Source organism: Rhinopithecus roxellana, chromosome 11, assembly GCF_007565055.1.
Source record: "Rhinopithecus roxellana isolate Shanxi Qingling chromosome 11, ASM756505v1, whole genome shotgun sequence".
Classification (NCBI taxonomy): domain Eukaryota; kingdom Metazoa; phylum Chordata; class Mammalia; order Primates; family Cercopithecidae; genus Rhinopithecus; species Rhinopithecus roxellana.
The window spans coordinates 26,400,665-26,539,498 of NC_044559.1; the positions used below are offsets into that span (position 1 = coordinate 26,400,665).

The following is a 138,834-nucleotide window of genomic DNA, read 5'->3' on the forward strand; positions in this document are numbered from 1 at the left end:
TTGTCATGGTGTTCACTGAGGCAGATAACTAGAACACATGAAAAACAGTATTTGTTCCTGGGAAAATTCTTAAATCTCATTAAGGCTTAAGCATTCACAAGATTGAAGCCACCTTTGCCAGAAGTTAGGATTAATAGGTGGCGCTAATACCCTACCTGAAATTCAGTTCCAGAAATATTTACTGAGTATCCTTTATGTGGAAATCAGTGTTCCTAGTGTTAGAAATGCAAAATGTTTTGTTCTTTTGTGCCGCAAGGAAAAATAGTATTCAGACCAAAAGTTCTCTCAGCGGGGCAATTTTTACTTTCTGCAGAAAGGGTACCCCTTGCGGATGGAACAATGGTGAGGGCACACATAGAATAAAGAGACATCAGAACATTTATTCCTTATGCATGAGGTCCCTATTGCTGTATCCTTTCTCCACTGGCTGGAGCCAGACCTCACAATCTGAATTAAAACCTGATTGGCTAATTTCAAACTTTTTAAAATAGATAGAAAAGTAATAATATTCCCAAATAAGGAAGGGGCATAGGCTGTGAGCTTGGACATGCCTATGAGCATGTCCACCACACATATCTTGGTTAAGGTACAAGGACATAGGATGTATATATGCCTGTGAGCATGTCTAACAGCTGTATAGCATAGGGCTTAAAGTTATTAGCATAAAGCAAGGAGGCTTGAAGGAAGTTAGTCTTTAAAAGAAACTATCATTTCTAATATGAATTATTTCACAAGGAAAACTTTGAAGAGGAAACTTGACTTTTTACACTATTTTTTAAAATCAGGCACGTGAATAAGTAAGAGTTTCCACATTGGCTTTGTGAGGCTGTATGTTCACGTTTCCCTGGGCTGGGACTAAAGAGCCGTTTTTGAAACTGGGACATGGGAGTGATGCAGTTAGGGCAATTGCATCATGATGAAAGAATACCTGAGACTTGGGTTATTGATTTTTTAAAAAAAGGGGTTCAATTGGCCCATGGTCTGCAGGCTGGACATGAAGCATGGTGCTGGCATCTGCTTCTGGGGAGGGCCACAGGGAGCTTACAGTGATAGCAGAAGGTAATGGGGAGCCCATGTCTCACACCACAAGAGTGGGAGCCAGACAGAGTGAGGGGCATGTGCCACACTTGACATAGCCAGATTGCCCATGAACTCACAGCAAGAACTAATCACAAGGGGATGGTGCTGAGCCATTAATGGGGATCCCATGCATGATCCAATCACCTTCCACCAGGCCCTGCCTCCAGCACTGGGGATTACATTTCTGCATGGGATTTGGAATGCACAAATATCAAAATTATATCAGTAATTATTGCTGAATTTTGAAGCCCCTGGTCCCAGGGGTAAACACCTTCCCAAACTGGCCTAGAAGACCAAGGGAGAATTTCCTGTCTGTCTGGGGCGTGGATTACACCAGGGAAAAACCTCAGATGTTTGATTGCCAACAGCTCTGCCATTTGTAGGTTGTAACACATGATGAGAAGAGTGCAACAGATTGAATATCCAGCTTTGCTAAGGTTGCAGAGTTTGGCCTGAGCTAGGGAGTGTGCATTCCTCACCAAGGTCTTCCTCAGAATCCATGCCATGGGACCTGTGCTTGCTGAAGGGGGGATAAGCCACGGCTGAAGACACTCCAACTTCAGAGAACACAGCTGCCCTTTAATACTGAAAAGCTCACTGCAGTCAGCATCCCTAGTTTTCTCCTCTCCTAGCCTTGGGTGTTCTAAGTGTGTGAACTGTAGGAAAAGAGGAGACACCCAGCATCCAAGAGAGCAGTTGGGAGTAATTGGGACCCACTCAAGACATGAGCAGATCCTTCTCTCAGCCCCAGGGTACCCGCCACCCTCCCACCCCCGAGACCGAATGAAATCTGCCATGCAGCTCCTCATGCCTAAAATTATCTGCATTCCTGGTTTTCATGCCACAGGGTTAGACAAATGCTGAGGCTATTGGAACAGTAACAAGAATACTTCTGTTTGCCAGCACCTTTACTGAAGTAATTTACATATCATGAAACTCATCAAGTTTTAACATACAGTTCAATGAGTTTTAGCAAATGTCTAGAGTTCCGCAATCATCCCTATGTTGAGGCTCAGAAAATCATACAAAGTGGAAAATGATACCCCAAGGTAGGGTGCTTTGACAGGCTGAACTCAGACAGCAGCCTCAGGGTCTCCCCTACCATACCCCTTTCCTCCTCCCACCTCTCCTTCCTCTGTCTCCCAAGAAGGTGCAGGATTAGGCTCTTTTCTGAAGTTTCCTTATCTACCTAGAAACTAGACTCACAAAGAGGAACAAAATTGCTTTCAATCTCTCCCCTGAAATTTCATTAACAAAGGAGATTAGGACTTACGTAACAGAGGAAGAGACTGAAACTTAAACACCAACATCTACAGCCTAAACCAACTTAGTCCCAAATTATTTGTTCTGTGTTCCCAACGTCCAAAGTAAATAGACTACAGGATGATCTTTGCCTCCCAGGTCCATTCACCTTTCCTGAAAACCATTGACTCCCATACGGCCTATTTCCCAGCTCCCTTTCTCCCATGAAGTGAGGTGTATAAGCACCTGGACCTCACCTGGGTTATTGGGTCATGATTCTACTGCAATTCTTCCGTGCTATACACATAAAAATAAATTTATATGCTTTTTCTCTCATGTGTTTTTATGTTGTCGTTGTTCATTTTTAGTGAAACTTCAAAGGATAAAGATGTAAGGTTTCCCTTTTTGGCCCTATAACCACAATCTCGTTTTGAAACACTTTCATCACCCCCAAAAAAATTCTCTGTCCATCTCCAGGCAATCCCTGTTCCCAACACCAGCTCTAAGTAACCTCTAACCTACTTTCTGTCTAGAAAGCTTCACCTCTTCCAGAAATCTTATAAAAATCCAGTCAAACAATTTTTTAAATATTTGACTTTCACTTGATAAAATATTTGTGGTTGTTTTGCTCCTGCCTGTACCGATAGTTTGCTCCTTCTTATTGAGAAGTATTTATTCCATTGGATGGTACCACATTTTATTTCTCTATCTACCAGTGAATGGAGTTTAGATTGTTTCTAGTTTTTGGCTATTATGAGTAGTAATGGTACAATGAACGCTTTTGTAGGAGTCTCTGTGAACCTACGCTTTTCTTCTGGGTGATTGTCTAGGAATGGAACTTCTGATAAGTGTAGGGTAAACTTGTTTACCTAGGATAAGTGTATGTTCAACTTGTTAAACTGCCTCACTGTTTTTCAATGTGGCTGCACCATCTTGCATTTTTCATTAGCCATGTTTAATGACTCCTGCCCAGAGGGAGCCACCTCATCCTGTTTTTCCACCTTTGTTTGCTGACTGTGCCCACCGGTGTTTCTAGGTCATGAGCCTCCTCAGTTCCCAGTCCAGGATACACAGGAGGCAAAAGGATCCCGAGGACCCACTGCCTAGTTATCTCCTGAGTCCTGGGGTCTAGGTCCCTAGAAACCTACTTTCTTTTCTCAACATTTCAGAGACTTTTACTGTTTTTAGGTGTAATGTGTAGGGGGGAGCACATTTAAGTGTGACACTACATTTCTGGAACCAGAAGCAGGTGTCATGGTTAAGAGCATGGGCAAATCTAAGTCACATTGCTAAGTCTCATCTCCTGGCTCCGGATTACTTCTCCCAGGTCCTGGGAGAAGTCCAGCAGAGGCTCTGGCTCCAAATGGGGTCTCCTGAGACTCACAACCCCTCCACAACAATATAACCATGTCCTTGCCAAGTTCTCCTTTAGGAAAGTACTTGAGTCACACCAAGAATTGTACCTGTCCAAGCAGAGGTTCCCTAGAGCACCATGTCACCCCCTCTATCTTCATCATTTGGTTCTTAGCTTCAGTCTCATCTTAGTGAGGTCTTCATCCCTGTGTCACTCTATTCAACGTAGCTTCCCAGTCCCCATTATCTGTGTCCTTCTCAACCCTTTGTTTCAGTTTAAGAATTGTCACTATTATTTGACTTATTCGCTTATTTCATAGTGTGTTTTCATAAATAGTTTCTGATTCTTCCAACTCTAACTACCACACCGAGAAAAACTCCCTAGTATTGAACACATCTTTGTTAATCAAAATAGGAATGATTACAACCAACACATTTTTGCCAGTGAGAAATACATTTGTTCCTGTAACATAAGAATCCATGCTTCAGGATTCTGTGAATTCTTGGAAAGCATTTTCTGTATCAAGCTGGTTGTGGAAGCATTTTTTTCTGCAAAAAGTTGTCAAGACGCTTCAAAAAGTGCTAGTTGGTTGGCGAGAGGTCAGGTGAATATAGCGAATGAGTAAAAGTTTTGTAGCACAATTCCTTCCATTTTTGACGAGTTGGTTGTGTGACGTGTGATTGGGCGTTGTGGAGAAAAAAATGGGCCATTTCTGTTGACCAGTGTCTGCTATAGGCATTGCAGTTTTCAGCACATCTGATAGATCTGCTGAGCCTACTTCTCAGATGTGATGGTTTTGCTGGGATTCAGAAAGCTGTAGTGGATCAGACCAGCAGCAGACTACCAAACAGTGACCATGCCCTTTTTTGGTGCAAATTTGGCTTTGGGAAGTGCTTTGGGGCTTCTTGGTCCAACCGTTGAGCTGGTCCTCATCAGTTGTCTTATAAAACTCACTTTTTGTTGCATGTCACAATCAAATCATGAAATGGTTCATTGTTGTTGCATAGGATAAGAGAAAACGAAACTTCAAAATCATGTTTCTTTTGATTTTTTGCTCAGCTCATGAGGTACCACTTATTTCACCTTTCCAGTTTGCTTCAAATGCTCGACATCTGTAGAATGGTCGATGTTGAGTCTTTGGCAACTTCTTGTAAGAGGATCAGCTCTGATTGTTCTCAATTGGTAGTTGTCAGCTTCCGATGGCCGGCCGCTACATCTTCAAGACTCTTGTCTTTGCAAAACTTGTTGAACCACCACTGCACTGTATATTAGTTAGCAGTTCCTGGGCTAAATGAGTTTTTGATGTTGTGTGTTTCTGCTGCTTTATAAACCATTTTATACTTGAATAAGAAAATCACTTGAATTTGCTTTTTGTCTAATGTAATTTCTAGTCTAAAACAAACAGCAAGTAGGAAGTCACTAGCAAAATACATAGTGAGAAATGCCCATTAAAATGATACATAATATAATTAAGAATGTATTCTAGTATCACAGCAAATTCCAACAATGGGAAAACCACATTTTTAAAAATTTAAGCTCTGGGATATGTGTTCCGAACGTGCAGGTTTGTTACATAGGTACACAAGTGCCATGGTGGTTTGCTGCACCCATCAATCCATCTACATTATGTATTTCTCCTAATGCTATCCCTTCCCCAGCTCCCCAACCTACAACAGGCCCTGGTGTGTGATCTTCCCCGCCCTGTGTCCATATGTTCTCATTGTTCAATTCCCACCTATGAGTGAGAACATGTGGTGGTTGGTTTTCCTGTCCTTGCAATGTTTTGCTCAGAATGATGGTTTCCAGCTTCATCCATGTCCCTACAAAGGACACGAACTCATCCTTTTTATGGCTGCATAGTATTCCATGATGTCTATGTGCCACATTTTCTTTATCCAGTCTATCACTGATGGACATTTGGGTTGGTTCCAAGTCTTTGCTATTGTGAATAGTGCCACAGTAAACATATGTGTGCATGCGTCTTAGAATGACTTATAATCCTTCAGGTATATACTCAGTAATGGGATTGCTGGGTCAAATGGTATTTCTGGTTCTAGGTCCTCGATGAATTTTCACACTGTCCTCCACAATGGTTGAACTAATTTACACTCCCACCAACAGTGTAAAAGCATTTCTATTTCTCCACATCCTCTCCATCTGTTGTTTCCTGACTTTAATGATCGCCATTCTAACTGGCGTGAGATAGTATCTCATTGTGGTTTTGATTTGCATATCTCTAATGAGTAATGTTGAGCTTTTTTTCATATTTGAGCGCATAAATATAGTCTTTTGAGAAAAGTCTGTTCATATCCTTTGTCCACTTTTTGACGACTTTTGTTTTCTTGTAAATTTAAGTTCCTTGTAGAGTCTGGGTATTAACCCTTTGTCAGATGGATAGATCACAGAAATTTTCTCCCATTCTGCAGGTCGCTTGTTCACTCTGATAGTTTCTCTGGCTGTGCAGAAGCTCTTTAGTTTAATTGGATCTTATTCGTCAATTTTGGCTTTTGTTGCCATTGCTTTTGGTGTTTTAGTCATGAAGTGTTTGCTTATGCCTCTCCTGAACAGTATTGCCTAGGTTTTCTTCTAGAGTTTTATGGTTTTAGGTCTTATGTTTAAGTCTTTAATCCATCTTGAGTTAATTTTTGTATAAGGTGTAAAGAAGGGGTCCAGTTTTTTTTCTGTGTATAGCCAGTTTTCCCAACACCATTTTTTAAATAGGGATTCCTTTCCCCACTTGTTTTTGTCAGGTTTGTCAAAGATCAGATGGTTGTAGATGTGTGGTGTTATTTCTCAGGCCTCTGTTCTGTTCCTTTGGTCTGTCTATGTTTTGATGCCAGCACCATGCTGTTTGTTACTGTAGCCTTGTATAGTTTGAAGTCAGGTAGTGTGATGCCTCCAGCTTTGTTCTTTTTGCTTAGGATTGTCTTGGCTATACGGGCTCTTTTTTGGATCCATATGAAATTTAAAGTAGTTTTTTCTCATTCTGTGAAGAAAGTCAATGGTAGCTTGATGGGGATAGCACTGAATCTATGAATTACTTTGCACAGTATGGACATTTTCATGATACTGATTCTTCCTGTCCATGAGCGTGGGATGTTCTTCCATGTGTTTGTGTCCTCTCATTTCCTTGAGCAGCGGTTTGTAGTTCGCCTTGAAGAGGGTCTCTCACATCCCTTTTCAATGTATTCCTATGTATTTTATTCTTTGTATCAGTTATGAATGGGAGTTCACTCATGATTTGGCTCTATTATTGGTGTATAAGAATGCTTGTGATTTTTGCACATTGATTTTGTATCCTGAGACTTTGCTGAAGTTGCTTATCAGCTTAAGGAGATTTTGGGCTGAGACAATGGGCTTTTCTTAAATGTAAAATCATGTCAGCAGCAAACAGATAATTTGACTTCCCCTCTTCCTATTTGAATATCCTTTACTGCTTTCTCTTGCCTGATTGCCCTGGCCAGAACTTCCAATACTATGTTGAACAGGAGTGGTGAAAGAAGGGATCCTTGTCTTGTGCCAGGTTTCAAAAGGAATGCTTCCAGCTTTTGCCCATTCAGTGTGATATTGGCTGTGGGTTTGTCATAAATAGGTCTTATTATTTTGAGATGTTTCATCAATACCTAGTTTTGTGAGTTTTCAGCATGAAGCACTGTTGAATTTTATTGAAGGCCTTTTCTGCATCTATTTGAGATGAAAATGTGGTTTTTGTCATTGGTTGTTTATTTGATGGATTATGTTGATTTGCATATGTTAAACCAGTCTTGTATTTCAGGGATGAAGCCAACTTGATCGTGGTGGAAAAGCTTTTTGATGTGATGCTGAATTTGGTTTGCCAGTGTTTTATTGAGGATTTTTGCATTGATGTTCATCAGGGATATTGGCCTGAATTTTTTGTCATGTCTCTGCCAGGTTTTGGTATCAGGATGATGCTGGCCTCCTAAAATGAATTAGGGAGGAGGCCCTCTTTCTCTACTGTTTGGAATAGTTTCAGAAGGAATGGTGCCAATTCCTCTTTGTTCCTCTGGTAGAACTTGGGTGCGAATCTGTCTTGTCCTGGTCTTGTTTTGGTTGGTAGGCTATGACTGCCTCAATTTCAGAACTTATTGGTGTATTCAGGGGTTCAATTTCTTTCTTGTTTGGTCTTGGGAGGGTATATGTCCAGAAATTTATTCATTTCTTCTAGATTTTCTAGTTTGCATAGAGGTGTTTGTAGTATTCTCTGATGGTAGTTTGTATTTCTGTGGGATCAGTGGTGATATCCCCTTTATCATTTTTTATTGTATCTATTTGATACTTCTTTCTTTATTAGTTTGGCTAGTTGTCTATTTGTTGATCTTATCAAAAAACCAGCTCCTGGATTCATTTTTTTGTTTTGTTTTGTTTTGTTTTCTGCGTGGGTTTTTTTTTTTTTTTTTTTTTTTTTTTTTTTGTGGATGGGGGTAGTTTTCTTGTCTCCGTCTCTGTCAGTTCTGCTCTAATCTTATTTCTCGTCTTCTGCTAGCTTTTAAATTTGTTTGCTCTTCTCTAGTTCTTTGAATTGTGATGTTAGGGTGTCAATTTTAGATCTTTCCTGCTTTCTTCTGTGCTCATTTAGTGCTATAAATCTGCCTCTAAAGATTGCTTTTAGCTGTGTCCCAGAGATTCTGGTACATTGTGTCTTCATTCTCATACGTTTCAAATAACTTAATTTATTTTAGCCTTAATTTCGTTATTTACCCAGTAGTCACTCAGGAACAGATTGTTTAGTTTCCATGTAGTTGTGCAGTTTTGAGGGAGTTTCTTAGTCCTGAGTCGTAATTTGATTGCACTGTGGTCTGAGAGACTGTCATGATTTCCATTCTTTTGCATTTACTGAGGAGTCTTTTATTTCTAATTATGTGGTTAATTTTAGAATAAATATGATGGATGTGGTGCTGAGAAGAATGTATATTCTGTTGATTTGGGGTAGAGAGTTCGGTAGATGTCTATTAGGTCTGCTTGGTCCAGAACTGAGTTCAAGTCCTGAACATCCTTGTTAATTTTCTGTCTCCTTGATCTGTCTAATATTGACAGTGGGGTGTTAAAGTCTCCCACTATTATTGTGTGTGAGTCTAAGTCTCTTTGATGGTCTCTAAGAGCTTGTTTTATGGATCTGGGTGCTCCTGTATTGGGTGCCTATATATTTAGGATAGTTAGTTCTTGTTGCATTGATCCCTTTAACACTATGTAATGCCCTTATTTGTCTTTTTTGATTTTTATTTGTTTAAAGTCTCTTTTATTAGAGGCTATGATTGCAACCCCTGCTTCTTTTTATTTTCTTTGCTTTTGCTTGGTAAATATTCTTCCATCTCTTTATTTTGAGCCTGTGTGTGTCTTTGCACCTGAGATGGGTCTTCTGAACACAGCACACTGATGGGTCTTGACTCTTTATCCAATTTGCCACTCTGTGTCTTTCAATGGGGGCATTTAGCCTGTTGACATTTAAGGTTAATATTATTATGTGTGAATTTGATCCTGTCATTACGATGCTAGCTGGTTATTTTGCCCATTAGTTGATGCAATTTCTTCATAGTATTGATGGTCTTTACAATCTGGTATGTTTCCGCAGTGACTGGTGTACTGGTTGTTCCTTTCCATATTTAGTGCTTCCTTCAGGAGCTCTTGTAAGGCAGGCCTGGCGGTGACAAAATCTCTCAGCATTTGCTTCTCTGTAAACAATTTTATTTCTCCTTAACTTACGAAGCTTAGTTTGGCTGGATATGAAATTCTGGGTTGAAAATTCTTTGCTTTAAGAATGTTGAATGTTGGCCCCCACTCTCTTCTGGCTTGTAGGGTTTCTGCAGAGAGATCCACTCTCAGTTTGAGCTTCCCTTTGTGGGTAACCTGGCCTTTCTCTATGACTGCCCTTAACATTTTTTCTTTAGTTTCAACCTTGATGAATCTGATTATGTCTCGGGGTTGTTCTTCTCAAGGAGTTTCTTTGTGGTGTTCCCTGTATTTCCTGAATTTGAATGTTGGCCTGTCTTGCTAGGCTGGAGACTTTCTCCTGGATAATATCCTGAAGAATGTTTTCTAACTTGTTTCCATTCTGCCAGTCACTTTCAGGCATACCAATCAAACGTAGGTTTGGTCTTTCACATAATCCCATATTTCTTGGAGGCTTTGTTTGTTCCTTTTCTTTTTTCTCTAATCTTGTCTTTGCACTTTATTTCATTAAGTTGATCTTCAATCTCTGACATCCTTTCCTCTGCTTGATCAATTCAGCTATTGATACTTGTATATGCTTCACGAAGTTCTCATGCTGTTTTTCAGCTCCATGAGGTCATTTATGTTCTTCTCTAAGCTGTTCTAGTTAGCAATTCCTCTAACCTTTTTTTCCAAGATTCTTAGCTTCCTTGTGTTGGGTTAGAACATGTTCCTTTAGCTTGGAGGAGTTTTCTATTACCCACCTTCTGACGCCTACTTCTGTTAATTCATGAAACTCATTCTCCATCCAGTTTTGTTCACTTGCTGACATGGAGTTGTGTTCCTTTGGAGGAGAAGAGGCATTCTGGTTTATGAAATTTTCAGTCTTTTTGCTCTGTTTTTTCGTTTCTCTTCTTTGTGGATTTATCTGCCTTTGGTCTTTGATGCTGGTGACTTTTGGATGGGGTTTTGTGTGGGCGTCCTTTTTGTTGATGTTGATGCTATTCCTTTCTGTTTGTTAGTTTTCCTTCTAACAGTTAGACTGCTCTGCTGCAGGTCTGCTGGAGGGCCTACTGCAGACCCTGTTTGTTGGGTTTCACCAGCAGAGGCTACAGAACAGCAAAGATTGCTGCCTGTTTCTTCCTCTGAAAGCTTCATCCCAGAGGGGCACCCACCAGATGCCAGACAGAGCTCTTCCTGTATGAGGTGTCTCTTGGCCTCTGTTGGGAGGTGTCTCCCAGTCAGGAGGCACAGGAGTCAGGGACTCTCTTGAGGAGGCAGTCTGACCCTTAGAGCTGAAGTGCTGTGCTGGGAGATCGGCTCTCTTCAGAGCCACCAGGCAGGAACTTTTAAGTCTGCTGAAACTGTGCTCACAACTGCCCCTTTCCTCAGGTCCTCTGTCCCCAGGGAGATGGGAGTTTTATGTATGAGCCCCTGACGGGCTGCTGCCGTTCAGAGATGCCCTACCCAGAGAGGAGCAATCTTAGAGAGGCAGTCTGGCTATAGTGGCTTTGCTGAGCTGTGGTGGGCTCTGTCCAGTTCAAACTTCCCAGTGGCTTTGTTTACACTGTGAGGGGTTAACCGCCTACTCAAGCCTCAGTAATGCCCCTCCTTCCACCAGAGCTTCCCAGGTTGACTTCAGACTGCTGTGCTGGCAGTAAGAATTTCAAGCCAGTGGATCTTGGCTTGCTGGGCTCTTGGCAGAGGGTGGGATCTGCTGAGCTAGACCATTTGGCTCCCTGGCTTCCGCGCCCTTTCCAGAGGAGTGAACCGTTTCAGTCTCGCTGGTGTTGTAGGCACCACTGAAATATGAAAAAGATTGCAGCTAGTTTGATGTCTGCCCAGTTGGCTGCCTAGGGTTGTGCTTGAAACCCAGGACCCTAGTGTGGTAGGCACCCAAGAGAATCTCCTGGTCTGTGGGTTGCAAAGACCATGGGAAAAGTGTAGTATCTGGGCCAGAATGTACCATTCTTCACAGTACAGTCCCTCCCAGCTTCCCTTGGCTAGGGGAGGGAGTTCCCAGATCCCTTGCACTTCCCGGGTGAGGTGGCATCCCACCCTGCTTCGGCTTGCTCTCTGTGGGCTGCATCCTCTGTCTAACCAGTCTCGATGAGATGAGCCACCTACCTCAGTTGGGAATGTGGAAATCACCCATCTTGTGTGTTGATCTCACTGGGAGCTCCAGACTGGAGCTGTTACTATTCGGCCATTTTGCCAGCCACCCTGGGAAAAACAAAAACAAAAAACCTGCTTCTCTTATGGCTGCTGAAAATGAATTCCTCCTTTTTCTCAAAAAGGAAAGGAGTTCTATTGCCTGCAACTCGCACTTGAAGACCACACAGCTCCAGCAAGGCAGCCTGCCTTCTCTTAATCCTCACTCGAATGGGATGACACACACTAACCCCAACCATCTGTTGACACACGTCCTCAAGCACTCAGTGCAGTGGTGTCAAGACAGGCTGCCCAATTCAATTGCTCACCCACAATTACTTTTGCACTCACCTAATGCATAGTCAGTGCTCAGTCAATATTTGTGAAGTGAGTGAAACTGAGCTCTGAGCATGGCCACATTGAGTAGTGTTAAGTTCTTTTTCTGGTTTGTTCTTACTTTGTGATTCTCCAAACTATCTTTAAATTCTTATTAAAAGCTACATGTGAAACTCGACTCCACTGTGGGGAATTGAAGGACCAATAACACACTTGGAACAGAATAACGAACACTTACAAGCGGCGGCTTTACCAGCATCACAAATCCATGTCCCCACCTATAGCCATATTCCCAGGTAAATGTAGGCCTGGGATATGAAACCTCCACCAGGAACGTGGTGCAGTGATTCAGATACTGGTGTTTGCAAAGTGTTTTACATATGGAATTGTTAGATAAACCTGTCTTCCAAAGACAATTCTAACATCTTGCCTCTATTATATGTACCAATAAATACCATTTTCTTATGGGGTCTCCCAGTTGACTTAAGTTACTTTTTCCTGCCCCCCGTATGTTGCTTTGTGGAAATGCTCCTTTTCACTGGGAAAGGCAGTAGTTACCTGACCTTAAAGTTCAGCAACACTGGATTGCAGTTTTGACCCAGGGTAGACAACCAGTTTCTTATACCTTTGGACACGTGGTGGTCCAAAGGCAGGTAAAAGAGCATAACAGTTTCTGTCAATGTTCTTTTCAGTCCCTCTACTCAGTGAATGTCAGAAGGTCTACAGAACTCTCATGTATTAATGACCTTGAGTCTTGAACTGTCCCAGTGTCATATTTTCCACCAATGTAAATGCTGGGACAAAAATAAAGCAAGCTATAAAATGCAGAGATACAAGAGAAAAGGACGTTTTTGAAGACATCTTGGAATTAAGGCTAATGTCTTGGCCTTCCCAAGTATGTAATCCAATAAACTCTTTTATGTAATTCCGTCGAATTCGGCTTAATCAGAAATAGGACTTGCAAATATTTTCCTCATTCTGTGGGTTGCCTTCTCATTCTCCTTGTAGTTTCTTTTGATGCAAACATGTTTCAGTTTTTACGAAGTCCAACTTATCTTTTTTTGTCCTTTCATGGTGCATTTTGTGTCACTTGTTTGATTTTCAGCAATTTTAGCCCTGTGGCTACAGGACATAAGATTCTCCTTCCCAACACACCCATGCATTGCTTGATTGTAGAAATTCACCCATGAGGTCATCCTTTTCTTTACTTAACACTGGCAACATTAGGTGCCACCAACCAACTAATTATATTCTTTAGTTTTCCACTAATGTTCAAAAGTATCATATGCAGAGTCACCAATTTCCTCGCTACCTGTGGGTCATTGAGTAGAATGTGATTGCAGATGTCGTGTACATCTCTCTAAATAATTGCCATGGACTATCATTGTTCTCTGTATTACTGAAAACAGTCCTCAATGTTTTCAAGTCTAATCTTAGGGAGACAATCTAGAAATCCCACAACCAATCAATCAACTCAGAAAACTTAGACTCCTGTTCCTCTAGAACTACTCCTGTTACCAAAATCTATCAGGGTTCTGAAAAACGGAACCAATTTGTGTGTGTGTGTGTGTGTGTGTGTGTGTATGTATGTGTATGTGAGGGGATTTATCAGGAGCATTAGCTCACGTAATTACAGAGGCTGAGAAGTACCACCATATGCCATTTACAAGCTGGAGAACCAGGGAGCCAGTAGCATGGCTCAGTCCATACATGAAGCCCTGAGAGCCAATATTTTATCTTTCAGCCTGAAGCTGAAAGCCTGAAGCCCAGGGAGCCACTGGTGAATGTCCTAGAGTTCAAAGACCACGGAAATTGGGGCTCTGATGTCAAAGGGGAGAAAAAAATATGGTGTCCCAGCTCCATAAAAGAGAAAGAGACCAAATTCACCTTTCCTCTGCTTTCTTCTATCTGGGCCCTCAGCCAGTAGGATTGTGCCTGCCCATAGTGGCGGCACTTCCTTAATCACTGATTCAAATCCTAGTATCTTCCAGGATTATCCTCAGATACACCACAAAATGCTTTACTTAATGCAATCCAGTTGACACCTAAAATGAACCATGACACATGTTATATTTTTCATGATTTGACCCATTTATCAAGAAAGGATTACCTCATTTTATTCTTCACTTTATTGTACTTTGCAGATATTACATTTTTTACAAATTCAAGGTTGGTGACATCCCTTTTGAGCAAGTTCACGGGTACATTTTTCCAACAGCACACGCTCACTTCATGTCCTTGGGTCAAATATTGGTAATTCTTACAATATTTCATACTTTATTATTTTACCTGTTTTACTGGTCTGTCGTCAGTGATCTCTGATGTTATTATAATTGTTTTCGGGAGCCATGAACTGTGACCAGATAACATGGCGAACATTCGATAAGTATTTTCTGAATGTTCACTGACTGGTTGTTTTCCAGTCTCTTTCTCCTCAGCACCACCCCTCCCCTGTTCCCTGAGAAACAACAATATTGAAATTAGGCCAATTAGTAATCCTACAATGGCCTCTAGGTGTTCAAGTGAAAGGAAGTATTGCACATCTCTAACTTGAAAACAAAAGCTAGAAATGATTAAGCTTACTGAGGAAGGCATGTTGAAAGCTGAGATAGTGCAACAGGCCGAGCCTCCAGACTTTTTTTTTTTCTTGAGACAGTCTCACTCTGTCGCCCAGGCTAGACTGCAGTGGAATGATCTTAGCTCACTGCAACCTCTGCCTCCCAGGTTCGAGCAATTCTGCCTCAGCCCCCTGAGTAACTCGGATTACAGGCACGTACCATCATACCCAGCTAATTTTTGTCTTTTTAGTAGTGACAGGGTTTCACCATGTTGGTCAGGCTGGTCTCGAACTCCTGACCTTGTGATCTGCCCACCTCGGCCTCCCAAAGTGCTGGGATTACAGGTATGAGCCACCACACTTTGCCTGTTGCACTAATTTTTAGCCATATCCTGAATGCAAAGGAAATGTTCTTGAAAATTCAAATACTACCTCAGTAAACACACAAATGATTAGAAAGCAACAAAACAGCCTTGTTGATACGGAGAAAGTTTTGATGGTGTGGGTCAAGCAGCCACAACATTCTCTTCCACCACAAGCCTAATCCAGAGCACACCCTGACACTCTACTAGTCTGTGAAGGTTGATAGAGATGAGGAAGCTGCAGAGGAAAACATGGAATCTAGCAGAGATTGGTTTACGAGGTTGGAAGGAAAGAGAAGCCATCTCTATAACAAACGCCAGGTGAAGCAGCAAGTTATCCAGACTTACTAAGATCATGTAGCTACACTATACATTTTCAGCGTAGAAAAGATACCCTTTTATTCAAAGAGGATGGCATCTAGGACCTTTCTAGCTAGAGAGACGTCAATAGCTGGTTTCAGATCTTTAACAGACAGGCTGACTCTCTTGTTACGAGACAGTGCAGATGGTGATGTTCAGAGAAGCCAGTGCTCATTTACCATTCCAACAATCCTAGGGCCCTTAAGATTTCAACTAAGTCTATCCTGCAAGTGTTCTGTAAATAGAGCAAGAAAGCTTGGATATCAGTGTATCTCTTTAAATAATAGCTCACTGAATATTTTAATTCCATTGTTAAGACCCACTGCTCAGAAAACAAAGATTTCTATGAAAATATTGCTTGTTGCTTCTTGTCAGTGCACCTAATCACCCAAGAGTTTTGTTGGAGATGTATACAGAGATGACTGTTGTGCCTCTACCTGCCAACACAACATCGTTTTGCGTCCCACGGATTGTGGGGTAATTTTGATTTTTTTTTCTAGTCTTGCAGTTCACAAAGTATATTTAATAAAGCTATAGCTGCCATAGTGATTCCTACAAAGAATGTAGACAAAATAAATTGAAAACCTGGGAGGGATGTATTCTAAATGCCATTAGAAACATCTACGATTCATGGGATGAGGGTCACATATTAACGTTATTGGGAGTTTTGGAAGAAATTGATTTCAACCCTTCTGGATGACTAAGGGATTCGAGACTTCAGTGGAGAGAGGAAATGCAGATGTGGAGGAAATAGCAAGAGAACTAGAATTAGAATTGGAGCTTGAATGTTACGGAATTGTTGCAATCTCCTGATAAATTTTAACAAATGAAGAGTAGCTTTTTATGGATGAGCAAAGAAAGGGGTTTGGTGAAATGGATTCTACTCCAGATGAAGAAGCTGTGAGCATTGTGGAAATGACAAAGCATTCAGAATATTGTATACACATACTTAATTAAAGCGGTGGCAGGATTACAGAATTGACGGAGTTTTGCAATAAGTTCTGCTAGGGGTAATGTGCTATCAAACAGCATAATGTGAAAATATTTCAGGAAAGGAAGTGTCAATTAGTGCCGCAGACTTCATTTTTGCCTTAAGAAAAAGACATTGTCACAGCAGCTCCAACCTTATAACTACCCTAATCAGTCAGCAGTCAACATCAAGGAAAGACTTTCTACCAGCAAAGAGATTTTCCTTTGCTGATGGCTCTTTTGATAATAAAGTATTTCAAAATTAAGGTATATACATTTTCTTTAGACAGAATGCCATTGTAGACCTAATAGATTACAATAAACATTCTATGGGCACTAGGAATTCAAACAGTTTTTGCCACTCATTGGGTTATTTGCTTAATTGGGGTAGTCTGGAACTGGAGCTCTGCAATATCTAGGGTATGCCAATATTTAATGTCTTATCTTTTGTCACAGTTTTTGACTAAATTTTATTTTGTCTAATCCTAGTATAAATATCACAGCTCTTTGGGTTACAATTTCCATGGACTATCTACTTTTAAACTACTTGTCCTAAAATTTTTAGTTTCTTCTAGCGAGTATATAGTTTGATGCTATATTTTAAAAATCTATTCTGCCAATTGATTTGCTTTTAGAATAGAAATTTAATCCATTTAAGCCCATGCCCCTCACAGACCCACGCGCCCCTCCAACCACCTCCCCCCTCAGATCAATGCCTGACTCCTCCTCTCTCCCCCATCAGACCCGAACCCCCTCAGTGGCCCTCCCTGCTCAACCCCACGGCCCTCTCAGCCCTCCCTCCTCCTCCGCCCCCTCTCCCGCCTCCCGTCCCCCACCCCCAGCCCTCACCTGGACTCGCCTCAGCCCCACCGCCGCACTCAGCCCCACCGCCGCACTCAGCCCCACCGCCGCACTCAGCCCCACCGCCGCACTCAGCCCCACCCGCCGCACCGCACTCAGCCCCACCGCCGCACTCAGCCCCACCGCCGCACTCAGCCCCACCGCCGCACTCAGCCCCACCGCCGCACTCAGCCCCACCTCCCATACCTGGACCCGCCTCAGCCCCACCTCCGCACTCGGCTCCACCTCCGCACTCGGCTCCACCTCCGCACTCGGCTCCACCTCCGCACTCGGCTCCACCTCCGCACTCGGCTCCACCTCCCTCACCTGGATCTGCTTCAGCCCCAGCTCCCCACTCAGCCCGACCTCGGCACTCAGTCCCAGGGCCCTCACCTGGACCCCACTCTGCCCCACCTCCCCACTCTGCCCCGCCTCCCCACTCTGCCCCGCCTCCCATACCTGGACCCGCCTCGGCCCCACCTCCGCACTCGGCCCCACCTCCGCACTCGGCCCCACCTCCGCACTCGGCCCCACCTCCGCACTCGGCCCCACCTCCGCACTCGGCCCCACCTCCGCACTCGGCCCCACCTCCCCACTCGGCCCCAGCTCCCCACTCGGCCCCAGCTCCCCACTCAGCCCGACCTCGGCACTCAGTCCCACGGCCCTCACCTGGACCCCACTCTGCCCCACCTCCCCACTCTGCACCGCCTCCCCACTCTGCCCCGCCTCCCTCACCTGGATCCGCCTCAGCCCCACCTCCCCACTCAGCCCACCTCCCCACTCAGCCCCACCTCCCACTCAGCCCCACCTCCCCACTCAGCCCCACCTCCCCACTCAGCCCCACCTCTCTCACTTGGATCTGCCTCAGCCCCACCTCCCCACTCAGCCCCACCTCCCCACTCAGCCCCACCTCCCCACTCAGCCCACCTCCCCACTCAGCCCCACCTCCCTCACCTGGACCCGACTCAGCCCCACCTCCCCACTCAGTCCCACCTCCCCACTCAGTCCCACCTCCCCACTCAGTCCCACCTCCCCACTCAGCCCCACCTCCCCACTCAGCCCCACCTCCCTCACCTGGACCCGACTCAGTCCCACCTCCCCACTCAGTCCCACCTCCCCACTCAGCCCCACGGCCCTCACCTGGACCTGCCTCAGCCGCACCTCCCCACTCAGTGCCACCTCCACACTCAGCCCCACCTCCCTCACTTGGATCTGCCTCAGCCCCACTCAGCCCCGCCTCCCCACCCAGCCACGCCTCAGCCCCACCTCCCCCTCAGCCCCACCTACCTCACCTGGACCTGGCTCAGCCCCACCTCCTCACTCAGTCCCACCTCCCCACTCAGCCCCACGGCCCTCACCTGGACCCGATTCAGTTCCACCTCCTCACTCAGTCCCACCTCCTCACTCAGTCCCACCTCCTCACTCAGTCCCACCTCCTCACTCAGTCCCACCTCCCTCAGTCCCACCTTCTCACTCAGTCCCACCTCCCCACTCAGCCCCACCTCCCTCACCTGGACCTGCCTCAGCCCCACCTTCCCACTCAGTGCCACCTCCACACTCAGCTCCACCTCCCTCACTTGGATCTGCCTCAGCCCTCCTCCCCACTCAGCTCCACCTCCCCACTCAGCCCCACCTCCCCACTCAGCCCCACCTCCCCACTCAGCCCCACCTCCCCATTCAGCCACGCCTCAGCCCCACCTCCCCACTCAGCCCCACCTCCCCCTCAGCCCAACCCCCCCCTCAGCCCCACCTACCTCACCTGGACCTGGCTCAGCCCCACCTCCACACTCAGTCCCACCTCCCCACTCAGCCCCACCTCCCCACTCAGCCCCACCTCCCCACTCAGCCCCACCTCCCCACTCAGCCCCACCTCCCCACTCAGCCCCACGGCCCTCACCTGGACCCGACTCAGTCCTACCTCCTCACTCAGTCCTACCTCCTCACTCAGTCCCACCTCCTCACTCAGTTCCACCTCCTCACTCAGTCCCACCTCCCCACTCAGCCCCACGGCCCTCACCTGGACCTGCCTCAGCCCCACCTCCCCACTCAGCCCCACCTCCCCACTCAGCCCCACCTCCCCACTCAGCCCCACCTCCCCACTCAGCCCCACCTCCCCACTCAGCCCCACGGCCCTCACCTGGACCCACCTCAGCCCCACCTCTGCACTCAGCCCCACGGCCCTCACCTGGACCCGCCTCAGCCCCACCTCCCTACTCAGCACACATAACAATATTTTGGTCAATGACAGACCACATATACAACAGCAGTTTCATAACTTAATAACTTATTTTATTGTACCATTTCCATGTTAAAATATATTTGGATATGTAAATACTATCCATTGTGCTATACTTGCCCATGGTATTCAGTGCAGGACGGTGCTGTACAGGTCTGTAGACTGGGACCCATATTTTTATTTTACAAATTTCTTTTTTGAGTCAGAGTGTCTCTCTGTTGCCCAGGCTGGAGCGCAGTGGTGTCATCTTGGCTCACTGCAACCTCCCCGGTTCAAGCAATTCTCCTGCCTCGGCCTCTCAAGTAGCTGGGATTATAGGTATGTATCACTATGCCTGGCTAATTCTTGTATTTTTGGTAGAGATAGGGTTTCACCATGTTGGCCAGGTTGGTCTCAAACTCCTGACCTCAAGTGATCTGCCTGCCTCGGCCTCCCAAAGTGCTGGGATTACAGGCGTGAAACACCGTGTCTGTCCCCATATTCTCTATCATAGCTTTAATGTGTAGTAAGCTATGCCATCCAGGTTCATGTAATTATACTCCCTCATCTTTGTACAAAGAAAGATGTAATTGCCTAATAAAGCCTCTTTCAGAAGAGAGCCCAGGTGTGATGTGATGCACGATTGAATTAGTGACAGGGAAAATGTGACTTTTGCCATTTTCAGTTTTTCCTTTCTGTGTCTTTGTGTTTCATATCCACAGTTACTATTTTTTTTGGTGTGTTTGTATGATTTTTATAAGTGACATTGGGATTCCCATATCATTTTCTCTTAAGTGTATTCTATAGTTATTTGTGGTTGCTGTGAGGATGACATGCAACTTTATAAAGTTATAACCATTTACTTTGAATCAATACTAATCTACCAGTATTTCATAAAAAAATTTCCTTTTCCACAGGGTTTCTCTTTACCTCACCTTTTGTCAGTAAAATTATACCTTATGTACATATTTAGTGTTATTTGCATACATTTATATTTTAAATCTTGAGATAATTGCAGTACAAATGTGAATTTCAAAAATACATTTTTTCATATTTTGTCCTATATATAGAGACTAGCAGTGTTTTTACCTCTTCATGGGTTTGAGTTATTGTCTACTTTTATTTAAACCTGAAGTACTGACTTTAGCATTTCTTTTTTTTTTTTTTTCTTTGAGATGGAGTCTCACTCTGTTGCCCAGGCTGGAGTGCAATGGTGCAATCTTGGCTCACTGCAACCTCTGCCTCCCGGGTTCAAGCGATTCTTTTCCCTCAGCCTCCTGACCAGCTGAGATTACAGGTGCATGCCAGAACACCTGGCTAATTTTACATTTTTAGTGGAGATGAGATTTCACCATGTTGGCTATGGTGGTTTGAAACTCCTGACCTCAAGTGATCTGCTCATCACGGCCTCCCAAATTGCTGGGATTATGGGCAGGAACCACTGCTCCCAGCCTCACTTTAGCATTTCTTACAGAAAAAAAATAGTGAAATGAGGAATTGGAGGTTATAGAATTTTGTTACATCCCATGTGTTACCAATTTAAGCTTTTAAAACATTCTAAGTAACTTTTATTTTTTTTTAATTAATTTATTTATTTTGAGACGGAGTCTTGCTCTGTTGCCCAGGCTGGAGTGCAGTGGCGCGATCTCAGCTCACTATAAGCTCCGCTTCCCGGGGTCACGCCATTCTCCTGCCTCAGCCTCCTGAGGAGCTTGGGACTACAGGTGCCCGCAGCCACACCCGGCTAATTTTTTGTATTTTAGTAGAGATGGGGTTTCACCATGTTAACCAGGATGGTCTTGATCTCCTGACCTCGTGATCCACCCACCTCGGCCTCCCAAAGTGCTGGGATTACATGTGTGAGCCACAGCGCATGGCCTTTGTTTTTTTAAATAAAGTTTTTGTGAAAATGAAGGATAAACAAGTGGAATAAGCCTGTAGCAGATTTACTATTTATAAATGACTGTTCTAATTATTGTTTCACATCTTGGGGAAAAAAATGTCATGCATGCTAAGAAAATCTGAAATTCTTTGGCATTACATACTTGACTAATAAGTTTAATTTTTGATGATGTCAATCAACTTGACAAGATGTGAAATAATCATTACTTAGTCTAGGAACATTGAGGTGGAACAGGAAGGCAGCAATCGAAATGAGCTTTGAGGCATGGTAAGTGTGAATGTCCATTAGGCACTAAGGTAGAGATGCCGTCAATATGATGATTCATTCTGGAGTTTTGGAGAAAAAGCTGAGCTGCAGATATTGGTTTGTGGTTTCTTGGCCTAGAGGTTGTATTTAAAGCCATGAGAATATTTGACTTCAAGGAAATGAGTGAAGACAGAAAACAGTCCAGAGATCACCCAAGGGTCTTCCAAAGTTTATGGCCTCTTCCAATTTTAAGAAATAAATCATTTTAGGAAATATTGTAAACTAAGAAACTTGGCAGGATATTTCTCAGCTGAAATACGTGGCTCAAGGAAACCCCTCTAATGGGGTTAAGTCAGTGGAGGGTAAACGCATTGGAAATGTGCACAGGTCATAAACATCTGTCAGTCTCAAAGTGCTTTGGCCAGTAGCCCATGACATTGTCCCAACTTTTCAAAAAGTTGTCTGGAATGAAATGTTATGTTCTTGACTAACTGATTAAATTTGTACTCCTACAAAGTATACGAACAATTAGGTGTCTTTGTAAGAATTATTCCTGAAAGTTACCAAAGTTTGAAAGCATCATGCTATTTTACATACACTGTTTTCAAAAGATTTTTTGAAATTTTGGATAATTAGATGTATTTGCAATTTTGAAATTAATTTGACAATAACATGTAAAGGCTTTTGGATGTTTTAGTGTGCCTTTTTAAATGTACAAAAGATTTCAAAAGACTGAGTAGAACAAATTAATAGTATACTTTTAGATGCTAATATTTGCTCTATATGGAGCTGGTATTCAGGAGAATGTGACCAGTCAATGGTGTCTTTGATGTCCTGCTCCACCACAGCCCAACAAGGCCACTGCTGATACTGGGCACACAGGAGGTCAAGGCCTGGCTCTCAGCCTTGAAACAATGTGGGAAGTTTCCTTTTATGCACAAGATGTAACTGACAAAAGAGCATGTGTTTGTATTTTCCAAGCAGAGTCCTGCTCAACTCTCTTCTTCTAACCTCTCCCATATCTGACTTCTAATTATTTATCCTAGATGGGTGCCCTCCCACCTCCCTAATCATGACCCCACAGGGATGCTGCATCCCTAGGTTGCTGGAGCTCCAATTTGCGATGCTGGAGGGAGGCCATAGATTGTTGGTCATCCTGTCAATATGGCTCGTGTTCAGGTTCTATGCTGTGTGGTTTCTTCTTTCTGAAAGAGCTAAAGACAGACTAACTGATAAATACTGGTCACTTGCTCCTCCTCTAGGGGCTGCAAACTCTACCCACTCTCACCTCAAAAATGTCTATAAAATATCCACTCTGCCCCAAACTTATAGGCAAATCAATTTTTGGCCCTAATGAAGTAGAAGGAAAAGAAACACACAAGTGTGTAGAAAGGAGTAGGGAAAGAACCTTTAAGGAAAACATTCAATTACTTCAAGATAAAATTTATTTTCTTTGCTTTCTGGACTATGGATGTATCTAGCTAACTAGAGTTGCCAAGCAGGAGGGATTTAACCAGAGGCCGTGTGTCCACCAGCATAGAGACATCCTCTGCATCACCATCCACACGCAGGGCCTTCTGCTAGATGTCGTGCAACACACTCTATGCTAATATTCATCTGAAAATGGATAATCAGGGTGGTCCACAAGACTGAAAAGAGAAATGATAGTACATAATATGGATGAAATGATTATTAAAAAACTGGTAGCAAAGTGATTTCTATGACGCTGCCATTAGTGTGAATGTTGTTTATTTTCAATTTGTGGAATCTGTCTTTCATGAACATGACTTTATAATGTGTTTTTTTTTTCCCCAAAAATAAGAGCATTTTCAACTTATATTCCCTTTCCTGGAATTTATCACACAAACTACACAGGGTCAGTTGTTCAAATATAGTCTTCCATATCTGTCAACAGAGCAAAGAGATTCTGACCTTTTCTATTTCAAATTCTCAATGAAAGCAGCAACTCATCCTGCATTGTTTTGAATAGAAATAAGCCAGCTATATGTTCATCACTAAGTTTTGAGGGTTAAATGTTCTTGGTAGCAATCACATATCCTTTAAAGTATTCATTACTGACTAGCTGCTTACCATATGGAAAATAGTTTCTTTGATTCAGACATGTAAACTGTCATATGTGATATGGGGCTCCATATCCAAAACTCTACAATATGCTAAGGGCAATCTTTAGGTGGAAATAACACAAAATAGAATGAATAAATGATTAATATTGAATAATTGGTGAGAATTACTGATGTTTGCCACTCTTCATTTCCTTTTCATGATTTCCTATTTTACTATTTTCCTCTAAACTAATAAAAATGTAAACAATGATATTTAAAAACGTTGAGTTTTTACGACGTGCTGCTGTGTTTATCCTTTTTAATACATTATCTCCTGTCTATTACCTGTTAACATCTCCACTGCAAGCAGTGACATAACTTGTTTTTTCCCCATCACATGAGTGCCTTTCTGTGAATCCTAGAACCTTGCAGCATGTAGAAAGAGTAAGATCTTTTGTCAGCTATATATTATCCCCAAAGATGGGACTTTCCAACTCTTCCCTTGATTTTTTTTTTTTTTAAATGATGGAATCTTGCTCTGTTGCCCAGGCTGGAGTGCAGTGGCACAATTTCGGCTCACTGCAACCTCTGCCTCCCAGGTTCAAGGGATTCTCCTGCCTCAGCCTCCTGAGTAGCTGGATTTACAGGTGTATGCCACCACGTATGGCTAACTTTTGTATTTTTAGTAGAGACAGGGTTTCTCCATTTTGGCCAGGCTGGTCTGAAACTTCTGACCTCAAGTGATCCACCTGCCTTTGCCTCCCAGAGTGTTGGGATTACAGGCATGAGCCACTGAGCCTGGCTCTTCCCTTGACTTTTAATCTCTCTTCTCTAAAACTTCTTTATAGTCTGCATTTAGATTTCCATATTGCAAAAAACATCAAAGCCAAGAGTTCTAACGCCCACTAAGGGCAAACTTTCTGGAGGCAAAATGCAGTGTTTGGGTCATGAGCAAAGGTCTAAAGAGAAGGAAGAAAGAAATTTGAAATGGGTAAAGATACTGAATTGACAAGATCTAGTGAGCAATTACACATGGAAGAGATGAATTTCTGGCATGGACACCAGTGTTGTTGGAAATGTTTTTCTGATAAGGAACTGAGCAGATTTGGAAGAAAAAGCTGTAAGTACGGATTTGGAAAAACATGTAATCAAGCCATGTGGGCAATATCCAATTTGTCCACTAGGGCATAGCAGAAATGCTAGGCCAACATGAAAGGTGCAGATTCAGCAATAATATTGGCTGCTCTGGAAATTTTCAGGGAGTCAGGAGAGCAGAGGCACAGGTTGACCCATGCTGACCCTGGGCCCGCTCACCCTGTCAGAGAACAGAGCTCTGGAGTGAATCCAGAAGGAGAGTTCCAGAGTTCCTGTCTCACCTCTGACTCACATTGGCCTGTCTCCCTGGTATTGAGTTCACTTTTAACACCCATCTGACATTCCTCCTCTAAAAATAAACTTGGCAACCCATTTTCCAAAGTTACTTACAAATCCATGACAACATATCGAAAATTTCTATTTAGGCCATCTAGAACTTTCATATCCTCTGAAGTCAACTGGAATTCAAAAACCTATCAAAGAAGTAGAAAATTTTTATTGGTAGATTGCATAATTGTCAACTTGGAATAGCCAAGTTTATCAGAGCAGGGTGTAGAGGCAATATGTAAAATATTTGATAAGTTTCCAAAAGTTATGAAAGATCATCTCTAAACTCTCAAGTGATTAAAGAATATCAGGTAAAATATAAATCCATTCCTAGATATTATATATTGAAACTGCACAAAACTGCAGACAAAGAAGATCTCAACAGAAACTGGAGATGGAATGAAGTTGACCTGGTGTGTGCATGATTGGTTCATGTACTTAGAAGATTTAGAATAATCTAGAGGGAAAATTTTGAAACTTTTTTAGAAATTTTAGACAGTTTGGTGGTGATACAATTTGGATATTTGTCCCCTCCTAATCTCATATTAAAAACGTGATTCAACTATGATGGAAGTGGGTCCTGGTGGGAGGTGTTTGTGCCATGGGGGCATCCTTCATGAATGGCTGGGTGCCCTCCCCATGGTAATGAGTGTTCACTGCATTAGGTCACATGAAAACTGGTTTAAAAAGGAGCCTGACATTTTCTTTATTTCTTCTTCATCTCTTGCTATTTGATATGCTTCCTACTCTGTCACCTTCTACCATGAGTAAATGCTTCCTGAGGCCTCAACAAAACCAAAATGGTGCCATGATTTTTGTACACTCTGCAAAATGGTAAGCCAAATAAACCACCTTCTGGCATATTTTATCTGGCCTCAGGTATTTCTTTATAGCAGTGCACAATGGACTAATATGGAAAATTGTTACCAGGAGTGGGACATTGCTAAAAATGTCTGAAAATGTGGTAGTGCCTTTAGAACTGGGTAATTAGCACAGTTTGGAAGTATCAGGAGGGTTCAGAAGAAAATGGGAAGATAAGGGATAGTTTGGAACTTGTTAGGCATTTGGTTAAATGATTCTGACCAAAATGCTGATAAAAATATGGGCAATGAAGTCTAGGCTAATGAGGTCTAAGACCAAAATCAGAAACTTACTAAAAACTGGAACAAAGATCACCCTTTTTATCCCTTAGGAAAGAACTTGGCTGAATTGTGTCCATTCCAGGACTTTGTGGAATTCTGAACTTAGTGATGATTTAAGGGTATCTGGTGGAAGAAATCTCTAAGCAGGAAGACATTCAAGAGATAGTGTGACTGCTTCTAACAGCCTATGATCAGGTATGGGAGCAAAGGAATGACCTAATGTTGGAATTTAAAGCTTCCTGAAGCCTCTCCAGAATCTGGTGCTATGCTTTTTGTACAGCCTGTAAATTGTGAGCCAAATATAGCTCTTTTCTGTATAAATTGCCCAGCATCAAGTATTTTTTTTTATAGCAGCACAAAATGGACTAATATAGATGGATATTGTTGGATTTCTATATTTCTATATTTGTCTCCATGACAAAAACACCTCCCACCAGACCCCACTTCCATCATTGGGGATAACTTTTTTTTTTAAGTTCTAGGGTTCATGTGCACAACATGCTGTTTTGTTACATATGTATACATGTGCCATGTTGGTGTGCTGCACCCATTAACTCGTTAATTACATTAGGTATATCTCCTAATGCTATCCCTCCCTCTTCCCCTCTCCCCACAATAGGCCCCGGTGTGTGATGTTCCCCTTCCTGTGTCCAAGTGATCTCATGGTTCAATTCACAGCTATGAGTGAGAACATGTGGTGTTTGTTTTTCTGTTCTTGTGATAGTTTGCTGAGAATGATGGTTTCCAGCTGCATTCATGTCCCTACAAAGGACACGAACTAACGTTTTTTGCATTTTAAAATGAAATTAGAAGGAGACAAATATCCAAACTGTATCATCATCAAACTATCTAAATCATAAGTTTCAAAGTTGTTCTCTAGATTCTTAATCTTATAAGTACATGAACCAGTCATGTACACACAAGGTTGACTTGATTTCATCTCTAGTATCTGTTGAGATCCTCTTTGTAGAGTTGTACAGTTGTACAGTTTCACATCAGATATAGAAATACTGAAATCCAAATATATTCATCTGATTTCCATCTTCAATGAACAGGTATAATGTGAAAATTGTTCTCAACAAGATTCCAGACAGTAATTGTCCAAATCCTAACAACATCATGCTCAAAGAAAACAAGTAGTTGCTTGAAGAGGATCTCAGTATTCAAATTGGAAAGAATTTAAATATCAAAAGATGTCACTAATTGCTAGCATAATACTAAATTACTAAATTTTATTGGAATACTCTAATACAGAGAATAAGAGGAAAAGAGAATAAAAGTCATCAATTTAACAATTGATGAATCTAGGTAAGAAGCATTCATTGTATTCTTAGAATATTTGCATAGATTAGAAAATTCTCAAGTTATCCAAAGACTATTAAAATTATAAGTTTTCTATGAATAAATCTAGGAAAACATACACAAATGCCTTAAGAATGCTATGTAACATAATTTAGACAGTACAGGAAAGTTAACTCTGAAAGAAGGGAAATGTCAGAAGTACTTATGGACACTTGATGACAGGATGAAAAATCAACATAGGTGAGCAAATACGGACTTTTCAATAATTCTTAGTGGGACATTTCAGTATCAAGTGAAAATTATGTGTACATTTGCACCCTGATTTCACATATTAAAAATCAAATGATCCCAATTATAAAAGTACATTAATACTTTTATAAGATATTAATAGAATATAGTATATTACTTTCTATGACTATATATAGTATATTACTTTCTATTACTATATAATATTTTACTACATAATATAGTAATGTATTATCATGTTTCCAATATAGGAAAAGTCACGATATTAGCAACTACAAGACAATGTCATAAAGAATTTGACAATGTTAAGAATAGAAACTTTTGTTAAAACCACCATAAAGAGAATAAAAACACGGGTACATTTTGGGAGAGGCTATTTCAACAATACATCTGAAGCTCTAAAGAATATCCAGAATACGAATTTTGGATTAATTCTGCAGAGCTGCCTCATTGCCCTGCACACACATGAGACAGCCCAGCCAGGAACAGAAGGACTAGACTGAGTTCAGGTGGAGCTTAGGTTAAATTACAAACCATGAAATTGTCAGTTAAATAAATGGTTTTGTATTAAACCTCTATGTTTGAGAGGTTTTCTTTTTTATAATTTTACTTAGTATGTTTTTCTACACATAGAAAAAGACATGCAACCTAATAAAAATACCCAAAGACTTCAACAGGCACTCAAAAAATAATTCTAAGAGAATAAATACATGAAATTTATACAGAATAAACAAGGACATGAAGAAAAAATCTGCAATGATTTGAAGACTAGAGAACACCTAACCCAACTCATTTCAGAAAATGAAGAAAAGGTGATGGCCCTAGCAGAGGGATACAGAGTAAGTTGCCAACTTTATGCCAAAATTCCTGGTTTTGGTCCCATCCTGATTCTCTCCACCCATGCTGCCCCTCCTATAGTAGAATAGAAAACCCTTATGATGCACACAAAGCATTTGTGCATAGGAAATGCCCAGGAGATGGACTTAGTCCAAGGGCGTCCTGAGAAGCTTACAAGAAGCACACACGTGAAGGACACCATGCAGGAGCCCGGACGCCCACTCAAATCCTCACCTGGACATTTTCTCTGATCCGCTGCTCATTGTAGCTCTTGGCCAGGACCACAACCCCACGCTGCAGCTGGTAGCGCAGGGCAATCAGGGCTGGGGATCGTTTGTGTTTCTTTGCTAAGGCGCAAAGAACTGGGTCCTCCAAAAGAGCTGGGGAGTTCTGGTCCACCCTGGAAGGAAAGTCAGAAATGCTGAAGTCTTGAGGCTGGATTCAGTTTGGTAGGAGGCTCCCTAAACAGACTAAGGTGTTCATTCTGCACCAGAGCCTCTCAAGTGAGGCCCTTGAACAATAGCATCACCTGGGATCTCAGCAGAAATGCAAATTCTCCCCATACCCTGATTCACTGAGAGTGAACTCCAGGAGACTGAGTAGGCTATAATTAAAATTTTTCATCAAAATGGCATTTTAGGTAAACTTCCTGTTGCTTTTATTACCATAGTTTATGCCGTTGGGTTCCCAGAGCACTGTGGGCAACCAGGACAATGTCTTTGGACTTGCAGAAATCCAGCAGTTTGCTCTGGTTGAGGTAAGGATGACATTCCACCTGTAGATGATCAAGATAGAAAAGCATCAGATAATTCAAAACATATGTTAATATAAAGAGTAAAATAAGCTGAACAAAGTATAACATTAAATTTGAACTGAGACTATTACTGTCAAGTAATGATCTTTTTAATAAAAATACATTTTCTATTGCTGTCCTAAAAGTATACATAGAAATGTGATTACTGAGCATAAGCAACTCTATGAACCAGAGTTAGTTTCTAACAACCTTTGACCACTAGAATTGCACATGGCCAATTCCAGACTTGGGATAGGTTAAGATTCTGAACTTTGAACATCAAATGGTGCCAGAATGTAAGAATTTCTTTGACTTATGAGGTCAAGTTTAAAAAAGTAGTTTTATAGGAATCTCAGTAATATTTGTGTACATTTGAGCATCAAAAACCAATAATGAATAAAATCACAAATTATAGGAAAACAATCCATGTCTTCATAGTGTTGAGTGGTTAAAAGAGTGATCAAAAGTATTTGCCTTCACCAATGATATGTTTTGGCTCTTTCCCCACCCAAATCTCATTTTGTAGCTCTCATAATTCCCACATGTTGTGGAAGGGGCCCGGGGGTGATAATTGAATCATAGGAGTTGGTCTTTCCTGCGTTGTTCTTATGATAGTAAATAAGTCTCTCAAGATCTGATGATTTTAAAAATGGGTTTCCCTGCACAAGCTGTCACTTTGCCTGCTACCATCCATGTAAGATATGATTTGCTCCTCTTTGCCTTCTGCCATGATTGTGAGGCGTCCCCAGCCATGTGAAGCTGTAAGTCCATTAAACCCCTCTTTCCTCCCCACTCTTGAGTATGTCTTTATCAGCAGCATGCAAAGGGACCAATATGGTAACTTCGTACCAGTAGAGTGGGGCGTTGCTGAAAGATACCTGAAAATGTGGAAGTGACTTTGGAACTGGGTAACATGCAGAGTTTGTAACAGTTTGGAGTGCTCAGGAGAAGACAGAAAAATGTAAGAAGATTTGGAACTTTCCAGAGACTTGTTGAATATTTTTGACAAAAATGCTGATAGTGATATGAACAATAATGTCCAGGCTGAGGTGGTCTCAGATGGAGATGAGAAACTTGTTGGGAACTGGAGCAAAGGTGACTCTTGTTATGTTGTAGCAGAGACTGGTGGCATTTTGTCCCTGCCCTAGAGACTTGTGGAACTTTGGATTTGAGAGAGATGATTTAGGATGTCTGGTCAAAGAAATTTCTAAGCAAAGCATTCAAGAAATGACTTGGGTGCTGTTAAAAGCATCCAGTTTTAAAAGGGAAACAACATAAAAATTCAGAAAATTTGCAGTCTGGTGATGTAGTAAAAATTAAAAACCCATTTTCTGAGAAGAAATTCAAGCCAGCTGCAGAAATTTGCATAAGTAGCAAGGAGCCAAATGTGAATCACCAAGACAATGGGGAAAATGTGTCCAAGGCATGTCAGACACCTTTGTGGCAGCCCTTATCATCGCAGGCCCAGAGGTGGAGGCCTAGGAGGAAAAAATGGTTTCATGCGCTGGGCCCAGGGTCACCATTCTGTGTGCAGTCTAGGGACATGGTGCCCTGCATCCCAATCACTCCTGCTGTGACTAAAAGGGGCCAAGGTACAGCTCAGGCTGTGGCTGCACAGGGTGCAAGTCCCAAGCCTTTGGCAGCTTCTATGTGGTGTTGAGCCTACGGGTGCACAGTAGTTAAGAATTAAGGCATGGGGCCAGGTGTGGTGGCTCACACCTTTAATCCCAGCACTCTGGGAGGCTGAGGCAGGCAGATCACAAGGTCAGGAGTTTGAGACCAGCCTGACCAAGATGGTGAAACCCCATCTCTACTAAAGATGCAAAAATTAGCCAGGCGTGGTGGTATGTGCCTGTAATCCCAGCTACTCAGGAGGCTGAGGCAGAAGAATCACTTGAACCTGGGAGGTGGAGGTTGCAGTGAGCTGAGATCGTGCCATTGCACTCCAGCCTGGGCCTGGGCGACAGCAGCACTCTGTCTCAAAAAAAAAAAAAAAAAAAATTAAAAAAATATCAAAAAGAAAAACTGAGGTTTGGGAACCTCCACCTAGGTTTTTACCACTAGGCCTGTGCTCTCATGGTGAACTTCTGCTAGGGCAGTGCTCTGGGGTCAGAGCCCCCACACAGAGTCCCTGCTGGGGCACCACCTGATGGAGCTGTGAGAAAGGGCCACCATCCTCCAGACCCTAGAATGGTAGATCCACTGACAGCTTGCACTGTGCACCTGGAAAAGCTGCAGACACTCAATGCCAGCCCATGAAAGCAGCCAGAAGGGAGGCTGTACCCTGCAAAGCTGCAGGAGTGGAGCTGCCCAAGAACATAGGAACCACCTCTTACATCAGCATGGATGTAAATGGAGTTCCATTGACTCCTGGATGTGAAACATGGAGTCAAAGGAGATCATTTTGAAGCTTTAAAATTTGACTGCCCTGCTGGATTTCAGACTTGCATGGGTCCTGTAGCCCTTTTATTTTCGCCAATTTCTCCCACATGGAACAGCTGTATTTACCCAATGCCTGTACCCCCATTGTATCTTGGAAGTAACTAACTTGCTTTTGAGTTTACAGGCTCATAGGTGGAAGGGACTTGCCTTGTCTCAGATGAGACTTTGGACTGCGGACTTTCGATCTAATGCTGTGAAATGAGTTAAGACTTTGGAAAACTGTTGGGAATGCATGATTGGTTTTGAGTTGTGAGGACATGAGATTTGGGAGGGGCTAGGGGTGGCATGATACGGTTTAGTTATGTGTCCCCACCCAAATCTCATCTTGTAGCTCCCATAATTCCCATGTGTTGTGGGAGAGACCTGGTGGGAGATAATTAAATCATGGGGGCAGGCCTTTCCCGTGATGTTCTTGAGATAGTGAATAAGTCTCATGGGATCTGATGGTTTTATAAGGAGGAGATTTCCTGCACAAGTTCTTTCTTTGCCTGCCGCCATCTGTGTAAGATGTGACTTGTTCCTCCTTGTCTTCTGCCATGATTGTGAGACCTCCCCAGCCATATGGAACTTTAAGTCCATTAAACCTCTTTTTCTTCCCAGTCTTGGATATGTCTTTATCAGTAGCATGACAATGGACTAATACAGTGATCATGACAGTAATTTTTTTCCAGGACATGAATAACTAAAGGGAAAGAGTTAAGCTTTTAGCATATCCAAGAGGAGTAATTGTTTCTTTTCTTGACTTAGTGAAAAAACTTTTTCATAATAAAATGTAAAGTGAGAATAGTAAACTTGTAGTTAAAATTGAAAGTAATTACTTTAAAGCCCCCAGGAAAGAACAAATACAATAATAATGCAATACAAAAATTTAAAACATCATTGATGTATACTCAATCATTATGTGAAAATTTGCTGTGGAATATAACTTTCCCTTTTGATTATTTTCCCCCAGCAGATTACTAGTAATTGCAAAGGGGAGAACACGTGCCTCTGGAAATTAGATCTGGTTACCACTTGTTTAACCAAGTGATCAAAATTAGCATCACTAATTGTGGGACAATCTGCCATTTCATGCTGCCTCCTGTGGTATAATTTCAGGGATACAGCAAGGTAGAGGCAGTTTCTCACCAAAAATGTTTAACTTCTATGATATAAAGCATCCAAGTATAACTGCCAATCCACAGAAACTGACCTTTCAAAAACTTGGAACAAGTTAACTGATCAAAGTACAACAAACTGAAAGTCACAACTGGATTTTTTTTTTGTTTTCATGATATATCTTTTCTTTACTCTTTAACATTTCTCATTATTTTATAATTCTCTCTGTAGAGGTCATACACATCTTTTATTTGGCATAATTTCAGGTACTTAATCTTATTATATGGTATCTTTAAATTTTTTCATCTTCTATTTATGGTTAAAATAGAGGTATAAGAGACATTTCAATCAAATAATGGGAAATCCGAATACTGACTGGATAATCAATGATATGAGGGCATTATTATTTCCTTACATATAATAATTACACTGTTACTGGGAGAATATCTTCATTCCTATGCCATGCTTTGAAAGGGCTGTAGAGGTGAATTGTGATCATTAGAATATATTTTGAAGAGATTCAACAAATACTACATGTACTGATGCAGATCTACTCATATATACCTATATATTTGCCAGGTTGGCAAAGTGTCAACAATTTTGGATGTAGATGGTAACATGTAGATGTCCTATATTATCCCTTCAAATTTCTCTCCAATTGGAAAATTGTCATAATAAAAAAATTGAGTAAAACTAATATTAAAACCACATTAATTTCTTAACTTTTTAATTGGAAATCAAGATTTTGTATTATATTACCAAATACATAAATTTTATTTTATTTTATTTTATTTTATTTTTTTTTTTTTTGAGGCGGAGTCTCGCTCTGTCGCCCGGACTGGAGTGCAGTGGCCAGATCTCAGCTCACTGCAAGCTCCGCCTCCCGAGTTTACGCCATTCTCCTGCCTCAGCCTCCCGAGTAGCTGGGACTACAGGCGCCCGCCACTTCGCCCGGCTAGTTTTTGTATTTTTAGTAGAGACGGGGTTTCACCGTGTTAGCCAGGATGGTCTCGATCTCCTGACCTGGTGATCCGCCCGTCTCGGCCTCCCAAAGTGCTGGGATTACAGGCTTGAGCCACCGCGCCCGGCCATAAATTTTAAATACTACATGTTTCAACTGCAGACCTGTACTCATTGACTCTAAGTAGTAAAAGAGTAAGTTAGAGAACAGAACCATATGCAGAATAGATGCTTCTCAACAGTTGATTTGATGACAGAAAGCAAAGAGGTGCATCAAAATAAGATGTGGGCAGTCACAAGGTCGACTCAATGTTCTGCTAAATTTTCCTCAGTGTTGATTTCATCCACCACAACTAGTTATCTCCATAAATAGTTAACTCTCTTTTTTTTTCACTCTTTAAAGTTTTATTTCAACAACTTTGGGTCCAATTTCCACAGTTGTGTTCTGGTTAATTTAGTATACTTGCTTGACTTCCCAAAATGATAGTACTGAAATATTTGTGGGCTAGGGAGAAGAGACCACGTGAAGCATCACTGCATTTACTCAGCTTCCACAAAGCCACAGAGTTGGGCATCTGATTGTTCAATGAAATGAAGCTTTGATAGCACGCAGGAGGGCATACAGGAAAACCAGGCTGTAGACAGTCTTGCATTTGTCAAAATCAGACCAGAGGAAATCTATTCCATATATATAGAAAAGGTATCGTATTCATCTTTTTATATTACTGCAATATTTTTCTTTTCATTATCACATCATGGAGTTTCTCAAATCCTTTATTTAATGTCCTATGATTGCACAGGTAGGCTGCAAATGCCAAGGAGTTGATGAGCTCAGTTCAACCATTGCTAACAATTTCTCAATTGCTGAGAGAGACAAGTTCTTCAAGTCTAGTTTCTTAGCACCTGTAGTAAGTACATGGACATCTTTATTTTCTTATACCCTATTTTATAAAGTTCAGTTTTGACTTCTTCCATTCTTTCAACATCAACAGAGTCCACAACAAACACAATGCCATCTGTGCATCTTGCGTATGGCTTCTACAGTGTTCCTCATTTCTCCTGACCACCTACATCTCGGGAGTGAAAAGTGACTGTTTTAGAATTTTCCAAGGTTACCTTAATTTTTCAGTGTTAAATCCTTTGGTGGGTATAGTATTTACAAATTTATTGAATAGCAGCCTGTATAAAACAGTTCTTCCAGCACAGTCCGAACACGAAATAACAATGTGGAATGACTGAAATGAAGGGCAGGATGGACAGGATGGTAGTTTAGTCAGTTAGTCCATTTCCCTGTTTTCAGCTGCAAATAAGTGTTCCAAAATGAAATGCTTTCTTTTTTGTGCTTTAGAATTTTTCTTCCTAGGTGATCCAGCTGGTAAGACTCCCGTTTTGGGTCTGGGTCTAAATGGGGCAACATTAGCAGGCTTTTCTACACGAGGCAAGGGTGGGGGTTAGCACACCACGTCCTGTCAGCTTATCTCTCAAGCAGCTCTCATAAACGGGTAACTTCCTCTCCCTAACCTGGATGACTTTCACTGTTTCCAGTTAGTTCTTAGTACCTGCTCAAGAACTATGAAAACAGAGATTCCAATAAAAAGCATTCAGACATCTAAACTTTATTTAAACCCGTAGTACCTATCTTCTCTTATTCTCACTCTCTCCTGATTTATTGCTCATCCCATGCTTTTATGGCCTTTATAATTATACACATTATACTCCAAATCATCTTTACCAATCCACTCTCTGGTGGTCTTTTCAAACCTGAGAGATAAGTGCACCTTCTCCCTGAGTTCTGATTAACTACTTCAGTCCTCCTTGATGAAATTTACCTCCTCCAAAAATAGTATACAGAATTCAGCATGAAGGGCTCTGTACCTTTTTCACTAAGACTTCTCCAAGGAGAGGTACGATTAAGGGTCTTCCATGTTCTTCTAGACAGAGGCTTTGCTTTCTAAATCTTCTATTTCACAAATGTAAGTGGAACAAAACAAATGGAAGCCAGGCAGTAGGACAGGAAGATGGGTATTGAGAAGAGAAAGGAGAGGAGCCTGAGGGCCCTCACCTGGTTGCAGACGGGCTTGTACTTGAGTCCTGGCTTGTTGAGGATCATCTCCAGCTGCCTGCGGTTGAAGTTTGACACCCCGATGGACTTGGCCAATCCTGCATCCTTACACTTCTCCATGGCCTGGGAAGGGGTTGTGAGGAATTATTTGTGCAGTTGGCTGCAGATTATGATAAATGCAAGACAACTGTTAAAGCAACAACTGTTAAGATATGACAATGAAAATAGCAGTGATTCTCAAGAGAATTACAACAGATAACAGAAAAGGATAGTGACAGCAAGAAGAATTTGGGTATCCTCTTTAGGAAGCTGGAGAGAAAAATGCACATAGAGGGGGAGGAATACCTGTCTTCCTTGTCCCCAATTTATCGCCTTCATTTCCCACTATTCTATTTCAGTCATGTGTTCTTCCCTACCACTGAGGAAAACTTCCTTTGTCAAGCTCCTTAATTTCTAGTTCCAGTGGTGCATATTCCATTGGTTGCACATGAAAGCTGGGAAACAGATTTACCTCGTCTTCCTTTTCTGTACTCTGTCCTCCTAGCACTTACCTCCCATATGGCACAGAGATCCACTGTGTCGAATATTACTTTTCCATTTTCATCTGTTGGTAGTAGCGTCTCACCTGGCTGAAGTAGAAGCAGTCATTTTAATGTCACAATTTAATTTCTCCACCCATAGGCTTGTTCCCATGTACATTTTAGGATAATACACCAGGTGCTGCAATGTTCTAGAAAGTGGTGTGGGCAAAGTGTCTCACGTACGGAGTTCTAAGGCATGTCTTTAGGAGACAGGCTTCCTTTAATCTCCTACTTCCATTATATATATAAACATTTTACAGGTTTTAATGGGGTTTCACAGTTGACTTTTGTTACTTTGATCTGCTCCTATAATTTTCTCTGGGGAAATGCCACTGTTTGACTCAAAAAGTCCTTGATATCCAGCAATAAGGGATTGTATTCTTGATCCAGGTGATACAATAAGAGTTCCTTATCCCCCTGAAGATTTGATAGTACATGAGCAGGATCATAAACCAAACATGGTCTCAAATGGAAGTTCTTTTCAATATGTATTTGAAAGTTGTAAGACCCCTGGAGGCTCTCTTATGTTAATCACCATGAGCCTTGAGCTGCCTCAAAGCTATCATTGCCAACAATGAAAAAGGCTGGGACAAAAATCCAGAAAACCTCTTGGAGTTCATAGATAATTATGGAGAAAAGGTCACATTTTTAGAGTCTAGGTCAAATCTTTATTCATGGCAGTGACTACCCATTTGCATCATGCAATAAACTCTTTTTTAAATAAACTAGCCTGAGTTTTTCCCTATAAATTTAAAAGTTATGCACAACTGAAATTCATGACTAAGCAAAGCTACCAACTTCATTGTGAAACAAGCTTTAGTGAAAAAGGCAAGGATTCTCAGGTCCCATTATGGTTTCCTTTTTAAGACTCACCCAGAGTGAGTTCCACCAAATCTACTTCAGCTTAAAATGGGGAGAGATCATGGAAACTCACTGTGTACCATATGTGCAGTGATTTTTTTTTTGGCACCACAGCTGCATGAATCTCTGCATCTGTGAACATCCTAAGAGATGGACTCAGGAACCCCAATTAAGACAGGGTCTGGAAGGTGGCTATCGTTATTTTCTTGAGTTTTTGAAGCAGAGGCTTTTAAGGTTGATGTACTGTCTTCTGTTGTCATCATACGTTAGAGAAGGAAGGTTTCACTGTTTATTCAATAAAGCAGGTTAGACATTATACTTGGGACTCTTCTCCCATGTAATAATACCTACATCCTCCTTAGAAGCTTAATTCAACCATCATCATAAAGGATGGTCATGCTGACAACAGAAGAGAAAGAAGTTTGATCTCAAGATTCCTTACCTTGAGAGCCATTGGGAAATGAATAATATAGAGGTCCACATAGTCCAATTGAAGTTTTTTTAGTGAGCTTTCCAGGGCTGGTTGGACCAACTGTGGTCGAAAGAAAGTGCACCAAAGCTGCAGGGTAAAATAAAGGATTGATGTTGAATAAAAACATGAGCCAATTTTATTACTTTGCTTCACCTAATATTTAGACACTTTTCAGCATTCCAAACGGATGACCCCTGGCAAAAAATATACTCTTTGTTTATTTTGATATGACCTACCCATATGAAAGCTATTATATATTGCATATATAGTTAGTACAACTACTGAACAATGGAATTAAAATTTTCCGTAGGTAAAAATTGATATCAAGTAATAATTCTGATTATCTGAACTGTGAGAGAAATTATAAAGCATTTGAATAGTCTAATTTTCTCATCCATTGAACCCAATGGGTAAGAATAAGTATTCCTGTTTAGAAACGGAAGAGCAAAAACTTGTTACATGCTGACAAGTGTTGAGCATCATTCAAGATACTTTTGTTATCTGTTGTTTCATGCTTATAGGGCTCTCTTATGTTGCATCTCCCTGCCTCCCACGCTTTTCAATGAAAAGGACAATTGAGATTCAGAATAATAAGATACTGAAGAAAGTCATCCCAGACATAAGAAAAACTAAAATATGATTATAGGTCTCTGTGAATCTGTAGTCTAGGTTAAACCATCCTGATTTGAGTTTTTGTTCCCAAGTTTGTGGATCAGAGGCAGTGTTAGCATGCCTCTCCCACTTGGAAAGACAGAATAGCGTGTAGAGATTCACAATGCAAACTTTTTTCCAGGAAGCAAGGAAGTAACTGAATAGGAAAACTGAAAGAATCCACAGACCCTTTGAAAGAAGTGGCAGGCTGCAGCCTACACTGTGAGACAGATGAAAAACTAAGTGCCCAGAGTGTGAGAAGGGGAGAAACTGCCTCCAGAATACCCTTCCCCACCAGGGACTCTGAAAATTCAGGCCATGGGTGTAAGGCCTTAACCCTACCCAGGCTCAGAGCTGATTTAGGGAGAGGTGAGAAATAAAGTAGAAGCAGCAGTGACAAGTGCCACAAGGGTATTGCCAATCTGCAGCATGGACTGAAGGAAGCCATTTCTTATTTTATCTCACAGGGGACATCAGGGAAGTCAGTCAATCTGAACTTAGGGAGTTCAGGCACATGCCACAGATCGAAAGAGGCTCCCAGCTGAATTTCATGATATTAATACTATCTCGAGTAGGGATGAGCTCCTTTGGCCAGAACTCTGGAGGAAAGCAGGAAGTGTGCTGCAGATAAATGCAGAAGCCTGGCACCTGGCCTTGCAGGTGGATGGGCAGGACATAGCTTGAAAGCCAAAGTTGCTGTCTCCACAGGAAAAGCTTACGGCCCATGGCAAGTCTGAGTTCTGAGCACAGGCTGCTTAGAACTTAGTTCAGTGCTCTTAGAGCACTGTGGAACTGGGATCTGCCTTCTAACTGCATGCGATCTTGGTGAAGCTTACTGTCACTAGCTACTCCCTACTCCATGTGTGAACGCTTTTGTGCAGCAAAGGCAGTTATGCTTCCCTTTGGAACATTACCCCAGTAGTCTGAGCACCATCCCCTGATGCTCACAGCAGCTGTAGCTAGTCTCCAGAAAGTCAGAGTGCATACTTGCCTAACCCTGACCAAACTTGGTTGTGCCCCTCCACCCACCCTGGTAGCGTAACACACAATAAATTTTTAGAAAATTTATTGCCCTGCCCATCACCTGAGAAACCAGAATACCTCCCCAGGGCAACATAAGGGAAGTTCAAATCTCACTGCTACCACCACAGCTGGTGCTCTTTTGCAAGTGCCATCTCTTGGTTGGAGGACAACCAACACAGTTCATCACAGAATATCTAGGTAGACTAACACTGCACCCAGGTAGGAGAAAACTTGTGTATGATCTCAGCTACCACCATTGCCTGCAACTACCTGGCCAGACAGAAGTCCTGAGTGTGGCCATGGGACAAGTTTGCTACTATTATAACCAACATTTGAGAAAGCCAGCACATCAGGGCTATCTATAATCAAGGCATCTCAGGGTCTATGTCACTTCCCTGCCTTTCCCATGACAGCTGGAGCTGGTACCCACTGCTGGGAGACTTGAAGACAGGCCACATCACCGAATCCCTTGCAAATATTTCCCAGCACTAGTCTAGAGTGAGGCAACCTCACTACTGGGTGGCTAGACCCAGAAGAGCAATAACAATCACTGTAGTCTGGCTCTCAGGAACTCCTACTCTCAGGGTAAGGGGGATAGCATCACATCAAGGGAACATTCCGTGGAACAAAATAATCCAGAGAGCAGGCCTCGAGTCTCACATCTTTCCATAGGTGGAAAGTTTCAGCAGACACACGATTGCAGTGCTGGGTTCAGTAGGGAAAGTCTAAACCTCTACTCACAACAGTCAAGCAGCCTTGGTGCTCATGAAAGGTCTTAGAGAAGGGGTGGTCTTTCCCCTCTTGTCCATCACTGCAGACAAAGCTAGGGCTTCTCCCAGAGAAGCTCAGCATTGGTATACCTATAGCCAGCCTTCCTGGAACATTTCAGCATGACTGCATCCCCACAGGAGGAGTACTTCCCAGGTGCAGGCTTCCATGAGCAGCAGTCATGATTTCTCCCTACTTGGAACATTTGCGTTCCTACAGACGAAAAGTGGTGCCTGTCTGATCTCAATATCCAGAACACTGGGACAAAAGAGGCTGGGAGGTGGATAGCTTTCCTGTCAGCCTGGCAGGTGAGCTGTTCAATTCCCACCTATGAGTGAGAACATGCGGTGTTTGGTTTTCTGTTCTTGCAGTAGTTTGCTGAGAATGATGGTTTCCAGCTGCATCCATATCCCTACAAAGGACACGAACTCATCCTTTTTTATGGCTGCATAGTATTCCATGGTGTATATATGCCACATTTTCTTAATCCAGTCTGTCACTGATGGACATTTGGGTTGATTCCAAGTCTTTGCTATTGTGAATAGTGCTGAGATAAACATACGTGTGCATGTGTCTTTATAGCAGCATGACTTATAATCCTTTGGGTATATCCCCAGTAATGGGATGGCTGGGTCAAATGGTATTTCTAGTTGTAGATCCTTGAGGAATCGCCACTGTTTTCCACAATGGTTGAACTAATTTACAGTCCCACCAACAGTGTAAAAGTGTTCCTATTTCTCCACATCCTCTCCAGCACCTGTTGTTTCCTGATTTTTTAATGATTGCCATTCTAACTGGTGTGAGATGGTATCTCATTGTGGTTTTGATTTGCATTTCTCTGATGGCGAGTGATGATGAGCATTTTTTCATGTGTCTGTTGGCTGCATAAATGTCTTCTTCTGAGAATTGTCTGTTCATATCTTTTGCCCACTTTTTGATGGGGTTGTTTTTTTCTTGTAAATTTGATTGAGTTATTTGGAATAATTAAGGAAAACTTTCCTGGCCTGGCTAGAGATTTAGATATCTAAAGAAATCCTGGGAAATTCATTGCAAAAATACCACCACCAAGGCACAAGTTCATGAAGCTACCTAAAGTCAATATGAAGGAAATAATTCTAAACGCCGTGAGACAAAAGCATCAAGTAACTTACAAAGAAAAATCTATCAGACTAACAGGAGGCTTCTCAGCAGAAACCTTATAAGCTAGAAGGGATTGAGGTCCTATCTTTAGCCCTCTTAAAATAATTATCAGCTAGGAATTTTGTATCCAGCAAAAGTACATCTCGTAAATGAAGGAGAAAGTCATTTTCAGACAAATGCTTAAGGAATTTGCCACTATCAAACCAGCACTACAAGAAATTCTATAAGGAGTTACAAATCTGGAAACAAGAGCTCATTATGCACCCAGTAGAATCTCCTGAAAGCACAAAACTTACAAAGCCTATTAAACAATAACACAACAAAAAACCAAAGTATATAATAACTAATATGATAAATAGAACAGTGCTTCCTATCTCAATATTAACATTGAACATAAGTGGCCTAAGTGCTCCACTTAGAAGATACAGAATGGCAGAATAGATAATAAACCACAAACCAAATATCTTCTGTCTTCAAGAGACTCACCTCACACATCAGGATTTGTATGAACTCAAGGCAAAAGTGTGAAAAAAAAGATTCCATGCAAATGGAAACCAAAAGTGAGCATGAGTTGCTATTCTTATATCAGACAAAATAGATTTGAAGGCAAAAATAGTAAAAAAAAAAAAAAAAAAAAAAAAAAAAAAAAAAAAAAAAAAAAAAACAAGGTCATTACATAATGACAAATGAATGAATCCAACAAGAAGATATTATAATCTTGAATTTATATGCACCTAACACTGGAGCTCCCTGATTTATAAAACAATGACTACCAGACCTAATAAATAAGATAGCAGCACAATAATAGTGGGGGACTCAATACTCTACTGTACAGCATTAGTCAAATAATTGAGACAGAAAATCAAACAATGGATTTAATTGTACTCTTAAAAAATGGACTTAACAGATGTTTACAGAAAATTCTACCCACCAATTGCAGAATATACATTCTTCTCATCAGCACATAGAACATTCTCCAAGATAGATTATATGATAGGCCACAAAACAAGTCTCAATAAATTTAAGAAAATCCAAATTATATCAAGTATCTTCTCAGAACTAAGTGGAATAAAACTAGAAATCAACTCTGAAAGGAATCCTCAAAACTACAAAAATACATGGAAATTAATCTGTTCTTGAATGTGGATTAACAAAATCAAAATGACAAGTAATTTTTTGAAATAAATTATAATATTTACAGTTATCAAAACCTCTGGGATACAGCAAAAGCAGTGCTAAGAGGAAAGTTCATAACATTAAATGCCTACATCAAGAAGTCTGAAACAGCACAAATTCACAATCTAATGTCACACCTCTATGAACTAGAGAAACAGGAAGAAACTAAACCCCAGACTAGCAGAAGAATAGAAATAACGAAGATCAGAGCAGGACTAAATGAATTGAAATAAAAAAGTTACAAAAGATCAATGAAGGTAAAAGCTGGCTCTTTGAAAAGATGAACAAAATTGAGACCATTAGTGAGATTAACCAACAAAGGAAGAGAGATCGAAATAAGCGCTCAATTAGAAATGAAACTGGACACATTACAAATGATACCACAGAAATACAAAACAATCATTTGAGACAACTAAGGATACCTTTATGTGCACAGACTAAGAAAATCTAGAGTAAATGGATAAATTCCTGGAAACATACAACCCTCCTAGATTAAATCAGGGAGAAATAGTAAACCCAGAAAAGACCAACAAGAAGCAGCAAGATTGAATCAACAACAACAAAATTGCCACCAAAAAGTCCAGGTTCGGGTGGATTCACAGCTGAATTCTGCCTGACATTCAAAGAAGAATTGGTGCCAATCCTAATGAAACTATTCAAAAATATAGAGAAAGAGGGAATCCTGCCTAAATTATATGAAGCCAGCATCGCCCTAATACTAATACCAGGAAAGGACATAACAAAAACAAAAAGCAGAAAAAGAAAACTCTAGACCAATCTCCCTGATGAACACAGATGCGAAAATCCTCAAGAAGACACTAGCTAACCAAGTCCATCAGCGCATCAAAAATATATCATGATCAATGGGTTTCATCCCATGGGTGCAGGGATGCTGTAATATACACAAGCCAATAAATATGAGGTATCACACAAAGAGAATTAAAAACCAAAACCATATGATCATCTCAATAGATGCAAAAAAAAAATTAATAAAATCCAGAATCCATTTATGATTAAAAACCCTCAACAAACTAGGCATAAAAAGCATGTATTAACAAATCCATAGCCAACATCATACTGAATGGAGAAAAATTGAAAGCATTCCCGAGAACTGGAACAAGATGAAGGATACCCAATTTTTACCACTTCTGTTAAACGTAGTACTGGAAGTCCTAGCCAGAGTAATCAGGCAAGGCAAAAAAAGAAAGGGCATCCAAATTGGAAAAGTAAGCCAAAGTATTGCTGTTTGCTAATAATATGATCATATACCTACAAAACCCCAAAGCCTCATCCAATAAGGCTCCTCTATCTGACAAATTCAATAAAGTCTCAGGTTACAAAATCAGTTTACAGAAATTAGTAGCACTGCTATTCAACAACAACCATGCTGAGAGTCGAATTAAGAATTCCATTTACAACAGCTGCAAATAAAATCCCTAGGAATATGCTTAACCAAAGAGTTGAAAGATCTCTACAAAAAAATACACAACACTGCTAAAAGAAATGATACATAAACAAATGGAAACACATCCCATGCTTATGGATAGAATCAATAGTATGAAAATGACCATATTCCAAATTCATATGAAACCACAAAAGGGCCTCAATAGCCAAGGCAATACTAAGCAAAAAGAAGAAATCTGGAGGCATTATATTACCAGACTTCAAATTATACTACATAGCTATAGTTACACAAACAGCATGGTACTGGTATAAAAAATAGGAACTTAGATCAATGAAACAGAGAACCCAGAAATTAGGCCAAATACTAATCTTTGTTCGACAAAGCAAACAATATAAATTAAGGAAAATAACCCTATTCAATAAATGGTGCTGGGACAACTGTCAAGACACATGTAGAAGAATAAAACTGGAAGCCATCTCTCACCGTATGCAAAAAGCAACTCAAGACGGATCAAAGACTTAAGTCTAAGACCTGAAACCATAAAAATTCTAGAAGATAACATTGGAAAAACTCTTCTTTACATTGGCCTGTACGTTGGCATCAGCAAAGAATTTATCTCTAAGACCCCAAAATGCAAATGTACAAAAAGCAAAAATAAGACCTAATTAAACTGAAAAGATTCTGCACAGCAAAAGAAATAATTATGTGAGTAAACAGACAACCTACAGAATGGGAGAAAATGTTTGCAAACTATGCATCCAGCAAAGGACTATTATTCAGAATCTACAAGGAACTTAAGTCGCCAAGATAAAAACAACTCTGTTGAAAAGTGGGCAAATAACATGAATAGACATTTCTCAAAAGAAGTATACAAATAGCCAATGAACATATGAAAAAGTGCTCAACATTACTAATAATCAGGGAAGTACAAATTAAAATCACAATATCACACCACCTTCTGCAAGAATGGTTATAATTAAAAAGTTGAAAAAACAGAAGTTGGCATGAATATAGTAAAAAAAGAACACTTTTACACTGCTGGTAGGAATGTAAATGAGTATAATCATTATGGAAAACAGTATGGAGATTCCTTAAAGAACTTAAAGTAGATCTATCATTTGATTCAGCAGTCCCAATACTGGTATCTAACAAAAAGAAAAGTCATTATATGAAAAAGACACATACCCACACATGTTTATAGCAGTACAATTCACAATTGCAGAAATATGAAACCAACCCAAGTGCCCATCAACCAATGTGTGAATAATGAAAATGTAGTATATATATACATCATTGAATAGTGTGTATATAAAAAGGAATGAAATAATATATTTTGCAGGAACTTGGATGGAGCTTGAGACCATTATTCTAAGTAAGCTGATTCAGGAATGGAAAACCAAACACTGTACATTCTCACTTTTAAGTGGGAACTAAGCTATGAGGATGTATAGACATACAGATTATATAATGAACTTTCAAGAGTCATTGTGGGTTAGGTTGGGAGTAAGGTAAGGGATAAAAGCCTACATATTGAGTACAATGTCCAGTGATCGCCTGACAGCTTCACTTAAATCTCAGAATCACTACTATAGAATTGATTCATGTAACCAAAATCCGCTTGTACCCCCAAACCTATTGAAATTAAAATATAAATTCATAAAAAAATTACTGAGCTGAGGCTCAAAACCTAAAGTAACTTTCAAGTAATAAATTTGAACACAATAATGATGAGAAAGGCATCATCATTCTCTGCCTTTTATTTCAGTTTTAATACATGAATATGTGTGAATAAATTTGAACTAATAAGCACAATTCACCCACAACTACTGAACCAGTTACAGAATTGTCATCTTCACACTATCACATTAAATACATGTGCATGCATGCCCATCATAGGCACAGTACCTTTGAAGTGTAGAATATGTCTTCTCTCTTCACACTGCCCTCTGCAATCTTGCTTCGGATGGCCAGTCCTATTTGTTCCTCATTGTTGTATAAATAAGCAGAATCAATATGGCGGAAGCCGGCTTCTATTGCTAATTTGGTGACCTCCACAACTCTGTTCCTCGGAACCTGAAGGAGCAACGGAAAGTAGTATTTGGTGATTAATGTGCTTGAGAGGTAGTGACACAGGAAAAGTTCCTTTGTCCTCACAGGGTGTGCGATGGGAGAGTGGTCAGTGTTCTGCTGCTCAGACCTCTAGGGGAGCATACAGATGGGGGCAGGTTGTGGGGCTCCGAGCCCGCAGCAGTGTCTAGGTGTGGATGTTTACAGCTTCTGAAGCCCCAGTGGGCGTGTGTTACAGGGTGCTCTTTCAGTTTTGTTCTTTTAGTTTTGCCATCTACAGCCTTGTGTTAACCAGCTCAATTAGACCCTCTACCTTGTTGCAAGGACAGAGGGCTTTCTGTATCCTGGATTCTTGCTTTGGTGCACCAGAAGGATCGGATCACACCTGGGCTTGGAGAATGAGTGCAGGGTTTTATTGAGTGGAGAGTAGAGGTAGCTTGAGGGAAGTCAGAAGGGGATGGAGTAGGAACGTTTTTCCCCTATCAGCAGCCTGCATTGTCTTTTGACTGCCCTAGGTCAAATTCAGCGTCATTCTGCTTCTGCCAGTAGGTGGCCCGCTGGCGTGCTGGTGCCTTTTGGTGTGTTTCTCTAGATGTCCAGCTGCGTGTGTTCCTTTGCCGATGTGCTCCTCTCAAAGTCCATCCGGTTCTGTCTCTGCCTTTCTAAGATTTGGGGTTTTTACAGGCACAGGATGTGGGCATGGCAGGCCAGGGTGGTCTTGGGAAATGCAACATTTGGGCAGGAAAACAAAAATGCCTGTCCTCACCTAGGTCCCTGGAGGTGGAGCCCTAGCCAGGGACCACATCCTCCTCCACCCAGCACTTCCCTTCCCCGCTTCTGTATAATTTAAAGAGACCACGCTCTTCCCTTCCCAGCACTTCCGTATCAGTAGTTCAGGCACCAGCAATGACCTTCACAAAAATCACATTATCCTCGTGTCTTGGGTTAGTTCTACATGTGGAGTGATAAACCCATCCTAATTTGCTTTAGTCTTTCCTAGTTAGTAATAAAGATTGGGTATCCCTGGACCTCTTCAGTCCCAGGCAATTACTGGTTAATCACTAGCGTGAAGTTTCCCAACAAAAACTTCAGATTTAGTCATTTGTTGGAAAAATTAACAAGACTCAACTTATAGTTATTATTTGAGACAGTCTCTGTCACCCAGGCTGGTATAAAGTGGCACAACCTTGGCTCACTACAAAATCTGCCCCCACCCCCACCTTCTTCACCTCGGGCTCAAGTGATCCTCCCACCTCAGCCTCCCAAATAGCTAGGACCAGACAGGCACCATGATGCCCGGTTAAGTTTTTATATGTTTGGTAGAGAGGGGATTTCACTCTGTTACCCAGGCTCAAAGTCCCGAGCTCAAGGGATCCACCTGGCTTGGCCTACCGAAGTGCTGGGATTACAGGCATGAGTCACTGCATACCCACTTCTAATTATTTTTTAATATAGTGAAATTAACACATGGAAAAAGGCACACGGAAGGAATTATGGTAAGAATACAGTGTAAGTTCCTATGATTAGTCTCTCAGTGATGTTGCAGGAAACACACTGACTTCTCCAGCAATGTTGACTACAAGGGATGCTATTTGGAGACTCAATTCCCAAGATTTTAACTGGGTGCTGGTTACATTGACCCAGTCTGTATGGCACCCACCAAACTTCCAGTCTTGTAAAGAAAGCAGGTATACAGAAAGCCTACACTTTGTACAACCAGTTAATTATAGACAGCACCCTTATCAGTTAGGAAAGGGTAAGAAATTCAACTTCTCAGATACTAGCCAGGCTCCAACTTTGAAAACAGGTGCATCTACGGGTGGCAGTCTATTGTGCTAACTCCTTTCTACACAGCCATTAGCCATTCTGTGTGCATGACAGAACTAAATACTAGGAGTAAAGACATACACTCCAAGTATGTAGATTTATACCTAAGAAGTTAACTGCAACCTGTGAGAGATTAGTAAAGTACGCTTTATCCCTAACAAATAAGATCAACTCTTTTAGGAATGATATAATTTCAGTGAAATTTAAAATTATTGACTTATCTACCAAATTTGGATAAAGATTTTAAAGGTATATTTTTTAAATGACAAAATCATAAATGAAACAATTTTCTATTTTAATGTAAGTATTTTGGAAGCTTTGTTTTTCTAGTGAAATTAAAAGGAACTAGATGCCAGGTCTCACTGCCTTCCCCTATACCAGCCCTGATCTTCTCTTTGCTGTGCAAGCACTCAAGGTTTACCAAGGCTAGAGCTTCTGTGTTGTGTTTTTCCTTACTTCCCCTTCATGCCAATTTGCATTACAAAGTGAACCACTCCTGTTGATGGTCTTCAGGGTGTTTCTCTGTCAATTCTTACAACATATAGTTGATCAAATTTAGACACAAATTTTATGTGACTAGTCCTTATTAACACACTTAGTAGTCTTGGAATACAAGTTTTCTTCCAATGTAGAAATAGCTCAGTCTAGAAAAAAAAGTCTCCATTTTGCCCACTTCTGTGTCAGAGGACCACCCCTATCATTTTGATACAAATTTCTTAAAGTTATTTTTCCTGTCAGGTAATTTTCCTAGAGTTGAGAGTTATACAGGGTATCAAGTCCAGGACCAGTATTACTGTGTCATGCTCAAGGCCACGCGGCAGCTCAGCAATACTATCCCAACGGTTTTCATACACCCCATCTTTAGGCGCTGTTGCCACAAAGGTTTCTTTTGATCATGTCTAGTGGAAGAATAAAAGATTTCTTCAACCACAGAAATAAACAGAGAAACCATTCTCACTGCAGTCATCTCCTACAAAGGGAACTACCAGGCAGTGTTCTTCACTGCTGAGTTTTATTTATTCTGCCAAGCTGGGCAATACACAGAAACAGCAGATAAAAACAGTGTACAAAATAAGCAGTAAATTACTGTATGATAGACCTCAGTGCAAAACAAACATTGACTACCTTTTCTCTTTGAACATAGAATAGCTCTAGCCTAGTAAGACAGACCAGATGAGTCACACAGAGTAACAGGAACACAAAGCTGAACAACCCAGGTCATCGTCCACTTATTCTAGCTTTGCTCTTTTAAATGCTCAACGCTGAAAATGTGATTATTACCTCTGGAGGTGCATAGGAGCCAAATCCCAATACGGGCATGAAGTGACCATCATTTAGCTCCACACGCTGATATTTGGGATCCATTGCATGTCACTTCTTTCACTAAGCAGATCCTGTTTCCTTTGTCAACATCTGGTATTTATATCCAGGGGTTATATAAACAATGGGCAGGTAATGCTGCACTGCTCCCTGGGGCTAATCAATGAAATGCAGGAGGAAGCAAGTGACAGTGTATTACACAAGATGTGAAGAAAATTGAATCCGGTTCACTTGTTTCTTATCAAAGAGAATTTTTAAGTACATGATTATATAGTGAAAATATTTTTTCTAAAGTGAAATTTTCTATTCAGAATCCATCTATCTATATATAATAAACTCATCCAACAGATTTATAGAATGATTGGTGATCATGTTAGACTATAAAATAACTCCAGCTACAAATCTCATTTTTGTTAATGCCATGATGATATCTCATCTTTATCTTCTGTCATTTGAAATAATCAACCATCTTACATCTTTCACACAGACAGTATTCAAAAGAATGACTAGTGAGCATTTTTTTAAAATGATGACCCTCAATAAAGAAACAAAACCAAAGAAAATTTCTCTTTTTACATTTTTTTCATCAGCAAATTAATTTTGTTTCTTCTTTCTTTTAATTGTAGTAGGAATTTTCATTCCTGACGGAGGTGCAGTGCTCATGATGTGGCAATCCTGCAAAGGTTCAAAGGGAAAAGAAAAATTCTGACACGATGTTTATTGGAGTATTAATTATTAACAGTGTTTGGACTTTGGACATCATTTGCTATATGCAAAGAGTGCTTAAATAGTGTTCGTATTTTCCATCCAGTTTTATAAGAAACCAGCAAAAGTAACTTCCCAAAAACCTGATAACTATTTTATATAATTTGTGATCTTATTAAATATTATAAAGAAAAAAGTAATTAAAATAAATTGGTGAATAATCCTCAGATGGCATAATTTTACTTGTTTCTCCCGTTGGAGGGCAGATTAGAAAATGATGATTAGGCTGGGGGCAGTGGCTCATGTCTGTAATCCCAGCACTTTGAGAAGGCCAAGGCGGCAGGATTACTTGAGGTCAGGAGGTCGAGACCAGCCAAGGCCAGCATGGTGAAATCTTGTCTCCATGAAAAATACAAAAATTAGTCGGGTGTGGTGGTAGATGCCTGTAATCCCAGTTACTCAGAGGCTGAGGCGAGAGAATTGCTTAAACTCAGGAGGCAGAGATTGCAGTGAGCCAAGACTGGGCCACTGCACTCCAGCTTGGGCGACAGAGCAAGACTGTCTCAAAAAAAAAAAATAAAATAAAATAAAAAAAAATTAACATCTCTGAAGTATCCACACCAATATCAGTTGTTGTCTGACAACTGGCTGACAACTGGCTATTTTAAGAATAGCCATTCTGACTGGTATAAGATGATATCTCTATGTGCTTTTGATTTGCAACACCCTCTTTGCTTCTATTCACTTCTTCCTAAAAGAAACAATAAAAGAAAATAATTAGGCAAATTACTACACATGGAAGCAATGGAATATAATAGAGCCATTTAAAAATTTCACACAGAGTGTCATCAGCAGGATGGTGGATTACAAAGCTCTCAAATCTCCCATGGAATTATCAAAAAAAAATCTGAAATGAACTAAAATAAACTCATTTATTTATAGAGTGGCTCAGTAGAGATGCAGGGTGACGATAGATGCACAGATGCCACTGGCAAGAGATTAGGGGGAAGAGACATACAATAGGCCATCTGCGGCACTGAGGAGAAGCTGAGCTGTGAATTTTTGACATGATAAGGTATTCAAAAGCCACTGGGCATTTGGAGAAATCAAATAGGGCACACAGAGTCTAGGCAGATGCATATTCAGAAAAGACCTGAGAAGACCTTAAGTTTTCATGTAGAGCTGACGCCGAGACTAAGAATATGCCAAGCATATTAGCTGATTATTGTCATGACACAGAAATAATATAGAGTGTGAAATGTGGCTGTTTTTCAAATGTGCAATAAAAACAATAAAGCTACAAAGAAACAGGAAAACAACATAAGCTGACAGAAACTGTGAAGAATTACCGGCATTGATATTAGTAAAGAAAGACTTTCTGATTTTTATTTCTTATTAAAATCTTAAATCATTGTAGATTAAATAGGCACATGTGTAGGTTTGTTGTATAGACACGTTACATACTGGTGAGGTTTGGGCCTCTAGTGTACACATCACTCAAATAGTGAACATTGTACCCAATAGGAAGTGTTGTAACCTTTGCCCCTGTCTCCACCTTTCTCCCTTTTGAAGTATTTGATGTCTATTTCCATGTTTATGTCCATGTGTGCCCATTGCTTAGCTTCCCCTTATAAATGAGAATATGTGGTATTTTGTTGTGTTTCTAAGTTAACTTAGAATGATATCCTCTAGTTCCATCTATGTTGCTGAAAAGGATATAATTTCACTCTTTTTAGTGGATGCTTAGTATATGTATGTACATTTAGTGTATATATATGCATATTAGTATGTATATGCACATTTTGCTTTCTTTCCACATCCATATTGATATTTGTTGTTTTTTTTTGACATTTTAATAATAGTCATTCTGACTGCTGCAAGATGATATCTCAATGTGTTTTTAATTTGCATTTTTCAGATGAGTATTAAGAACAGTTTCCTGTATATTTGTGAGCTGCTTGTATGTCTTCATTTGATGAATGTCTGTTCATGTCTTTTGCCTAATTTTTAATGGGATTGTTTGTTTACTTGTTGGATTGAGTTCCTTATAGAATCTAAATAAAAGTCCTTTGTTGGAGCCTAAATTTGAAAATATTTTTCCCATTCTGTAGATTTTCTGTTGATTATTTCTCTTGCTGCCCATAAGTTTTTTAGTTTAATTCCCATTTATCTGTCTTTGTTGCATTTCCTTTTTGGCATCTTCATCATTATATCTTGACCTAGCTCAATGTCCAGAAGAGTTTTCCCAAGGTTTTCCTCTAGGACATTCATAGTTTCAGATCTTCCTTGTAGGTCTTTAATCCATGTTGATTTAACTTTGCCAATGGTAAGAGATAGGGGTTTAGTTTCATTTATTCTGCTTTGGCTAGCCAATTTTCTCAATACCATTTAATGATTACAGTGTCCTTTTCTCATTGTTTGTTTTTCTTTAACTTTGTCAAAGTTCAGTTGGTTGTATGTCTGTAGCTTTATTTCTAGGTTCTCTCTTTTATCCACGTGTCTACTGTTGTACCAGTACCATGTTGTTTTAGTTACTATAGCCTGTTAGTATAATTTGAAGTCAGGTAAAGTGATACCTGTGACTTTGCTCGTTTGCTTAGGATTGCCTTTTTATGAAATTTAGATTTTTTTTTTTTTTGTAATTTGAAGAATGATGTTGGTAGTTTGTTAGGAATTGCATTGAATCAGTAGTTTGCTTTGGGCAGTATGATCATTTTCATGATATTGATTCTCCCAATCCATGAGCATGGTAATCTTTTTATTTGTTTCATCCATGATTTTTTTCATCAGTATTTTGTATTTCTGCTTGTAGAGATCTTTTACCTGCTTAATTTTATTTATATCTAGATATTTTATTTTGTTTTTGTCTATTGCAAATGGAACTGAGTTATTAATTGGGTTTTAGCTTCAACATTATTGGTGTAGAGAAATCTACTGATTTTTCTACATTGATTTCGTATCTTCAAATTTTATTGAAAAAATTTTTTTCAATCAAGTCAAGTCCTTTGAAGCAGTCATTATAGTTTGATAGGTATAAAACCATGTCATCAGAAAAAATTGATAATTCGAATTTCTCTTTTCCAACCTGGATGGCTTTTATTTTTTTCTATTGCCTGGGTTTTCTGGTGAGGACTTCCAGTTCTATGTTAAATAAGAGTGGTGACAGTGGACATTCTTGTCTTGTGCCAGTTCACAGGGAGAATGCTTTCAACATTTTCCCATTCCCTTCCCATTAGGAAGATGTTGGCTGTGGGTTTGTTATGTATGACTCTTATTATTTTGAGATATATCTTCAATACATAGTGTGTTAAGCGTTTTATGAGAAAGAAATGTTGGATTTTATGAAATGCTTTTGTGTCTCTTGAGATGATCGTATGGTTTTTGTTTTAAATGTTGGTTATTTGGTAAATCAAATTTATTAATTTATGAATGTTGAAACATCCTTTATTCCTGCATTAAAACCTACTCGATCATGATAAATTATCTCTTTGATGTGCTCTTGGTTTCAGTTTGGTAGTATTTTGTTGAGAAGTTTTGCGTCCATGTTCATCAGGGATATTGGCCTTTAGGTTTCATTTTTTTGGTATCAGGGTGACACTTGTTTCCTCTAATGAGGAATATCATGAAATAGCTTCAGGAAAGTTTGTTTTGGGTCTTTGTACATCTCATAAAATTTGGCTGTGAATCCACCTCGTCCTGGGATTTTCTTTGTTCTTGCTCTTTTACTGATTAAATGTGCTTGCTTATTATTGGTGGGTTTAGAATTTCTATTTATTTCTGGTTCTATTTTGAAAACTTGTGTATTTCCAAAAATTAAATCATTTTCTTTAGGTTTTCTATTTTGTGTGCATGGAGATGTTCATAGTAATATTTGTTTGTTTGTTTGTTTGTTTTTGAGACGGAGTCTAGCTCTGTTGCCCAGGCTGGAGTGCAGTGGCGCGATCTCGGCTCACTGCAAGCTCCGCCTCCCGGGTTCCCGCCATTCTCCTGCCTCAGCCTCCCGAGTAGCTGGGACTACAGGCGCCCGCCACATCGCCCGGCTAGTTTTTTTTTTGTATTTTTTAGTAGAGACGGGGTTTCACCGTGTAGACCAGGATGGTCTCGATCTCCTGACCTCATGATCCACCCGTCTCGGCCTCCCAAAGTGCTGGGATTACAGGCTTGAGCCACCACACCCGGCCCATAGTAATATTTGTTAGTTTTTGTGTTCTGTTCTAACAGTTGCAATGTTGCCCTTGTCATTTCTGATTTTGCTTATTTGAATTTTCTCTCTTTCTTGGTTAATATAACTAGTAGTCTATAATTTTTTTTAACCTTTCAAATAACACATTTTTAATTTCTTTGATTCTGGCATCAGTGTTTTAGTCTCAATCTCATTTGGTTCTCCTGTAATGTCTGTTATTTTGTCTTCTGCTAGCTTTGGGTTTGATTCTTGTTTGTTCTTATTTTTCTAGTTCTTAGAGATGTGATATTAGGTGGTTAATTTGAGATGTTTCTGTCATTTTTTTTTTGAAATGGATTCTTGCTCTATTGCCCAGATTAGAGTGAAGTGGCACGATCGCAGCTCACTGCACATTCTGCATCCTGGGTTCAAGTGATTCTCATTCCTCAGCCTCCCGAGTAGCTAGGATTGCAGGCACCCGCCACCACACCCAGGTAATTTTTGTAGTTTTAGTGGAGATGGGGTTTCGCCATCTTGGCCAGGTTGGTCTCAAACTCCTGACCTTGTGATCCACCCACCATGACCTCCCTAAGTGCTGGGATTACAGGCATGAGCCACCACATCTGGCCTATTTCTGTCTTTTTGATGTAGACATTTACCACTACACTTACCTCTTAGCACTGCTTTTGCTGTATGTTAGAAGTTTTGGTAAGTTGTGTCTCTATTTTCATTGTTTTCAAAATATGTTTTTGACTTATGCCTTTGTTTAATGTTCATCCAAAAGTCATTGAAGACAAGTTTCTTAGTCTCCATGTACTTGTATCATTTTGAGAATTCCTCTTGGTATTGATTTCTAAATTTATTCTCTTATAGACCGAGAAGATACTTGATATAACATCAATTTTTTGAATTTATTGAGGCTTGCTTTTGAATTTATTGAGACTTGCTTTGTGGTCAGGCATATGGTTGATTTTGCAGGATGTTCCATGCAGAGATAAGAAAAATATATACTCTGTGGTGGTTGTGTATAATGTACTGTAAATACCCATTAGATCCATTTCATCTAGAGGCTAGTTTATATCTGAAGTTTCTTTTTGACTTTCTGCCTTGATGACCTGTCAGGTGTTATCTATGCAGTGTGGAAGTATAGCAGCAAATGTTTTCTCATATGTCTAGTGGTATTTATTTCATGAATCTGGATGCTTCAGAGTTGAATGCATACATATTTAGGATAGATTGTGTTTTTCTACTGTTTTCAGTTGGAAGTCACTTTCAACTTATATAAGAATGGCTACTGCTCATTTTTGTTTTCGATTATTATAATATATATTTTAAAAATATATACTATAAAAATTGATTTTGGTGTGTTTGTAATGAAATCTTTGCTCATTCCTATGTCCAGAATGGTATTGCCTTGTCTTCTAGGGTTTTTATAATTTGGGGTTTTACATTTAAGTCTTTAATCCACCTTCAGTTCATTTTTGAATATGGTGTAAGGAAGGGATCTGATTTGAATCATATGAATATGGCTAGCCAGTTATCAAAGCACCACTTGTGAAATAGGAAGTCTTTTTCCAATTGCTTGTTTTTCTTAGCTTCATTAAAGATCAGATGGTTGTAGGTGTGTGACCTTACCTCTGGGCTCTTTGTTCTGTTCTTTTGGTCTATATGTCTGTTTTTGTATCAGTACCATGCTGTTTTGGTCACTGTAGCCCTGTAGTATAGTTTGAAGTGTGATGCCTCCTGCTTTGTTCTTTTTCCTTTGATTGCCTTGGCTATTTGGGCTCTTTTTTGGTACCATATGAATTTTAAAATAGTTCTTTTCTAGTTCTGTGAAGAATGCCATTGATAGTTTAATAAGAATAGCATTGAATCTATTAATTGCTTTGGGAAGTATGGCCATTTTAATGACATTAATTTTTTCTGTTCATGAGCATAGACTGTTTTTCCATTTGTTTGTTTTATCTCTGATTTCTTTGAGCTATGTTTTGTAGTTCTTATTGTAGAGATCTTTCCCTTCCTGATTAGATGTATTCATAGGCATTTTGTTCTTTTTATGGCAATCCCAGTGAATGGGATTGTGTTTCTGACTTGGCTGTTGGCTTGACAGTTGTTGGTGTATAGAAATGCTAGTGATTTTTGTACATTGATTTTGTATTCTGAGACTTCACTGAAGTTGTTTATCAGTTTGTTAAAGAGCTTTTGGAATGAGACTAGGGGGTTTTCTAGCTACAGAATCATGTCATCTGCAAACAGGGGTAGTTTTACTTTCTCTCTTCTTGTTTGAATGCCCTTCATTTCTTTGCCTTGCCTGATTTCTCAACCAGGATTTCCAATACTATGTTGAATAGGCGTAGTGACAGAGGGCATCCTTTTCTTGTGCCACTTTTCAAAGGGCATGCTTTTATATTTTGCCCATTCAGTATGATATTGACTGTGGACTTGTCATATATGGCTCTTATTATTTTGAGGCATGTTCCTTCAATATCTGGTTTATTGAGTTTTTACATGAAGTGGTGTTGAATTTTATCAAAAGCCTTTTCTGCATCTATGAAGATGATTATGTGGTTTTTGTCTTTAGTTACGTTAATGTGATGAATCACATTTTTAATTTGTGTATGTTGAGTCAACCTTGAATCCCAGGGATAGCACCTACTTAATTGGGGTAAGCCACCATTGTTTCTGTATTTCATCCTTTATCAGAATGTTGTTGTGTGTCTCATAACTGTACATTAAATGTAAATAGCTTAAATTTTCACATTAAAAGGAAGATTTGCAGAATGAATTTAGAAAAATCTAGGACCCAATTATATGTTCTGAACTAGAAACTCGCTTTAGGTGAGGACATAAATAATGTGAACATAAAAGACAGAAATAAGTATTGTATGAAAGTAGTAACCAACAAAGAGCTGTGATAGCTATACTAGGATCAGACAAAATACAATTTAGTCAAAAACTCTGACAAGAGATAATCAAGACATAGTGCACAGGTATACATTATAGATATTAAATATTGGGTTCCAGACCACCAACAGAAAAAATAGCACAAAATCTGAATTACATAAATTTTTTTATTTCAACTGCATATAAAATTATGTTTGCACTATTCTGTAATACATTAGGTGAGCAATAGTATCTAAGGAAACAATGTACATACCTTAATTTAAAAGGTTGTGGCAAAATGCTAACAATCACCTGAACCTTCAGGAGGCTGTAATCTGAACTCCAGTTCAGACCTTTACCCAATAATTCAGATTGGAATAACAAATTGTCTGTTCAGCACCTCCTCTTGAGGGTTTAATGGACATTTCAAGCTCAGGATGCCCCAGAAAAAAATTTCTTTAATTTCCATGCAATTCAGCTCCACCTTAAATTTTCACAGTCTCAATAATTCCTTTCTTTCCATCATAAAGAACCAAATTTGGGGATTGATTCTTGCCTTTTAAACTTCTCTCATAACCAACATAAAACCTGTGAACAAGCCCTCCCATGTTCACCTTAAAAATTACCCAGAATCTGACCACTTCTCATCACCTGCTCTACAACCATCCTGTTCCAAATTGCTCAATTTCTTACATTGGTTATTAAATAGCCTCCTAACTAGTTTTCCCCTTTTATCCCTTACGAACCTACATTCTACTCTCTACACAGAAGCTCAGTTTCATCCAGTGTCCCCTTATCTGTCCTAGAGTGAAAGCAAAATCCTTGCAGTGGCCTACAGGGCTCTGCCTAAACATGGCCTTTCCTTCCTTTCTGACCTCTTTCCTAATCCCGCTGTTTCCAGATCACACGTGCTTTTCCCTTGCTGCAGGGACTATGCCCTTCAGGATCCCTCTGCCTGAAGCCTTATTCCCTCAGCTGTCAGCAAGGCTGGCTTCCTCTGCTCCTTCAGGTCTTTTCTCAAATGTCTCTGTCTCAGTGAGGATTCCCTGCTTAAGCTATTTGTGATTTTAGTTGTTCCTGCACTCTTGCCATACTCTACCCCTTTCCCTGCTTTTTCCCCTTCACAGTGCTTCCTATCATACAACATGGTTTTCATTCTATATAATTATTAGTTTTTTTGTCTGCTTCTGTCTTCTTGAAAGTGAGTTCAGTGCAGGCTTAGATTTTTGTCTGTTTTTAATGCCTACAACAGTATCTTGCACATTATAGCTACTCACTAAATATTTATTTTCGAATGAAATACACTTTCATATAATTCTTGAATGTGTTCCTTGGAGGCCATTGCAACATATTTTCTGGCACTCCTTCCACTCCTTCCAGAATGGCACATGTCTTTCTGTTTCCTTGGGTGCCATGCTGTATTATAATTGCCATCTGCACTCTGTCACCTTGTGTGGGTTTTAAGCTGCTAAGGTTGTAGTGACTTGTGTGCAGCCACGCAGAGTTGATCTAGTACCTCTGCTCAGATCCTCAATGGGCTGCAGTAAAGGCATAAGCCTGAAGCAGGATCTCCCTGAAGGCTTAGAGTGGAATAACCTGCTTCCAAGATCGGGGGAGGAACTGGCAGGGTTTGGTTTCTTCTGGACTGTCTGAATGAAAGCCTCAGTTTCGAGCTGATTGGTGACCAGAGGCCCCACTCAGCTCCTCTCCATTTGAGCCTCTCCTATGTTGCCACCAATTTTATCAAAGTTTGAAAACTGAGAAAACAGTTTCCTAGCACAATGGAAATTACAATTTTGTATTTCCTAATGATGGAAATAATATCAGTCTTCTTTACAATAGTCAGTTGTTTAGAATAAAGACACAAGTGCTAGCCACAGTTGATAAGAGGGCATTACACACATTACACAGGGCCATAAATACCAGGAGGCAGGGATCTGCCCACCTCTTATCCAATAAACCATGAGCTCCCTGAGAGCATCTCATATCCTTGGTAGCTTTTGAAAACCAGAGGAAGTAAAAATAGTGCCAGGAAGCCACGGACAAACACCTTTCCAGTTACAAAGGGAAGATGGACTCTGAAAAGTGTTAGGTACAAAGTATGACATCTAATCTATAAATGTTTTAGGATAATGCTTAAGGCAAGTTTTATGAGAAGAGGGGCAGGGAGCATGAAGCCCTGCTTTGGATTTACTAAGAATAAAATTGGCCTACTCTCTTTCACTAACAAATTTCCTAGACTGCTAAATTAGGGAAGTGAGAGAGAAATAATGTATCTTACTTGGGTAAACCATTTAGTGCAAAATACGGGTTAATACTGCAAATTTGTTAGACAAATTTTTAGTGAATGATGAGCTTCAGGCTATTACCAGTAATAAAGACACACTTTTCTTGTGACTTTACTCAGAACTTAAACCCATCTCTTTAGGGCTCAACAGTTTTACCAATGTTAATATAAATAGTATACTTACCAGATTTACAGCTGATACAATGTTGTGATAATTATAAACTACAGGGAATCAGAATCAGGCAGAATTTGGACCTTGCCCAGTCAGAGCTATGGGTTCAAAATAAGATAAATGACACTGTCATGTTTCAGGATTGCCTCTAAAATACCCAAGGCACAAACACATGTTGGAGAAAGCACAGCATAATAAAAACACCAAAGAAAATACCACTTAGTCATCTTATGTAGCAGAAGCTCCTTGTTCGAGGAGAGTGTAATTTCAGTGATGTGATTTTTTTTTTTTTTTTTTTTTTTTTTTTTTTTACCTGCTTCATAGAAGCTAAGAGAATAAAGGGCACGCAATTCTCTTAGCGTGAGAAGGTTGGTCAATCTCAACCAGGGAGATTATAGAAGAAGTCATCTTTTCTTTTTATGATATTTCATAATGTGATAATTAAATCTATTACTTAATATTTGAAAAAATGAAAGATGAAGAGGTGTTTTTAGCAATAACTGGTGACCCTGCTGATTATTTCAAAGTCAGTTATTTTATTTTATTTTTTTATTTTTTGAGAAGGAGTCTCTCTCTGTCACTCATGCTGGAGTGCAGTGGCACAATCTGGGCTCACTACATGCTCCGCCTCCCAGGTTCATGCCATTCTCCTGCCTCAGCCTCCCGAGTAGCTGGGACTACAGGTGCCTGTCACCATGCCCAGCTAATTTTTTGTATTTTTACTGGAGACAGTTTCACCATGTTAGCCAGGATGGTCTCGATCTCCTGACCTCATGATCTGCCCACCTCAGCCTCCCAAAGTGCTGGGATTACAGGCGTGAGCCACTGCACCCGGCCCAAAGTCAGTTATTTTGAACCATTTAAGATATTGACCTTGATCCAGACCTGCTGCCCTCACCTACAGAGGATGAAAGTGTCCAAAGTGAATTATGTAGCAGACCATTTAGGCTGAACCTCTAGGCATTCTGAATTGGATGCCATTTTTAATTTTCATTTTTCTCATGGTTGTTGTGTGTATGTTTATGTTTGCAAAAGCAGTTTCATCCCTGGAATTCCAAGCTGTTCGGTTAAGACCCAGGCTGCTTTGCTATCTCCTATCTTTGTTCAAAACAAACAAACAACAACAAAAAGAAGGAGTCAGAAAGGATGTGAGACTGCAGGAGGTGCTTTTAGGATAAGTAAAAGATCAGAAACCCGCTGGAGACCAGGAGGGAGTCGAGCAGGCTGTTATAGAAAGAGGCAATGGCTGGAACAAAGGCAAGAGCATAGACATTTATCCATGATCTCAGACAAGTTTTTTACTGCAAAACATTCAAGGAAACAAGTCAGAGAAAATGGAGTGGGGCTTGACACAGGAGGGAAATACACTGGGAGTAGGGGTGGGTGTTCTTGAGGAATTTCATTACATGTGTGGCTGGTACCAGGCATCAAGCTTTATTCAAGGAATTCTAATAAGCTGTTTTTAAAGGGATTAACAATCAAATATAAGTGAGAAAGTTAACTTCAGTCTGTAGCAGAATTAGTGCTTTGAAATGACCACCCTAATGATAATTTGCATCTTGTAAAGGAAGTCTAGTGCGCTTATCAAGGACGAATTGGCATGGTTAATTTTTCAACTAAGGAATCACGTGTGAACAGCACAGAGGAGAAAATAAAATTCCTCTGGCATTCACAGCGTTTCTGAATGAGTTTTCTGTAAAATACTCCCACAGAGACACAGAAGAATCAGAGAAAAGGCACTGGACTGATTCCAGCTTCATTTCGAAATCATTGGCAACTGTCGTCTCCACCACACCCATCCTGTATTTGGTGCAAATAAAGAACGCAGGAGCCTTGTCTCCCGCTGGGCTGTCAGTGAGGAAAAGGTGGAAAGACAGATTAGCTGGGGATAATGACGGATCTGAAACAAAGCTATTCCGTGAGGCTGAATGACGGACACTTTATGCCAGTGCTGGGATTTGGCACTTATGCTCCTGATCATGTAAGTGGACCCAGGAGGCTAAAGTTTCTTAGGTTAGCTGTACTTGCAGGGCAGTCATCAGGCAACAGCCCTGCACTTGGTAGACAGTGGATGCTTGGAAGGGCTCCTCTGGGCTTCCATTTAACTGTCTCTAACTTGCCCCTCTCAAGGTCACAGAGATCTTTTTTGCATTAGGCGGCATGACAAGTTATTGATTGTGGGGATTCTGAGATTGAAAATTTTGTGGGTATATTATTTTTATTTCTATTAAAAGTATCAATATTACCTAATATATCAAATGCCTTCCATGTATTTTAGGTGTTTTACATGCATTACTTTATTTAATTCCTTAACAACTGGCCTAGGTAAGTACTCATCAAAATTTGTTACATTTTTAAAAGGCAAGTGCAGGCTGTTCTCATCTTTTGCTCTGGTCAGAGCCACTTCACTCTTGCTTAGAAACGTGAAGGACCAAGGGCCCAGGAGGAGTCAAAAGCCAAAGTGAGTACTTAGTGGCAGCTTTGCTGTGAGGTTATTGGGGCTGGAAGTATTTGCCAGACAGTTTCAACCATCCAAACTTTTTGCCATAAGAGAAGCCACCATGATTCTGTTAGAGTCTCATCAGTGTATTAAAAATATAGTAGTCTTTCATTTTGAGGGATTACCTGAAGTTTTTTGTCTTATGACTGAGAAAATTAAGGATTGTGGACGTAAAGGATAAGGTTAGAGCGAAAGTTTAATAAGTGAAAGAAGGGAGTTTTCTGGAGCAGAGAGGGGGCCTGGATGGATTGTTAACTGTGAGGTCAGGTCTAGGGTTTTGATGGACTGGGAAAGAAAAGAATTTGCCGACTGGTCTTGGAGAAAGTGTAACTCAGCTTGTCTTGGGACCTTGGTCTGGGACCAGTCAGAGACTGAAGTGAAAGTTTGGTCCAGCACCTTGGTCCAGGACTAATCAGGAGTTGAAGTGAAAGCTTGGCCCAGGAGCAGTCAGATGTTGAAGTGATAATTCATAAAGGCTCATCTCACAGTCCACGTGTCCACAAAAGGAAAGGAAAGTGCCCACCAGAGCCCACTGGAGCCCACCATGTACAAGCCCACAAAAGGAAAAGAGACTTTCCTAGAAGTCTGTTGGTTATACAAAAGACAAATGTGTTTCTCTGTTGGTTCTTGTTCTCACATTAGTGCAGTTGTTGGAATGCCTTAGGGATAAAGGACAAAGGCATTTTTATGTTGGGCTTTGTTTTCTTTTTATGTGAGTGAGCTGGAGGTTTGTGTAAGTTTCCTTATCTGTGTGTGTAGTCTGATTTTTTTAGGCTGTTTCTCTGTTTAAAGGAGTTTTACCAAGAACTCATGCTAACTGTTTAAGTTTTTTCTCTCAGTTTTTTACCCTCAGGAGTGGAGTCCCTAATTGTCGTTAGGGAGATTGGGTGTTGACTTTTCTGGCTGTTTTTTGTCTGATGGTGGTGTCATGTGGGGAACAGTAGTTAGAGTTCTTCTTGGGGTTGGTTTAATGGTCTTTGGAAGAAAGATGTGTTTATGTGTGGTGTTATTAGTATTATAATTTAGACTTTGATAGTTTTAGGTGAGAAGAAATAATTTGGGTTATTAGAGTACATGTATTAAAATGAAACAAGGGGGAATAAGGATAGTTTAAAAATTCTGAGGTTGTTGACATGGCCTGATAATTGGTGGTTATAGTTATGTCTGTTAAGATTTTGGTGTATGGAGCTTGGTTTTGGTTAATTTTTTTGGTATTCTTTCCTCAAATAAACCGTTGGATTATAGGTATTCTATATATTCTTATGACCTGGTAGGATTTGTAGGATACTTGTTCAGAACTAGAATATTGTTCTAAATTTTATTTATCTTTTTCTGTTTTTATTTTTTGTGGTAGTCAGAGATTGTTGATTGGGTCATAAGAATTAGTGGGGTTAGTCTAAAATGTAGGTAAACATTTAAAAGTAGTGAGACTGGAATTTAATGACAACTGTATGGTAAGTTTTGACACACTATTTCTCTCTCTCTAGTTCTTATTTTTGTCAAAAACAAATCATGATAGGATAGGACTGAGTTGTTTGTAAAATAAATTTTAGTTTCATATTTGGTGATTATTTGTTTAAAGAGTAGTAATAATTTTTTCTTTTTGAGACAGAGTCTCGCTCTGTTGCCCAGGCTGGAGTGCAGTGGCATGATCTTGACTCACTACAACCTCCGCCTCCTGGATTCAAGCAATTCTACTGCCTCAGTCTCCCAAGTAGCTGGGACTACAGGTGCATGCTGCCACATCCGACTAATTTTTTGTATTTTAGTAGAGACAGGGTTTCACCATGTTTCCCAGGCTGATCTCGAACTCCTGAGCTCAGGAAATTCGCCTGCCTCGGCCTCCCAAAGTGCTAAGATTACAGGCATAAGCCACCATGCCTGGCCTTAGAATAATTATTTTTATATAGGTTTTTAAAATTGGTTTTTTTTTTTTTTTTTTGAGACGGAGTCTCGCTCTATCGCCCAGGCTGGAGTGCAGTGGCCGGATCTCAGCTCACTGCAAGCTCCGCCTCCCGGGTTTACACCATTCTCCTGCCTCAGCCTCCCGAGTAGCTGGGACTATAGGCGCCGCCACCTAGCCCGGCTAGTTTTTTGTAGTTTTTAGTAGAGACGGGGTTTCACTGTGTTAGCCAGGATGGTCTCGATCTCCTGACCTCATGATCCACCCATCTCGGCCTCCCAAAGTGCTGGGATTACAGGCTTGAGCCACCGCGCCCGGCCTTAAAATTGGTTTTGATGGAATTCTATTCCATAAGTAACCTCAGATAAGACCTCAGTTTAAAGTTGAGTCTAGCCATGGGTTTGTACTCTCAAATATTTATGAGTTGGGTAAATTCTTCTCTTTTTGAGGTCTCAAGAACATGGGGTTCTTGGGCCTGTTAGAAAGTGATGTTCTTTATTTACTATAGGTTAGGAACTCTGCTTGGGAACTGCCTAGACAAGGTATGAGGCCAGTTTTTCTAAGAGGTTTTTATTGGTTTTGGAAGTTAAGTTTGATTCTTCAAAGGGAGATATATCCTTCCAGTCCAAGTCTTGGTAAAATAATCATTTTAAAAAATTATGTCTTGTTGTAAAAGAAAATGGATTTTTATTGTACTGATGTAAACAACTGTATTGTTATACGTCTAGAATATTTATAATTTCTGAATTTTAGAGGAACCAGGTAGAGATAAATAAATATGTTTTTAATTTTGTTCACAGAAATGTATGTTACTCAACTGTTAAAAGTTGTAGTTAGTTCAAAAGTTTTTTTGACTGAAAAAAACAAAATGATGATCAGTAATTTTTTAAGTAAAAAGTTAAAAAGGATTACTTCAGTTTTCTATTAGTCTATTTGGTTAACTCTTGTTCTGTTTGATATTTATAAACACTAGTTTTTTGTGAGTCTTATGTGTTTTTTGTTATTAGAAAGTTGTATTTGAGAGTATTTGTTAAAGTCTTATAGTTGATTATAAATCATCTTTTGAAGAGGATTAAAACAAGATAACAATTGCATGTGAATGACAAAATTTCCAGGGTAGTTGTAGTTAACAATATGATTGACAAAGTAATTTGGTTATTTCTGTGGTTTACGATAGTTTAATGTAACCTTAATTATGGTTGACGGTATATATTTAGACATTTTATATGATTTTGGAACATATATTAATATTTACTGAAATATAACTTGAGGAAGATTAAATATCATTTTGGCAATCTCACATATTTACATATGTCAAGTGATCCTGTTTACTTTTTTGGAATTGTTTTAGGGGCCTTCTGTAGTATTTAAACATTAGGGGTCAGGGAAGACAATCGTGAAACTCAAGTTTGATTTTTGGAAGCCTGTTGAATATGTTAGAGTTTAAAATCCACTTGATATTATGAAATAAAATTTCAGATTACCATAAGTCATTTGCTTTGTTAAAATGATGATTCAAAAACTTAAAAAAGTAAAAACTTTTTATTAGTCTTTATTATGACATGAAAATCTTGTTCAAAAGAAAGTCGAATTTCACCCTTTTATTAGTTTATTATGAATGTCAATCCCAATTTTAATGAAACTTTATAGATAATTCTATTTAATCATAACCAATTTGACCATGAGGTGAGGTCTTTATAAACCTTTAATAATTCTTTATATATTTTATTAAAGAGTAGATTAGCTTATTAAGAAAACCTTGTGTTTTTATTTCAATGTTCAATTTATGAAAAAAAGTAATAGTTTTGAATTTAGTTAATATGTTTACATAGAGTGGTTTTGTAAAATTTTTATAATTTTTCACAACCTGTTTAATCTTTCAGTTTTATTTTCTTTAATTTAAGACAGCCTTGTACTCCTAGGCAAAATTTATATTTTTATGTCTTTTTATAATTTTTTATTGAAAACACTTTTTACTGTTTTTACATACTTTGTATGTAAATTTATTTATAGTAGTCTCAATTATATGTCATAATTCTTAGTAATTTTTAACTTTAATGTAAAACCTGGTAAGTTGTTTTAGTGATGTATTAGGCATAAAATCTGACTTTTCTTGTATAGTTAGAGGTGTGGTTATTACTGTATGTCCTCAGGTCTTATTAATTGTGAAGCAGGAAAGTCAAACAGTTTTTAAAGGTCAAAGAAGTAGTTTGCCATCTTAAAATATTTAGTAAATTTAGTATATGACTTGTATAATGTATACCACATATTTATATCTTGAAGACATTTGTATTTTACCAATACTTTTTAAGACTTTTAATTTTGTAAAGATTAAAGTCATGTGAACTAAGAGGCATTATAACTTTTAATTTTCCTTCAAAAATCTTTTTTTAGGTCAATTAATTAATTAGAGTTCTTTTTTTATAGACCTTACATACCTAACATATATATGACTATATAGACAGAAGAAGATCTAGTAGTTGTAAGATTTTCCATTTGTCAGTCTTCTAATTGGATTATTGGTCTCAGGATGGAGTTTAAGAAAAGGGCTAGGAAAATATGCAGTTTCTAGGGCCTAATAAATAGATATAGTTGAAATAAAAAAATAGATTTTGAGAGGGATTTATCTGTCTCTAATTCTTTGGGTTCCACAAGGAAAACAGATTTCTCTCAAAATGGAATTTGTTGTGTGTGTGTATATAGTGATTTTAATTTTTTTTCCAAAGAGTCCCAGGTCATCAGAAGTCATCTTAGGGCCTTTTATGTATGTATTAAGGGTGGTAAGACAGAGTGGAGGAAAGTAATTTAGTTGACTGAGAATAAAACCTTTTCCGGAAAAACAAGATCTAAGAAAACTATAAATTCCTTTTAAATATACCTATAGTTTCGATCTCAACCTTTAGTTGAGTGTTCTTTAAGAAAATTATTTTTCACTAATTAAAATTTTACAGAGAATATAAACAGTGATGCTTATTATTTTTATTGGTTTGTATAGGGAGAGAGGCCAAAAGTCTGACTGGATTTTTTTTTTTTTTTAAATCATTTTGTCGGTATGTCTGGCTTTTGGGTTTTCTAGGGGAGTTTTTCTTGAAGTCTTTTTTGGCTGTGTAAGTTTGTACCACTATTTGTTTGTAGTTGTGTTCAGGTTTTCTAGTTTCTTCTTGGATGAACCCCCTCTGTATTCTTATACCTTTGCATCCTCCGCTTCTCGCTTGTCCTAATGCTCTTCCCCAGTGGTGCCTCCTGCCTCCAAGCCTTCAGTCCCAAACCCCACTCCTCCTCATTCTCCACCTGTTACCCATTCAAAAACCACCTCTGCCATTCTCTCTCTGAAAAGTGGCTGGGGTTAAAGGCATTGCTTGCATTCATGTTCCTTTCTCCATGTCTGACCTGTTGCAGATTAAAGTTGTAAGTATATTCAAAAGTCTTTTATATTTTTCTCTTCAGTCTTGTTTTCCTGGAAAAGGTTTTTTTCCCAGTTAACTGAATTACTTTTCTCCATTCTGCCTTGCCACTTTTAGTGCATGCATAAAAAACCCTAAAATAACTTCTGGTAGCTTGGGACTCCCTGGGAAAATAGAAAACTCGCCACAAATCTCATTTTGGAAAAATTCTCTGTTTTCCTTATGGAGCCCCTGGAATTAAAGGTAAATAAGTATCTCTCAAAATCTTTGTCTTCCAGCTATGCTTGCTTATTAGGCCCTAAAAATTGTTTTCCTAGCCCTATTCTTAAAGGGCCTCATCTGGAGGCCAATTATCCAATCAGGAAATTAGCAAATGTAAATTTTATAACTACTAGATCTTCTTCTGGTTGTCTGTGTGGATATGTATGTGTTATGTGTGCAATGTCTATTAGAAGAGCTCTAATTAATTATCCTAAGGAAAATAAGCACTTAAATATTTTTAAGGAAAAAGTTAAAGCTGTAGAACCTTTCAGTTCACGTGACTTTGATCTTTAAAACTTACTGGTATGGTAAAATTAGAAATGTCTGAAGAGTTGCTAGCATACATTTTTGTTTGCATTTATTAATCAAGCAATTTCATACTTATCTCTGCCAAATACTATAAGGTGTCAAAATTAGGCATAGAGGCTACAAAACTATAACTCAGCCCAAACAAAATAATATTTGTTTGTGTATTTTTTAATAAATAAAAATTAATATTAGTTTAATGAAAATAGCTACATCTTTAACTAGTAAAATATCCCTACTTTTTTTTTTTTTTTTTTTTTTTTTTTTTTTTTTTTTTTTTGAGATGGAGTCTTGCTCTGTCGCCCAGGCTGGCGTGCAGTGGCGCAATCTCAGCTCACTGCAAGATCCACCTTTTGGGTTCACTCACGCCATCCTCCCGCCTCAGCCTCCCAAATAGCTGGGACTACAGGCGCCCGCCACCATGCCTGGCTAATTTTTTTTTTGTATTTTTAGTAGAGACAGAGTTTCACTGTGTTACCCAGGATGATCTCCATCCCCTGACCTCGTGATCTGCCCACCTCGGCCTCCCAAAGTGCTGGGATCACAGGCGAGAGCCACCATGCCCGGCTAACATATCCTTACTTTTAATCTTGTGGCCCTAGGCAGTCTAGTCCATAGACATGAAGGAAGTTTGTTTTTGGAAAGAACTGTTATCTTTAATATTTAAAAAAAAAATAATTTATATTTAAAAAATCTTATATGGCAAATTCTTGTCCTAAAGTAAATTAACTGGTTGTTTAAAGAAAGGAATATTTACAAGTCAAAAAATTAATGCATATCAGAAATTGACTGTGAAGGTCATGAAAAATTTTATAAAAGGGAATTTATGCAAGAAATATTGTACAATTTAAAAGTAATTAGGCCTCATAAATACTTTATAAAATTCCACTATAACTGTTAGCTGTACAACTTGCCTGCTTTGCAGCTAAGTAAAACCTAGGACACATGAAGTTAAATGCTGGAATAAGTCAGACCTTATCTGCACTTCTCTCTGGGTCCTAGGCTCTACACCTAGTACAGAATTAAAATCCCAAACTTATGAAGGTATTCAACAAAAGCAAAGGTTGCTAAAAGTTAACAGTGTAACATGTATTTAAAACTATTGAAGAAACAGTTAATGTGCAAGATGTGTAAGAAAAGTAAAATATACTTTTGGTAAAAAGATTATTAAGGAGGTATGAGAATGTGGATTTTTATCTCCATTAAAAGGTTGAAGAATTGTTTTAAGGCTTAAGCAAGTTTTGAGAGGTTAATTTTAAAGGAAATTCTGTGTAAACATATTGGCTAAAGTTAAAGGGGCATCATCCAGTTTTTCTGTAAATTGAGCATTAAAATAAAAGCACAACGGGTTTTTCTTAAAGCACTAACCTGCTCTTTAACAACAATTATAAAGAGTTAAAAAGAGTCTATAAAACTCTTACCTTATGCTCAGACATTAAAATTGGGTAAATATGTATACAAGGTTTTATTAAAAATTAAGTTTAAAATTAATAGCACAGTAATATAAAAGTAAAGTTTGGCTTATTTAGTAGAAATCATGCAGAAAGCATTGTCAAATATAAAATGGTGTTTAGCTTTCTTTGGGCTATATTTATATAAATGTATTGTATGTGTCCCAAAGTTATAGGAAATGCCTATAATTCCCATGTACCTTAGTGTATATTATCAGTAATAATTATAATTGTTATGTTAAAATTATTGTGCGCCACAGAGGTAACAGATATCCTTGTCAATTGTGTCTTAAACTAAGGCTACCTTAAAACTTTTTGTTATCCATAAGCAATTGTTGCCTTGTTTTGGTCTTCTTCAAAAAGTTGTTTTATAATCAGCTATAAAGCTCTAACAGGTACTGTTAAATGCAGGCTTCTGATAACTTTAGAGAATTGTAACATCAAAATAAAGGAAAAATGTTCAGGACTTTTAAAGAACTAAAATGTTAATTAATGTTGAACAGGACAGGAATTAGCTGCATAAATTAAATTAATAAGCTAATCTTTTTAACATTTTGCTTAAAATATTGCTAATCCTTTGTTTTGCTTTTCAAAGTCAAAGAAATTTTTCTTTTGAGCCATTAACAACTTTTAACAATTTAGTTTACTCCCATAAACAAAATTTGGAGCATACTTATTTCGCTCTATCTGATTGTCTCCAAAATTTGGAAACTATCTGTGAGTATTCTTAAGTTACAGCAATACAGTTATTTGTATAAGTGCCATAAGAATCTGTTTTCCTTTGTAACAGGACACAATTAGAAAAACTGGTTATTTTACCAAGGCTTTGACTGGAATGGTGTGCTTTCCTTTAAGGAATCAAACTTAACTTATGAAGCCAATAAAGCCCTTGGAAAACCGGCCTCATATTTTGTCTACAGAGTCCCTGTACAGGGTTTCTGATCTGTGGTAAGTAAAGAATGTCACTTTCTAGCAGGCCGGGAGCCCTAAGTTATCCTGCGACCTCAAGAGAAGAGAAATTCACCAACTAATAGGTATTTAGTGGTACAAATTCATGAATGGGGTTGGGTTTAAAAAGGCCTTATCTCACATTCCTTCTATGGAACAAAGTTCCATAAAAGCCAATTTAAAAGGCCTGTGTAACAAATAATTATTCTTGCTGCACTGTGTGCAAATACTTAAGCCAAGTACAATAAAGCAAACCAATCCTACCATAATTTGTCTTTTAATAAAAATGGGAAACTGAAGAGAGAAAATTATGTTTCAAAAACCATAGCACACTTGTTGTTAAATTGTAGTGTTGTGTAATGTTTTTCAATTTTTATTATTTTCTACTGTTTAAATTATATTTTTTCCAGCTACAAGTTTCTAAAATAAGCTATGCTTTCTTAAAGTCCTCTGAACTGAAAACTAGATGTTTCAGCAGGCGCTGCCTCTAAGTCCCCCGACCATCACAGGAGGAAATCTCTTCACTGCTGGGGTCAACAACTAATAACTAAGGGTGTCCGGAATCCTTTGTCCCCATGTCTAGTGAGTCCATGGAACCCAGGGTAATTAAGATGGTGCCTGTCACAGGAATCAACTCCTAGATACATCACACTCAAGTCAAAACCTGAAAAGCTAAAGAAGCAACCCCTGACAGCCCCAAAAATGTCCTAAATATCACTATAAACAAATAAGAAATCTTAAAATCATAAAAAGTAAGTGAAAATTACTCATCTTACTCAGCCCCAACCCTACCTCACCAAATACTTTTTGTTGTTTCTACCTCTCCTTTAAAGCTAAATATTAAAACTTTTTAATGGAAATTATTTACTATGCTACCCTTGTGAGAACTGCTTTACTCTGCTATTTAGTGGGACTATATACTGTAGTACCCTCAGGATGGAATGTCTGATAGACAATCTCAGTTACTGTAGCATTTTACTTAGTTATTATCCTCATAGCAGGAATAACAGTTACTAACAAAAAAATAACACATGGCTCTTTCCAAATATGTACCTCTGACTGTCATTAAGAAAAAAACATTAAAAAACAGGCGGGCGCCTGTAGTCCCAGCTGCTCGGGAGGCTGAGGCAGGAGAATGGGGTAAACCCAGGAGGCGGAGCTTGCCAGTGAGCTGAGATCCGGCCACTGCACTCCAGTCTGGGCCACAGAGGGAGACTCCGTCTCAAAAAAAAAAAAAAAAAGAAAAAGAAAAAAAAATGTTACTTCTGTCTCAACCATCAGGCCTAATAGGAAATGCTGCTAAAAAGAACTAATGTTTTTACACAGCTTAATTAACCTTTTTCAAAAATTTTTAACCAACAGAATCATGGCCATTTTGTAGACAACTACCCAGAAACATCTACAGACTGTGTTGCTCCTGCAGTCAATCCAACACCAAGAAACTCTCCTCCGCCCCCAGCAGGAAGTAGCCGGAAACAACACATCACCCTTTGTCCTTTTATAACTAGGGTCTGGAATTATTGAACAGGAGCACCGTCATCTCGGACAAACACTGCCACTTTAAATTCCAGCTCCCTTTCTAGCCTTATGCATTTCGAGGAAATCACTTCTCTTCTACTACAAGCAACCAGAAAGAGCAGACAGTAAAACACAGAAAAGATAGCTCAGACACAGGGGGAGGTGGGGGAAGAGTCTCTTGGGTAACTGCCAAACTTCACCCTCATACAACCGGCCCCAGTAAAACAGTGGGCCTTAATAAGTGAATTCCTTTCCCTTCAGGTGCACTAAGATAGGGAAGCTAAAAGCAGACTCCAGGGATATCCCTGCAGCTGCAGAAAGATGTATGGGAACAGGCACACAACTCTCCCTCCCACATGAGCACAACAAAGAAACACAGAAGCAGTCCAAGCCTCTGATCAACTCTCCCACTGTGAATCCTTAAAAACTCTTAGTCTGTAAAGAGAGCAAACCTCTGACCTAACTCAGCCAGAAGGCACCTCTCAGATTTGTTTTCTCTAAAATAAATCTGTCCAGACTGGTGAGCCACCTTTTCATGTTTCTTTTGTGTTTTTTTTTTTTTTCTCTTTCTTTAATTCTTACACCCCCTATTAGAATTAAGTGGTTTAGAAAAATATTGGGTTAAAGTCTTTCCTGAGATGCCCATACCCGTTGTGTTATGGGAGGAGGGGAGGCCTGGACTGGAGAGGAGAATAGAGACAGTGGCTTCAGAGGTTTGAATGAAATCTACTTTTTTTCCCCTTTGTTAGCATCACCTGGGGTCCCTGGGTAGTGATGGCAGATTGAGTCACTGGAGTAGGGGAACTGAGTCCTGGGACCCATCAATCTTGTTAGACCATCTGGGAGACTGGCCCTGGACCCAGTGACCTGTGTCTCCAGGGACAGTCCACCTTCCAGTGGTCACCACATGTTGGACGGGGTTGAGATGACTTCTTTTTGTTGCCTTGACAGCTCTTTTTAAAGTGTCCTGACTTGCCGTACTGGTAGTAGTTAGTAGGTGTACCTGGGGATCTTGGATTTTATAGGGCTGTAATGTGGTCACTCGAGTCTCTGTCCTTTTTTTGTATGTTTCCTCTCCTTCTCCTGGCCCTCCTCCTCTTGGTCCCTATTGTAAAAGACCAAAGTAGTTAATTTCAGGAGTTTCTCTAGGGTGTTATTTGGACCTATGGCCTGTTTTTGTAGTTTCCTTTTGATGTCAGTGGTTGTCTGAGTAATGAATTTGTCTTTTAAGATTAATTGTCCATCAATTGAATCAGGAGATAGGGAGGTGGGTTTCACTAAAGTCTATCTTAGCCTTCCCATAAAGGTTGAGGTATTTTAATCTGTTTTTAGATTCAACATGCACATTTTAGAGTAATTAAGAGATTTGGTTCTGATTTTTTTGTAAGTCTTTTAATATGTACATCAGAGAGTGCTTTCTTTTTCACACCTCTGTGGGATCACTCGAACTCTAATTGTGGTTTTCAAGGGATGTTGTCTCTCTTCTCATCGGGAATGGGGGTCTTGTCTCTTTTTCATTCTCTTTCCCCTTTTTACTGGTTTTCTTTTTCAGCCAGTTATAGGAGATATGTTTTCATCTCTGAATCTCTACTGTTTGCAGAGCTCTCTCTTTCTCAGTAGTAGTTAGGGTTTGGTTTAGGAGTAACATAACATCCACGTAAGATCAAACACTTAAGTTAGATTTTGGAAAGCCTTTATATATCTGTCAGTGTCATCAAATAACTTGCCCAGGTCTCCCTCTATTTGTTTAAAGTCTTGTAATGAAAAAGGAATCTGAACTGTAGTGGTACCATGACTATCAGGCATTTCTTGTAGGGATAGTAGTGGACTCGGGGGTTTGGGTGGTAGAACTGGAGGAATTGATGATTATGTGACTACAGAGGCTCTGTGAAGTGGGGACAAGGGCTGGGACACCTGGGAGTTGCATTTCAGGGTTTTCTTGGGGTTCTTTTCTCTGACTTTGGGGAGTTGTCCACTGTGGGCTTGTCTGATATAACTGTTAAGAGGGCAGGGTCAATTTTATAATGCTTACAAAGATCTGGGTTGTTTTTCAGGGCAAAGAAGGCTTGTACATAGGAAACCTCAGACCATTTCCTCTCCTGTCTGCAGGAAAGATCTAGTTGTTCGATAGTGTTAAAATTAACACTTTTCTCAGGAGTCTAGGCCTGTCCATCCTAGAGTTGGTAAGAAAGCCATGTCCTTGTGTATAAGAATTTGAGTCTTTTTTTCTGAGTCTCAGGGTCAAAGGAATCTCAATGCTTCAGAATGCACTTGAGAAGAGTGCAGGCTTGCTTCTGCACTCTTCAGTGCAGTGAGATGGTTTGTTACTTATCTAGAAAAGGGAGGAGAAAAGATGTTCTTTAGTCTCTTTCTTCTTTTTAGAGTGACACAGGGTGGAGAGAAAGATAGAAAGGGTGTCTTCCTTTTCTTCTTTTCTCTCATCCTCCAGGTCCCAGTGACTGTTATAGGAGTCACCCATGGATGCAAATGTGACCTTCACCCATAGATCTGAACAAGTTGGTCGTTAGAAGTAGTCATGTTCACCTGTGTGAGGTACTAGTTCTCTGTCTTTCTAGTGTTCTTAGACCATAAGCCTCCCTTGGGGAACCTTAGGTGTCTGGGAGACATTGTACAGTAGTTGGATTTGGGTAAGACCCTTTAATGAAGGGAACGTTTTAACCTCATCTCTGTCTTTTCTCGCTATGGTGCTGGTAAAGCATTGAATTTCTAGAGAATGGGACTGATTGACTATTAAATATAAAGTACTCCTTTTTGTTTAAATGTCAGTGTAACTGGATGTAGAACAGGTGTCTCAAAAGAACCTGAGGATTGAATGGCTGTCCTCCCTCTAATGGGGACAGCACTGAGGCTAGAATTTGTTTCTCAAGGGAGGTTTCTTTCTGATTGTTGAAAGTGGTGTTTTTCTGTTCACAGATGGGGTATGAAGTTTGATCACTGTTAGAGGGACATAGGAGAGAGAGGAATTGGGAAATCAGAGGTTTTGAGCAAAGGGCTGACAAGGCTCCCCATGGAGAAAAAAATCCCATCCCCCTAGGTGGTGTTGTAGGGTCTGAAATGTTAGGTAAAACTCTGACTCCAAATTTTTTGCAGGCAGAAGTTAGAGGTCGGAGGCATAATAGGCTGTTCCCGTATGTCTCACAGTAGAAAAAAATTAATTAGTCTCATAAAGCAACTGTTAAAATTCATTGGGCAGTGGTGAATTTTTACATGGAGGAAAGACAACCCAAATGGAGAGGGAGGAGGGTATTCACTCATGGTGAAATAACCCCCTATACAGTGTCATGAATGTCTATCAGTAGGGACAAAAAGACGCTTATTAGGTGAAAATTTAGACAGAAATGTTGAATTCCCCTTGTTTCTAGGGAATCACAAAAACAGTACCTATTTGAATTCCATTCCTGATTACTACAACACTGGCTGAGTTTACCCAACAAGAATATATTCACAGCTTGTAAAATTGCTGTAACATTGTATACGAAGAAGGAACAGAAGACATGATAGCCATGAAAAGAGAGAAAGAAAATGCAGTAGGAAAGGCTATAAGTTCTGGTGCCAAAGCCCTGACAAGCTGTTGGGAACTGGAGTTAGTACAGGCGCCTTCAGGTAACACTGAGGTGTAACCTCAGCCAGAAACTTTTTGTCTTAGTACCTCTGAAAGTTTGCATGCATGCAACAGCTAGGTCTTCCGTGAAAGAAAACTGGAGTGGAACAGAGTCAACATTCCCAACACCTGAGGATGATGGGGATTGACAAAGTCCTTTCCAGGAAGCCTCTCCCCTGAGTCTTGTGAGACTGGCAGCTGCCCTGTTCACTGACAGGGGCCCAGTGTTGTTTTGCTCTTGAGAGGAAAAAAAAAGAAGTCTGAAATGAAAGTAAAGAGTTTGGAAGTTGGCTCCTGCCCACCCTTCCCATGAATTCTATTCCCAACCCATGCACCAAATATATGTTACAGTCTCATCAATGTATCAAAAATGTAGTAGTCTCTCATGAGGTATCACCCAAAGTTTTTTAACTTACCACCAACAAAATTGTGGACACAAAGGGTGAGATTAGAATGAAAGTTTAATAAATGAAAGAAGAAAGCTCTCTGTAATAGAGAGGGGGCCTGAATGGGTTGTCAACTCTGAGGTTGGGTCTGGGGTGTTTTGAACTGGGAAGGGAAGGAATGTGTTGACCAGACTTAGAGAAAGTGTTTCTCAGCTTTGCCTTGGACCTAGGCCCAGGACCAATCAGAGACTGAAGTGAAAGTTTTGTCCAGGACCTTGGTCTGAGACTAACAGAGTTTAAGTAAAAGCATGACCAAAAACCTTGGCTCAGGAGCAATCAGATGCTGTAGTGATGATTCTTAGAGGCTCAGCTCACAGTCAAAAGCATGTCCAAAAAAGAAAAGTGTCCACTAGAACCCACTGTAGCCCATAGTGTACATGTTCACAAAAGGAAAAGAGACTACTTTCTAGAAGCCTGTTGGTTGTACAAAGGACAGAGGCATTTCTATGTTGGGTCTTGTTCTCTTACTAGTGTAGTTGTGGGCATGTCTGAGGCTTAAAGGACAAAGGCGTTTTTATGTTGGGGAAAAGGCGTTTCTATGTTCAGTCATGTTCTCTTATTAGTGTAGTTGTTGGTATGTCTTAGGCATAAAGGACAAATGTGTTTTTATGTTGGGCCTTGGTCTTTTATCTGAATGGGCCAGAGATTTGTGTAAGTTTCCTTATCTCTGTCTGCAGCCTGATTTTTCAGACCATTTCTCTGTTTAACAGAGTTTTACCAAGAACCCACCCTAACTATTTTTTTTTTTTTATCTCAATTCCACACATTAGGAAATGAGAAGGGAAAACTCAGAGGCATAACGTCATAATGGGGACTAGATTGTGCTTCTCATGAAATACACTATTCAGCCATCCACTCAGTTCGCTGAAGGGAATTTAAAGTGTCACACTCTGGTCACAGTGAGGTAGGGGCAGCTTTGGGGTTGCTTTGCAAGAATTGCTCTAAAAATGACAGAACAATGTACTTAATCTTGGTAGAACTATAACGTGAGAAGTGACTTTATGACAGCCGTCAGACAGGGCCAGTTGCTTTCAATGGCATAATTATCCATTTTATCCAGTAAGTACAAAGTGTGTCTAACATATGTTATATTAAGTTTCTACAATTGATTGATATGGAATGAGAAATGATTTTTCCATACTCCAGGGTGAAGCTGATTTCTCTAATTCATTTGGGAATAAAAGTTATACTGGAGTTTAATCAATGTCCTTAGAGTACAGGTCTATCATTGAAACCCATGCCATCAAAATTGGAGGAGGAGGCCAGCAGAAACTACCAGTGAAAATGCTATTGGGAGAAATGCATTGATGTTCTCTGGTTCAGGCAGATCAACAACTCTTCTTACTCCTGTCTTGTAGACTCCCAAAAGCCAGGCTGCTGAAGCCACCAAAGTAGCTATTGATGTAGGCTTCCGCCATATTGATTCAGCGTACTTATACCAAAATGAGGAGGAGGTTGGACAGGCCATTTGGGAGAAGATTGCTGATGGTACTGTCAAGAGAGAGGATATATTCTACACTACCAAGGTGAAAGTTCTGTGTGTGAAGTGGTCAGAGGCCACTATCAGTTGAGATATGTTATTTTGAAATGAAAATATGGTCTAAGTTGAATTGTTTATTTACTTCCTAATATTGTGAAGGCACATTATAGAAACAGAAACAGAAATGACTTGCTTACTCTGAAATATGTTATGGTAGAACACAGTTCTTTAGTGTCTCTGAGCATCAGACAGTATTCATACATAAAATGGAAATAATAATACTTATCTCCTTTAACTGTTGTACAGATTAACTAAGCCACTATGGGTCCGCTCCTTCAGTTCTTCAGTAGGAGATCTTAGGATGTAGCAAGTAAAGTTAGATATTATTCAGAAAAGGGATCCAGACAAGAAAACACTTTTTCTAAAATCAGCGTTGAGTTTTCTGAAATTTCTAAAATTGTCCTAGGTGGAAATCCATGCTTCCAATGTAAACAGAGCTGAGGTCTTCAGGGATGCACCCTGTGTATGTTTATATCGATACAAACTTATTTTTAGAATGTGAGTCTCTCAGAATAATTCTTCCTGGGAATTTATTATACAGGACAAGAGATTCTGTTCTCTCTGTCCTGCCATTTATTGACTCATTTTGGTGGATGACTCCTCTAACCCTCGATACACTGAAGTTGATTTTCCTGCCCCTTATTAGTTTTATTCAGTTTTCTTACATTGCAGTCATTCAAGGAAATCTCGGTGTCCCATCAAGGACCTGATTTATACTGAGTAACATATATTTAGTGTCACTCTTTTAGCTTTAGACTACAGTGTTTTAAGACTCACATCTCAGTGTCTGACCATGAAGTTTAATTTTGGTTCTCAAATGTGTGAAATTATAATCTGCTTGGTTTCTTTTGGTCACTGCAGCTTTGGGCTACTTTCCTTCGGCCAGAATTGGTTCGCCCAGCCCTAGAAAGTTCACTGAAGAAACTTGGACTGGATTATGTAGATCTCTTCATTATTCATGTACCATTTGCTATGAAGGTCAGCTTTTGTTTTTCCTTGTTATGCCCAAGACTGTTTCATCATTGTTATAAGCACCTGAATTATCTCATTCTGGCTTGGTTTCCTGGGTTCTTCCTGAGAGAGGCAGATTTGAGTAAGGTGCATAGGATTGCCAAATCTTTCATGAGTATCTTTCATAACTGAGTGCTCTACCATCAAGATTTTCTGTCTATCCTTGTCCCCCAGCCTTAAGGGGGGTTCAGATTCAATGATCTCACTTCCTCCACCCTAGATAGTTGAGGGCATTGCCCTATCTCAGTACTTGTGTTCCTAAATGGAGGCCCTGAGCCGTTAGGATCCTCAAGAATGTTGAGTTACCACAGACTGCAGAGATACAATGGGAAACCCCACCTCTTTAATGGAAGGGTCTCCCATATGTACCCCTCAGCCCAACAAAAGAGAGATACCTGGGAATAGTGCATGTGGCACAACTTGGCTCCTTTGGGCTTCACTGATCCAACCTCTCATCACAGTGGACATTGGCTAAGCACATCTGATGTCCTCACTATCTGGGTTGGGTGAGCATAAACTCTGGAGCTAAACACACTGATGAATAGTTATATTAAGCTCTGTCCTCCACACCAGCTTGTCCTTGGGAAACAAAATGAATTCCGACTGTAGGGACCTCATTCTTAGTGAAGAGTAGAGATGTGTGGAGGACGGAGCCTGGAGGTTACTGGGGCAAGGTGTTTTGCTACAGTCATTCATGATTTTTATCTTTCTTTCAACCCATGTCTTTGCACACACATACACATATGTACACATGCCTGCAAACACACACAAACACATTTACACACATGCACACACATATATATACACACATGCACACATGCATGCACGCACAGGCACAAATAGGCACACTCAGATTAATAATCACAGCCTCCTGAAACTCTTGAAGGTTGTTTGGCCAAACTCATTAGGCACCAGAAAGGGGAGTTCCATAGAAAACGTCCTTCTTTATCTTCTGTTCTATTTTCCAGGCTGGGGAAGAATTACTGCCAAAGAATGCCAGTGGGGAGATTATTTTAGAAACTGTGGACCTTTGTGACACTTGGGAGGTATGTTCTGCTGCAGACACCAGGCAGCACTGTGTGGTGAGGTTGAAATCACAGGAGGAGGAGTCAGAAGAGATGGGATTTTGCTCCAGCAGTTGTCTGACCTCACATGTGGAACTTCTCTGTGCCTCTGTGTTCTCATCTGTGAAGTGAGAGAGTGCAATGAGATGGCCTCTATGGTTCATTTTAATTGTAACTTCTAAGGTTCTAATTAGACACAGAAGCACCTTTGGCCTTGAGATCAGGTTGAGGATGTGAGCCCTGCAAGAGGGGTCAGAGCATTATCCTTGGTTAGAAACACATCATGGAGGAGGGACAGCTGCGGACTGACTCAGCAGGAGGGTGGAAGGTGCAGGACAGTGAACCTGCCCTTGAAAAACCCATTTGATTGATTTTTTTTTTTTTTTTTTTTTTTTTTTACCATTCTAGAATAGATGTAGCAAAAAACCATCTACTAACAGAAAACCTGAGAGTCTCCCTTTCTTATGACTCTAGTATAATTTGTTAAGGAACTATTTCATGTCTCAAGCCAAATAGGTACCATTGAAATAAGTGGGAGACAACAAATATGTCTACTTGCCATCCTGAGTGGGCATGTAATAGAATCAAGGAGACAAACAAATATGCATAGCAAGGTAATGCATTAGCAAATTGTATATTCAAGTGATAAAACTGTTTAATTCAGTCTAATATTTATATATGTTAAAACAGATTTCCAGCATTTACAAAGTCAAATGCCAATTGAAAAGAAAAATTTACAGTAAAGGTCTACCACCCATATCCGTCCTCCCCAGGCCCTGGAGAAGTGCAAAGACGCGGGTTTAACCAAGTCTATCGGGGTGTCCAATTTTAATCATAAGCTGCTGGAACTCATCCTTAACAAGCCAGGGCTCAAGTACAAGCCCACCTGCAACCAGGTGAGCCCTCAGCCCACGGGGCCTTCTCTGACTTTCTGCTCTTCACACACTTCCTGCTTAATCGTGTCTCCAAGTTTCTGCTTTGATGTCATCTATGTAGATGAACGTTCTTTTCTCTCAGAAATAGAAGATACGAGAGAAAGGCAATTTGAGTGGGGTGGAAGAGCACAATTCTTCAGAGGGGGTGAAAGCTCCTGTGAGACAGCCATGTGGAGGTGCTGAGTTGGGAAGTGGCAGCTCTGGTCTGGAGCTCAGAGAGTGGTCCAGGTGGAGATACAGATGTTTGGAGTCATTGCTTTATGGATAGTAACTAAACTCACAGACATGGATTTGTTCTCCTAGGGAAAGTTCATGAATGAAAAGGAACAGGCAGGAAAATCCACAGGAGAGGGTGAGGCAGAGGGGCACTGGCAAGAAGATTGAACAGAAGCTGCCAGACAGCTGGAGACAACCAGGAGAGGGTGGTGTCAGGAATCCAGTGAAAGTTTCGGTTTTATGAAAGGAATTAAGTCATTTGTTCTGTAAAAATTTCCACATCACTTACTAATGGCTTACTCATTGATCCACGTGACACACTTTGACATGTTCCTTTTGTGCTTCCTGCAAATTGAAGCTTAGTGCTACAGATCTGATCTCGTTTGATTAATGCCATGTGAATTTATGAATTTTAGCCAATACATCATTTTCCATTAATCATAATTACTATGTCTTTTGATGCTCAAATTTCCATATTTTGACTAGCAGAAGCCTCTTCAAGTAAGATCCTGGGTCCTTTGGCAGCATGCGTCATTGTCATTCTTCTTTCCTTTCTAGAGTGCAAGCTCTTTTAGGCTCAAATGGAAACTTTCACACTCAGAACTGGAATACACTCTTCCTCTAAGCAATCTTAGTTTCTTTCAGTAAAAATGGCTTTTAGAGGCTATAACTGGGGCACAAGGTATTTTAATAATTTTCAAACACAAATAGAAAAGGAATAAGAAAATTACTGTATCAGTATGGCAAACGATGGGATTTAGAGGTGCTTCAGAAGGTGCATGGGGAAAAGGACCAACAGGAAAAGTATAGCACATCTATTAATGTGGTGTTACACATGCCTTCAGGCCAGTTTTAAATTTGCACGTGATTATTGGCTTGTATATTGTGACACCTTTTTGTCTTGGAAAAATTACAGGTGGAATGTCACCCTTACCTCAACCAGAGCAAACTCCTGGAGTTCTGCAAGTCCAAGGACATTGTTCTAGTTGCCTACAGTGCCCTGGGATCCCAAAGAGACCCACAGTGGTAATAAGAATATCAAAGAGCTAATCTATGGCAAGAATTCTGTTGATGCTGAAAAACTCCTATTAAAACTAAGTTCTAAAATTTTATTATTAAAAAGTTCAAAGATTAAAAACAAAAAGCAATGGTGTAGTTTGTTCCCATGTATCACCACTGAGCTTAAATGTCACCAACATTCTTTCCTTCCTGTGTCATCTATGTGACTACTTACGCCCAATCCCACTCCTAATATAAATTTTAAAGTGATCTTTAGGTAAAATTTGCATAGGCTGTAATGCTATACTTTTTTGGCAAATGGACATACTCTGTAACCCACATCCCTAATGTGGTATACAAACTTGCTATCTCCCAAAAAAGTTATTTTTTGTTCCTTCTGAGACAATAACTTCTCATTGCTAGGAAACTATTTTCTGATTTTTTTTTCACCTTAGATTAGTTTTGTGTGCTCTAAAATTTCATATGAAAGAGATCATGCACACTGTTTTGCACCTGGCTTTTTTGGCTCACCGTATCTGTGAGATGCATTCATGTAGTTGTGAGTATCTGTAATTCTTTCCATTTTATTGCTGGATCTTGTTTATCCATTCACCTGTTAATGGACAGCTTTATTGTTTCCAGTTCACTGCATTTATGAATGAATCCATATGAATAGTTATGAGACCGTTTTAAATCAAATTGTATTATGCCTACTCCTCTCAACTCTCTGGAGAATTTGGGGTAAAAGGAGCAGCACACTCTAGGTTTTCCGTTTTGCATCCTTCACATCTGTGTCTGTTCCTACCCCAACAGGGTGGATCCCGACTCCCCATATCTCTTGGAGGAGCCAGTCTTAAAATCCATTGCTAAGAAACACAGTTGCAGCCCAGGCCAGGTCGCCCTGCGCTACCAGCTGCAGCGGGGAGTTGTGGTCCTGGCCAAGAGCTTCTCTCAGAAGAGAATCAAAGAGAACTTCCAGGTACAGGTTGAGCAGAGTCACTCCAGAGTGAGCCATGGGCACTGGTCTGGGTTATCTCCCTTGCATGGGAAAATGCAACACGTGTCATTCATTCCTGTGCTTCTCTCCACTATGTGCTAAGGGAGGAGGGCAGTGTGGAAGGATCGAACGAGAGAGCACTGAACTCAGAGGCCTAAGGTTTATCATCTCTAGGCCTGGCTTTGCCGCTTACTAGTTGTGTGACGCTAGGCAAATTTCAATTCACTTATTTCATCCGTTTCAGGAATTCTACATGGTAATGAACTTTAAGGACCCTGATTCCTCTCCTTCACCTTCTATACCTGCAAATGCCTATTTGTATTTTAAAATCAAACCCAAATAAAATTAGCTGCTCTGTTAAACTACTGGGACACCCCAGCCCAGTTTTCACCACAAAAGCCCCTGGCATGACTCTGTTAGTGAGTTTTTTCTTTATTAATTTTACATCATTTGCTAATACTTCAGTGTGCTCTCTGGACTGGGAGAACCTAAATACAATGACTCCTTCTGGATGATCTTTTATTACCTTTCCCCTGGCAGTGACCCTAGCAGGTATGAAGTTAGGTATAAGGTTACAGACTAACCAAACTAAGAAATTGATGAGTTGAAGTTATTTTGTAAACCCTTCTCCACATACACTCTGGACCTTATATTAATCACAGGTCTCCAACTTATTTTGTTTTGAATCCCACAAGAATTTTGAAAAATATGTAAGCTGTTTCTCATTTTAAAATGGCAGCTACAAATTTTATTATGAGTTTAATATTGATGAGAGATGACATTTGAGTCATATTATATATAATGTATTTATTTCAAAATAAGTTATAGATTAAATATATTAACTTTAAAAATTAAATAGGTAAATCTAAATCTCATTGTCACAACATAAGGAAAAAATATCCGTTTTATTTTTTGATCCAAATCAAAATGTTAATACCTGCTCTCTTGACAACCATATAACTTCTGAAGTACATTTTTAAAAAGAGTTGTGAATAAATGTGTTGGCAGATAGGAAGAAAATGGACAGATATATACAGAGAAAGAGATAAATACATTAGATAGATAGGGAGGTATCTGAGTCTTTCATGAAATTGTCTCCTGGATCACATAATAAACTTAGTATTTTTTTTTTTTTTTTTTTTTTTTTTACCAAAAATATCTGTTTTACTATTAAGGGACGCCTCATCAGGGACTATGTGTTGACACAAATGAACCTCTCTGGACTTGAGATTTATTAAAAATGCAGAACTCTTTGAACATAAGATGTAAGTGTCTCAAAGATCAATTAGTAAGCATTTTTTATAAGGAAGAGCAAACACAGCTGGAAATAGACACTATTTAGGGGTCCTGAGGTGAGCAAGTAGAACAGTTGTCCAGAAAATGCTTTTTCTGGGGTAAACAGATTCTTGAGTGGGAGTTTCCTATGTTCTAAGGCTTTCTCATCCCAAGGATGGATCAAGTTCCAGGAGAATTGAGGAAACAAAAGCCTGACCAAGTGTGGACATGTCCAGGTGGCAGTTATTTTGCACACTTTGTTTTCTATTTTAAAATAAAGGATTTCCTTTTTCTGTCTCAAGCAATTCTCAATAAATATTTTAAATTGATGAGTGCACACCTTTCTTTTGAGAAGTGGAGCTCAGTAGGAGAGGGGTGGGATGGAGAAGAGGCAGAATGTAGGTGGAAGAGGTCTCGGGCCAAGTGCATCTGGAAGCCAATGAGGATGAACATGCTTCCCCTAATGCTGTCCTTGCCTCTGCCTCCTGGAAAGTCCTTGTATTCCCCTGTAGAAGCTGCTGCCTTGGGGAGGGGTTAATGTGAGTGTTTTCTTCCTTTCAGATTTTTGACTTTGAGTTGACTCCAGAAGACATGAAAGCCATTGATGGCCTCAACAGAAATCTCCGATATGATAAGTTACAATTGTAAGTGGTGCTTGTAGATTCTTTCACAGGCTGTTTTCTGTAGTATGCAGGGAAATGGGGGAACAAATGTTCCCCCATCAGGAAGACATGCCCAAATTCAGGCATGGGATAAAATAGGAGATGCCCTGTAGCCCTCAGACCAGAGGTTTCCTCCAGGACTCAATCTCTGACCCAGCAGAAATGTGTCTGTAAGTGAAACTGCCAGTGTCTGCACCATTGTGAATCCAATTCTTGAATGCCCTTACTATCTGTGCCTGGGTCTAGCACTCAGGGCCCACTGCCTGTGAATCTAGAAGGCTCAGTGTGTAGTACCTACAAACCTATAGGGGCCCATCATAATGTTCTCTTTAATTTATATTAAAATCAGAAGAAAAATGAATACAATAATAATGCATATGTAATAATGACTCCATCCTGCTCTATCTTTGTGTTTGCATCATGATAATGGAAAACATAATTTAAGTATTAGTGCAGGATGGGCCCCCGAAGGCAAAGGTGCCTATGTCCTAGGGAAGCCTTAATGTGGTACTCCCTCTTCAGGATACCAACTATTTCTGCAAAATTTATGTCTTTCTTGGCTTTCTTTACCTACCACAACTCCCATTTCCTCAGTAATATAATCTCACCATGCTGAATTGTGAATGAATTATGAGATTCATAGACCCTCAAATGCTAGTGACGGAGGTGTCAATGGCCTTTACCCAAGATAAGATCCTTTGGAGTTTCTCTGGATCCTCGAGGCATGACTCTTACTCCAGTGTCATCTTTGTCCACCTGAAGTCCACCTCTGAGGAACCCAACATCCCTTGACTGGTTTATTTATAAACGTGATGTTCCATTTGCTCAACTGCTGCAGGATTTCAGGACTAAGGAGAGAGAAGGCTAAATAGAGAGGAGTTTAGAGGAGAGTTCAGAAACGGGAAATACAATTTTGGTTGCCAGAATAAAGACTCAGTCTCCAAAAAAGATCTGAAGAATCCCTCTCCTTTACATAAAACCACACCAAGATTCTGAGAGGAAACATTTTCAATGAGAAAAATATTAGGAAGTAACTTTTCTATACCCGAAGGCTGTGTATAAGTCTGTGATCTGCCTTATGAGACTGTGAACGCCTTGTCCTACTCTTGTCTGTGGCCCTATGTCAGTATGACTCCTGGCACATTTAACTGCTTCGAAGGTACTTTTTAATGTCACTCAATTAAAAAGAACAAATTATAAAAAAGAAAAATGAACATGAAAAGGAAAACAAACAGTAATTTTAATTCCTAACTGACAAGTATCTTTATAATTATATTTAAGTAAGACATAATTGTGTTTTTTAGGTGTTGGTATTAGAGATGCATCTCGTCCCCTCCATAGATTAAATTGTGTGTGCCGAGGTACAAGTAGGGACTCAGTGGTAAATTCAGGAATTTTAGCCCATCCTAAGTGCATCTTCAGAAAAAACTCTTTGACAGAATGGAAAAAAGAGTTACTAAATTAATATTATTTTTTCTCTTTCAGTGCTGCTAATCACCCTTATTTTCCATTTTCTGAAGAATATTGACCATGAGCTATTGAACATTACCACCACAATTTCCTCCTTTTAGGTGACACAGAGAGGATTTCTGTATTTGATAGAGGAATAGGAAGTAGGATCTGAAGTTGCAGGTTGCTTGCCTTTCCTTTCTTTTACGAAATGAAGACTTTAACAGGAAGATGTTTTTCCTGATTGTTAAAGTAATACCCATAAATTTTTAAAAAATGAAAAATAAAGAATACAAAACAAAAATGATCTGTAGTTTTTTCATTACAGGATACTTATCATTTGACACATTTTCCTTCATGATTTTTCTAAACAAAAGGTCTGATATGGTTTGGATCTGTGTCCCCACCCAAATATTATGTCAATGGTAATCTTCAGTATTGGAAGAAGGATCTGGCTGGTGGGAGGTAATTGGATCATAGGGGTAGTCTTTACCCTTGCTGTTCTGGTGATAGTGAGTTCTCATGAAATCTGGTTGTTTAAAGATGTGTAGCATCTCCCCTTCACTCTCTTCCTCCTGCTCTGGCCACAGGAAGATGTGTCTCCTTCCCCTTGCCTTCCATCATGGCTGTAAGTTTCCTGACACTTACCCAGCCATGCATCCTACGCAGCCTGAAGAACCGTGAGCCAATTAAACTTCTCTCTATCTCCTATACTACTGAGCATTCTCCTGGCCTCCTGAGATCAGTTTCTCATTCAGCCAGATTGTATACAATCTGGGAAAATTTTTGAATTCTTGTCAACCCCACGAACCCACACTCTTCAGGCAGAAGTCCCCCACATAGCAGCCACTTAGTCCTTTGAGTCTTCTGAAGCCAGAGGCCTCATACCTGGTCATTGGAGGGAATTCTGAGTAGGAAAAAAAAAGAGGAGGGGAGCTTCAAATCAGATATCTCTGTGGCACAAGAGTAGTTGAGATTTGGCAGCTTCACCGAGCCAGGCAGAAGCCTAATGCAGGGGTGGAGGCCCCACCCAGTCTCTACTTGGGCAATGCTAAGCAGAAATGTGAGGTCAGAATTCACCATGGGGTTTCTGCCTAGTGGAGATGTGGGAGCAGGACCACAGCCCTCCACATCCCAGAATCACAGACCCTTTGGCAGCTTGAAACTTCTGCCTGGAAAAGTCTCACAGGAATAGAACTCCAACCTGTAAGAGTAGCCATGTGGGCTGTGCCCAGCAAAACCATGGAGAAAGTGCTGCCCAAATGCTTGAGAGCTGGCTGCTTGCACCAATGTGCCCAGGATGCAGGACACAAAGTCACCGGAAATTATCTTGGAGCTATAAGGTTTAATGTCTGCCTTGCTGGGATTCTGGTTTCCACAGGTCCTGTTTCTCCTGACCTTACCCACACCATTTTTTTTTTCCATTTTGTTTTGTTTGTGTTAATTTTTTTATCTTCTGGAAAAGGAATGTTTACTCACAACTGATAACAATGTTCTACTTCAAAAGTAAATAACTTGTATTTGACTTCACAGGCTCATGACTGGCAGGAACTTGCCTTGAGTCTGAGATGAACTTTTGTACTTTGGAATTTTAAGTTGGTGCTGGACCAAGTTAAAACTTTTGGGGACTATTGGGATGAAATGGTTACATTTTGCCTGGAAGAAGGGTGTGAAGTTCGTTGACCGGGGTCAGAATGCTGTAATTGGGATATTTGACCCTCTAAACCATATGCTGAGTTCTCAATGTAGGAATTCGGGCCTAGTGGAGTTGTTATGGTCATTGGGACAGATCCATCATGAGTGGCTTGGTGCTCTGCCTGCAGTAGTAAGTTAATTCTTGCTTTATTACTTTTCTTAATGGCTGCTTGTTAAAAAGAGCCTCACGCCTTACTCCTCCTCCCATTACTTTCCTCTCTCACCATCTGACCTCAGTGCATGCTAACTCCACATCCCCTTTTGCCATGAGTGGAAGCAGCCTAGGGTCCTCAACCAGAGGTCTACCAGATCTGTAATCTTGATGTTACTGCTATACTTGTTTTGGGATACCCTAAACTGTGCCCATATAAGACAGTGGATGCAATAGATAATTGTGTGTCTTCTGACTCCTTCAGTGACAGGTGGTTCCCCTATCTCTTTCCCTCTGTTCAGGCCTTCGTATACCCTAAGACACAAGAATGTGAAAACTAGGTCAAATTGTAACCCTCCAGTGGCCTCAATGTTCACATGAAAAAGAATAGCATATCTTTCATTTAAGCACAAAAGCTACACATGATTAAGCTTATTGAGGAATGCATGTTGAAGGCTGAGGTAGGTTGAAAGCTAGGTCTATTGTTAATTATTAGCCAAGTTGTGAATGCAAAGGAAAAGTTCTTTAAGGAATCTGTAATGCTACTCCAGTTGAATACAAAATGGTTAGAATGCAAAACAAGTTTTATTGGTGCTAAGAAGAAAGTTTTAATGATGTGGACAGAAGATGAACCAGCCACAACATTCCCTTAAGCCAAAGCCTAATCCAGAAGAAGACCTTACCTCTCTTCAACTGTATGAAGGCGCGTAGAGGTGAGGATGCTGCAGAGAAAATGTTGAAATCTGGTAGAGGTTGGTGCATGAGGTTGAATAAAATAAGCCATTTCTATAACAAAAAATACAAAATAAAGCATCAAGTACGGATGGAGAATCTGCAGCAGGTCAACCAGAAGATTTATGTAAGATCATTAATGAAAGTGACTACAATAAACAATTTATTTTGAATGTAGGTGAAAGGGTGTTGTATCAAAAAAGGTGCCATCTAGGACTTTTATATTTAAAAGGAAGTCAATGCTTGGCTTCAAAAGACAGGCTGACTCTTGTGTTAGTAGCTCCTGTGCCTGGTGATTTCAGGATAAAACCAATGCTTTATTATAATTTCAAAACCATGCTCTATAAATAGAAAAAGACTATTACAGCATAGCTCTTCATAGCATGGTTACTGAATATTTCAAGTCTACTGCTTAAAATAAAAAAGCAGCAGTTGAAACCTACTGCTCAAAAAGAGATTTCTTTCAAAATATTGCTGTTCAATGACAATGCACCTGGTTAACAAAGAGTTCTAATGCAGAGGTACCAAAAGATTGCTTTTGTTTTTATGACTGCTTTCACAACATTTATTCTTCAGTACATGGATAAAGGAGTAATTTTAGCTTTCAAGTCTTATTGTTCATAAAATACATTTCAATCAGTTATAGCTGCTATAGATAGTGATTCTTCTGATGAATCCAGGAAAAGTAAATGGAAAGCCCTCTGGAAAGAATTCAGCATTCTGAATGCCATCATGAAAATTTGTAATTCATAAGAAAATGTCAAAATATCAACATGAACAGAAGTTTGGAAAAAGTAAATTACAACTCTCAAGGATGATTTTAACGGGGTTAAGGTTTTGGTAACTGCAGATGTAATGGAAATAGTAAGAAAGCTAGAATGAGAAGTAGAGCTTTAATATGTGATTGAATTGCTGTAATCTCATGATAAAACTTTAAGAGATTAAGAGTTCCTTCATATGAATGCACAAAAAGTTGTTTTTGGATTGAAATCTACTCTTAGCCATTGTGAGATGGTGAAGATGCTGTAAATATTGCTCCAATAACAACAAAGAATTTAAAATATTATGAAAAGATAGTTGATGATGCAGTGGCTAGATTACAGAGAAATGACTTCCACTTTCAGAGAAGTTCTACACTGTAGGCTGTCAAACAGCAGAGAAATCTCTCTACAGAGAAATCTTTCGTGAAAGAAGTCTATCAATGAGGCAGATTTCACTGTTGTATTTTATTTAAGAAATTGCCACAGTCATTTCAGAACTCAGCAACCATGACCCTGATCAGTCAACAGCAATCAACAGTGAGGGAATAATTTCTTTCTCTCTTTTTTATTATACTTTAAGTTCTAGGGCATATGTGCACAACGTGCAGGTTTGTTGCATATGTATACATGTGACATGTTGGTTTGCCACACCCATTAACTCATTTACATTACGTATTTCTCCTAATGCTATCCCGCCCCCATCCCTCACCCTGCAACAGGTCCTGGTGTGTGATGTTCCCTGCTCTGTGTCCAAGTGTTCTCATTGCTCAATTCCTACCTATGAGTTAGAACATGTGGTGGTTGGTTTTTCCGTTCTTGCGATCATTTGCTCAGAATGATGGTTTCCAGCTTCATCCATGTACCTACAAAGGACATGAACTCATCCTTTTTTATGGCTACATAGTATTCAATGGTATATATGTGCCACATTTTCTTAATCCAGTCTATCATTGCTGGACATTTGGGTTGGTTCCAAGTCTTTGCTATTGTGAATAGTGCTGCAATAAACATATGTGTGCATGTGTCTTTGTAGCAGCATGATTTATAATCTTTGGGGTATATACCCAGTAATGGGATGGCTGGGTCAAATGGTATTTCTAGCTGTAGATCCTTGAGAAATTGCCACACTGTTTTCTACAATGGTTGAACTAGTTTACAGTCCCACCAACAGTGTAAAAGTGTTCCTATTTCTCCACATCCTCTCCAGCACCTGTTGTTTCCTGACTTTTTAATGATTGCCATTCTAACTGGTGTGAGATGGTATCTCATTGTGGTTTTGATTCGCATTTCTCTGATGAACAGTGATGATGAACATTTTTTCATGTGTCTGTTGGCTGCATAAAAGTCTTCTTTTGAGAAGTGTCAGTTAATATTCTTTGCCCACTTTTTGATGAGTTTATTTGATTTTTTTCTTGTAAATTTGTTTAAGTTCTTTGTAGATTCTGGATATAAGCCCTTTGTCAAATGGGTGGATTGCAAAAATTTTCTCCCATTCTGTGTAGGTTGCCTATTCACTCTGATGGTAGTTTCTTTTGCTGTGCAGAAGCTCTTTAGTTTAATTAGATCCCATTTGTCAATTTTGGCTTTTGTTTCTGTTGCTTTTGGTGTTTTAGTCATAAATTCCTTGCCCATGCCTATGTCCTGAATGGTATTGCCTAGGGTTTCTTCTAGGGTTTTTATGGTTTTAGGTCTAACATTTAAGTCTTTAATCCATCTTGAATTAACTTTTGTATAAGGTATAAGAAAGGGATCCAGTTTCAGCTTTCTACATATGGCTAGCCAGTTTTCCTAGCACCATTTATTAGATAGGGAATCCTTTCCCCATTTCTTGTTTTTGTCAGGTTTGTCAAAGATCAGATGGTTGTAGAGGTGTGGTGATATTTCTGAGGGCTCTGTTCTGTTCCATTGGTCTATATCTTTGTTTTGGTACGAGTACCATGCTGTTTTGGTTACTGCAGGCATGTAGTATAGTTTGAAGTCAGGTAGTGTGATGCCTCCAGCTTTGTTCTTTTTGCTTAGGATTGTCTTGGCAATGCAGGTTCTTTTTTGGTTCCATATGAACTTTAAAGTAGTTTTTTTCCAATTCTGTGAAGAAAGTCATTGGTAGCTTGATGGGGGTGTCATTGAATCTGTAAATTACCTTGGGCAGTATGGCCATTTTCACGATATTGATTCTTGCCAACCAAGAGCATGGAATGTTCTTCCATTTGTTTGTGTCCTCTTTTATTTCGTTGGGCAGTAGTTTGTAGCTCTCCTTGAAGAGGTCCTTCACATCCCTTGTAAGTTGGATTCCTAGGTATTTTACTCTCTTTGTAGCAATTGTGAATGAGAGTTCACTCTCTGTCTCTTATTGGTGTATAGGAATGCTTGTGATTTTTGCACATTGATTTTGCATCTTGAGACTTTGCTGAAGTTGCTTATCAGCTTAAGGAGATTTTGGGCTGAGATGATGGGGTTTTCTAAATATACAATCATGTCACCTGTGAACAGGGACAATTTGATTTCCTCTTTTCCTAACTGAATACCCTTTCTTTCTTTTTCTTGCCTGATTTCTCTTGCTCCTGTGTTGAATAGGAGTGATGAGAGAGGGCACCCCTGTCCTGTGCTTGTGGGAAGTCAGGGACACCAAATGGAGGGACTGGCTGGAACTATGGCAGAGGAACATAAATTGTGAATATTTCATGGACATTTATCAGTTCCCAAATAATACTTTTATAATTTCTTATGCCTGTTATGTTAATTTTTTTTTTTTTTTTTTTTTTTTTGAGACGGAGTCTGGCTCTGTCGCCCAGGCTGGAGCGCAGTGGCCGGCTCTCAGCTCACTGCAAGCTCTGCCTCCCGGGTTTACGCCATTCTCCTGCCTCAGCCTCCCGAGTAGCTGGGACTACAGGCACCAGCCACCTCACCCGGCTAGCTTTTTGTATTTGTTAGTAGAGACGGGGTTTCACCGTGTTAGCCAGGATGGTCTCGAACTCCTGACCTCGTGATCCGCCCGTCTCGGCCTCCCAAAGTGCTGGGATTACAGGCTTGAGCCACCGCGCCCGGCCTATGTTAATCTCTTAATCCTGTTATCTTTGTATGCTGAGGATATACATCACCTCAGGACAACTGTGATAATTCTGTTAACTGTACACATTGATTGTAAAACTTGTGTGTTTGAACAACATGAAATCAGTGCACCTTGAAAATTAACAGAATAACAGCGATTTTTAGGGAACAAGGGACGACAACCATAAGGTCTGACTGCCTGTGGGGTAGCGCAAAAAGAGCCATATTTTCCTTCTTGCAGAGAGCCTGTAAATGGACATGCAAGTAGGGAAGATATCACTAAATTCTTTTCCTAGCAAGGAATATTAATATTAATACCCTGGGAAAGGAATGCATTCCTGGGGGAAGGTCTATAAATGGCCACTCTAGGAATGTTCATCTTGTGCAGTTGAGATAAGGACTGAGATATACCCTGGTCTCCTGCAGTGCCCTCAGGCTTACTAGGGTGGGATAAACTCCGCCCTGGTAAATTTGTGGTCAGAACAGTTCTCTGCTCTGGAACCCTGTTTTCTGTTAAGACGTTTATCAAGACAATATGTGCACCACTGAACATAGACCCTAATCAGTAGTTCTGCTTTTGCCCTTTGCCTTGTGATCTTTGTTGGACCCTTCTCAGTAGTTGTTCTTTTGCCCTTTGTCCTTTTCCCTCAGAAGCATGTGATCTTTGTTAGACCCTTATTAATAGTTCTGCTTTCTGCCCTTTGAAGCATGTGATCTTTGAACCTACTCCCTGTTCTTACATGCCCTTCCCTTTTGAAACCATTAATAAAAATTTGCTGGTTTTGAGGCTCAGGTGGGCGTCATGGTCCTACCTATATGTGATGTCACCCCTGGTGGCCCAGCTGTAAAATTCCTCTCTTTATACTGTCTCTATTTCTCAGCCAGCTGACACATATGGAAAATAGAAAGAACCTACATTGAAATATTGGGGGTGGGTTCTGCCAATATTGTGCCAATTTTTAAAGAGAATGTTTCCAGTTTTTGCCCATTCAGTATGATATTCGCTGTGGGTTTGTCACAAAAAGTTCTTATTTTGAGATACATTCCATCAAAACCTAGTTTATTGAGTTTTTAGCATGAAGGGGTGTTGAATTTTGTCGATGGCCCTTTCTGCATCTATTGAGATAATCGTGGTTTTCATCGTTGGTTCTGTTTATGTGATGGATTATGTTTATTGATTTGCATATATTGAACCAGTCTTGCATCCCAGGGATGAAGCCAACTTGATCTTGGTGGATAAGTTTTTTGATGTGCTGCTAGATTCGGTTTGCCAGTAGTTTATTGAGGATTTTCACCATCGATGCTCATCAGGGATATTGATCTAAAATTCTCTTCTTTTGTTGTGTCTCTACCAGGCTTTGGTATCAGGATGATGCTGGCCTCTGTCTTCTGCATCAATCACGCTGGGAGCTGCAGATGGGAGCTGTTCCTATTCAGCCATTTTGGAATGGACTCCTAGTGAGGGAATAATTTCTAGCAGCCAAAAGATTACATCCTGCTGAAGGTTCAGATAATTGTTAGCATTTTGTAACAAAAAATGTTTAAATTAAGATATGTATATTGTTTCCTTAGATACTATTGCTCATCTAATATAGAATAGTGTAAACATTATTTTTATATACAGTTGAAATTTTAAAAATTATGTCATTCATTTTATTGTGGTGTTTGCTTTATATTGGTGGTCTGGAACCCGACTTTTAATAGTTATAAAATATGCCTGTGTTTTATGTCTTGTTTATCTCTTGTCAGAGTTTTTGACTAAATTTTATTTTGTTTGATCCTGGTATAGCTATCACATCTTTTCTTTGGTTACTATTTTCTTAAAATACTTATTTCTGTCCTTCATGTTCACACTATTTATGTCCTCATCTAAAGTGAGTTTCTGGTTCAGAACATATAATTGCATCCTGGATTTTTTAAAACCCATTCTGCAAATCTTCCTTTTGATGTGGAAATTTAAGTCATTTACATTTAATGTACACTTATGATACACATAACAAAGCACATTAAGATATCATTTTACACAAGTCAGAATGACTATTCTTAAAATGTCAAAAAACAACAGATATTGGTGTGGATTCATCAGAGATGTTAATCATGGATCCTGCAAACTGGAGTACAGTAGCACGACCTTGACTCACTGTAGCCTCTGCCTACTTAGCCTCTTGAATAGCTGGGATTATAGACATTTGCATGGCTAGTTTTTGTATTTTTGGTAGAGACAAGGTTTTGTCATATTTGCCAGACTGGTCTCGAACACTGGATCTCAAGTGATCCACCCTCCTCAGCCTCCCAAAGTGCTGGGATTACACAGGTGTGAGCCAATGTGTCTGGCCCAATCTGTTCAAATCTGCCCTCCAAAGAGAGACACAAGTAAAAATTAAGGCATGTGAGGATTATTCACCAATTTATTGCAATTAGTTTCCAGTTTTATGAATAATATTTAGCAGGATCACAAATTATATAAAATAATTACCAGTTTTTTGGGAAGTTACTTTTGATAGTTTCTTCCAAAACTGGATGAAAGATACAAATACTATAAGGCACTGTTTGCATATTGGAAATGATGTCCAAAGACCAAACATTGTTAATAATTAATACTCTAATAAACATCATGTCAGAATTTGTGTTTTCTTTTTGCTTTGTACCTTTGTCAGGATTACAGCGTCATCAGGACTGCATTTTCATCAGGAATGAATATTCCTTCTACAATGCAAATTAAAAAAAAATATTTGCTGATGGAAAGGTAAAAGGAGAAATTTTCATTTGGTTTTAATGTTTAATTTTTTTATTGTCACCTGTTAAAAAATGCTTACTAGTCCCTCCTTTAAATAGTGTCATGTGGCAGAAAGATGTTAAATGGTTGATCATTTATATGACATAAAGATGAAACATCATGGCATGAACAAAAATGAGACTTGCTGCTAGAAGTGTTTTATAGTCTAACATATGATAATCATTCTATAAATCTGTTGGAGGAATTTATAAGATAGATAAGACAGCTGATAGATTATAGATAGATAATAAATTGCCAGATAGATAGATTCCAGATGGAAAATTTTACTTTAGCAAAAAATTAATAATTTTATTCTGACTATATAAAAATGTACTTAAGAATTCTCTTTGATAAAAGCCAAGTGGACTGGATTCAATTTTCTTCATAGCCTGTGTAATACACCATCACTTGCTTCTTCCTACATGCCATTGGTCAGCCCCAGACAGTGGGGAGTGTAGCATTGCCTGCCCGTTGTTTATATAACCTGTGAATATAAATGCTGGATGTTGAAGAAGGAAACAGTGCTTAACGAAAGGGTGACATTCAATGGATCACCAAATATCAGCGTGTGGAGCTAAATGATGGTCATTTCATGCCTGTATTAGGATTTGGCACCTATGTACCTCCAGAGGTAACATAATCATATTTTCAGTGTTGAGCATTTAAAAGAGCAAAGCTGGAATAAGTAGAAGATGACCTGGGTTTAACTTTGTGTTCCTGTGTTACTCTGCATGATTCACCTGGTCTGTTTTAATAGGCTAGAGCTATTCCAAGTTCAATGAGAAAAGGCTGTCAATCTGTTCTGCATTGAGGTCTGATCATATGGTCATGTACTGCTTTTATTTTGTGCACTGTTTTTTTTTCTTCTGTTTATGGGTGTTCCCAGCTTTGCAGAATATTTAAAACTCAACAGTGAAGAACACTGCCTGGCATTTCCTTTTGTAGGAGATTGACTGCAGTGGAATGGTTTCTCTATTTCTTTCTATAATTGAAGAAATTGTTTATTCTTCCAAGCATACATGATCAAACAAAATCTTTGTGGTAACAGTGTCTGGAGATGGGGTGTATGAAAATTCTTGGGGAGAGTATTGCTGAGCTGCTGTGTGGCCTTGAGCATGACAGAGTAATAATACTGGTCTTGGACTTAATACAATTTCCCATGTACAACTTTCACCTCTAGGAAAATTATCTGAAAGGAAAAATAACGATTGTAAGAAAAAACTAGAACCTCACAAGAGAAATTTAAAATTTTTGATCCATGTTAATATGCATCAGATTTGTATCAAAATGGTATGGGTGGTTCCCCTGACATGAAAGTAGGCAAAATGGAGACTTTATTTTCTAGACTGAACTATTTCTATACTGGAAGAAAACATGTATTCCAAGGCTACTAAGTGTGTGAATAAGGACTAGTCACATAAAAATTTGTCTCACTTTTCTCAACTTTACATTGTAAGAATTTACAGAGAAACATTTGAAGACATCAACACTAGAGGTTCACTTTGTAATGAAAATTGGCATGAAGGGGAAGTAAGGAAAAGCACAACATGGAAACTTTAGCCTTGGTAAACCTTGAGTGCCTGCATAGCAAGGAGAAGATCAGAGCTGGTATCAGGTGAAGGCAGTGAGACCTCGCCTCTAGTTCCTTTTAATATCATTGGAAATAGAAAAACTCCTGAAATACTCATATTAAAATAGAAAATTGTTCTATTTATGGCTTTATTGTTTAGAAAATGTACCTTTCAAATATTTATCCAAATTTGATAGATAAGTCTATAATTTTAAATTTCACTGAAATTATGTCTCCTAAAGTTATCCTTATTTTTTAAGACTAAAGCATACTTTACTAATCTTTTACAGGTTGCAGTTAATTTCTTATGTATAAATCTACATCCTTGGAGTGTATGTCTTTACTCCTCATATTTAGTTCTGTCATGCATACAGAATGGCTAATGGCTTTGTAGAAAGGAGTCAACACAATAGACGGCCACCCGTAGATGTACCTATTTTCAAAGTTGGAGCCTGGCTGGTATCTCAGAATTTCTCACCATTTCCTAACTAATAAGGGTGCTGTCTATAATTAACTACTTGTACAATGTATGGGGTTTCTACATACCTGCTTTCTTTATAAGACTGGGAGTTTTGTATGTGGTGTACAGACTGGGTCAATGTAATCAGTACCCAGTTAAAATCTTGGGAATTGAGTGTCCAAACAGCATCCCCTGTAGACAACCTTTCCCCTATGTTGTCAAAACGTGATGCTGGAGGAAGTCGGTATGCTTTATGCAACATCACTGAGAGGGTATCATAGGAACTTGCAGTGTATTCTTCCTGTAGCTCCTTCCCTGTGCCTTCTTCCACGTGTTAATTTCACTATATTAAAAACAATTAGGAGGCTTCCTGCAGTGGCTCACGCCTGTAATCCCAGCACTTTGGGAGGTGGTGGAAGCAGGTGAATCCCTTGAGTTCAGAAGACTGAGCCTGGGCAATATAGCGAAACCCCATAGCTACCAAAAATACAAAAATTTAACCGGCATCATGGTGCCCATCTGTGGTCCTAGCTATCTGGGGAGACGGAGGTGAGAGGATTGTTTCAGCCTGAGATGAAGTGGGGGAGGGGCAGAGTTTTCAGCCGGCTGAGATTGTGCTACTGTACTCCAGGCTGGGTGACAGAGTGAGACTCTGTCTCAAAAAATAGTAATAATAAAGACTATTTGTAACTATAATTTGAGTCCTGTTAATTTGTCCAACAAATGACTGAATCTGAGTTTGTTCTTGGGAAACACCATGCTAGTGATCAACCAGGAATGACCTGGGATTGAAGAGGTCCAGGGATACCCAACATTTATTACTAAGCACGAAAGACTAAAGCAAATTGGGATGGATTTATCACCACATATATAGAACTAACCCAAGATGCAAGAATAATGTGATTTTTGTGAAGGTCATTGTTTGTGCCTGAACTACCTGTTGAGCACATTCATCACCAAATACTACTTTTCATTGCTCCTCTGGGTTCCTAGGAATAGACTTGTGGAGGTTACAAAATTAGCAATAGAAGTTGGTTTCTGCCATACTGATTCTGCTCATTTATATAATAACGGAGGAGCAGGTTGGACTGGCCATCCGAAGCAAGATTGCAGATGGCAGTGTGAAAAGACATATTCTACACTTCAAAGGTACTGTGCCTATGATGAGCATGCATGCACATGTATTTAACGTGATAGTGTAGAGATGACAATTCTGTAACTGGATCTGTAGCTGTGGGTGAATTGTGCTTATTGGTTCCAATTTATTGACACATATTCAGGTATTAAAACTAAAATGTGGCAAACGATGATGTCTTTCTCATGATTGTTGTGTTCAAATTTGTTACGTGAAAATCACTTTATTTTTTTGAGCCACAGCTCAGATCTGTAAAATATTTTTATGCATTCATTTTTTAATTTCAATGGCTTTTGGTGATACAAGTGGATTTTGGTTACATGAATAAATTCTATAGTGATGATTCTGAGATTTAAGGGAGCCCATCAGGTGATCAGTGGACATTGTACTCAATATGTAGGCTTTTATCCCTCACCTTACTCCCAACATCCCCCAACACTGAGTCCCGAAAGTCCATTATATCATCTGTATGTCTTTACATCCTTATATCCTTATAGCTTAGTTCCCACTTATAAGTGAGAATGTACGGTGTTTGGTTTCCATTCCTGAATTACTTAGAATAATGGCCTTAAGCTCCATCCAAGTTGCCACAAAAGACATTATTTCAATCCTTTTTACATACACACCATTCTATGATGTATATATAACACATTTTCATTATTCATGCATTGGTCAATGGACACTTAGGTTGGTTTTATATTTTTGCAATTGTGAATTGCATTGCTATACACGTGTCTGCATGTGTCTTTCTCATGTAAGCTTCTTTTCTTTTTGGTAGATGCCAGTAGTGGGGATTGATGGATCAAATGGTAGATCTACTTTTGAGTTCTCAGAGGAATCTCTATACTATTTTCCATAGACATTTTACTCATTTACAATTCCCACCAGCAGTGTAAAAGTGTTCTCTCTTCACTGCGTTCATGCCAACTTGTTTTTTTTTTTTTTTTTTTGACTTTTTAATTATAACCATTCTTGTAGGAGTAAGGTGGTCTCTCACTGTGGTTTTAATTTGCACTTCCCATATTAGTAATGTTGAACCTTTTTTCATATTTTGTTGACTGTATATCTACTTTTGAGAAATGTGTATTCATGTTATTTGCCCATTTTTTCATGGGATTATTTGTTTTTATCTTGCTGACTTGAGTTCCTTGTAGATTCTGGATAATAGTCCTTTGCTGGAAGCATAGTTTGCAAAATTTTTCTCTCATTCTGTAGGTTGTCTCTTTACTCTCACGATTACTTCTTTTGCTGTGCAGAATCATTTTTAGTTTAATTAGGTCCCATTTATTTAGTTTTGTTTGTGCATTTGCTTTTGCGGGTCTTAAAGATAAGTTCTTTGTTGAGGCCAATGTAAGGAAGAGTTTTTGCAATGCTGTCTTCTAGAATTTTTATGGTTTCAGGTTTTAGACTTAAGTTTTTGATCCATCTTGAGTTGATTTGTATATAAGGAGAGATGGTATCCAGTTTCATTCTTCTACATGTGGCTTACCAGTTATGCCAGCACCATTTATTGAATAGGGTCTGTTCCCCAATTTGTGCTTTTGTTTGCTTTATCAACAAAGGTCAGTATTTGACTTCATTTCTGGGTTCTCTATTTTGTTTCATTTATCTAAATGCCTATTTTTATATTAATACTATGCTCATTTCCTAACTACAACCTTGTAGTATAATTCAAAGTCTGGTAATGTACTGCCTCCAGATTTCTTCTTTTTGCTTAGTATTGCTTTGGTTATTGTGGCTCTTTTGTGGTTCCATATGAACTTAGAATATGGCCATTTTCAGAATATTGATTCTTTCTATCCATAAGCATGCAAATGTTTTTCCATTTGTTTGTTTTATGTATCATTTCTTTTAGCAGTGTTTTTATTGTTTTTCTTATAGGGACGTTTCATCTCTTTGGTTAAGTATATTCCTAGGGATTTTATTTTATTTACAGCTGTTGTAAAGGGCTTGATTTCTTAATTTGACTCTCAGCATGGTTGTTGTTGGTTTATGGCGGTGCTACTGATTTCTGTACATTGATTTTGTAACCTGACTTTACTGAATTTGTTTATCAAATCTAGGAGACTTTTGGATGAGTCTTTAAGGTTTTGTAGGTATATGATTATATTACTGGCAAACAGCAATACTTTAACTTCCTCTATTCAAATTTCAATTCCCTTTATTACTTTTTCTTTCCTGATTTCTCTGGCTAGGACCTCCAGTATTAAGTTAAATATTAATAGAAGTGGTAAAATTGGGCATCCTTGTCTTGTTCCAGTTCTCAGGGGAATGTTTTAAACTTTTCTCCATTCAGTATGATGTTGGCTGTGGGTTTGTCATATATAGTTTTTATCAGGCAAGTCCCTTTTACGTCTAGTTTGTTGCAGGTTTTTATCATAAAGGGATAGCGGATTTAACAATTGCTTTTTTTTTTTTTTTGTGCATCTATTGAGATAACCATGTGGTTTTTCAGTTCTCTGTTATATTTATTGACTTGCCTATGTTATACCATCCCTGTGCCTTGGGATAGAACCCACTTGATCACGATATATTATCTTTTTGATGTTCTGATGCATTTGGTTAGCTAGTATTTTCTAGAGGATTTTAAAAATCTATGTTCGTCAGGGATATTGATCTATAGATTTTAAAAATCTATGTTCGTCAGGGATATTGATCTATAGTTTTCTATTTTTGTTTTGTCCTTTCCTGGTCTTGATTTTAGGGTGATACTGGCTTCATAGAATAATTTAGGCAGAGTTCCCTCTATCTTTTTGAATATTTTCAGTAGGATTTGTACCAATTTCTTTTTGGATGTCAAGTAGAATTCAGCTATGAACCCATCTGATCCTTGGCTTTTTTTGTTGGCAATTTTTTATTACTGATTCATTGTTGCTGCTTGTTATTGGTCTGTTCTGGGTTTCTATTTCTTCCTGATCTAATCTAAGAGGGTTATATGGTTCCAGCAGTTTATCAATTTACTCTAGATTTTATAATTTGTGCACATAAAGGTGTTCTTAGTTGTCTTGAATGATTTTTTGTATTTCTGTGATACATTTGTAATGTGTCCAGTTTCACTTCTAATTGAGCTTATTTGGATCTTCTCTCTTCTTGGTTAATCTCACTAATGGTCTAGCAAGTTTGTTCCTCTTTTCAAAGAACCAGCTTTATCTTTCATTGATCTTTTGTTGGGGGTGTTTTGTTTCAATTTTTTTTTTGTTTTTTTTTTTTTTTTTTTTTTGAGACGGAGTCTGGCTCTGTCGCCCAGGCTGGAGTGCAGTGGCCGGATCTCGGCTCACTGCAAGCTCCGCCTCCCAGGTTCCCGCCATTCTCCTGCCTCAGCCTCCCGAGTAGCTGGGACTACAGGCGCCGCCACCTCGCCCGGCTAGTTTTTTGTATTTTTTTTTTTTTTTTTTTTTTTTTTTTAGTAGAGACGGGGTTTCACCGTGTTAGCCAGGATGGTTTCGATTTCCTGACCTCGTGATCCACCCGTCTCGGCCTCCCAAAGTGCTGGGATTACAGGCTTGAGCCACTGCGCCCGGCCTGTTTCAATTTCATTTAGTTCTGCTCTAATATTATTTCTTCTAATATCTTTGGGTTTAGTTAGTTCCTGTTTCTCTAGTACATCTTTAGTCAATTTGTGCTCTTTCAGACTTTTTGATGTAGGCATTTAATGATATGAACTTGCCTCTTAGCTCTGCTTTTGCTGTATTCCAGAGGTTTTCATAACTTGTGTCACTATTATCATTTATTTCAAAAAATTACTGAATTGCCATTTTGATTTTATTGTTAACCCAAAATCATTCAAGAGCAGATTTCCATGTATTTGTATAGTTTTGAGGGTTCCTTTCAGAGTCAATTTCTAGTTTTATTACACTGTGTTCTAAGAGATACTTGATATAATTTGGATTTTCTCAAGTTTATTGACACTTGTTTTGTGGCCTATCATATGGTCTATCTTGCAGAATGTTCCATGTGCTGATAAGAAGAATGTATGTTCTGCAGTTGGTGGGTAGAATGTTCTGTAAACATCTGTTTAGTAAACGTTTTTCTAGAGTATGTTGAATCCATTGTTTCCTATTTACTTTCTGCCTCAATGATCTGACCAGTGCTGTACAATGGAGTATTGAGTCCCTCACTATTGTATTGTGTTGTTATCCATTTCTTAAGTCTGCTGGTAATAGTTTCACAAATCTGGGAGCTCCAGTGTTAAGTGCATATAAATTTAAGATTGTAATATGTTCTTGCTAGATTGGTTCTTTTCTCATTATATAATGATTGTCTTTCTTACTGCTGTTGTTTTAAAGTCTGTTTTGTCTGATATAAGAGTAGCAACTCCTGTATACTTTTGGTTTCCATTTGCAAAGAATCTTTTTCCACCTTTTAAACTTGAGTTTATCCAAATCTTTATGTGTGAGGTGAGTCTCTTGAATACAGCAGGTATTTGGTTTGTAATTTATTATCCATTCCGCCATTCTGTATCTTCTAAGTGGAGCATTTAGGCCATTTATGTTCAATGTTATTACGGAGATGTGAGGTACTGTTCTTTTCACCATTTCAGTTGTTACCCAAATACTTTTGGTTGCTGTTGTGTTATTGTTTTATAGGATTCATGAGTTTTATGCTTTCAGGAGGTTCCATTGTGGTGAATAACAATCTTTTGTCTGAAGATTTAGAACTCCTTACAGCATGCTTTGTAGAACTGGTTTGATAATGTCAAATTCCTTCATCATTTGTTTTTCTAAAAATGACTTTATTTCTCCTTCATTCATGAAACGTAGTTTTGCTGGACACAAAATTTCTGACATTTATTTTGTTTAAGAAGGCTAAAGATAGGACCTCAATCCCTTCTCGTTTTTAAGTTTTCTGCTTAGAAGTTCTGTTAGTTTGATAGATTTTTGTGTTACCTGATGCTTTTTTCTCACATCTCTTAGAATTATTTCCTTCATGTTGACTTTAGATAGACTCATGACTATGTGACTTGGTGGTAATATTTTTGCAATGAATTTCCAAGGAGTTCTTTGAGCTTCTTCTATTTGGATATCTAAATCTCTAGCCAGGACAGGAAAGTTTTTCTCAATTATTCTCTCAGGTAAGTTTTCCAAACTTTTAGACATCTTTTCTCCCTCAGGAATATCAGTTATTCTTGTTTGGCTGTTTTACATAATCTCATATTTCTTAATTTGTTCATTTTTTTTTTTCTTTGACAAGAGTCTTGCTTTGTTGCCCAGGCTGCTGGAGTGCAGGTGCGTGATCTTGGCTCACTGCTGCAACCTCCACCTCCCAGGTTAAAGCGATTCTCCTGCCTCAGGCTCCTGAGTAGCTGGAATTGTAGGCACATGCCACCATGCTGGGCTAATTTTTGTATTTTTAGTAGAGACTGGGTTTCACCATGTTGGCCAGGCTGATCTTGAACTCCTGACCTCAAGTGATTCACCCAACTCAGCCTCCCAAAGTGCTGGGATTACAGGTGTGAGCCACCCATCCAGCCTGATTTTCTTCTTTATCATTGTCTGATTGGGTTAATTCAAAAGCCTTGTCTTTGAGCTCTGAAATTCTTTCCTTTACTTGTTCTAGTCTATTGTTGAAACTTTCCACTGCATTTCGTATTTCTCTAAATGTGTCTTTCATTTCCAAAAGTTCTGATTGGTTTTTCTTTGTGATATTTATCTCCCTGGAAAATTTTTTATTTATATCCTGAATTTTTTTAAATTTTTTAGGTTGTTTTTCACCTTTCTGTGATATCTCCTTGAGTAGCTTAATAATGAATCTTCTGAATTCATTATCTGGTATTTTGAATATTTTATCTTAGTTTGGATTTATTGCTGGGGAGCTAGTGTGATCTTTTTGGGGTGATTTGGGTGACCCCAGGGTTTGGGGTTGACAAAATCTTGTCATGTTACCATAATTACTTTTCTGATGTCCTCTCATTTTGCTATATTATTTCTTCTAATTATTCTTGAATTCATTTTTGATTTCCCTGTTTTTTTTTCCCTTTTAAGGATCTGACTTTAATATTTATAGTTTGTAATAGCCTAATTGGGTTCTTAGTGCTATTAGGTATGAAGACTTATATGAGTTCCTTGGTTGTAGTCTTTGTGTCATGGCTTCCTCAGGTGTTGGTTGTAGTAGCTATATACTCAGTGTGTGGGCAAGTTCACTGTCTCCTATGGGATTGGAATGGCAGCAGTCTCTTGAAGCTTATCTTATACTCCTGTTGTATGTACTTTTATATTTATTCAATTTTTTCCCACTATTTATTGAGTTTATTTATTGAGTATCCCCTACCCAGGGATACCACCGCAGGCCAGTAGAGGTGGTATCTCTGGATAGGAACCATTTGTAGCTAAAGCAGGTGGATAAATGAAGTACCCAATGTGGTTGGGAGAGCTTTACAATTGGATTCACCTCTTTTATCAATGCTAAGGATGGAAACTACCTCAGCTCCCGTGCCAGGTTGACAGAAAAGCTATGCACTTCCCAGTCTCACTCTTGTCCCAGTGTTCTGAATCTTGAGATCAGACAGGTACCTCTTTTCATCTGTAGAAATGTTGACGTTCCAAGTAGGGAGAAATCGTGACTGCCTCTCATGCAAGCCTGAACCTGGGGAGTGCTCTTCCTGTGGGGACGCAGTCATTCTGAAGTGTTCCATGAAAGCTGTGTATGGGTGTACCCATGCAGAGCTTCTTTAGGAGAAGCCGTAGCTATGTCTGCATTGATGGAAAAGGGGGAAAGGAGACCCCTTCTCCAAGACCCTTCATGAGCACCAAGGCCACTTGACGGTTGGTGGCAGAGGTTTAGACTTTCCCTACTGAATCTAGCACTGAAATTGTGTCTCTGCTGAAAGAAACTTGCCGCCAATGTAAAGATCTGGAACTCAAGTCCTGGTATCTGGATATTTCTGTCCTGATGTGATGCTCTTTCCATTACGAGTAGAAGATCCTCAGAGCCCGACTACAGTGATAGATTGCTATTGCTCTTCTGGGTCTAGCGACCCAATGGGGTTGCCCCTCTCTGGGCTAGTGCTGGGGAATATTGGAAAGGGATCCTGTGATGTGACCTGTCTTCATGTCTGCCAGCAGTGGATACCAGCACCAGTTCTCATGATGGTGTCAGGGAAGTGACATAGACTCTGTGAGATTCCTTGGTTGTAGATAGCCATTTTGGGTTGGCTTTCTCAAATGCTGGATATAATAATAGTGAACATGTCTCAGGGACAGACTCAGGACTTCTTAGTAAGATAGATGCAGGCAACGGGGTCAGCTGAGATTACAAACAAGTTTTCTTCCTGGGTGCAATGTTATTCTACCTAGGGATGCTGTAATGAACTGTGTTGGCCTCCAGCTCTTGCACAAGAGCACCAGCTGTGAGATTTGAGCTTGCCTTATGTTTCCCTAGGGAGGTATTCTCGTTTCTCAGGTGATGGGCAGGGTCATAGAGTTCCCAAAAGTTTACATTCTTTGTGTTAAGCTACCAGGGTGAGTGGGAGGGGCACAATCAGGTTGGGTCAGGGTTAGGCAGGTCTGCATTCTGACTCTCCTGGAGTGGTGCTAGCTGCAGCTGCTCTGAGGGGCAAGGACATGGTTCTCAGGCCAATAGGGTAATGTTGCAGAAGGGAGTATAACTGCCTTTGTTGCGCAGAAGCATTCACACAGGGAGTGGGAAGTAGCAGGTGGCAGTAAGCCTCACTGAGATCCCACACAGTTGGCAAGGCAGATCTCAGTTCTACAGTGCTTTGTTGCCCAGGCTGCTGAGTGCAGGTGCTAGGAGCACTGGACTAAGTTCTAAGACGCCTGTGCTCAAGTGCCCTGGGACAAAAGTTTTCCTGTAGAGATAGCAACTGTGGCTTTCAAGCTATGCCCCTCCTCATCCAACTGCAAGGCCGGGCACAAGACTTCTGCATTTGTGTCTGCAGCACACTTCTTGCTTGCCCCCAGAGTTCTAACCAAAGGAGTTCATCCCCACTCAAAATAATAACATGAAATTCAGTTGGGAGCTTCTTTCAATCTGCGACCCCTGCCTGAACTAGTTGGCTGACTTCACTGAGGGTCCTCTGTGAGATAAAATAAGAAATGGCCTCCTTCTGTCCATGCTGGAGATTGGGAATGCCTTTGTGGCATTTCCCACTGGTGCTTCTACTTTACTTCTCACCTCTCCCTCAATCAGTTAGGCCCCATGGCCTACATTTTCAGAGTCCCTGGTAGGAAAGGGTATTCTGGAAGCAGTTTCTCCTCTTCTTACACTCTGGGCACTTAGTTTTTCATCTGTCTTACAGTGTGTGCTGCAGCCTGCCACTTCTTTCAAAGGGTCTGTGAATTCTTTCAGTTTTTCTATTAAGTTTCTGCATTGCTTCTTGGAAAATAGTTCACAGTGTGAATATCTACACATTATGCTGGTTCTTCCAAGTGGGAGGGACATGCTAACACTGCCTCTGATCCACAATCTTGGGGAAAAAAAATCTCAGATCAGGCTATAAAATCATAGAGAACTATAATCATATTATAGTTTTTCTTAGGTCCTGGATGGCTTTCATTAATATCTTATTCTGAATCTCAATTGTCCCTTTCATCAGAGTGTGTGTGAGGGGGGAGAGTACAAAATAAGGGAGCCCTATAGGTATTAAATAACATATAAGTATGTTGAATGGAGTTTCACAAATGTCAACATGTTAAGAACACTGTTTTCTTTAGTTTCTAAGCAACAGGAATAACTATTGTCCATTGGGTTCAATGGATGAGAAAATTAGACAAATGAAGTGTTTTATAAATTCTATCATTCAGATAATGAGCATCATTATTGATATCAATTTTTACCTATTGAAAATTTTAATTCCATTGTTTAGCAATTGTACTAACTATATTTGCAATAGATAGAATTTACGTGGATAGATCATATCAAAAGAAAATACAACAAGAATGTGAATTTTTTTTGCTAGCAGTCATCAGTTTTGAACGAGTGGGAAAAAATGTCTAAATATTAGGTGGGGCAAACTAATAAAACTGGGTCATGTTTTTATTCAACACAATTCTTTACTTTTACCCTGCAGCTTTGGTGCACTTTCCACCAACCAGAGTTGGTCCAACCAGCCTTGGAAAGCTCGCTGAAAAAAACTTCAACTGGACTGTGTTGACCTTTATCTTATTCATTTTCCAATGGCTCTCAATGTTGGCAGTTTTTGAGATCAAACTTTTCTCTTCTGTTGCCAGCATGACAATCCTTTACATTGATGGTAGAATTAAGCTTCTTAGGAGGATGTAGGTATTGTGACATGGAAGAAGAGTCCTAAGTATAATGCCTAACCCCTGTTTTATTGAATAAATAGTGAAACCTTCCTTCTCTAATGTATGATGACAACAGAAGACAGTACATCAACCTCAAAGCCTCTGCCTCAAAAACTCAAAATAACAATAGCCACCTTCAAGGCTCTGTCTTAATTGGGGTTCCTGAGTCCATCTCTTAGGATGTTCACAGATGCAGAGATTCATGCAGCTGTGGTGCCAAAAAAATCACTGCACATATGGTACACAGTGAGTTTCCATGATCTCTCCCCATTTTAAGCTGAAGTAGATTTGGTGGAACTCACTCTGGATGAGTCTTAAAAAGGAAACCATAATGGGACCTGAGAATCCTTGCCTTTTTCACTAAAGCTTGTTTCACAATGGAGTTGGTAGCTTTGCTTAGTCATGAATTTCGGTTGTGCATAACTTTTAAATTTATAGGGAAAAACTCAGGCTAGTTTATTTTAAAAAGAGCTTATTGCATGATGCAAATGGGTAGTCACTGCCATGAATAAAGATTTGACCTAGACTCTAAAAATGTGACCTTTTCTCCATAATTATCTATGAACTCCAAGAGGTTTTCTGGATTTTTGTCCCAGCCTTTTTCATTGTTGGCAATGATAGCTTTGAGGCAGCTCAAGGCTCATGGTGATTAACATAAGAGAGCCTCCAGGGGTCTTACAACTTTCAAATACATATTGAAAAGAACTTCCATTTGAGACCATGTTTGGTTTATGATCCTGCTCATGTACTATCAAATCTTCAGGGGGATAAGGAACTCTTATTGTATCACCTGGATCAAGAATACAATCCCTTATTGCTGGATATCAAGGACTTTTTGAGTCAAACAGTGGCATTTCCCCAGAGAAAATTATAGGAGCAGATAAAAGTAACAAAAGTCAACTGTGAAACCCCATTAAAACCTGTAAAATGTTTATATATATAATGGAAGTAGGAGATTAAAGGAAGCCTGTCTCCTAAAGACATGCCTTAAAACTCCGTACGTGAGACACTTTGCCCACACCACTTTCTAGAACATTGCAGCACCTGGTGTATTATCCTAAAATGTACATGGGAATAGGCCTATGGGTGGAGAAATTAAATTGTGACATTAAAATGACTGTTTCTACTTCAGCCAGGTGAGATGCTACTACCAACAGATGAAAATGGAAAAGTAATATTCGACACAGTGGATCTCTGTGCCATATGGGAGGTAAGTGCTAGGAGGACAGAGTACAGAAAAGGAAGACAAGAGGTAAACCTGTTTCCCAGCTTTCATGTGCAACCAATGGAATATGCACCACTGGAACTAGAAATTAAGGAGCTTGACAAAGGAAGTTTTCCTCAGTGGTAGGGAAGAACACATGACTGAAATAGAATAGTGGGAAATGAAGGCGATAAATTGGGGACAAGGAAGACAGGTATTCCTCCCCCTCCATGTGTATTTTTCTCTCCAGCTTCCTAAAGAGGATACCCAAATTCTTCTTGCTGTCACTATCCTTTTCTGTTATCTGTTGTAATTCTCTTGAGAATCACTGCTATTTTCATTGTCATATTTTTTTTTTTTTTTTTTTTTGAGACGGAGTCTCGCTCTGTCGCCCGGGCTGGAGTGCAGTGGCCGGATCTCAGCTCACTGCAAGCTCCGCCTCCCGGGTTTACGCCATTCTCCTGCCTCAGCCTCCCGAGTAGCTGGGACTACAGGCGCCCGCCACCTCACCCGGCTAGTTTTTTGTATTTTTTAGTAGAGACGGGGTTTCACCATGTTAGCCAGGATGGTCTCGATCTTCTGACCTCGTGATCCGCCCGTCTCGGCCTCCCAAAGCGCTGGGATTACAGGCTTGAGCCACCGCGCCCGGCCTCATTGTCATATCTTAACAGTTGTTGCTTTAACAGTTCTGTCTTGCATTTATCATAATCTGCAGCCAACTGCACAAATAATTCCTCACAACCCCTTCCCAGGCCATGGAGAAGTGTAAGGATGCAGGATTGGCCAAGTCCATCGGGGTGTCAAACTTCAACCGCAGGCAGCTGGAGATGATCCTCAACAAGCCAGGACTCAAGTACAAGCCCGTCTGCAACCAGGTGAGGGCCCTCAGGCTCCTCTCCTTTCTCTTCTCAATACCCATCTTCCTGTCCTACTGCCTGGCTTCCATTTGTTTTGTTCCACTTACATTTGTGAAATAGAAGATTCTAGAAAGCAAAGCCTCTGTCTAGAAGAACATGGAAGACCCTTAATCGTACCTCTCCTTGGAGAAGTCTTAGTGAAAAAGGTACAGAGCCCTTCATGCTGAATTCTGTATACTATTTTTGGAGGAGGTAAATTTCATCAAGGAGGACTGAAGTAGTTAATCAGAACTCAGGGAGAAGGTGCACTTATCTCTCAGGTTTGAAAAGACCACCAGAGAGTGGATTGGTAAAAATGATTTGGAGTATAATGTGTATAATTATAAAGGCCATAAAAGCATGGGATGAGCAATAATAAATCAGGAGAGAGTGAGAATAAGAGAAGATAGGTACTACGGGTTTAAATAAAGTTTAGATGTCTGAATGCTTTTTATTGGAATCTCTGTTTTCATAGTTCTTGAGCAGGTACTAAGAACTAACTGGAAACAGTGAAAGTCATCCAGGTTAGGGAGAGGAAGTTACCCGTTTATGAGAGCTGCTTGAGAGATAAGCTGACAGGACGTGGCGTGCTAACCCCCACCCTTGCCTCGTGTAGAAAAGCCTGCTAATGTTGCCCCATTTAGACCCAGACCCAAAACGGGAGTCCTATAGCTGGACCACCTAGGAAGAAAAGTTCTAAAGCACAAAAAAAGAAAGCCTTTCATTTCGGAACACTTATTTGCAGCTGGAAATAGGGGAATGCACTAACTGACTAAACTACCATCCTGTCCATTCTGCCCTTCATTTTAGTCCTTCCACATTGTTATTTCGTGTTTGGACTGTGCTGGAAGAACTGTCTTATACAGGCTGCTATTCAATAAATTTGTAAATACCATACCCACCAAAGGATTTAACACTGAAAAATGAAGGTAACCTTGGAAAATTCTAAAACAGTCACTTTTCACTCCCGAGATGTAGGTGGTCGAGAGAAATGAGGAACACTGTAGAAAGCCATATGCAAGATGCACAGATGGCATTGTGTTTGCTGTGGACTCTGTTGCTTTTGAAAAATGGAAGAAGTCAAAATTGAACTTTATAAAATAGGGTATAAGAAAATAAAGATGTCCCTGTACTTACGGGTGCTAAGAAATGAAGAACTTGTCTCTCTCAGCAATTGAGAAATTGTTAGCAACGGTTGAACTGAGCTCATCAACTCCTTGGCATTTGCAGCCTACCTGTGCAATCATAGGACATGAAATAAAGGATTTGAGAAACTCCATGATGTGATAATGAAAAGAAAAATATTGCAGTAATATAAAAAGATGAATACGATACCTTTTCTATATATATGGAATAGATTTCCTCTGGTCTGATTTTGACAAATGCAAGACTGTCTACAGCCTGGTTTTCCTGTATGCCCTCCTGCGTGCTATCAAAGCTTCATTTCATTGAACAATCAGATGCCCAACTCTGTGGCTTTGTGGAAGCTGAGTAAATGCAGTGATGCTTCACGTGGTCTCTTCTCCCTAGCCCACAAATATATCAGTACTATCATTTTGGGAAGTCAAGCAAGTATACTAAATTAACCAGAACACAACTGTGGAAATTGGACCCAAAGTTGTTGAAATAAAACTTTAAAGAGTGAAAAAAAAAGAGAGTTAACTATTTATGGAGATAACTAGTTGTGGTGGATGAAATCAACACTGAGGAAAATTTAGCAGAACATTGAGTCGACCTTGTGACTGCCCACATCTTATTTTGATGCACCTCTTTGCTTTCTGTCATCAAATCAACTGTTGAGAAGCATCTATTCTGCATATAGTTCTGTTCTCTAACTTACTCTTACTACTTAGAGTCAATGAGTACAGGTCTACAGTTGAAACATGTATTATTTAAAATTTATGTATTTGGTAATATAATACAAAATCTTGATTTCCAATTAAAAAGTTAAGAAATTAATGTGGTTTTAATATTAGTTTTACTCAATTTTTTTATTATGACAATTTTCCAATTTTAGACAAATTTGAAGGGATAATACAGGACATCTACATGTTACCATCTACATCCAAAATTGTTGACACTTTGCCAACCTGGCAAATATATAGGTATATATGAGTAGATCTGCATCAGTACATGTAGTATTTGTTGAATCTCTTCAAAATATATTCTAATGATCACAATTCACCTCTACAGCCCTTTCAAAGCATGGCATAGGAATGAAGATATTCTCCCAGTAACAGTGTAATTATTATATGTAAGGAAATAACAATAATGCCCTCATATCATTGATTATCCAGTCAGTATTTGGATTTCCCATTGTTTGATTGCAATATCTCTTATACCTCTATTTTAACCATAAATAGAAGATGAAAAAATTTAAAGATACCATATAATAAGATTAAGTACCTGAAATTATACCAAATAAAAGATGTGTATGACCTCTACAGAGAGAATTATAAAATAATGAGAAATGTTAAAGAGTAAAGAAAAGATATATCATGAAAACAAAAAAAAATCCAGTTGTGACTTTCAGTTTGTTGTACTTGGATCAGTTAACTTGTTCCAAGTTTTTGAAGGTAAGTTTCTGTAGATTGGCAGTTATACTTGGATACTTTATATCATAGAAGTTCAACATTTTTGGTGAGAAACTGCCTCTACCTTGCTGTATCCCTGAAATTATACCACAGGAGGCAGCATGAAATGGCAGATTGTCCCACAATTAGTGATCCTAATTTTGATCACTTGGTTAAACAAGTGGTAACCAGATCTAATTTCCAGAGACACGTGTTCTCTCCTTTGCAATTACTAGTAATCTGCTGGGAGAAAATAATCAAAAGGGAAAGTTATATTCCACAGCAAATTTTCACATAATGATTGAGTATACATCAATGGTGTTTTAAATTTTTGTATTGCATTATTATTGTATTTGTTCTTTCCTGAGGGCTTTAAAGTAATTACTTTCAATTTTAACTACAAGTTTACTATTCTCACTTTACATTTTATTATGAAAAAATTTTTTTCACTAAGTCAAGAAAAAAAACAATTACTCCTCTTGGATATGCTAAAAGCTTAACTCTTTCCCTTTAATTATTCATGTCCTGGAAAAAAGTTACTGTCATGATCACTGTATTAGTCCATTTTCATGCTACTGATAAAGACATATCCAAGACTGGGAAAAAAAAGAGGTTTAATGGACTTAAAGTTCCATATGGCTGGGGAGGTCTCACAATCATGGCAGAAGACAAGGAGGAACAAGTCACATCTTACACAGATGGCGGCAGGCAAAGAAAGAACTTGTGCAGGAAATCTCCTCCTTATAAAACCATCAGATCCCATGAGACTTATTCACTATCTCAAGATCATCACGGGAAAGACCTGCCCCCATGATTCAATTATCTCCCACAACACATGGGAATTATGGGAGCTACAAGATGAGATTTGGGTGGGGACACAGCCAAACCGTATCATGCCACCCCTAGCCCCTCCCAAATCTCATGTCCTCACAATTCAAAACCAGTCAGGCATTCCCAGCAGTTTTCTAAAGTCTTAACTCATTTCAGCATTAGATCGAAAGTCCACAGTCCAAAGTCTCATCTGAGACAAGGCAAGTCCCTTCCACCTATGAGCCTGTAAACTCAAAAGCAAGTTAGTTACTTCCAAGATACAATGGGGGTACAGGCATTGGGTAAATACAGCTGTTCCATGTGGGAGAAATTGGCGAAAATAAAAGGGCTACAGGACCCATGCAAGTCTGAAATCCAGCAGGGCAGTCAAATTTTAAAGCTTCAAAATGATCTCCTTTGACTCCATGTTTCACATCCAGGAGTCAATGGAACTCCATTTACATCCATGCTGATGTAAGAGGTGGTTCCTATGTTCTTGGGCAGCTGCACTCCTATGGCTTTGCAGGGTACAGCCTCCCTTCTGGCTGCTTTCATGGGCTGGCATTGAGTGTCTGCAGCTTTTCCAGGTGCACAGTGCAAGCTGTCAGTGGATCTACCATTCTAGGGTCTGGAGGATGGTGGCCCTTTTCTCACAGCTCCATCAGGTGGTGCCCCAGCAGGGACTCTGTGTGGGGGCTCTGACCCCAGAGCACTGCCCTAGCAGACGTTCACCATGAGAGCATGGGCCTAGTGGTAAACTTCTGCCTGGACATCCAGGCATTTCTATACATCCTCTGAAATCTGAAATCTAGGTGGAGGTTCCCAAACCTCAATTTTTTTTTTTTTTTTTTTTGAGACAGAGTGCTGTTGTTGCCCAGGCTGGAGTGCAAATGGCACAATCTCAGCTCACTGCAACCTCCACCTCCCAGGTTCAAGTGATTCTTCTGCCTCAGCCTCCTGAGTAGCTGGGATTACAGGCACATACCACCACGCCTGGCTAATTTTTGCATCTTTAGTAGAGATGGGGTTTCACCATCTTGGTCAGGCTGGTCTCAAACTCCTGACCTTGTGATCTGCCTGCCTCAGCCTCCCAGAGTGCTGGGATTAAAGGCGTGAGCCACCACACCTGGCCCCATGCCTCAATTCTTAACTACTGTGCACCCGTACTACTCAACACCACATAGAAGCTGCCAAAGGCTTGGGACTTGCACCCTGTGCATCCACAGCCTGAGCTGTACCATTGGCCCCTTTTAGTCACAGCAGGAGTGATTGAGATGCAGGGCACCATGTCCCTAGACTGCACACAGAATGGTGACCCTGGGCCCAGCACATGAAACCATTTTTTCCTCCTAGGCCTCCACCTCTGGCCTGCAATGAGAAGGGCTGCCACAAAGGTGTCTGACATGCCTTGGAGACATTTTCCCCATTGTCTTGGTGATTCACATTTGGCTCCTTGCTACTTATGCAAATTTCTGCAGCTGGCTTGAATTTCTTCTCAGAAAATGGGTTTTTAATTTTTACTACATCACCAGACTGCAAATTTTCTGAACTTTTATGTTGTTTCCCTTTTAAAACTGGATGCTTTTAACAGCACCCAAGTCATTTCTTGAATGCTTTGCTTAGAAATTTCTTTGACCAGATATCCTAAATCATCTCTCTCAAATCCAAAGTTCCACAAGCCTCTAGGGCAGGGACAAAATACCACCACTCTCTGCTACAACATAACAAGAGTCACCTTTGCTCCAGTTCCCAACAAGTTTCTCATCTCCATCTGAGACCACCTCAGCCTGGACCTTATTGTTCATATTACTATCAGCATTTTTGTCAAAGATATTCAACAAGTCTCTAGAAAGTTCCAAATCTTCTTACATTTTTCTGTCTTCTCCTGAGCACTCCAAACTGTTACAACCTCTGCATGTTACCCAGTTCCAAAGTCACTTCCACATTTTCAGGTATCTTTCAGCAACGCCCCACTCTACTGGTAGGAAGTTACCATATTGGTTCGTTTGCATGCTGCTGATAAAGACATACTCAAGAGTGGGGAGAAAAGGGGGGTTTAATGGACTTACAGCTTCACATGGCTGGGGACACCTCACAATCATGGCAGAAGGCAAAGAGGAGCAAGTCATATTTTACATGGATGGTAGCAGGCAAAGTGACAGCTTGTGCAGGGAAACCCATTTTTAAAATCAGACCTTGGGAGACTTATTCACTATCATGAGAACAACACAGAAAAGACCCACTCCCATGATTCAATTATCACCCCCGGGCTCCTTCCACAACATGGGAATTATGAGAGCTACAAAATGAGATTTGGGTGGGGACAGAGCCAGGACATACCAATCACCATTGGTGAAGGCAAATACTTTTGATCACTCTTTTAACCACTCAACACTATGAAGACATGGATTGTTTTCCTATAATTTGTGATTCATTTTATTCATTATTGGTTTTTGATGCTCAAATATACACAAATATTACTGAGATTCGTATAACAGTACTTTTTTAAACCTGACCTCATAAGTCAAAGAAATTCTTACATTCTGGCACCATTTGATGTTCAAAGTTCAGAATCTTAACCTATCCCAAGTCTGGAATTGGCCATGTGCAATTCTAGTGGTCAAAGGTTGTTAGAAACTGACTCTGGTTCATAGAGTTGCTTATGCTCAGAAATCACATTTCTATGTATACTTTTAGGACAGCAATAGAAAATGTATTTTTATTAAAAAGATCATTACTTGACAGTAATAGTCTCAGTTCAAATTTAATGTTATACTTTGTTCAGCTTATTTTACTCTTTATATTAACATATGTTTTGAATTATCTGATGCTTTTCTATCTTGATCATCTGCAGGTGGAATGTCATCCTTACCTCAACCAGAGCAAACTGCTGGATTTCTGCAAGTCCAAAGACATTGTCCTGGTTGCCCACAGTGCTCTGGGAACCCAACGACATAAACTATGGTAATAAAAGCAACAGGAAGTTTACCTAAAATGCCATTTTGATGAAGAAGTTTAATTATAGCCTACTCAGTCTCCTGGAGTTCACTCTCAGTGAATCAGGGTATGGGGAGAATTTGCATTTCTGATGAGATCCCAGGTGATGCTATTGTTCAAGGGCCTCACTTGAGAGGCTCTGGTGCAGAATGAACCCCTTAGTCTGTTTAGGGAGCCTCCTACCAAACTGAATCCAGCCTCAAGACTTCAGCATTTCTGACTTTCCTTCCAGGGTGGACCAGAACTCCCCAGCTCTTTTGGAGGACCCAGTTCTTTGCGCCTTAGCAAAGAAACACAAACGATAACCAGCCCTGATTGCCCTGCGCTACCAGCTGCAGCGTGGGGTTGTGGTACTGGCCAAGAGCTACAATGAGCAGCGGATCAGAGAAAATGTCCAGGTGAGGATTTGAGTGGGCGTCCGGGCTCCTGCATGGTGTCCTTCACGTGTGTGCTTCTTGTAAGCTTCTCAGGACACCCTTGGACTAAGTCCATCTCCTGGGCATTTCCTATGCACAAATGCTTTGTGTGCATCATAAGGGTTTTCTATTCTACTATAGGAGGGGCAGCATGGGTGGAGAGAATCAGGATGGGACCAAAACCAGGAATTTTGGCATAAAGTTGGCAACTTACTCTGTATCCCTCTGCTAGGGCCATCACCTTTTCTTCATTTTCTGAAATGAGTTGGGTTAGGTGTTCTCTAGTCTTCAAATCATTGCAGATTTTTTCTTCATGTCCTCGTTTATTCTGTATAAATTTCATGTATTCATTCTCTTAGAATTGTTTTTTGAGTGCCTGTTGAAGTCTTTGGGTATTTTTCTTAGGTTGCATGTCTTTTTTTATGTGTAGAAAAACATTATACTAAGTAAAATTATAGAAAAGAAAACCTCTCAAACATAGAGGTTTAATACAAAACCATTTATTTAACTGACAATTTCATGGTTTATAATTTAGCCTGAGCTCCACCTGAACTCAGTCTAGTCCTTCTGTTCCTGGCTGGGCTGTCTCACGTGTGTGCAGGGCAATGAGGCAGCTCTGCAGAATTAATCTAGAATTCGTATTCTGGATATTCTTTAGAGTTTCAGATGTATTGTTGAAATAGCCTCTCCCAAAATGTACCCGTGTTTTGATTATCTTTATGGTAGTTTCAACAAAAGTTTCTACTTTTTTTTTTTTTTTTTTTTTTTTTTTTTTTTTTTTTTTTTTTTGAGATGGAGTCTTGCTCTGTCGCCCGGGCTGGAGTGCAGTGGTCGGATCTCAGCTCACTGCAAGCTCCACTTCCCGAGTTTACACCATTCTCCTTCCTCAGCCTCCGGAGCAGCTGGGACTACAGGCGCCCGCCACCTCGCCTGGCTATTTTTTTTTTTTTTTTTTTTGTATTTTAAGTAGAGACGGGGTTTCACCATCTTAGCCAGGATGGTCTCGATCTCCTGACTCGTAATCCGCCCGTCTCAGCCTACCAAAGTGCTGGGATTACAGGCTTGAGCCACCGCTCCCGGCCAAAAGTTTCTACTCTTAATGTAGTCAAATTCTTTATGACATTGTCTTGTAGTTGCTAATATCGTGACTTTTCCTATATTGGAAACATGACAATATGTTACCATATTATGTAGTAAAATATTATATAGTAATACAGAGTAATATACTATATTCTATTAATATCCTATAAAAGTATTAATGTACTTTTATAAATTGGGATCATTTGATTTTTAATATGTGAAATCAGGGTGCAAATGTACATATAATTTTCACTTGATACTAAAATGTCCCACTAAGAATTATTGAAAAGTCCATATTTGCTCACCTATGTTGATTTTTCATCCTGTCATCAAGTGTCCATAAGTACTTCTGATATTTCCCTTTCAGAGTTAACTTTCCTGTACTGTCTAAATTATGTTACATAGCATTCTTAAGGCATTTGTGTATGTTTTCCTAGATTTATTCATAGAAAACTTATAATTTTAATAGTCTTTGGATAACTTGAGAATTTTCTAATCTATGCAAATATTCTAAGAATACAATGAATGCTTCTTACCTAGATTCAATTGTTAAATTGATGACTTTTATTCTCTTTTCCTCTTATTCTCTGTATTAGAGTATTCCAATAAAATTTAGTAATTTAGTATTATGCTAGCAATTAGTGACATCTTTTGATATTTAAATTCTTTCCAATTTGAATGCTGAGATCCTCTTCAAGCAACTACTTGTTTTCTTTGAGCATGATGTTGTTAGGATTTGGACAATTACTGTCTTGAATCTTGTTGAAAACAATTTTCACATTATACCTGTTCATTGAAGATGGAAATCAGATGAATATATTTGGATTTCAGCATTTCTATATCTGATGTGAAACTGTACAACTCTACAAAGAGGATCTCAACAGATACTAGAGATGAAATCAAGTCAACCTTGTGTGTACATGATTGGTTCATGTACTTATAAGAATCTAGAGAAAAACTTTGAAACTGATGATTTAGATAGTTTGATGATGATACAGTTTGGCTATTTGTCTCCTTCTAATCTCATTTTAAAATGCAAAAAAGGTTAGTTTGTGCCCTTTGTAGGGACATGGATGCAGCTGGAAACCATCATTCTCAAACACCACATGTTCTCACTCATAGGTGTGAACTGAACAATGAGATCACTTGGACACAGGAAGGGGAACATCACACACCGGGGCCTATTGTGGGGAGGGGGAAGAGGGAGGGATAGCATTAGGAGATATACCTAATGTAAATGACGAGTTAATGGGTGCAGCACACCAATATGGCACATGTATACTTATGTAACAAAACTGCACGTTGTGCACATGTACCCTAGAACTTAAAAAAAAAAAAGTTATCATCAATGATGGAAGTGGGATCTGGTGGGAGGTGTTTTTGTCATGGGGACAAATATAGAAATCCAACAATATCCATCTGTATTAGTCCGTTTTGTGCTGCTATAAAAAAAATACTTGATGCTGGGCAATTTATACAGAAAAGAGCTATATTTGGCTCACAATTTACAGGCTGTACAAAAAGCATAGCACCAGATTCTGGAGAGGCTTCAGGAAGCTTTAAATTCCAACATTAGGTCATTCCTTTGCTCCCATACCTGATCATAGGCTGTTAGAAGCAGTCACACTATCTCTTGAATGTCTTCCTGCTTAGAGATTTCTTCCACCAGATACCCTTAAATCATCACTAAGTTCAGACTTCCACAAAGTCCTGGAATGGACACAATGCAGCCAAGTTCTTTCCTAAGGGATATCAAGGGTGATCTTTGTTCCAGTTTTTAATAAGTTTCTGATGTTGTTCTTAGACCTCATTAGCCTAGACTTCATTGCCCATATTTTTATCAGCATTTTGGTCAGAACCATTTAACCAATGCCTAACAAGTTCCAAACTATCCCTTATCTTCCCATTTTCTTCTGAACCCTCCTGATACTTCCAAACTGTGCTAATTACCCAGTTCTAAAGGCACTACCACATTTTCAGACATTTTTAGCAATGTCCCACTCCTGGTAACAATTTTCCATATTAGTCCATTGTGCACTGCTATAGAGAAATACCTGAGGCCAGATAACATATGCCGGAAGGTGGTTTATTTGGCTCACCATTTTGCAGAGTGTACAAAAATCATGGCACCATTTTGGTTTTGGTGAGGTCTCGGGAAGCATTTACTCATGGAAGAAGGTGACAGAGGAGGAAGCACATCAAATAGCAAGAGATGAAGAGGAAAAAAAGAAAATGTCAGGCTCCTTTTTAAACCAGATTTCATATGACCTAATGCAGTGAACACTCATTACCATGGGGAGGGCACCCAGCCATTCATGAAGGATGCCCCCATGGCACAAACACCTCCCACCAGGACCCACTTCCATCATAGTTGAATCACGTTTTTAACATGAGATTAGGAAGGGACAAATATCCAAACTGTATCGCCACCAAACTGTCTAAATTATAAGTTTCAAAATTTTCCCTCTAGATTCTTCTAAATCTTCTAAGTACATGAACCAATCATGCGCACACCAGGTCAACTTCATTCCATCTCCAGTTTCTGTTGAGATCTTCTTTGTCTGCCGTTTTGTGCAGTTTCAATATATCCATTCTAGGAATGGATTTATATTTTACCTGATATTCTTTAATCACTTGAGAGTTTAGAGATGATCTTTCATAACTTTTGGAAACTCATCAAATATTTTACATATTGCCTCTACACCCTGCTCTGATATACTTGGCTATTCCAAGTTGACAATTATGCAATCTACCAATAAAAATTTTCTACTTCTTTGATAGGTTTTTGAATTCCAGTTGACTTCAGAGGATATGAAAGTTCTAGATGGCCTAAATAGAAATTTTCGATATGTTGTCATGGATTTGTAAGTAACTTTGGAAAATGGGTTGCCAAGTTTATTTCTGAGGAGGAATGTCAGATGGGTGTTAAAAGTTACCTCAATACCAGGGAGACAGGCCAATGTGAGTCAGAGGTGAGACAGGAACTCTGGAACTCTCCTTCTGGATTCACTCCAGAGCTCTGTTCTCTGACAGGGTGAGCGGGCCCAGGGTCAGCATGGGTCAACCTGTGCCTCTGCTCTCCTGACTCCCTGAAAATTTCCAGAGCAGCCAATATTATTGCTGAATCTGCACCTTTCATGTTGGCCTGGCATTTCTGCTATGGCCTAGTGGACAAATTGGATATTGCTCACATGGCTTGATTGCATGTTTTTCCAAATCCGTACTTACAGCTTTTTCTTCCAAATCTGCCCAATTCCTTATCAGAAAAACATTTCCAACAACACTGGTGTCCATGCCAGAAATTCATCTCTTCCATGTGTAATTGCTCACTAGATCTTGTCAATTCAGTATCTTTACCCATTTCAAATTTCTTTCTTCCTTCTCTTTAGACCTTTGCTCATGACCCAAACACTGCATTTTGCCTCCAGAAAGTTTGCCCTTAGTGGGCGTTAGAACTCTTGGCTTTGATGTTTTTTGCAATATGGAAATCTAAATGCAGACTATAAAGAAGTTTTAGAGAAGAGAGATTAAAAGTCAAGGGAAGAGCCAGGCTCAGTGGCTCATGCCTGTAATCCCAACACTCTGGGAGGCAAAGGCAGGTGGATCACTTGAGGTCAGAAGTTTCAGACCAGCCTGGCCAAAATGGAGAAACCCTGTCTCTACTAAAAATACAAAAGTTAGCCATACGTGGTGGCATACACCTGTAAATCCACCTACTCAGGAGGCTGAGGCAGGAGAATCCCTTGAACCTGGGAGGCAGAGGTTGCAGTGAGTCGAAATTGTGCCACTCCACTCCAGCCTGGGCAACAGAGCAAGATTCCATCATTTAAAAAAAAAAAAACAAGGGAAGAGTTGGAAAGTCCCATCTTTGGGGATAATATATAGCTGACAAAAGATCTTACTCTTTCTACATGCTCCAAGGTTCTAGGATTCACAGAAAGGCACTCACGTGATGGGGAAAAAACAAGTTATGTCACTGCTTGCAGTGGAGATGTTAACAGGTAATAGACAGGAGATAATGTATTAAAAAGGATAAACACAGCAGCACGTCGTAAAAACTCAACGTTTTTAAATATCATTGTTTACATTTTTATTAGTTTAGAGGAAAATAGTAAAATAGGAAATCATGAAAAGGAAATGAAGAGTGGCAAACATCAGTAATTCTCACCAATTATTCAATATTAATCATTTATTCATTCTATTTTGTGTTATTTCCACCTAAAGATTGCCCTTAGCATATTGTAGAGTTTTGGATATGGAGCCCCATATCACATATGACAGTTTACATGTCTGAATCAAAGAAACTATTTTCCATATGGTAAGCAGCTAGTCAGTAATGAATACTTTAAAGGATATGTGATTGCTACCAAGAACATTTAACCCTCAAATCTTAGTGATGAACATATAGCTGGCTTATTTCTATTCAAAACAATGCAGGATGAGTTGCTGCTTTCATTGAGAATTTGAAATAGAAAAGGTCAGAATCTCTCTTTGCTCTGTTGACAGATATGGAAGACTATGTTTGAACAACTGACCCTGTGTAGTTTGTGTGATAAATTCCAGGCAAGGGAATATAAGTTGAAAATGCTCTTATTTTGGGGAAAAAAAAAACACATTATAAAGTCATGTTCATGAAAGACAGATTCTACAAGTTGAAAATAAACTTCACACTAATGGCAGCGTCATAGAAAGCACTTTGCTACCAGCTTTTTAATAGTCATTTCATCTATATTATGTACCATCATTTCTCTTTTCAGTCTTGTGGACCACCCTGATTATCCATTTTTAGATGAATATTAGCATAGAGGGTGTTGCACGACATCTAGCAGAAGGCCCTGCGTGTGGATGGTGATGCAGAGGATGTCTCTATGCTGGTGGACACATGGCCTCTGGTTAAAACCCTTCTGCTTGGCAACTCTAGTTAGCTAGATACATCCATAGTCCAGAAAGCAAAGAAAATAAATTTTATCTTGAAGTAATTGAATGTTTTCCTTAAAGATTCTTTCCCTACTCCTTTCTACACAGTTGTTTCTTTTCCTTCTACTTCATTAGGGCCAAAAATTGATTTGCCTATAAGTTTGGGGCAGAGTGGATAAATATTTTATAGATATTTTTGAGGTGAGAGTGGATGGAGTTTGCAGCCTCTAGAGGAGGAGCAAGTGACCAGTATTTATCGGTTAGTCTGTCTTTAGTTCTTTCAGAAGGAAGAAACCACACAGCATAGAACCTGAACACGAGCCATACTGAGAGGATGACCAACAATCTATGGCCTCCCTCCATCATCGCAAATTGGAGCTCCAGCAACCTAGGGATGCAGCATCCCTGTGGGGTCATGATTAGGGAGGTGGGAGGGCACCCATCCAGGATAAATAATTAGAAGTCAGATACGGGAGAGGTTAGAAGAAGAGAGTTGAGCAGGACTCTGCTTGGAAAATACAAACACATGCTCTTTTGTCAGTTACGTCTTGTGCATAAAAGGAAACTTCCCACATTGTTTCAAGGCTGAGAGCCAGGCCTTGACCTCCTGTGTGCCCAGTATCAGCAGTGGCCTTGCTGGGCTGTGGTGGAGCAGGACATCAAAGACACCATTGACTGGTCACATTCTCCTGAATACCAGCTCCATATAGAGCAAATATTAGCATCTAAAAGTATACTATTAATTTGTTCTACTCAGTCTTTTGAAATATTTTGTACATTTAAAAAGGCACACTAATGTAAAATATCCAAAAGCCATTACATGTTATTGTCAAATTAATTTCAAAATTGCAAATACATCTAATTATCCAAAATTTCAAAAATCTTTTGAAAACAGTGTATGTAAAATAGCATGATGCGGCCGGGCGCGGTGGCTCAAGCCTGTAATCCCAGCACTTTGGGAGGCCGAGACGGGCGGATCACGAGGTCAGGAGTTCGAGACCATCCTGGCTAACACGGTGAAACCCCGTCTCTACTAAAAAATACAAAAAGATAGCCGGGCGAGGTGGCTGGTGCCTGTAGTCCCAGCTACTCGGGAGGCTGAGGCAGGAGAATGGCGTAAACTCGGGAGGCAGAGCTTGCAGTGAGCTGAGATCTGGTCACTGCACTCCAGCCCGGGCGACAGAGCGAGACTCCGTCTCAAAAAAAAAAAAAAAAAAAATAGCATGATGCTTTCAAACTTTGGTAACTTTCAGGAATAATTCTTACAAAGACACCTAATTCTTCATCTAGTTTGTAGGGGTACAAATTTAATCAGTTAGTCAAGAACATAACATTTCATTCCAGACAACTTTTTGAAAAGTTGGGACAATGTCATGGGCTACTGGCCAAAGCACTTTGAGACTGACAGATGTTTATGACCTGTGCACATTTCCAATGCGTTTACCCTCCACTGACTTAACCCCATTAGAGGGGTTTCCTTGAGCCACGTATTTCAGCTGAGAAATATCCTGCCAAGTTTCTTAGTTTACAATATTTCCTAAAATGATTTATTTCTTAAAATTGGAAGAGGCCATAAACTCTTGGGTGATCTCTGGACTGTTTTCTGTCTTCACTCATTTCCTTGATGTCAAATATTCTCATGGCTTTAAATACAGCCTTTAGGCCAAGAAACCACAAACCAATATCTGCAGCTCAGCTTTTTCTCCACAACTTCAGAATGAATCATCATATTGACGGCATCTCTACCTTAGTGCCTAATGGACATTCACACTTAGCATGCCTCAAAGCTCATTTCGATTGCTGCCTTCCTGTTCCACCTCAATGTTCCTAGACTAAGTAATGATTATTTCACATCTTGTCAAGTTGATTGACATAATTAAAATTAAACTTATTAGTCAAGTATGTAATGCCAAAGAATTTCAGATTTTCTTAGCATGCGTGACATTTTTTTCCCCAAGATGTGAAACAATAATTAGAACAGTCATTTATAAATAGTAAATCTGCTACAGGCTTATTCCACTTGTTTATCCTTCATTTTTACAAAAACTTTATTAAAAAAAAAAAAAAGGCCACGCGCTGTGGCTCACACGTGTAATCCCAGCACTTTGGGAGGCCGAGGTGGGTGGATCACAAGGTCAGGAGATCGAGACCATCCTGGTTAACATGGTGAAACCCCATCTCTACTAAAAATACAAAAAATTAGCTGGGTGTGGCTGCGGGCACCTGTAGTCCCAAGCTCCTCAGGAGGCTGAGGCAGGAGAATGGCGTGACCCCGGGAAGCGGAGCTTATAGTGAGCTGAGATCGCGCCACTGCACTCCAGCCTGGGCAACAGAGCAAGACTCCGTCTCAAAATAAATAAATTTAAAAAAAAAAGTTACTTAGAATGTTTTAAAAGCTTAAATTGGTAACACATGGGATGTAACAAAATTCTATAACCTCCAATTCCTCATTTCACTATTTTTTTTCTATAAGAAATGCTAAAGTGAGGCTGGGAGCAGTGGTTCCCGCCCATAATCCCAGCAATTTGGGAGGCCATGATGGGCAGATCACTTGAGGTCAGGAGTTTCAAACCACCATAGCCAACATGGTGAAATCTCATCTCCACTAAAAATGTAAAATTAGCCAGGTGTTCTGGCATGCACCTGTAATCTCAGCTGGTCAGGAGGCTGAGGGAAGAGAATCGCTTGAACCCGGGAGGCAGAGGTTGCAGTGAGCCAAGATTGCACCATTGCACTCCAGCCTGGGCAACAGAGTGAGACTCCATCTCAAAGAAAAAAAAAAAGAAATGCTAAAGTCAGTACTTCAGGTTTAAATAAAAGTAGACAGTAACTCAAACCCATGAAGAGGTAAAAAGACTGCTAGTCTCTATATATAGGACAAAATATGAAAAAAATGTATTTCTGATAATTCACATTTGTACTCCAATTATCTCAAGATTTAAAATATAAATGTATGCAAATAACACCAAATATGTACATAATGTATAATTTTACTGACAAAAGTAAGGTGAGGTAAAGAGAACCCTGTGGAAAAGGAAAGTTTTTTATGAAATATTGTTAGATTAGTATTGATTCAAAGTAAATTGTTATAACTTTATAAAGTTGTATGTCATCCTCACAGGAACCACAAGTAACAATAGAGCACACTTAAGAGGAAACCATATGGGAATCCCAATGTCACTCATAAAAATCATACAAACACACCAAAAAATTAGTAACTGTGGATATGAAAGACAAAGCCACAGACAGAAAGGAAAAACTGAAAATGGCAAAAGTCACATTTTCCCTGTCACTAATTCAATCGTGCATCACATCACACCTGGGCTCTCTTCTGAAAGAGGCTTTATTAGGCAATTACATCTTTGTACAAAGATGAGGGAGTATAATTACATGAACCTGGATGGCATAGCTTACTATACATTAAAGCTATGATAGAGAATATGGGGCCAGACACGGTGTTTCACCCCTGTAATCCCAGCACTTTGGGAGGCCGAGGCAGGCAGATCACTTGAGGTCAGGAGTTTGAGACCAACCTGGCCAACATGGTGAAACCCTGTCTCTACTAAAAATACAAGAATTAGCCAGGCATAGTGATACATGCCTATAATCCCAGCTACTTGAGAGGCCGAGGCAGGAGAATTGCTTGAACCGGGGAGGTTGCAGTGAGCCAAGATGACACCACTGCGCTCCAGCCTGGGCAACAGAGAGACACTCTGACTCAAAAAAGAAATTTGTAAAATAAAAATATGGGTCCCAGTCTACAGACCTGTACAGCACCGTCCTGCACTGAATAGCATGGACAAGTATAGCACAATGGATAGTATTTACATATCCAAATATATTTTAACATGGAAATGGTACAATAAAATAAGTTATTAAGTTATGAAACTGCTGTTGTATATGTGGTCTGTCATTGACCAAAATATTATGTGTGCTGAGTAGGGAGGTGGGCTGAGTGGGGAGGTGGGGCTGGGTGGGGAGGTGGAACTGAGTGGGGAGGTGGGGCTGAGTGGGGAGGTGGGGCTGAGTGGGGAGGTGGGGCTGAGGGGGGTTGTGGGGCTGACGGGGGAGGTGGGGCTGAGGGGGGAGGGTGGGGCTGAGGGGGGAGGTGGGGCTGAGGCGTGGCTGAGTAGGGAGATGGAGCTGAGTGGGGAGGCGGGGCTGAGTGGGGGATGAGGCTGAGTGGGGAGGTGGGGCTGAGTGAGGAGGTGGGCTGAGGGGGAGGTGGGGCTGTGAGGGGGAGGTGGGGCTGAGGGGGAGGTGGGGCTGAGGGGGAGGTGGGCTGAGGGGGCGGTAGGGCTGAGGGGGGAGTGTGGCTAAGGCGTGGCTGAGTGGGGAGGTGGGGCTGAGTGGGGAGGTGGGGCTGAGTGGGGGAGGTGGGGCGAGCTGGGTCCAGGTAAGGGAGATGGGGCCTGAGGGGGAGGTGGGGCTGAGTGGAGAGATGGGGCTGAGGGGGAGGTGGGGGCTGAGTGGAGAGGTGGGGCTGAGTGGAGAGGTGGGGCTGAGGCGTGGCTCTGAGGGGCAGGGGGGCTGAGGGGGGTCGTGGGGTGGAGGGGGGTTGTGGGGATGAGTGGGGAGGTGAGGCAGAGTGGAGAGGTGGGGTTGAGTGTGGAGGTGGAGCTGAGTGTGGGAGGTGGGGCTGAGGCGGGTCCAGGTGAGGGAGATGGGGCTGAGGGGGAGGGTGGAGTTTGAGTGGGGAGGTGGGGCTGAGGCATGGCTGAGTGGGGAGGTGGGGCTGAGGCAGATCCAAGTGAGGGAGGGGTGGGGCTGAGTGGGGAGGTGGGGACTGAGTGGGGAGGTGGGACTGAGTGGGGAGGTGGGACTGAGTGAGAAGGTGGGACTGAGTGAGAAGGTGGGACTGAGTGAGGAGGTGGGACTGAGTGGGGTCCAGGTGAGGGAGGTGGGGCTGAGTGGGAGGTGGGGCTGAGTGGGGAGGTGGGGCTGAGTGGGAGGTGGGGGCTGAGTGGGGAGGTGGGGCTGAGTGGGGAGGTGGGACCGAGGAGGGTGGACCGAGTCGGGTCTAGGTGAGGTAAGCGGGGCTGAGTGGGTAGGCGGGGCTGAGTGGGAAAGTGGGGGGCTGAGTGGTGGGTCATGTGAGGGAGGTGGTGCTGAGTGGGGAGGTGGGACTGAGTGGGGAGGTGGGACTGAGTGAGGAGGTGGGACCAGAGGAGTTGGGACCGAGGAGGTGGGACCGAGTTGGGTCCAGGTGAGGGAGGCGGGGCTGAGTGGGGAGGCGGGGCTGAGTGGGGAGGGGGGCGGGGCTGATGGGGAGCGGGGCTGAGTGGGGTCCAGGTGAGGGCCGTGGGACTGAGTGCAGAAGTGGGGCTGAGTGGGGAGGTGGGGCTGAGTGAGGAGGTGGGGCTGAGCCGGGTCCAGGTGAGGTGAGGAGGGGGGCTGAGTGGGGAGGTGGGGCTGAGGCAGATCCAAGTGAGAGAGGCGGGGCTGAGTGGGGAGGTGGGGCTGAGTGGGGAGGTGGGACTGAGTGGGGCGGTGGAACTGAGTGGGGCGGTGGAACTGAGTGGGGCGGTGGAACTGAGGGGGCGGTGGAACTGAGTGGGGCGGTGGGGCTGAGTGAGGAGGTGGGGCGGGAGTGAGGAGGTGGGGCCTGAGGGGGCGGTGGGGCTGAGGGGCGGTGGGGTGAGGGGGTGGTGGGCCTGAGGGGGTTGTTGGGCTGAGTGGGGAGGTGGGGCTGAGGCATGGCTGAGTGGGGAGATGGAGCTGAGTGGGGAGATGGAGCTGAGTGGGGAGGCGGTGCTCAGTGGGGATGGGGTGAGTGGGGAGGTGGGGCTGGTGGGGAGGGGGGCTGAGTGGGGAGGTGGGGCTGAGTGAGGAGGTGGGGCTGAGGGGGCGGTGGGGCTGAGGGGTTGTGGGGCTGAGGGGGGAGGTGGGGCTGAGGCGTGGCTGGTGAGGAGGGGGGCTGAGGGGGGAGGTGGGGCTGAGCCCGGTCCAGGTAAGGGAGATGGGGCTGAGGGGGAGTGGGCTGAGTGGAGAGGTGGGGCTGAGGCGTGGCTGAGGCGGGGCTGAGGGGGTTGGGGTGGAGGGGGTTGTGGGGCTGAGGGGGTTGTGGGGATGAGTGGGGAGGTGGGTTGAGTGTGGAGGTGGTGGAGCTGAGTGGGGGAGGTGGTGCTGAGGCAGGTCCAGGTGACGGATGGGGCTGAGGGGGAGGGGAGTTGAGTGGGGAGGTGGGGCTGAGGCATGGCTGAGTGGGGAGGTGGGGGCTGAGGCAGATCCAAGTGAGAGAGGTGGGCTGAGTGGGGAGGTGGGACTGAGTGGGGATGTGGGACTGAGTTAGAAGGTGGGACTGAGTGAGGAGGTGGGACTGAGTGGGGTCCAGGTGAGGGAGGTGGGGCTGAGTGGGGAGGTGGGACCGAGGTGGTGGGACCGAGGAGGTGGACCGAGGAGATGAGACCGAGGAGGTGAGACCGAGGAGGTGAGACCGAGTCAGTCTAGGGAGGGAAGCGGGGCTGAGTGGGGGTAGGCGGGGCTGAGTGGGGTCCAGGTGAGGGCCGTGGGTACTGAGTGCATAGGTGGGGCTGAGTGGGGAGGTGGGGCTGAGTGGGGAGGTGGGACTGAGTGGGGAGTGGGACTGAGTGAGAAGGTGGGACTGGAGGAGGTGGGACTGAGTGGGGTCCAGGTGATGAAGTGGGGCTGAGTGGGGAGGTGGGACCGAGGAGGTGGGACCGAGGAGGTGGCACGAGTCGGGTCTAGGTGAGGGAAGCGGGGCTGAGGGGTAGGCGGGGCTGAGTGGGGTCCAGGTGAGGGCCGGGGACTGAGTGCAGAGGTGGGGCTGAGTGGGGAGGTGGGGCTGAGTGGGGAGGTGGGGCTGAGGCGGATCCGGTGAGGGAGATGGGGCCGAGTGCAGAGGGGGCTGAGTGGAGGTGGGCTGAGGCGGGTCAGGTATGGGAGGTGGGGCTGAGTGGGAGGTGGGGCTGAGTAGGTTGGGGCTGAGTGAGGAGGTGGGGCTGAGCCGGGTCCAGGTGAGGGAGATGGGGCTGAGGGGGAGGTGGGGCTGAGTGGGGAGGTGGGGCTGAGGCGATCCAAGTGAGAGAGGTGGGGCTGAGTGGGGAGGTGGCACTGAGTGGGGAGGTGGCACTGAGTGGGGAGGTGGGACTGAGTGGGGAGGTGGGACTGAGTGAGGAGGTGGGACCGAAGAGGTGGGACCGAGTTGGGTCCAGGTGAGGGAGGGGGCTGGGTGGGGAGGGGGGCTGAGTGGGAGGCGGGGCTGAGTGGGGTCCAGGTGAGGGCCGTGGGACTGAGTGCAGAGGTGGGGCTGAGTGGGGAGTGGGAGCGTGGGGCTGAGTGGGCAGGTGGGGCTGAGTGAGGAGGTGGGGCCTGAGTGAGGAGGTGGGGCTGAGGGGGAGGTGGGGCTGAGCGTGGCTGAGTGAGGAGGTGGGGCTGAGGGGGGAGGTGGGCTGAGCCCGGGTCCAGGTAAGGGAGATGGGGCTGAGGGGGAGGTGGGGCTGAGTGGAGAGGTGGGGCTGATGCGTGGCTGAGGGGCAGTGGGGCTGAGGGGTTTTGGGGTGGAGGGGGTTGTGGGGCTGAGGGGGGTTGTGGGGATGAGTGGGGAGGTGGGGGTTGAGTGTGGAGGTGGAGCTGAGTGGGGGGAGGTGGTGCTGAGGCAGGTCCAGGTGAGGGAGATGGGGCTGAGGGGGAGGTGGAGTTGAGTGGGGAGGTGGGGCTGAGGCATGGCTGAGTGGGGTGGTGGGGCTGAGGCAGATTCCAAGTAAGAGAGGTGGGGCTGAGTGGGGAGGTGGGACTGAGTGGGGAGGTGGGACTGAGTGGGGAGGTGGGACTGAGTGGGGAGGTGGGACTGAGTGAGAAGGTGGGACTGATGTAGGAGGTGGGGACTGAGTGGGGTCCAGATGAGGGAGGTGGGGCTGAGTGGGGAGGTGGGACCGAGGTGGTGGGACCGAGGTGGTGGGGACCGAGGAGGTGGGACCGAGGAGGTGGACCGAGGAGGTGGGACCGAGGAGGTGAGACCAAGTCGGGTCTGGTGAGGGAAGCGTGGCTGAGTGGGTAGGCGGGGCTGAGTGGGGTCCAGAGTGAGGGCCGTGGGACTGAGGTGCATAGGTGGGGCTGAGTGGGAGGTGGGACTGAGTGGGGAGTGGGACTGAGTGAGAAGGTGGGACTGAGTGAGGAGGTGGGACTGAGTGGGGTTCAGGTGATGGAAGTGGGGCTGAGTGGGGAGGTGGGACCGAGGAGGTGGGACCGAGGAGGTGGGACCGAGGAGGTGGGACCGAGTCGGGTCTAGGTGAGGGAAGCGGGGTGAGTGGGTAGGCGGGGCTGAGTGGGGTCCAGGTGAGGGCCGTGGGACTGAGTGCAGAGGTGGGGCTGAGTGGGAGGTGGGGCTGAGTGGGGAGGTGGGGCTGAGGCGGATCCAGGTGAGGGAGATGGGGCCGAGTGCAGAGGTGGGGCTGAGTGTGGAGGTGGGCTGAGGCGGGTCCAGGTATGGGAGGTGGGGCTGAGTGAGGAGGTGGGGCTGAGTAGGTTGGGCTGCGTGAGGAGGTGGGGCTGAGCCGGGTCCAGGTGAGGGAGATGGGGCTGAGGGGAGGTGGGGCTGAGGGGGAGGTGGGGCTGAGTGGGGGGTGGGGCTGAGGCAGATCCAAGTGAGAGAGGTGGGGCTGAGTGGGGAGGTGGCACTGAGTGGGAGGTGGGACTGAGTGGGGGGTGGGACTGAGTGGGGAGGTGGGACTGAGTGAGGAGGTGGGACCGAAGAGGGGGACCGAGTTGGGTCCAGGTGAGGGAGGAGGGGCTGGGTGGGGAGGTGGGGCTGAGTGGGGAGGCGGGCTGCAGTGGGGGGAGGCGGGGCTGAGTGGGGAGGCGGGGCTGAGTGGGGTCCAGGTGAGGGCCGTGGGACTGAGTGCAGAGGTGGGGCTGAGTAGGGAGGTGGGGCTGAGGCGGATCCAGGTGAGGGAGATGGGCGAGTGCAGAGGTGGGGCTGAGTGTGGAGGTGGGGCTGAGGCAGGTCCAGGTATTGGAGGTGGGCTGAGTGAGGAGGTGGGGCTGAGTAGGTTGGGCTGAGTGAGGAGGTGGGGCTGAGTGAGGAGGTGGGGCTGAGTGAGGAGGTGGGGCTGAGCCGGGTCCAGGTGAGGGAGGTGGGGCTGAGTGAGGAGGGGGACCGAGGAGGTGGGACCGAGGAGGTGGGACCGAGGAGGTGGGACCGAGTTGGGTCCAGGTGGGGAGGAGGGGCTGGGTGGGGAGGCGGGGCTGAGGGGGAGGCGGCTGAGTGGGGAGGCGGGGCTGAGGGGGAGGCAGGGCTGAGTGGGGAGGCGGGGCTGAGTGGGGTCCAGGTGAGGGCCGTGGGACTGAGTGCAGAAGTGGGGCTGAGTGGGGAGGTGGGGCTGAGGCGGATCCAGTTGAGGGAGATGGGGCCCATGCAGAGGTGGGGCTGAGTGTGGAGGTGGGGCTGAGTGGGGAGTGGGGCTGAGGCAGGTCCAGGTGAGGGCGTGGGGCTGAGTGGGGCAGTGGAACTGAGTGGGGCGGTGGAGCTGAGTGGGGAGGTGGGGCTGAGTGGGGAGGTGGGGCTGAGTGAGGAGGTGGGGCTGAGTGAGGAGGTGGGGCTGAGTGAGGAGGTGGGGCTGAGTGAGGAGGTGGGGCTGAGGGGGCGGTGGGGCTGAGGGGGCGGTGGGGATGAGGGGGGCGGTGGAGCTGAGTGAGGAGGGTGGGGCTGAGTGAGGAGGTGGGGCTGAGGGGGCGGTGGGGCTGAGGGGGCGGTGGGGCTGAGGGGGGTTGTTGGGCTGAGTGGGGAGGTGGGGCTGAGGCGTGGCTGAGTGGGGAGGTGGTGCTGAGGCGTGGCTGCGTCGGGAGGTGGGGCTGAGTGCGGAGGTGGGGCTGAGTGTGGAGGTGGGTTTGAGTGTGGAGGTGGGGCTGAGGCAGGTCCAGGTGTGGGCCGTGGGGCTGAGTGGGGGGTGGAACTGAGTGGGGAGGTGGGGCTGAGTGAGGAGGTGGGGCTGAGTGAGGAGGTGAGGCTGAGGGGCGGTGGGGGCGGAGGGGGGTTGTGGGGCTGAGTGGGAGGTGGGGCTGAGGGGGAGGGGGGCTGAGTGAGGAGGTGGGGCTGAGTGAGGAGGTGGGGCTGAGTGAGGAGGTGGGGCTGAGTGAGGAGGTGAGGCTGAGGGGGCGGTGGGGCTGAGGGGGGTTGTGGGGCTGAGTGGGGAGGTGGGGCTGAGGCGTGGCTGCGTCGGGAGGGGGGGCTGAGTGCGGAGGTGGGGCTGAGTGTGGAGGTGGGGTTGAGTGTGGAGGTGGGGCTGAGTGACGAGGTGGGGCTGAGGCAGGTCCAGGTGAGGGCCGTGGGCTGAGTGGGGAGGTGGAACTGAGTGGGGAGGTGGGGCTGAGTGAGGAGGTGGGGCTGAGTGAGGAGGTGAGGCTGAGGGGGCGGTGGGGCTGAGGGGGCGGTGGGGCTGAGGGGGTTGTGGGGCGGTGGGGCTGAGGCGTGGCTGTGTCGGGAGGTGGGGCTGAGTGTGGTGGTGGGGTTGAGTGTGGAGTGGGGAGGTGGGGCTGAGTGACGAGGTGGGGCTGAGGCAGGTCCAGGTGGGGCCGTGGGGCTGAGTGGGGAGGTGGAACTGAGTGGGGAGGTGGAACTGAGTGGGGAGGTGGAACTGAGTGGGGAGGTGGAACTGAGTGGGGAGGTGGGGCCGAGGGACGGTGGGGCCGTGGGGACGGTGGGGCCGTGGGGACGGTGGGCCGTGGGGACGGTGGGGCTGAGGGGTCGTGGGGGGAGGGGGTTGTGGGGCCCAGGGGGGTTGTGGGGCTGAGTGGGGAGGTGGGGCTGAGGCGTGGCTGAGTGGGGGGGTGGGGCTGAGTGGGGAGGTGGGGCTGAGTGGGGAGGTGGGGCTGAGTGAGAAGGTGGGGACTGAGTGAGGAGGTGGGGCTAAGCCGGGTCCAGGTGAGGGAGATGGGGCTGAGGGGGAGGTGGGGTGAGTGGGGAGGTGGGGCTGAGTGGGGAGGTGGGCTGAGTGGGGAGGTGGGGCTGAGGGAGTTGTGGGGCTGAGTGGGGAGGTGGGGCTGAGTGTGGAGGTGGGGTTGAGTGGGAGGTGGGACTGAGTGAGGAGGTGGGACTGAGCCGGGTCCAGGTAAGGGAGATGGGGCTGAAGGGGAGGTGGGGCTGAGTGGGGAGGGGGGGGCATGGCGAGTGAGGTGGGCAGTGGGAGGTGGGGAGTGGGGGTGGGCTGAGTGGGGAGGTGGGGCTGAGTGGGGGAGGTGGGGGGTGAGTGGGGCTGAGGTGGGGGGCTGAGGAGGAGGTGGGGCTGAGGGGGCGGTGGGGCTGAGGGGGTTGTGGGGCTTAGGGGGTTGTGGGGCTGAGGGGGGTTGTGGGGCTGAGTGGGGAGGTGGGGAGGTGGGGCTGAGTGGGGAGGTGGTGCTGAGGCGTGGCTAGTGGGGAGATGGGGCTGAGTGGGGAGGTGGGGTTGAGTGGGGAGGTGGGGCTGAGTGGGGAGGTGGGGCTGAGTGGGGAGGTGGGGCTGAGTGAGGAGGGGGGTTGAGTGTGGAGGTGGAGCTGAGTGGGGAGGTGGGGCTGAGGCAGGTCCAGGTGAGGGCCGTGGGGCTGAGTGAGGAGGTGGAGCTGAGTGGGGAAGTGGGACTGAGTGTGGAGGTGGGACTGAGTGAGGAGGTGGGACTGAGTGGGGAGGTGGGGCTGAGTGGGGAGGTGGGGCTGAGTGAGGAGGTGGGACTGATTGAGGAGGTGGGACTGAGTGAGGAGGTGGGGACAGCCGGGTCCAGGTAAGGGAGGTGGGGCTGAAGGGGAGGTGGGGCTGAGTGGGTAGTTGGGGCTGAGGCGTGGCTTTGTGGGGAGATGGGGCTGAGTGGGGAGGTGGGGCTGAGTGGGGAGGTGGGGTTGAGTGGGGAGATGAGGCTGGTGTGAGGAGGTGGGGCTGAGTGAGGAGGTGGGGTTGAGTGTGGAGGTGGAGCTGAGTGGGGAGGTGGGGCTGAGGCAGGTCCAGGTGAGGGCCGTGGGGCTGAGTGAGGAGGTGGGGCTGAGTGGGGAAGTGGGACTGAGTGTGGAGGTGGGACTGAGTGGGGAGGTGGGACTGAGTGGGGAGGTGGGGCTGAGTGGGGAGGTGGGGCTGAGTGGGGAGTGGGGCTGAGTGGGGAGGTGGGGCTGAGTGGGGAGGTGGGACCTAGGAGGTGGGACCTAGGAGGTGGGACCGAGTCCGGTCCAGGTGAGGGAGAAGGGGCTGAGTGGGGAGGCGGGACTGAGGCAGATCCTGGTGAGGGGATGGGGCCGAGTGCAGAGTTGGGGGAGTGTGGAGGTGGGGCTTGAGTGAGGAGGTGGGGCTGAGCCGCGTCCAGGTGAGGGAGATGGGGCGCGAGGGGGAGGTGGGGCTGAGGCAGATCCAGTGAGAGAGGTGGGCTGAGTGGGGAGGTGGCACTGAGTAGGGAGGTGGGACTGAGTCAGGTCCAGGTGAGGGAGGTGGGGCTGAGTGGGGACGTGGGGCTGAGGGGGGAGGTCGGCGGAGGAGGTGGGCCGAGTCGGGTCCAGGTGAGGGAGGGGGCTGAGTGGGGAGGCGGGGCTGAGTGGGGAGGCAGGGGGAGTGGGGAGGTGGGACTGAGTGAGGAGGTGGGGTTGAGGGGGCGGTGGGGCTGAGGGGACGGTGGGGCCGAGGGGGGTTGTGGGCCGAGGGGGGTTGTGGGGCCGAGGGGGGTTGTGGGGCCGAGGGGGGTTGTGGGGGCTGAGTGGGGAGGTGGGGCTGAGGCGTGGCTGAGTGGGGAGGTGGGGCTGAGTGGGGGAAGTGGGACTGAGTGAGGAGGTGGGATGAGTGAGGAGGTGGGGGATGAGTGAGGAGGTGGGGCTGAGCCGGGTCCAGGTGAGGGAGATGGGGCTGAGGGGAAGGTGGAGCTGAGGGGGAGATGGGGCCCAGTGCAGAGGTGGGGCTGAGTGTGGAGGTGGGGCTGAGTGGGGAAGTGGGGCTGAGGCAGGTCCAGGTGAGGGCCGTCGGCCTGAGTGGGGCGGTGGAAACTGAGTGGGGCGGTGGACTGAGTGGGGCGGTGGGGCTGAGTGAGGAGGTGGGGCTGAGTGAGGAGGTGGGGCTGAGGCGTGGCTGTGTCGGGAGGTGGGGCTGAGTGTGGAGGTGGGGTTGAGTGTGGAGGTGGGGCTGAGTGACGAGGTGGGGCTGAGGCAGGTCCAGGTGAGGGCCGTGGGGCTGAGTGGGGAGGTGGAACTGAGTGGGGGGTGGGGCTGAGTGAGGAGGTGGGGCCGAGGGGACTGTGGGACTGAGGGGACGGTGGGACTGAGGGGACGGTGGGCGTGGGGACGGTGGGGCTGAGGGGTCGTGGGGCGGAGGGGGGTTGTGGGGCTGAGGGGGGTTGTGGGGCCCAGGGGGGTTGTGGGGCTGAGTGGGGAGGTGGGGCTGAGGTGGGGCTGAGTGGGAGTGGGGCTGAGTGGGGAGGTGGGGCTGAGTGGGGAGGTGGGGCTGAGTGGGGAGGTGGGGCTGAGTGAGGAGGTGGGACTGAGTGAGGAGGTGGGCTAAGCCGGGTCCAGGTGAGGGAGATGGGGCTGAGGGGGAGGTGGGCTGAGTGGGGAGGTGGGGCTGAGTGGGGGGTGGGGCTGAGGGGGAGGTGGGGCTGAGTGGGGAGGTGGGGCTGAGTGGGGAGGGGGGCTGAGTGGGGAGGTGGGGCTGAGTGGGGAGGTGGGGCTGAGTGAGGAGGTGGTGCTGAGGGGGCGGTGGGGCTGAGGGAGTTGTGGGGCTGAGTGGGGAGGTGGGGCTGAGTGTGGAGTTGGGGTTGAGTGAGGAGGTGGGACTGAGTGAGGAGGTGGGACTGAGCCGGGTCCAGGGTAAGGGAGATGGGGCTGAAGGGGAGGTGGGGCTGAGTGGGGAGGTGGGGCTGAGGCATGGCTGAGTGGGGAGGTGGGCTGAGTGGGGAGGTGGGGCTGAGTGGGGAGGGGGGCTGAGTGGGGAGGGGGGTGAGTGGGAGTGGGGAGGTGGGGCTGAGTGAGGAGGTGGTGCTGAGGGGGCGGTGGGGCTGAGGGGGTTGTGGGGCTGAGGGGGGTTGGGGGAGTGGGGAGGTGGGGGAGTGGGGAGGTGGGGCTGAGTGGGGAGGTGGGGCTGAGTGGGGAGGTGGGGCTGAGTGGGAGGTGGGGCTGAGTGGGGAGGTGGGGCTGAGGGGGCGGTGGGGGCTGAGGGAGTGGGGTGGGGGCGGGAGTTGTGGGGCTGAGTGGGGAGGTGGGGCTGAGGTGGAGGGGGGTTGAGTGAGGAGGTGGGACTGAGTGAGGAGGTGGGGCTAAGCGGGTCCAGGTGAGGGAGATGGGGCTGAGGGGGAGGTGGGGCTGAGTGGGGAGGTGGGGCTGAGTGGGGAGGTGGGGCTGAGTGGGAGGTGGGGCTGAGTGGGGAGGTGGGGCTGAGTGAGGAGGTGGTGCTGAGGGGGCGGTGGGGCTGGGGGGGTGGGGTGAGTGGGGAGGTGGGGCTGAGTGTGGAGGTGGGGTTGAGTGAGGAGGTGGGACTGAGTGAGGAGGTGGGACTGAGTGAGGAGGTGGGACTGAGCCGGGTCCAGGTAAGGGAGATGGGGCTGAAGGGGAGGTGGGGTGAGTGGGGAGGTGGGGTGAGGCATGGCTGAGTGGGGAGGTGGGCTGAGTGGGAGGTGGGGCTGAGTGGGGAGGTGGGGCTGAGTGAGGAGGTGTGCTGAGGGGGCGGTGGGGCTGAGGGGGTTGTGGGGCTGAGGGGGTTGTGGGGCTGAGTGGGGAGGTGGGGCTGAGTGGGGAGGTGGGGCTGAGTGGGGGGTGGGGCTGAGTGGGGAGGTGGGGCTGAGGGGGCGGTGGGGCTGAGGGAGTTGTGGGGCTGAGTGGGGAGGTGGGGCTGAGTGTGGAGGTGGAGGTGGGGTTGAGTGAGGAGGTGGGACTGAGTGAGGAGGTGGGGCTAAGCCGGGTCCAGGTGAGGGAGATGGGGCTGAGGGGGAGGTGGGGCTGAGTGGGGAGGTGGGGCTGAGTGGGGAGGTGGGCCTGAGTGGGGAGGTGGGGCTGAGTGGTGGGGGAGGTGGGGCTGAGTGGGGAGGTGGGACCTAGGAGGTGGGACCGAGTCCGGTCCAGGTGAGGGAGAAGGGGCTGAGTGGGGAGGCGGGACTGAGGCAGATCCTGGTGAGGGAGATGGGGCCGAGTGCAGAGTTGGGGCTGAGTGTGGAGGTGGGGCTGAGTGAGGAGGTGGGGCTGAGCCGCGTCCAGGTGAGGGAGATGGGGCCGAGGGGGAGGTGGGGCTGAGGCAGATCCAAGTGAGCGAAGGTGGGGCTGAGTGGGGAGGTGGCACTGAGTAGGGAGGTGGGACTGAGTCAGGTCCAGGTGAGGGAGTGGGGCGTGAGTGGGGAGGTGGGCCGGAGGAGGTGGGCCCGAGTCGGGTCCAGGTGAGGGAGGAGGGCCTGAGTGGGGAGGCGGGGCTGAGTGGGGAGGCGGGGCTGAGTGGGGAGGTGGGGCTGAGTGGGGAGGTGGGACTGAGTGGGGAGGTGGGGTTGAGGGGGCGGTGGGGCTGAGGGGACGGTGGGGCTGAGGGGTCGTGGGGCCGAGGGGGGTTGTGGGGCCGAGGGGGGTTGTGGGGCTGAGTGGGGAGGTGGGGCTGAGGCGTGGCTGAGTGGGGAGGTGGGGCTGAGTGGGGAAGTGGGACTGAGTGAGGAGGTGGGGCTGAGCCGGGTCCAGGTGAGGGAGATGGGGCTGAGGGGAAGGTGGGGCTGAGGGGGAGGTGGGGCTGAGTGGGGAGGTGGGGCTGAGTGTGGAGGTGGGGCTGAGTGCGGAGGTGGGGCTGAGTGCGGAGGTGGGGCTGAGGCGGGTCCAGGTGGGGGTGGGGGTGGGGGTGGGGGCCGGGAGGCGGGAGAGGGGGCGGAGGAGGAGGGAGGGCTGAGAGGGCCGTGGGGTTGAGCAGGGAGGGCCACTGAGGGGGCTCGGGTCTGATGGGGGAGCTAAGAGGAGTCAGGCATTGATCTGAGGGGGGAGGTGGTTGGAGGGGCGCGTGGGTCTGTGAGGGGCATGGGCTTAAATGGATTAAATTTCTATTCTAAAAGCAAATCAATTGGCAGAATAGATTTTAAAATATAGCATCAAACTATATACTCTCTAGAAGAAACTCAAAATTTTAGGACAAGTAGTTTAAAAGTAGATAGTCCATGGAAATTGTAACCCAAAGAGCTGTGATATTTATACTAGGATTAGACAAAATAAAATTGAGTCAAAAACTGTGACAAAAGACATTAAATATTGGCATACACTAGATATTGCAGAGCTCCAGTTCCAGACTACCCCAATTAAGCAAATAACCCAATGAGTGGCAAAAACTGTTTGAATTCCTAGTGCCCATAGAATGTTTATTGTAATCTATTAGGTCTACAATGGCATTCTGTCTAAAGAAAATGTATATACCTTAATTTTGAAATACTTTATTATCAAAAGAGCCATCAGCAAAGGAAAATCTCTTTGCTGGTAGAAAGTCTTTCCTTGATGTTGACTGCTGACTGATTAGGGTAGTTATAAGGTTGGAGCTGCTGTGACAATGTCTTTTTCTTAAGGCAAAAATGAAGTCTGCTGCACTAATTGACACTTCCTTTCCTGAAATATTTGTCACGTTATGCTGTTTGATAGCACATTACCCCTAGCAGAACTTATTGCAAAACTCCGTCAATTCTGTAATCCTGCCACCGCTTTAATTAAGTATGTGTATACAATATTCTGAATGCTTTGTCATTTCCACAATGCTCACAGCATCTTCATCTGGAGTAGAATCCATTTC

The 138,834-nt window shown here is 42.1% G+C and overlaps 2 protein-coding genes and 3 pseudogenes across 5 annotated transcripts; 3 read left to right on the forward strand and 2 right to left on the reverse strand.

Moving 5' to 3' along the window:
• Positions 1–22,713: 22,713 nt before the first annotated feature.
• Positions 22,714–49,057, reverse strand: LOC104674748 (aldo-keto reductase family 1 member C4). Of its 2 annotated transcripts, XM_030941420.1 has the most exons (9): positions 48,902–49,057; positions 45,632–45,799; positions 37,534–37,650; positions 36,201–36,278; positions 35,650–35,772; positions 28,960–29,069; positions 28,529–28,694; positions 24,831–24,913; positions 22,714–22,931 (listed from the first exon to the last, which is right to left on the reverse strand). In XM_030941420.1, the coding sequence occupies exons 1-9, from the start codon at positions 48,983–48,985 to the stop codon at positions 22,889–22,891; spliced, it is 972 nt and encodes a 323-aa protein (XP_030797280.1). In that variant the 5' UTR covers positions 48,986–49,057; the 3' UTR covers positions 22,714–22,888. The 2 variants fall into 2 exon arrangements, with proteins under 2 accessions (XP_030797280.1, XP_030797281.1); XM_030941421.1 differs by lacking the exon at positions 35,650–35,772 and having other exon boundaries at positions 22,716–22,931; positions 48,902–49,018.
• Positions 34,128–35,188, reverse strand: LOC115900406 (annotated as a pseudogene).
• An 11,919-nt stretch (positions 49,058–60,976) lies between the features above and the next one.
• Positions 60,977–85,947, forward strand: LOC104674747 (aldo-keto reductase family 1 member C15). Of its 3 annotated transcripts, XM_010379148.2 has the most exons (9): positions 60,977–61,130; positions 76,867–77,034; positions 77,910–78,026; positions 79,028–79,105; positions 79,897–80,019; positions 81,191–81,300; positions 82,087–82,252; positions 84,107–84,189; positions 85,693–85,947. In XM_010379148.2, exons 1-9 carry the CDS (start codon positions 61,041–61,043, stop codon positions 85,733–85,735), a joined length of 978 nt encoding a protein of 325 aa, XP_010377450.1. In that variant the 5' UTR covers positions 60,977–61,040; the 3' UTR covers positions 85,736–85,947. The 3 variants fall into 3 exon arrangements, 2 of the variants coding, with proteins under 2 accessions (XP_010377450.1, XP_010377451.1); XM_010379149.2 differs by lacking the exon at positions 76,867–77,034; XR_004060155.1 differs by lacking the exons at positions 82,087–82,252; positions 84,107–84,189; positions 85,693–85,947 and having other exon boundaries at positions 79,814–80,019; positions 81,191–81,297.
• Positions 85,948–95,378: 9,431 nt separating this feature from the next.
• Positions 95,379–122,110, forward strand: LOC115900476 (annotated as a pseudogene).
• On the forward strand, positions 109,789–110,657 carry LOC115900407 (annotated as a pseudogene).
• Positions 122,111–138,834: the final 16,724 nt, after the last annotated feature.

Excerpts from the sequence above, each read along its gene's own strand:
- LOC104674748 (XM_030941420.1), bottom strand. The coding sequence starts at position 48,985 with ATGGATCCCAAATATCAGCGTGTGGAGCTAAATGATGGTCACTTCATG. Across the intron at positions 28,695-28,959 it reads ACCCAACGGCATAAACTATG|GGTGGACCAGAACTCCCCAG; the intron begins GTAATAAAAGCA and ends CTTTCCTTCCAG. Across the intron at positions 24,914-28,528 it reads GGATCAGAGAAAATGTCCAG|GTTTTTGAATTCCAGTTGAC; the intron begins GTGAGGATTTGA and ends CTTCTTTGATAG.
- LOC104674747 (XM_010379148.2), top strand. The coding sequence starts at position 61,041 with ATGACGGATCTGAAACAAAGCTATTCCGTGAGGCTGAATGACGGACAC. Across the intron at positions 80,020-81,190 it reads ACAAGCCCACCTGCAACCAG|GTGGAATGTCACCCTTACCT; the intron begins GTGAGCCCTCAG and ends GAAAAATTACAG. Across the intron at positions 84,190-85,692 it reads CGATATGATAAGTTACAATT|TGCTGCTAATCACCCTTATT; the intron begins GTAAGTGGTGCT and ends TTTCTCTTTCAG.